The sequence below is a fragment of the Chionomys nivalis genome, chromosome 13 (assembly GCF_950005125.1).
Source record: "Chionomys nivalis chromosome 13, mChiNiv1.1, whole genome shotgun sequence".
Classification (NCBI taxonomy): domain Eukaryota; kingdom Metazoa; phylum Chordata; class Mammalia; order Rodentia; family Cricetidae; genus Chionomys; species Chionomys nivalis.
Window position 1 is genome coordinate 37400354 of NC_080098.1, and position 144179 is coordinate 37544532.

A 144179-nucleotide genomic window follows, 5' to 3' on the forward strand; every position below is an offset into this window, starting at 1 on the left:
ATAAGTTTTTTAATTAATAACTAAGACAACTCCAAAGGAAAAGAGAAAATTGTCACAGTATTTGGAAGTCCATGGCGAAAGAAAAGAGAATGCCAATGCTTGTGAGGAAATGTCAAAATTTAACACCTGGAAAAAGCATTGTCCTCTAAGCCTGAGGTCCAGCTGCCTCTAAGAAAGCATCCCTTTTGTGCAGGGAGTCTCCGAGCCCTTCTCCCGTTTACTCCAGTAGAAGGGCAGGGGCTACTCAGAAAGGACTTGACAAGTAGCCAGACGGTCATTTGACTACAAGGAGAGGGAGAAGAAAAGGCCAAAGGAGGTGAGAACCACAATAGAAGGGAGAGAGAAAACGTGCAAGGGGGAGAGAGGCAACCAGGTAATGGAAGCAGCGGGCTGCTTAGCTTTAGCAGGAGGCGATGGATGGGATTCTAACAAAATGCTTCTCTTTCCAGTGTGAACCATCAAGTGCCCAAGAACAAGGCAAATATGCTCACCTGGGGCAGTTGTTTTTATTCAAGAACAGAACATAACTCACACCAGTCAATTACCAAATTGATACTGCAGCTGTTGCAGATACCACTTTATACTCCCAAAACTACACGGGCTGTATGAGAGGCTACAAAGCAAGAGTACTGTGCTGCAGGTTGACCCACTCTGCTTTCCAAAGGGCTCCATCAGTAAGGGCTTGGTTGTATTCACAAACTTTCTTTCTTTGTGTCATCGGCAAGTCGAGGCCCAAGAAATGTGGCAGAGACTCAACCTAAGCCACCCCCAGAATGTATGGACCTGGGGCATTGACTTCTTGAATCACTTCCAGACTACTTACACACAAGCAGGTCAGGTTATGCATACTTGACACCTACGGGGTAAAATGAACACCCATCTTAAGTACAGAAAGGGAAAAGGAGAGGCTTCGGTTGACTCCTTCCTTGTTCCTACGTGAACAGATGGCCATGCTGTAAGCACTCCTGAGCCATCACTTCCAAACTTCTGGAGCAGCCCCATGTTCCAGGAATCAGTGGAAACACTTGGGAAATTCTTCAGGCCTACTTTCTATCCAAGTCATTGGCATGACCTCAGAAGGATAGAAGCAGGATCTGCAATGCTATAGTCTTGAGACCACCCTGTTATGAATCTGAGTCTTGGCCTCCCTTGTGAACAGAAAGGCAGCCATGCAACAAGCTGAGAAAAGGTTGACATCATGGTGGAAGTTATTCTTTGACAATTGCATACAGGTTCTTAATACATTCTGGTAATTTCATCCTTCCTCCCGTTCCCATGAACCTCTTCTGCCTAAACGTCCAGCTCCTACCTTTATTCTTTGCTGCCATTGGTATTCTGTGACTCACTTGTTTAATTAGACTTTCTCGCATAGGCGCAGATGTTGTGTTATTTGCTGGAGCAGGGGCAGCTTACCAGCGGCTACACCAACTACGAAAATGATGACTCCATCGCCAACAAACATTAGTTGTCAAAAGTTCCTCTGGGTGAGGCGGGGCCTCATGAACCCCTCCCCATCCATTATATGATGTTGGCAGGCAGGCCACCTTGCAAATGTATTGTTCAAGTAACCACAGCTGCTGTGTGTTCCTCAGGAGAATGGCAATGTCATGTCTAGAAGACGGAGTTTCACAGCTCTCTCCCCATCCTGAGTCTGTTGACTCTGACATCTTTCTGCATCCTCTTTGGAAGGGTTCCCTGTTCCCTGAGGTTTGAAGGGGATATCCCACTCAGGACTGAGCAGGCAACAAGTCGCTAATCCTCTGCATTTGGAGCAGTTATTCTTACAGGGATTTAAAGGCCAGAAGAGTGCTCCTCAGGAAAGCTGATTTGTCTGAAGTCAGTAAGAATTTGGAAATGGAACTCTAGTCCTTAATGAGATAATGTACTTCTTCTCCCCAGAAAGACTTACAGGACTTCCACCATGCAGCACTGCTAAGCCTCTTGTTTTCTTAGTGTTAGCTCAAAGAAGTGTAAAATAAAGGGAAACGTCTATCTCCTTTTCTTTTGGATACCAGCCAAATGCAAAGCAAGCTTTCCCTGACTTGCAGGGCTTTCTCACTCTTTCTCTGAAGTCCCCTTCCCTTCCACCATGCAGCTGCTTCCGACATCCTCTGCTGAACTTGTAGCTTTCTTGGACTCTAACAAGGAAGGTATTACTTTCTCTCTTCCTCTCACCCATCTCCCTCCTCCCACCAGCTGCAGATATTTACACAGTATGCCTACCCTGATGTTTTTCTTTCAAACTCCAATAAAAATTTTCCTTGAGCTTCATTCTGAGTCTGTCTTTAAATCTTTTATTAAGGAGACTAAGAACCCCAAAGGGAGATCAGGTTTCTCCAGTAGTATTATGAGCTCTGCTTTAACCATTGCCCACAAACAGAAGTGTCTCTGAGAAAGACCGAGAGGAGCTCTAATCTGTGGGTATAAACACAAATATTTATAAGGCAAGTTGACATCATGCCCACTTAGCAAAATAATAGCATAAGGTTCCCCTAGGAACTATGGCTTCCCTAGCAAAGGACTTTGACTAGGTTTATAGTATCAGACCTGGATTTGTTCCTATGGAGAGGGCCTCAAGTTCAATCAGAAAGCATTTGGTTACATCTCTCATGGTCATGCCACGAACGAGCATATCTTGCCAGGCAGGTTGTTACTGTGACTTGTAGGATCCACACCGAGATAATGCAAATGGTAGCTTTTCCCTACCAGCAGTCAACGTAGCATCCTGTGGTTCTTTCTTTAAAAGCTACCAGCAGGAAGCTTCTAGCTCAATTCATATTTGATTTCTCTATGGATTACAAACTAAATTATGTTGTATCTTTAATGATAAAGTCTCAGTATCTAGTTTTGGTGGGCAACCAATAGTAGTGGTGAAAGCCTATATTGCTTTGAGTACTCCTATAGCCTCCTTGACTAACAACTCATAGGGAGGTCATTGCCAGCTGGATTTATGTTTAGCAACCTGTGACTTTTGGGACCAGTGTTATCTACCTATTCAGGATACATTTGCTTAAACTTTTTGAAGAAATATTTACAAATGAGTTTATCTTACAAACTATTGGGTTCCTATTTGACTTTTTAAAATACTTTTTAAACTTTGATTAACTCTGCTCACTTCTTTAACCCACCCCTATCTCTACTAAGATCTTTCCACTCCCAGTATTCCACCCCATTAAAATTACTTTTTCTCAAGAAGAATAACATCACTGAGGAAAGTAACAACTGGCGTTTCTCACCTGCCCATTCTTCTGCTGTCCCTGAACTTAACACTTCGCAAAGTTTACCTCATTTAATCACAGCAAGACATACGTGAGGTACCACGTGATCCCTCCTCACCAGAGACAAAACTTACAGAAAGAAAAATTTGCAAAAAGTTATCCATTAATTACATGCAAACCTCCAAGCTGTATAAATAAAGCCTGAACAGGGTCCAACAAAACATATGTGAAGTTGAACCAAGCATTTCACCACTCTCTGAGCTTCTGAGCCATTACTGTCTGTTCTCCCCTGCGTTCGGAACTCTCTGTTTGCAAAGCAGATGCAGACTGACCTGAATTCCTGGGGTCTAAACCCTTCGCAGGTGGGGATATGCTTTAGAGTGCGCAGGAAACACTTGTGTAAAACCCTGATGTGAAATCTAAATAGAAGAAGCAGACAAGAACAGCCTGGACTGAAATGGAAGCAAATAAGGGGAGTCCCTGAGAACTAGTTCTGAGGGCTACTAGACCGTCCTGTTGAAACGTTATGCTAACTTTAAGAATGGAGGCATGTAACTAATTCCAGGTGAGCACATCCAAGGTAATCCATTAAGAGTCAAATGGGTTCAGAAAACTTGGAAACAAATATTTATTAGCTGAGAAGAGTCCTTGGTGAGAGTTGTTCTGATGATGGCTAAGTTTCTCAGTGAGATACCATGAGTGTAAAACTGTAATTGAAGCATTCCTCATTCCACCAAGCTGTTGTGTCTAACAGCTACCAAATAGGTGTTTGCAAATTACTAAGCAATGTCAGATTCGTCAGTAGGATGCTAGTCCTGGCGTCCTCTTGCCTGTAGAGGTTAGTGGTTTGCAGCCATACTCTCAGCACGTTCCTTAGCAACTCAAGCATAGCCATGAGCCCTTGTAATAGCCACGTTAGAGAGTAACAGGAGTTCTAATATGTAGGACTCTTCCTACCAATGGCTGATTCTCTAGAAGTAAAAATGACTGAGGAAAATCTAAATACACCTAGAGAGAGGTACTTTGACGAAGTAAATGCTGTATTCTGCTTTTGTTAAAGCAATCTGTGACTGTTGATTGATGTCAAAGACCCTGAGGATCCCCACAGGGGACAAGAGCATGGATGAGGCCGGGCGGTGGTGGCGCACGCCTTTAATCCCAGCACTTGGGAGGCAGAGGCAGGTGGATCTCTGTGAGTTCGAGACCAGCCTGGTCTACAAGAGCTAATTCCAGGACAGGCTCCAAAACCACAGAGAAACCCTGTCTCGAAAAACAAAACAAAACAAAACAAAAAAAGCATGGATGACTCTCAAATTATAAACAGAGATGTCAAGACATTTAATGTTTGGGTGATATAATTTTATAATGCTATGGTGGACAAGCTGGCATGGGAATTAAGAAGACATGATCACTTTTCAATTTTAGTTTTTCTCTTTTAGAATGTATAAGTTTTTTGCCAACTTCTCTAAGAAGTTTCCTTGTTAAATGGAAACAATCAATAAATTAATCGAGTGCTTTGATGAGGGAATATCTGTGAAATGACTACACAGAAGGTGATTAGTAGTTGTTCAGTTAAAAGCGGTTGCTTTCTGTGAGCTCCAGAATGTTTCATCTCCTTCACATGCACACTTAATGCATCCAGCTAGATAGCACATCTCAGACATCTGGCAAAAGAACTGCATGCATGGAGGCACCAGGATTATGGAAACAGTAATAGAAACAAATGAGGTGACAAATTTGAACTGGGCTTAGGCAAAAATCCTCCTGCAAAGGCTTCCCCTCTTTCCCTCTATTTATTCGGAAATTTTAGGTTGTGTTAAAGTATAACTTGCGGAGATTTTTTTAACAGCTAATGTTTGGTGTATAATCAGCCATTTTATGGCATTTGCAGAATAAATGAATACTTTGTTATTGTTTTAAATGTGTAGTGTATTTTGCTTCCTCATTGCAACTTTCAGCCTGTTCAGCTGTTTTTCAGTTCATCTCTTTCTGATATAGTAAAAAAACTATCACCTTAGGACAAAACCAGAGGAAACCTCCACCAAAGGAAAATAATGTTAGTTTGACATGAATTAGATATACTTCAGTAACTCAACTCTACCTGCCAAGCAAGACAGTAGGAATATGAAACAGAGCATTAACAAAAGTCAAGCTTGCTAGTCAGATGAGATTCAACTACAAGAGAAACAGAGTTTAAAAACAGATCTACTTTGGTATAGAAACAAGTTTTCAGATAATATGCAAATTAACCCTTGCACTATCCGCTCCCACAAAAGGAATGTAGCTTTTTCCCTGTACACAGATTATTACATTTACATTTTTTGGAACACCTCTCAAAGCTATGAAGATAGGGAATAAATAAAGAAGTGGGTAGTGGAGCTTAGGAGATGGCTTACTGGAAGGGGCACCCTCCATGAGAACAAGGATGAGGAACAGAGCTTGCATTCCCAGCATCCCAACTGATGGAGGAGTTACTTTCATTTAATAAAGAAACTGCCTTGGCCCATTTATAGGCCAGCCCTTAGGTGGGTGGAGTAAACAGAGAGAATGCTGGGAGAAAGAAGCCAAGTCAGGAGTCGCCATGATTCTCCCACTCCAGACAGACACAGGTTAAGATCTCCCTGGTAAGCCAGCTCGTGGTGCTACACAGAATATTAAAAATGGGTTAATCTAGATATGAGAGCTAGCCAGTAAGAGGCTGGAGCTAATGGGCCAAGCAGTGTTCAAAAGAATACAGTTTCCGTGTAATTATTTGGGGGCATAAGCTAGCCATGTGGGCGGCCGGGTGCCGGGGACGCAGCCCCACCGCTCATATTACAACACCCAACAAACTCCCACAAACATGCTGACAAGCATGCACATGTGCATTGCACACTTATATAGATGTACATGCAGAAAAAAGAAAAAGAAAGAGCACAGATAAACAGTCCTACAAAGTGAAAGGCCTTTTGTAATCACATGTGTGTGCTGAGGGGCTACATAGGGGAGCTCTTAACCAGGAGCAAAGGCAGGATTTGGATATTACAGGCAACTTCCAAACTCAGTCTGTGCTTAGTCCCCCTGTACAGGACATTAGAAGCTACAGTGTGGTAGGCTCCTGGTGACATGCAGAGTCTGATTCTGTGCTTTTCAGGCAGAGCCCTGGAGTTTGCATTTCTAACCAGCCTCTGCTGGTGATTCCTAGACCACACTGAGAAGCTAGGGTGGAACTTGCTCTCCTGGATTATACTTGCTATTGAAGCTTCTTCTAGAATTTTCCCCTCAAACCTCCAAATAGCAATAAAATCTTCTGTAATGATAAGACAGCCTGGTGTTAGTAAATAACCCGCAGTGGTGCTAACATTGAGGCAACAATCACTTTCAATTTATTCTTTCATACCTACACATTTATGCCCCTCAAATGTAGGAAGAAATTTGAACTCCTGAATTAAATTTTTTCTTATCCTAATTTTTATAGTTTGTAAACCTGTATTATATTTATATTCTAATTCAAAATTCAGCACAGTTTAGATTTTTATCAAAATATAGGTAACAATACAATTCAAAATTCATTTTTCTTTCCTTATATTTTTTTCTAGATATCTTCTTTAAAAAAATAGAAAATTTACTCAGCCCTATAGCTTTGCCCTTCCGATTTCTAAATTTAGATTCCAGTTTTAGAAGAATTTGCATACTCTTGAATAAATGCCACTGAAAGGAGAAAGTAGTTTAGAAAGACTACTTATATGCAGATCCCTCCTAAAGTGCCCCGTGAATAGCTTTTATTAAGCAAGATTAAAATTGCTCATTATCCCAAAATAACTCATGTGCATGTGATGTTATAAGGAAAAAAAAGCATACTCCATAATCAGTTTGACATTTTTGGAATTTCGAAAGGTAATTAGGCTCTCCTTGGGAAAAAAAAGTCACTATTGTGAACATTTCCAGTGGAGCATAGCTCTTCTTTCCATAGACCTTTCCCTTCTACTGGTTCGTCTCTGGAATGACTGGGGCTGGTGAATGATCTACTCGAGGAAGCGAAACCTTTAAAGGATTGAGTTACGATGAAAGAAGAAAGGTTGAGGATGGGCGCTTAGGGGATTTCTGCAGAGGTCCTTCACCGCATCACTCAATCCCTTGCAGAAAGGAAGTTGGGGGATTTTCAAAGCACCTTTCCCAGCCTAGCCTGATGTGCTGTGTATAAGTGCAGGTCTTTCCCGCCATGCACTGCTGAGATAGGATCTGATCTGTAACTACAGTGTGTGTTCAGAAAAGCTACATGGGTTATTGAGTTTCAGTTCTTTACTGTTTAACAGGAGGGGTAACTGAGGGGACCACAGGTCCTAGCACACCCTTGAGGGTCTCTGGAGAAGCTCTCAGATACATTTCAAGCTAATAGTAATGAAAAATCTAATGTGGTTATTATTAACAAGATTCCTGAAGCACGATTAGTATTAAATCTTTCAGAGAGATACTATTAACACTTGTAGTAAGAAAGAATTAGCTACCCCATCCCGTGTCTACTGTGTGACACATCGTGAGTGATCAATAGGCAGCTTGCATGACTGACTTTCAGCCAGTATAGAAAGCTTGTGAGAGGAGTGTGCACCTGGCTAGAAGGTTGGAATTAGTCAAAAGGTCGTAAGGATGGAATTCTACATGGTAGAATTTTGCCAGGGAACAGTCAAAAAAATCCTTAGGTTTTCCCAGTGCACAGCAAGTAGGAAGTCTTTAGCTGGAGAAAGCATGTGCTCCTAGCCTGAGTCAAATCTACATAGGAACCTCAGTTTAGGAAACAGAACCCTTGGTTCTACTCTGTGCCTACTCGAGAAGAGTCATGAGCTGCCTGGACTTGCCTTGAAGAACCAGTTGGGGAAGTCTAAATGAAAACCCAAGTTCTTTGAATCTTAATCTGTGATCTTCGCTATTTATACATATCATAATATTAATTTTATTATCTTTAAATATTAAAAAAAATCACACTTTAAAAATATGGTAAGCAAACTTTCCCCCAGTCTTGTGGGTAGGGGGTCTCTAATGCTCATGAATTTGACAGACTGTCACAATCTATCAGCGATCTGGCAGGTGGAAAACGCACGGCACCACTAACATGCGCTAATGGAGCATGTTCTTGACAAGACCTGCCTTCAGGGAAACCATTACACCAAAGGGTAAATCACTAGAGCCAAAGTGACCTGGGGAAAAAAAATTCTCCACCCTGTTCACTCTGGGCTTCTGGTCCCAACTAAGGGGGGGAAAAGACTTGTGAAGTTTGCAGCGAGGACTGAAGCATGATCAAAGCCCATGGAACACTTACTCGCAGCCATGCGTTACTGATTACTAAAGACGATTGAGTACAGTTCCTTCGGCCAGTAAATTTTGTGCATGTTATAAACTGAGGAAAGAAATAGAAGAAACATGTTTTTAAACAACAGCGATTTACATCTGAAAGGCCAGAGAAAATTTTAGAATCAGGGTTAGAAGATGTCAAGGACATAGTAAAGATCCAATAAGGAATTTTAAAATTAAAAATCTAACTAATAGGTTACAGTGTCTAATGACGCAGACAGCATGTAAGAATTGAGGGATAGTGTAAACAAAGAGATAAAAACTCTGAGACACAATTAAAAAGAAACACTAGAGACCCATAAAAGTATAGCAGAAATGACTGCTATGATTTTCACTGGACATATTATTAGACTGAGTATGGCAGAGAAAAGAATCTCTGAGATTAAAAATACGACAATAGAAACTTCCAAAATTGAATAGGAAAGAGAAAAAAATGTCTGACAAGATGAGAAATTATTCTGAAACAGCAATGATGAATGCTTTGATGAGCTCATTAGGAAACTACACATGGCTGAATAAAACTTCCCTCAGACTATGGATTTGTCAATAAAACAGAGATCCAAACAGAAAAACAAAAGAAAGACTTGGGGAAATGGAACAGAATACTGGAGAACTGTGGGGTAGGCTGAGCATGGCACATGCACCTGTAATCCCAACAGCTGGGAATTAGAAGCTGAAGGATGCAAGGTCCCCTGCATGTCTTGGCTGCAGAGGAAGTTCAAGCACAGCCTGAACTACATGTGGTCCTGTCTCAAAGCAAAATAAAAAGCAGAGCTATGGGACAACTATAAAAGAGACCTATCATGGTGTGAATGGACATGCCACAAGGAGAAGAGTAAGAGAAAGCAATAGTGTTATAAAAGGTTTATTCAAAAAAAAATGAATGAGGATTTCCCCCCAGCTTTATGTTGATACTAAATCACAGGCTCAAGATGCTCAAAGATATGAAAAAAAAAAGATCCTGCATGTAGGCATGTCTTTCTGAAACTAAACAAAAGCAAAGGAAAGCGACTTACAATAAGCTCCATGGGGTGAGGGGCAGAAATCTTATCTACGGACAAAGGTAAGAATTGATCTTCTTTTTCCTCAGAAGCCAGGCACATAAGAGGAAAGTAACCAGAAGGACTGAGTGATGGGACACAAATAACAAAATAAAATAAAATAAAATAAAACAGCCTGGGTGTCCATGTCCTGGGAAACTTCCCTGCTAAAGAAAAAGAGAAACTGGTCTCTGCAAATTAAAAAGATGTGATTCTGCCTCTAGGTAAGCCTTACAAAACAGTAGTAAAAGGAATCAAAAAGGGAGAAAGGGAGAAAGGTCTGAAACTTTGATCTACATAAAGAAGAAAAGTATATCTCTGGTTAAATAAGTAACATCAAAACAAATAACCTTGTCAATTATCAATTGACCATATGTACAGCTTATTAAACACAGAGATATGTTAGAGATAGTATATGTTAACACATATAGTTAATATGTAATAATATAGTTATTATCTACTATAGTAACATATTGTGAATATTTAACATAGAGATAGTGGTAAGTTTTGTCTGGGAAGATCTCTCTCTCTCTCCCTCTCTTTCTCTACACACACACACACACACGAGTCCACATGTGTGCCATATGTAGATACTATATACATATAGATGCACACACTGTATATATGCACATATCATAATATATGTATATATTCATTCATATATATATCCACATATAAATGAATATCTACTTAGCAAATCAACAAGAACTGAGGAAAAAAATGGAAGAAGTGGCCATAATGAGGTTATAATACATGAAACTCTTATACGAAGTTAATTGGCTTCTGGTATATTTGCAATTAGCAAGTTTAAAAGAATTTTACCATTTTATTACCACCCCCCAAAACAAATTCCTAGGTATAGAGCTAATAATAGAGGTAGCAGATCTATATGAAAAAAATACACAAGTCTGATGAAATTTCAAATAAACAAATAATTGTTCAATGCACATTGATAGGTATAATCAGTGTTGCCAAGATGAAAATTCTTCACAAATTCAGGCTTAAATTTAATACAGTTGTAATAAAAGCTTTTCTGCCTACTTTGTGAACACCAAAAAACCGACTCTAAAGTGTATACAAAGAACTAAGAGAGCTAACCCAGCAATGGAGATGATGTCAGAAGACTGGTGTCCCTGTGCTGCTAAGTCAACTGTAAACTAAACACAATTGGCACTGTCTGAGACAAGAAGAGTTTCAGTTGGGAAATGGCCTAGACCAAGCTGGTCTGTGGCCATGTCTGTGGGGAACTGATTTGACTGCTATTTAACATAGAAGATCAACCCATTGAGTGGCTCTCTTCCTGGTTTTGAGCCTGCATGGAGTACTAAGGAAGGAGGCATTATGGATGCTTTCATTTCTCTCTGCTCTTAACAGTGGATGTGACTATGTGGCCAAAGTTCCACCTTGACTTTCCTAAAATGATCTGTGATCTGCAATTTTAAGTGAAATTATCCTTTCCTTCCCCAAAGTTTTTTCAGGTCATGGTATTTTATCACAGCAACAGAAATGAGGCTTCAATACTCAGGGATGTAGAAACAGACAGTGAGTTTGGGGTTAAGAGTACATGGATTAATGGGACAGAATAAGAGTCCAGAAATATATTCATAAATAAATATTCAGCCAAATTTTGACCAAGTATTAATTGAACACAGCTCTCTTTCTAAATAAGGTGTTAGAATAACTGGACATCTATTCATAAAAATTAATCTACCCAAAGGCCTTTGCCACTCGAAGAAATTAGTATTGATCATAGACTGAAATATAAACTGTAAAACACATTTCTAGGTGATTAGACAGAAAACGTCTAGAAGATTCTGCCTTACATTTACTTTATAGATTGGCCATGAAGGCACAGTTCACTAGAGAAACTGTTTATGGGCTTGTCTTCATACACATTACAACTTTCTATTCTGCAAAGCATATTGCTCAGGGGCTGGAGATCAGATTATGGTGGCACATACCTGGAATCCTGGAGTTGACAGGTTGAAGCACGGGGATTGAGGGTTTGAAGTCAGCTTGTACTACATAACAAGACTGTGTTCTCACACAAGTGTGTGTGTGTGTGTGTGTGTGTGTGTGTGTGTGTAGGGAGAAAAAGACCAAGAGACAGAGACACACAGACAGAATGAAAGGAAGAAGTGCAGACTCAGAAAAACACATGCAAGAAACACATCAGATAAGGGACTGTTGTCTAAAACATACACAGAAATCTCTAAATAAGCAATAACAGTGCACAACCCGATTAAGATAGGTAAAAGATATTTGTAGACATTTCTTCAAGGAAGATTATATATTGCAAATAAACATGTAAAATGATGCTCAACATATTATGTTATGAAATAACTGTATTAAAACAATTAGATTGCCCTAAATACCTTCCTGGTGACTAGTTTAAAGTGGCAAACACAAATGCTGGCAAAGAGATGGAGCTACAGAAACGCGTTCATCACTTGTGGGAATGTGAAATGGTACAGCAACTTTGGGAGTCATTTTGGCAGTTCTTCCAAAATGAAACTACTCTTACCATATGATCCAGCAGTCACACTCTGGTATCTATCCAAATGACTTGAAAACTTATGTTCACACAAAAACCTGCTCACAAATGTATACAGCAGTTTTATCCATGATTTCCAAAGCTTAGAAGCAGTAAGTCTGTCCTTCATTAGGTGACTAGATTTAAAAAAAAGTACACTCAGATAAGATATTATTCAATACTAAAAATAAATGAGCTATGAAGCCATAAACAAAGACAGGAGAAACTTAGGTGCATACTGCTAAGCGCAAGAGGGAACTCTGAGAATGTGGCTCTGTGATCCTAGCTCTATGATGTCCTGTGAAGAGCAACACCACAGAAAGCACAAGGATCACTGTTGCTCAAGGTTTAGTGGAGAGGTTCTTTGAAACTAGGTAAAAATGCCCATCTCTCTTGGATAAGGATTTTTCTTTCCCCACATCTTCACCAACTTGCATTTTTTTTGACTAAGAATTGTGTGTGCGTGTGCAATTTGCATTTTTTATTATGAAATTCTGAGATCTGTTTGTTAGGTTATCAACTGGCGGTTTTGTTTATTTCAGTCATATATACCTACATATATATATGATACACACACTATATATATATATATGGTGTTAAAAAAGGTATTAATGTCAGCACAGCATAAAATTCTATTTTATGCTCAAATATGCTGTAAACCTAAAACTTCTCTTTAAAATAGAAATGTGTTTTTAAAATACTGTGATTATTTCAGGATCTCTGTCCTTAAGCAAATTAAGTAGGGAGAATGGCTGAGATAGAAAGAATACATATCACTGATTCTGAGTCTCCACTGGTATAAAGATTTGTTGACAAAACCTATCCCAAATATGACAATAAATTTGAATCTCCTCCCCTCTCTGTGTTAAGGGGTGAGAAAACATTGTCCTCTAAATTTGAAGACATACTAATGCTATCCATTTAAGCAGAAATTGTGTTTAATGATTTGGGATATTGTGCCATCAACTTTGTGAAGATGAAATGATACTAACTTTATGAAACACTTTTCTTTTTATAATTACATTTAAAATAACCTATTAAAGTAGTTGGTTTCTATGGGTTTCCCCTCATATATCCTTTAGAAAACATGAGATTGCCTCTATCAATCTGCCTCCTGTCAGGAGATAGAACTCTGATGGAGGTGTAAAAGGAGAGCCCCCTTAGCAAGCTAGCTGTAGGTATTTACAGAGATGTTGACAACACCTTGGGGAAGATATGGAGTGGGAAAAATGCCCTGAGGGTGACTACCGAGCTAGCAGTGGCTGTTGGAACTGGAAAAGACACATTTTGCAGAAGGCTAACTGGAGTGGCTACAGTCCCCAGGAGGAGGACATGGCTCTCTTTCTACCACCTGTAGGGTGTGTGCTCTAAGAATCAATATGCTAACTTCGCAATCTGCCAATGACCTTTTATCGATAAACCCAAGCATAAAGCAGGGGCAAAGAGCAGCAGCTGGATCTTCAACAAGGTGAAGCAGGTTAAGCCGGAAGAGAAAAGCACACGACATTAAGAGATTCAATTCATTTGTTTAAACTCTTTTGCCACTCACCTTTATGGAATTATTAGGGGAGTTGTGGGTCATTTGTTACCTCACAGGACCTTGGTAACACAACTCAGCAAATAAATGTCAGACTTACCTTTTGATTTTTATTCATTAATATCTACAGAGGAGAGATAATAATCAGTTGCAGCAAGTTTTTCCTTAGGCTCCAAACTAGATAAAAATTTCTATCACAGGGCTTATAAGGGATATAAAATTATTTTTCAATTGTTTTTATTGCCCTATACATTTTTCTCTTCTCCCCTAAGCTCCCAATTAACTCAGAGAATTTTGTCTTTTCCTCTTTCCTATGTAGATTCATGTATGTCTTTGTTGGGGTTCTCTTTGTTTTCTAAGGTTCTCTGGGGTTGTGAATTGTAGACAGGCTTTTCTTTGCTTTATGTCTAAAAGCCACGTATGAGTGAGTACATATTATATTTGCCTTCCTGGGTCTGGGTTACCTCACTCAATATAATTTTTCTAGGTCCATCCGTTTGCCTGTAAATTTCATGATGTCATTATATTTTACTGCTGAGTAGTACTTCATTGAATAAATGTACCACATTTTTTTTAATCCATTCTTCATTTTCAGAGCATCTAGGTTGCTTTCAGGTTCTGGCTATTATAAACAATGTTGCTATGAACATAGCTGAGCACATGACCTTGTGGTATGGTTGAGTATCCTTTGAGGACTTACCCAAAAGTGGTATTACTGGATCTTGAGGAAGGTTGTTTCCTAATTTTCTGAGAAATCGCCACACTGACATCCAAAGGAACTGTACATGCTTGCATTCCCATCAGCAATGCAGGAGTGTTCCTTTTACCCAGCAGTCTCTCCAGCATAAGTTGTCATCAGTGGTTTTGATCTTGGCCATTCTTAAAGGTGTAAGATGGAATCTCATATTTGTTTTGATTCTCATTTCTCTGATGGCTAAGGATGTTGAACATTTCCTTAAGTGTCTTTAAGTCATTTGAGAATTGTCTGTTGAGAGTTCTCTGTTTAGGTCTGTACTCTATTGTTTTCTATTGAATTATTTGTTTTTTGATGTCCAGCTTCTTGGGGTCTTTGCATATTTTGGAGATCAATCCAATGTGCGGTTGGTGAAGATCTTTTCCCATTAATGTAAGTCTCAGGCTAACCTACCAGAAAAACGCTAGTCTCGTCTGAGTAAATAAAATGCCCAGGTTCTCTGAATCAAGTACAGTGAAGCACAATACTCCTTTGGACATTAAAGAGATCCAAAGGCTCCACTGGGCTCTAATTTTAATATAAAAGTCAATATTTTCTCTAAATGAAGAAACATAGATAGTTGAAACACAGAGTGTTTGTGCATTGAAAAGATTTTTCAGCTACCTGGACCGAGCAAAATTCATGGCTAACAATGGAATGACTTCTATTGGATGTCACTATGATAAGATGACTATCCCACCTCCCATACTCTCTGTTAATTACCCAAATTCAGAGCTGTGATGGGAAAGACAGAGAGGCCACACTTAAATTATATTATGGTTGGTTCCTATCACTTGTGGAAGAGGGGCTTGAAATGCAAATCAAATTTCTTTGCAGAACACATTTTTGGAATAACTCAGTTTGTGGTCCAAGATTCTTACCTGCTATACTCATTTAAATGGATCAAGAAATGGAGGAGTTAAGTGATTTTCCCCTATTAGAAGAAGTTAACTTTGCCATGTGTCTCTCATGAAAAGAATGCTGTCAGGTGATTTTTATGAGCTGCACTGTGAGATGCGAGGGGACAACACCCTAAATAGAGCCGCTTGGCCAGTGCTAGGTTAGGAATGGAAATTAGAGCTATAGGACAGGAGAAGCTGCTGTGCTATGGTTGACTGTCTTTATTTCTCAAAGATGCTATAACAGATAGCACAAATTTTATCAGCTTAAAATGACTCTGACTTACTGCCTCATAATTCCAGACGTTAGATGTCCCAAACTGTCTTCAAATGATGGTCAAGATGGCTCCAGCTTTCCAGAAGTTCCAAGTCACAGTCTGCACCGTTGCTTTTATGGAAGCTAGAGCTATTTTGCAGTACTTCATCTGTAGCTACTTCCAAGTCTGCAATATAGCGTCTTCAAGTTTTTCCCTACTGAGATCACCACTCTGACTTCTCTTTTCCTCTGACATAGACCCTCATGATTACTGCTTTACCTACACAATCCCAGATAATATTCCTATTTCCAAAACTTTGACTTGCTCACATCTGCCTTATCCATTTGCTATGCAAGGTCACAGCCTTAGATTCTATGGATAACAACAGGGTTATCTCTCTGGAACCATCTATCAATTTATCTGGCTCTCTACCGTAGGGAGAGATGTATAGACCTAGGTATATACCTCAGATTAATTAGTGCATTCTCTAAGAACATTGTTTTTAACCTTATGATGTTATGTGGAATGGATTAAAAAAACTGTGAAGTTTTATTCCTGCTTAACATGGCAGTTTGCCAGGAGACCTTAAGTTAGAGTCTCTGGGAATCATGACAAATCAATTGTCAAAACATGAGTGAGGGTCAAGACAAAGGCCTGTCTAGTTTCTGAAGTATAGAAATTCCACTGGACCTAAAACACATAAAGGACTCTTTTTTTTCTCTGTTCCTCAGAGACTGGGGACTTGTGTCTTCACGATATAAATCTCAGACTAGTTCAGTGGTAAAGTGTTTACCTAGAGTGTGCAAAACCCTGGCTTGAAGCCCCAGAATGCAAAAGAGGAAAGAAGAATGGGAGGGAGGGAGGGAGGGAGGGAGGGAGGGAGGGAGGGAGGGAGGGAGGGAGGGAGAGAGGGGGGGAATGTGGAAAGACAAAAAAAGAAAATCAAGAATTTGGGACTCTATTCCTATTCTTGGATTTAAAAACCTTAATCAGCTGTACCAAAGAAAATGATGGAAAGAAGAAAATTTCTAGTAATGAATAAGCACTGGAATACAAGTATATAAAAAGCACTATATGATGAAGTAGGAATGATCTCAAGACAACCTGAAGGAAGAGGGTGAAAGTAGGGTAGGAGAAAGTGTATGAAGTCAATCAACAAACAGGTCCATTGAGTTTTTCCGAGAAAGGCTTGGAAATCATCCATGTATACCTAATCACATATACGTGTGTGCGTACATGTACAAACAAGTGCACACATATACATGAGATTACTGTGTTTTACAGTTGTAGGGTATAGCAAGACTGCAACCTGAAGAGCAATGTGGCAGGCTCAATCTCCAGACAGGAGCTCAAATTATAGTCTGGTGTCACATCTCATCTTCCTTGAGACCTTATGGCTAACAGTTAGCACTGTTAGCAGTGTAGTAGATAGGTGTGCATATATATGAGGCTCATCTATTTCATCGAAGACAGTCTTCTGAAAGCCAGCATTGGACCATGTTGATTAGATCTACCAAAAACTTCCCCATCAATGCCTGGATTAGTGTTGCATGGAAAAAGTAAGTATTATTGCATGCCAAAGTGAACCCTAAAACAAACCATCATACAGTAGCTGGTGATTTTGCTAAGGAAAACTCCAGTGAAGACTTCTGGGGTAGGATGGGAATGGAACCCAGGACATTGTGCTTTCTAGGAAAGTTCTACACTCATGAGTTGCAACAACAGCCTTTTTTTCTTACACTCCACTTTTGAGAAAATGCCTTACTAAGTTACCCAGCTTGGCTTGGAACTCATTCTGTAGTGCAGTTAGTTCTTGACCTCCTGAGTAGCTGGGACTATAGGACCATGACACCAAACCCACTGTCATAAATATTTAAACTAATATAGCAAAGGTTATAATTAAACTAGTGGACATTGTATGTGGGAGACACATTTCAGAACTCACTGCTAGAGGAAATATCCTAACAGAGTTTTGAGAAAACATGAGTCTACAGGCAATTGGGTTTATGGCAAGACCTGCTTTGGAAAATTATGAGTTGGGTTTTAGAAAAAAACTGAATTGAGCCAACAGCAGGAGACCAGCTTCAGCCAAGTAAATACAGAGCGAGGAAGGGACAAGAGATTCCAAGTTTGGAATCCTCCAACTGGAGAAATTGGCTAAAGTTGTAAGAAATCAAGAGAGGAAAGCTTGGAGAGTCTCCCAATTGATGGGGAGGGTCATGTCACACAGTCAAAACACACATTTCAGAGTGCAAGGATAGATGAGCAGTATCCAGTTTCTCCGGGGTGCCTTGCACCAAATTGATTCTGTATTTTCCATACATGCTTTTTGATGAAACATCCAAGGACATCCATACTCACATTGATACAACCTATACTGACATATCTGCATAATTCCTGTTTGATTTCAAATACAAATTTACCAATGTGCATTTACTTGACTTTATAAAAATAATAAGACTGGGCCAGAAAAACTTGAGTTCTTAGGTCTGTAAAATTGAAAATAGATACAAGGCAAACAAATCTACAAGGTGAAATTTCATGCATAAAGTTCTGAAAACAGCTACTTACATCTATGCCAACACTGAAGTTCCTTATCCCAAGCACAGGTTTCCTTTCTCTGTACCATGTCACTTTCAGGGCACAGCACATACTACCTATTGTAGAAGCAATGTCAGCACATTGCAGTATCATTCAGAAAATTAGATGCTAATATTCTCAAGAATCTCATTCAACAGGAAATACTTTCTTCTTCTTTTTTTTTAAGTAACAGTTGATCTGATGTACTGTAATTAGCTAATGGGTCTGAACCTGTAATTCCCCTGTCAGGCCCTCAGGCTAAACTGTTTGTGTTTTCAAGTCTTGTCAAACAGAACTTGTTCTGCAGGAATTCTGTGCTTTAGGAAACAACTGAGTTTTCATTTTTGTGTAGAGAAAGTAGGATAATGTCCTCTGTCATTAACCCAAAAGTAGACTGTAGCTGCCAGGTAAGACTTCTGTGCACTGGAGAGAAACACTTGAACATTAGGTTAAGGCAAAAGTGAAGGACTTTTGACTTTATTCCTTGGGAAATATCATCTCAAGATATCTGAATAAGGCAGCTGTTTGAAATTAATATAGTTTTGTTTTGGTTTTGTTGTTGTTTGTTTGTTTTAGTAGCTCAAGACATCAAATTTGAAAGGGAAGTTTATTAGTCAGAAAAATATTCAGCACTAACAGGATAGAAGATGGATAGATAAATGGATGGATGGACGGACGGATGGACGGACGGACAGACAGACTGATGGACAGACAGACAGAATAATGGACTGATGGACAGACAGACATATGAATGGACAGACAAATGGACAAATGAACAGATGGATGGATGGACAGATAGATGCATGGATGGCCAGAAAAATGCACAGGCAAGTAGGTGAGGAGGGATATATTAGAATTCATTGTGTGTTTACAAAAATTGTGACAGGTCACTTGCAAGCAGGAAACTGTGTTCTTCCATTAGTATTAAAAATAATTTATTTTGATATAGGGGATGAAATTTCTGGCCTGGGTAGTGAACTAACATTCCAAGCTACCCTAAGCGTAATGGAGCTAATCCAATTGGCCCAGAAAATCACCTGGAAAATAAGACCATCCCTGGAAGGCAGGGCCACTCCTAGGAAGGCAGGCTCACTTTTAACCACACTGAAAAGGTAGGTGGAATAATTATCCCTTTAATGAGATAGCATACTTTTCACAGTTCCCAGCCTCCACCCACAGTCTCCATGAGCCACCACATTTAACTGGGCCTGTCTACTTTTCTGAGACCCTATTTGCTTTTATTTGTTTCTTTCTGATGCTGGCCAGAATCTGAATACTTTTACTCATACTTTGGACTTTCTTATTCTTTTTCCAAACCTCCTGTCCCCATTATGTGACTACTTGCCTGCTGTGTAACTGACCTGCATGCCAGCCTCACTTAAATGGAGTGCTCCCTACTTTCCCTCCATTCACCTCCTCTGGGCAGGTGATAAGATGTGCAGCTTGCCTGCATTAGGGTTTTTTTCTCCTTCTTAAACTTTAAAAGAATTGTTTTCTTTGAATAATCTTTGGCTTTGCTGCCTTTTAAAAATGTTTCCTGCATTTTATTTCTTTGGGTGGCAGAGGGAACAAACAGGGTAGCAGTATGGAAACCCAATAATCTCAGAATCAGCAGGCCCATGAGTGTAGCACTGGATGCAGTGCTCAGTCCAAAGCTGAAAGTCTGAGACCTTGTAGACATGAGTCCTGCTGTCCAAGGGTGAGAGCAATAGCATGTCAGATCCAGGAAAAGTGGAAGTTACCTTTCTTTGCTTATTTTCCGCCTTTTTGGATACCTGCCAAATGCACAGTGCTTACCCACAGATCTCCACCATCCAATCTACAAACTTTCTCATAATTAAGGCTTTATTATGCTCAGGGTACTACTTAATATAGTCAAATTGCATCTGATCTTTGTTCTGCTAGGGACTTCATTGATGGTAAGACTCATTACTAAAGCCAAAGTCAATATAGTTTCTTCCACAACCTGTTCCTTTACCTACTCCCACAATAATAACGAAGTCCCACAAATATCACTAGATCCATCTACTTCCCAACTTTGACCATTTCATTCTGCTAATAGCCCAGAGTCATCTCTTCTTGTGATGGAAAATGACCTAGGTCAATGGGACCTTGTGCTGATGACATTAAACTTTACTCCATTCCTATGTTTCCTAAGATAGTGGAACTAGTTATGAAATTCTCTCATCTTCTTGTTATCAAAAATATCCTCACCTTTTATGTTCTTTGAACCCTTAAGAGATGACCATCCCTGCATTAGTCTAAGGACACTTCCCACCCTTCCTCTGACTTCTTCTTATCCTTGATTCTTTGAAACATCTAGCCATCTTCATTTTAATTTTATTTTAAATAAACTCTTCATTGAATAAAATTTTTCCTACAGAACCTGGAAGAAAATAAAATCATCCTTTCTGCTGCATTTTGTCTTTCAGAGTAGCTGGATGTATGCATGGGTCTGTCCCCAGAGTCTTGTAAACGTGAATGTTTTCATTGCTAATGTTTTCCTTTCATGGACACTTATGGATTCATGTATTAAAGACTAGGTCCCTACCTACTACCAAATTTTGGGGAGGCAATGGAAATTTTAGTAAGCAAAGCTGATCTGAAAGAATTGTGTCATTGTGGGCGTGTCCTTCGGCTGCATCTTCCTGCAGTTTTCTGCCTGCTTCCTGACTGGGGTGGTGTAAGCTGTTTTGACTCAATATTTCCTCCATGTCTGCACTCCTTTAAAATCATGAACTGAAATAAATATTTTTTTCACGTAAATGGTAGTGTGTCATATCAATGAGACAATTAATTAATACAGAAGTTTCAGAGAATGAGGTCATTGCTATGAGTCTGTGACCACATTTCTTACACATTTGGTATTAGTATAAGAGAGAAACAAAGTAGAATTTGAGTATTCAGATTTGAGACCTGTTAAAGTTTTGAGCTTAGCTTAATGGGTGATTTTAGTGGATTAAGAATAGAATGTTGATTTTCAAAACAATAACAAAATTCTGCTTATAAAATTAAATTAAAAACAAGGGCTCTGTTGGAAACTGGAGTAGGGGACAATTGTGATCTTGTAAGAAGATGATGAATTAATTCATCTGGCAGAGGATATGAAGCAGTGAGGGCCAAACTGAAGATGCAGTAGAGACCCAAGGAAATTAGAGCTACCAGGAATATACTTGTCTTCTTAGAAAGGCTTAAAAACCAGCAGATCCAGCACAAGAAAGAGGCCATGGGAACCACAAAAGGCAAAGTCAAAGACAACCCAAGCTCTTTGGAGCTCAGATCTTACCAGATGTTCCATTTGGAGCTGTATTAAGTGCTTGTTCTGTGGGTTTTGGTCATTCTCACAGATAGATTAAATGCATTTGGCATTCTGAAATGGCGTAAGTCTTTGGAAGGCAGAGGCTCGGTGTTAGAGCTCAAATATATAATGTCCCTCCCCTCAAGATTATTATACTATAGCCTATATCTTCAGTTGGTGAAAGCTTTAGAAAATGGGGCCTATATAGAGGAAATGGATAATTGTAGACATGTTTGGGAGTCTTTATCATGTTTTTCTGTTTCCCTGGTGCTGTGATATGAACTACTAGACTCCCCAGCAGAATAGACTGAAACCTTGAGCCAAAATACATCTTTTTCCTCTTTTGTGTTTATGCTAGGTATTTTGTCACAGAATGAGAAAAGCTAGCCCAACATCCTACACAGAAGCATGTATTTAACACACAGAAACATGAATGGTTATTCTGCTTCACTATGGGATTGATGTAGCCCAGGTTATCAGCTCCCAAAGACTCCTAAATTTGTCCTTATAAGATTATTGCAAGAGGCAAATGTATCTAGACTCTAGCAACAGGGGCTACTCAAGTAAGATAATATAATCCTCATTGAACTATGAGAATACAGATTTAAATAAGAGGTACAGGGATGATCTGCTTAATATTTTTAAGAGTAGACTCTCTGAGGTTGAACATTTTAGGGAGGTGGATATTTGGAACCAAATAATCTATTATTTCAAGAACGAGAAAGTATATCTAATATTCCCATTTGAACATTTTAGGGAGGTGGATATTTGGAACCAAATAATCTATTATTTCAAGAATGAGAATGTATATCTAATATTCCCATATAGTAATTATCAAGTCATTCAAGACTGGGTTGTGCTGATCATCTCTAAGATGTCTTATCTATCCTTGGTGTCTTTCCATCTTCTCACCTCTCAGGGAATGAATTCCTCAAATGAATGAAATAAAACACTTTATACCAATTCTTCCATTCTAATTGGCTTTGTGCCAAGTGATATAATTTACTTCTTTGACCATTACTGAAAATTTTCTTTCAAAAAGACTGGATGTAAATAAGAAAAATAATCACTGAGTTATCAACAAGTATGGTTATTGTTTTATACAAGTTACCTCTTTCCTGTGGTTTGAGTATTTGGGGTGGGGGTAGGGGTAAACTGAATATGTAGAAGCAAAATTCCTAAAATAAGGGTATTTGAAGATGGGGCATTTGGGAGGTAATAAAGCTATAAGGATGGAGCCCTCATGAATGAAATAGCTTTCTTATGAAAGAGACCCCAGAGTAAACTCTTACTACTTCTACCATGTGTGAACTCAATTGAAAGGATATGATTTATGAACCAGGAAGTGAGCATTCATCAGACATTACAGATGAATTGTCCAAACTCCAGAACTATAATAAATATTCATTGTTTATATGTTACATGATATATGGCATATTTGTAACAGTCAAAACAGACCAAGACATCTTTCCATGGGACCAGTCTTGCCAAACTTGTTCTGGTTACGCTAATATGTAAAGGTTTCTTTTTTGTTTGCCTTTTCCCCCTTTCTGTGATCCCATCCTGCTTCAAGCTACTTTCACTCCGCTTGGGGTTACTTCACTGTTGTCCTAGGAGAGGCAGTAATTCCTCCTCAAGCCTATATGTCCAACTTTCTATACAGTGTTCAATGTAACAGTTTAAATATAAGTCACTAAAACACATCAATGTCACTCTGCATTGAAAGTAAAATCCCAAGGGTTCCCTAAGATTGAACCCATTTTCTACTGTGGACTTTGATGCTTGTAGGTGCTGTACCTGGAAACTCCTTTTTCATGTAGTTACCCATAGTTGGCCCCCTTTCAAGTTTGACATCTGAGAAGTGTGTCTCCTCCTTCAAGAATTCTTCTGTGGCTACTCTAGCAAGAATAGCTCCATTTGAGCCATCCAGTACCTACTTTCTTTATTTTCAAATGCTCATCGCTATCCGACATCTTCATTGTTTTGTTTTCTTTTGATACCCACATGTATCTTAGCTCCCTGATCAATTTTAACTATATCTGCCAAGTAGGAGCATCTTTGGTTCACAGTAGGAAACTGAGTGATAGCTACTCTGATTAAAGTTGTACATGGATTATTAACCACCACCATCTTTGCAGGAACCCCACAAGTTAAGTATCCCACTCATCCATGTTGGAGAAAAGCTGTATTTTGTCATGTCAAAGATGCAGTGAAGGATGGGATGGAGCTTAGAGGACAGGCGATCTGGCTCCAGTAATGGGCTGATAACTTGTTACACTGATTCTTATCACACGTAGCACAATACCTTAAATGACAAAGAGTAGTAAATGCATTCAAGTTCAACTAATGCACCCCCCCCCAAAATCTTACAATGAGGTGATGGGAGCATGTGTCTACCCAAACAATTGAACTTGACTAGGCAATTCCAATGATTTACCAATCCTCTTTCTCTCCGAAATCTAAACAGCTTCATTTGATAGTCTTTTTAGGAAATGCCCCAATTTCAGAAAAGTAAAGTGTGATAAAGAAAGAACATATATGTCCGTTAGAATCAAGTATTATGTAAAATTATATTATTATAACAGTTTGAGGTTTTGTTTTATTACAGAAGGGGTAGCATGTGGATTTACATCTTTATTTGGAGTATAACACTCTCCATCTTATTTGACAAGCTAAGGAACAAGATACAATTAATTTCTTCAATGTCTTTGTCCTGATTTCTGGAGAATGATTAACTGAGCCCCCTTCTTTTGCCTATCTTCCCAATACTTTATCTCTTCCAGTAGCTAGTCTTAAGAGCCATCTTTTTTCTCAATCTTCGTAATCACATACATTCTCTATAAACAATGTTATAATTTCAAGGACTGAAGTAAAGCAATACAAAGATGAAAACTGGAAATATTTCCAAAGGTAGAAGGATCCTCAGAAGATACAAGAGTCCCAAAATACAACCCAGTTAAAATCAATACTCATCATCCAGTTAAAGATAAAAGATACAATTTAAAATCTATCTCACAGAAAAATCATCTTGGATTTTATGCTTATAACCCATTAATGCTAACATTTATATGTTAGGGCATGTATTTCAGGACTTTCTACTCAATACAATTAACAAAAGATAAATTGAGTTTAGTTTATTTTCTCTGGCCACTGTAAAGCACAAGATTAATAGTGTAAGTCCATCTTTGGAGCTACATAAATCCAGCAGGCTCAGATTCCAAGAACCTGTCTACAGGCCACAGTTGAAAAGCTCACATTGTTACTTGAAATCCCATTCCCAAAGCTGCCTTTCTTATCTTCTTGCCTGGTTATAATTGTTTGCAGTGCTATTGACTCTTCTAGAACAGTCTCCAGTCCTCCCACTAGACTATAGTAAGTGACAAAATTTAAATTCATTTAAATTATTTTCCATAACAGATTTCCTGATCATCCCTCCCAATAATTTCTTGTGGGCCCATAAATTTACGTTGGCACAGGGTGCCACTAGCAGGCTTTCTTCTTTAATTTACAGAGACAGAGCTGGAGGTGGAAGGGATAGTGTATTTCAACATCCAAATTGAGAGTAAAATTTTAATAATTCTGTGATCAACAGTTCCTTGCCCCTTAACTCTTCTGGGATTATTAGGATTCACTTGCTTGGTATGTTTTTCTTCAACAAGTCAGTCAGTCATATCTAGAAAGATAAACACATTTGCATAGATGGGATTATGAAGCGAGTGTGTGTGTGGGTTCAGAGTTTTACGCAAGCTTTTCATTGTCTAAAGCAGACTGTCTAACAAAACACACACACGATATAACAGTATACCATGTCTAAAGTGAGTGACACAGATCCTTAAACAAAACAAAACCGATCAGAATTATCAACAGCCCTAAGCAGGAGACACTGATGTGAACATAAGAGAAGCCATTGTAAAGAATCCAGGTTAGTTTTCAGAGGAGGAAGAAAAGGTAGTACTTGGCAAAGTTATGATGCCAAAAATTACAAACCTACCACAAAACAAGTCATAAAATGAAGACAATTAATATATCTAAGAGCTTATACGAGAAAATTCCTCTATGCTGAAACAACCAGGTCTCCCAAGAAAACACAACTGGAAATATTTTCTAGTAATGGTGTTGAGGTTAACTTTAGATCAAGGAAAATGTATAATAACATTGCCAAAGTCTTGAGTTTAATGGGCCTAATAGGACATGAGTCGAGGACTCTGTTGACCAGAGTGCTAAGATTAAAGGTCTGTGCCACTACTCAGCCAGTGAGTGCTTTATAAGATAAGAGAGGTGGAGTAGGGGAGAATAAAGAGAAGGAGAAGTGAGAAAGGAAGAAAAGGCAAAAACAGAGAAAGAGGGAGAGAATCTTGACGAGGTCAGGATGGTTTCTTCAATTTGGCAGAACACAAGGACTTTTTTTCCATGTGCCACAGATAGAAAGAATCAAAGATTTCTGTCCCAAAAGGCATACAATGTTTTCTGTTTTGAGGGTGACTTATAATTTATAATAATTGATTAAATTCTTCCCTTAGGTCAGTGGAAGAAGTTAATGTCAGGTTTCAACTTATTTTGGGAATTCCTACCCTCCACTAAACTCCTTTGAGTCAAAAAGGAAATGACACATTAACAGGAGAACGTCTTCTTGTAAATCCCTTTCAGAATAGGCTTTCTTTTCAAAGGGCTAATTACTCACTCACAACTAAACATGGGGACCATTAAATATTTCAAAATAGATTTAATCAAAATATTTTGCATTGTCCTGCAATCATCTTTTAAGAGAAATGCTCGTGGAAATGACTTGTTCTAGACTTTTCTGATTACAAGAGGAGGACTCACTAAAATTGCCTCTGAAGATGTTTGTCGTCAGGCCCTAGTTTACAAGGACTTAAGATGTTAATAGCACTCTCCATGTGGTACCCAGGCTCATGAAAGCAAAGCATGTAGAGTTTATGGGGGGAAGGAATGACACAGGACAGGGGTCAGATGTTTTGAGGACTGAGTTATCTTCTTCCCCTTTCAGTACCAACAATCAGCTGTACCAGGGATTGGTTTTCTGTCAACTCCATTATTAAGTTTCTCCTACAATATCTCCTTATTTCTTAATTCTGACTTTTTTTTCCTATTTAGTCATCTATTAGTTAAGGAACTTATCTATGAAAAATGAGTATTTTTTAAAAGAAAGATATCATTAGAAAACCACTATAGAGTTGAACACATACTCTATACACCAAAAACATGCATGCACTTCGGTGCACAGACACACATATACACATCATCTAGCAAAATCTCTAGTGTATTATATGATCAGAGATGAGTCTTTATACTGGTGATTTTCTTACACAATGCACATAGTTGTCTCATAAAATTCTGATGAGAATAAATGAACAATTAGATGCATGCGTTTAGAATCTTAACAATACTATAAATACAAAACTAAAATTCTTAAGGACTCTCCTCAAAGGGAACCAAAACAGTACAAGCACTAACTTCAGAATCACTACACAATGATATACAGAAAGGACAGTCAAGCTGCGGCTTGCCAAAGCTTCCTTTTTCTGTTCTTTGATACACTCGCTAGATTAAGAAAGCCTCAGCTGGAGCCCCAACCCTCAGGATGAGCCGTGCCACTGCCCCCCTTTGCAATAAACAGATCCCCACTGGCCAAGAAGGCTTGTCCTGTGATACTGCCAACTTGAGAATGCCAAAGTTTTGAACCCTATGGTCAGTTGTCTTCCCAATTAATCAGTACGCTATTTTAGACCTAGGTGATTATCCCAAATACACTTACAGTTATACAGTTCATGCACAGTAATGGAGAAAAGGGGCGATTTCTGACCTCTCGGAGGAAGGTTAGATATGAGGAAATGTTCACAGTGCCTACAAAGAATAAAACAGTTGGCAATCTCTCTGAGAAGAAGGTTGGGGTCCTAGGAAAGGGAGACAGGCTGTATGAGAATGCTGGATGCAGAGAACACTGTGAAGCTTGGCATTGGTTGAAGGTATCTTTACATACAGGAAGAGCTGAAATCACAGAACTGGAACCGTATAAAGACAAATACATCAGCCTTATTTTGTCAACAGCAAATCATAAATTTCTCACAGACATCAGTTTTGGGGTGTTTAATTCAAATTTACCGTGTTACAATAAACTGCTTTCTGGAATAATGTCCTAGAGCTAGCCTAAGCACTTTGATTTTTCTAACTGAAACCACACACCTGCCATCAAAATAGCTACCTTACCCAGTTTGCTTTTCTCTTGATGGAGAAGGTTTTAATAAGTAGAATGTATTATTTAATCTGAGAAACTTAAGTACTGGGAGAAAAAGGAGTCAGAAGGGATCAGATTTCAATCTCCATCCTTCTGGTTCTGAGTAATTTTATTAATAACAAAAATGAAAGTCCAAAATAAAGTCACCAAAGGAACAGAGGCCTGGATACCACTTTGCCTCTACCTGAGGCTGTTGGTCATAGGGAGGGAAAATCCTTGTTCTGAACACAGATTCTGGAACCGGCCATGATGCTACTCTTCCTGAGTCTAGCTTGCCCTGAGAAAGCAATTGTGAAAAGGGACACAGACAGCTGTCAAAACGGGGCCTAGGCCTCATGGGCTGTGCTGTGCTGAGCTCCTGGAACACGAACTCCTAAACTCTCATCCCTACAAGAGCCATTGTGGCCTGGAGAAAGTGAATAATTCCATGGCCTGTCTACAACAGCACTAGATTGTTCATTTATGAATGCATTTCACTGGCAATGGCTGTAACAAGGAGCAGCAGAACCTTAAGTGGGAGAGCCCCTCACCTTCCCTGAAAAGGGCAGCACTGTCAGATACCGAACACTGTGTTTAAGCAGAAAGAACTTGAATGTTTCCATTCTAGTTAAAGGCATAATCATGCCTACTCTAGTCAACAGGGGAGATGATACTCACGACATTAAATGAGACAACTGAGGCATTAGGTAGTAAATAAACAATGATGTGCACTATGTGTTCATCTCATTGTGTCTCTGGAGTCCTGGGAATTGAAAAAGATAAACTGACTAGAAAGAAAAACAAACAGAGTTGGTGATGATGCTAACAGAGCTGATTGAACAGACTGTTGGGAAAGTCAGAAGTGCAATTCAAGGTTTGCAGACAGTGCCTCAAAGCACACTTGTACAGCACACTGAAATTATTTATCAGATGATGTAGTTGTGCCAAGCTGCCAACTTTACATACTTACATATAAGGCTAGAAATTTCCCAGGAATCACATCCTACTCTGAGATCTTGAATTTGAGTTTGACTGCACAATGGTGAGCCCATGGAAGACCCCATGATGCTTCTTTAGCTCAGCCTCTCACTTAACAATTACAAAATGCCTAGAGACAGACAGTAGCTGTCACTATTGCCCTCACTTTCGTAACTTCCCTTCTCCCCAGAGACTTGCTACTTCAATGCTCCCTGCCTAGGAACCACACGATATTTCAAATGTGTGTTCTGAAGTATTCTGCCATAACCAAGATGGAATCCCAAACTCCTCGTTTAAAAATTCTTATCAGAATTCAGGTACTTGTGTTTCTGCCTTTCGGTTTTAGAGACTATTCTATAATAAACTAGGCAAGAAGCAGTTATTCTTTTCTTTCACTTAACCCAACACATTTTGGGAACTAAGAGTTCATAATGATATATTGCTTTGGGTATATAAAGTTCTAGCACAATGTAAAGAAACTACATTTTGTTAAATAGGCTTTTCTTTACCAATAGGAAATTATTACTGATTGAAGAATATGAGAGTGGGCAAAGAAAATGGCTCCAATACTGTCACGTATGCACACTCCCTCAAATGACATGCCTGCAATCTAGATTCCCTCTTCAAAACGTACCATTAATTTCTGAGGTAATTCTGTTACATATTGTTTTTTATTTCTGTTACATTTAAAGTTTCTGTACTTATTCCAGATTTTTCCAGTGCAAAAGAGTCAGAGATCAATAATTCTTGATTGCTCATATTTCATCAACTTGATGATTGCGGGAACGTGAAAAAAAAGTGTGTAGTCCGACATGCTCCACTGGCCCACACTCAGTGATTTGCTTTATGCTTATGTGGTGATGGATAAAAAATTTCACTGACATAGCACAAATAATTTCCATAATTACACACCTGTGATACTTAAAATAAAAATGCGGTCAATGTGGTATTGATGTAGAAATAAATATATCTCTGGATATCATCAGTGCACTTCCTAAACTTCATAGTTATGATGCTGCAGTCCTTAAATTGTCTATTACTTTATGACTACCTCCATGTACCTTTTTTGTGATACAAACACATTTGATTTCCAATGCAGTTGACTTGTAAGTTGGGATGGGTCCTGGCTTACACTCTAGATTTTCTGCATAACTCTTTAAAAAATGATGCTGGAAGTTAGTGTTCCCCAGTAGACACAAATTTTATCAGAATAACTTACTTTATTTTTAAAAAGTGTGATATAACTTCTCTCGGATTTCAAACTTAACAGAAAAAATTGTCTTCCATAGATCTCCGCAACTTTGTGCCATCTTCTCTATAACTCAGGGACCTTAAAAATTTACGTGAAGTTCAAAGTTTCTTTAAAATACTTCAGTAATTATATCCCCAGTTTATTATATTAAAAACATTTTCATTAAGGTACAGTCAGATCTATTTCCATAATTAATACTGCCACCTTTATCCTCTGTTTCCCCCTTCATATTTTAATCCTTGTGCAAATTTGTTTCATTGGGGTCATATTTCAAGAAACAATAGCCTATGAAAATTGTTATACATGTTGGACATTATAATTTCTCCACTCCATCCCCAAACTTTACCCGTGATTAGTATTTGTTTAACTATGTCATGTTTCATAAGAATTTAATTTATCAATAGTAAATGGGTTTTTTCCTTTTATCCTATCAGGATTTTAACAAATGTGGACACCATCAAGTAATTTGTGTCTCATGTATCTTCATTCTATGAAAACAGTGGCAAATGAGCCATTTGTTTCCATGGTTTGTTGATTATTGGAGAGGCAAGCATTTAGTTTCTTGAAAGCAGGAAATTCCTATTGGTTGAATTTTACTTTTATGGCTATTGATATGGACCAATGCACTATTGAAAATTCATGTGCGAATGAACAAAAAAGTGTTCATATGAGAGACATCGAATAAAAATATATGAAATCTTAATTTTTAGAAAGTAATTAGAAAAAGAAGAAATCCAATGAAAGTCATTGGGGGTAGAAGGTATGAGAGCGTTCAAGAACAAAACATTCATAACCTGTGACTTGTTTAAGTTTTATTTCTTATGCTATGATAAAATATTCTGATAAGAGTACCATAAGGGAGAAATGGTTTATTTGGCTTACAATTCTAGGTTATAGTCCATCATTGCCATGAAGTCAAGGCAGCAGGATCTCAAATCATCTAGTCATATTCAGAGTCAAAAGTAGAGGGGGAATGAATGCAGGAATGTTTGTGCTTAGCTTGCTTTTGCCACTTGTGGGCAATTCAGTATTTTAACATAGGGAACCATATACTGCCATTAGGTCTTCCCCCTTTAGTTAACAAAATCAAGAGAATTTCCCATGGATATACCCACAAATCAAGACGATCTAGACAATTCCTTGTTGAAACTTTCTTCCCAGGCAATTTTGATTGTGTCAAATTGATAATAAAATCTAACTGTCACATGATTCCTTTGACTTTGTTATTTTTTTTAATTGAGCTCTATATTTTTCTCTGCTCCCCTCCCTGCCTCTCCCCTCCCCCTTTCAAGCCTTCCCACAAGGTCCCCATGCTCCCAGTAACTCAGGTGATCTTGGTTTTAAATATAGCACTTGAATGTCTTACGTCAAAAAGGAAGAAAGTCCTGTCTGTTAAACAGCTATGGGCCCTTAGTGCATGATTATTGCATGTTACATTTAAGATGGTGCTGTTGGAGAGGAAACAGCTAGAGTATAACTCTTCTTTAAAAGAAAACAGAAAGGGATTCCAGCAGTAAAGAATTATGAAGTCTATAAGTCATTGCATTGCATGCAACGAATGCATTTTCATCCTGTGATGGAAGCATTGCTGATAAAAACAGAGAAAATCAGTTTGTTTTCTATGTTCTGTGGTTGGGATAAGGAATCATGGTTGAGAAAGATGATCTGAATTGCTGAGCATTTTTCAAGCTTTCCAAACTCAAAATGTGTAAACAGAAAAATGAAAAGTTTAAGATCGTTGCTTTGTTCCACTAAATATTAAATGGCAAGCTGGGCTGTTTTTTGTGCCTCTAAAGAAATTAAAATCAATTAAAAACATATTAGATTTTCAGCCTTCTTGCTTTTTTATTTAATTAACTCATTATATTGGTATTGGTTTCAATTATATTTAAAGGAATTGTTATGGTGTTTCAGAGAAGCCCAGATGAGAATACTCTGGAAGAGAATATTCTTTCATCTCCAAATGAAGAGGTAGACTCTCAAGAATCTTGGAGAAAAGTTGAAAGGGTAGACATCTATTTTTAAGTCCCTCATGTTAAAAGACAAGACATTTTATATTTAACAGCTTTTCTTTTAAACTGAAGCCATAGTCCATCTCCCCAGAAAGAAAAAAATGTAATCTTGATTTTTTTCTTTGAAGGTTCTTTCATTTTGCCAGACTTTAGAATACCTGATAAAATTTAGCTCTCTTGGACTGACAAACTAGAGTATCTATCCATTCCTCCCAAATCCCTCAAGGAGCAGCAGAGATGCTTTTAGGAAACTCTTGCCTTTTCTTTATTGAGCTCTCACCCCCCTTTGGAAGGAACTACAGAAACCAGGAACAGACTTCAGAAGTACAGATTGCCACTGTGGCTCACCTCAGACATGTTCATATTCTTTAATTTGCTTAAAAACTTAAAATGACTATGAAATATTAAAAAGTACTTAATCCTCTTGGACATAATGAGGCCTCAAAATTATTTCCTTTTTGTCTCAAGCCAAATTGTGAACTGGTGGGATTGGCACCACATACTCTCCCATTAGCTACCTTCCACAGCCTGTTGCTAAAAAGTAGGAAATTTGTGCAACCATGAAAGGCCTCCTGGGTGGTCTTACCCTTCACTGGTAAGGCAGGTAGATGTATTTCGTTTAGAGTAGCACCCATCATAAGGCACATAGAAAGTGACTCTAAAGCTAACTACAATATCCCTTTCCCAAAAGAAAATAGGATGAACTCATAATGTAGTCCCACAAACACACACATATGTATACAGACTTGGAATTCTTAGCAAAATAAGCAACCCAATTACACTGAGTTGGACAGTCAGCAAGTCAGTGATTTTGTGGTTTGACCCTCATGTGGTACATCAATCACAGCAAATTTCTTTCTTTCTCCATTCCAAGAAAACCACCACTTCCCACACAACATGTCATTACCATCACAATAGGATCTGCTCAATAATAGAGCTTGGATTGGATCCTTAACTTTAAAACCCCATTTGAAATCATAGCTTCCTTCCTGTTGCAACTTAGCTTTGAAACAGACTTCCACTGATCTTGGCAAATTGTTGCCTTTTTTTTCCTTTGTGTTTTGATTCTATTACCTTTCAAGCCAGTTTGGATTTTCTGTTTCCCCACAAGAAGTCAGATGTTTCTAACGTGCACCATAATTTTTCTATTTTATACTTGCTTGAGAACTGCACATGATCAAGCCCTCCAAAATCCCAGTAAAGATGTGGAGAGATAATCTCAGGCCCCATACCACACTGAAGAGCTATTGACAGTGGATTGCTGCTGGACAAAGAAGAATAATGATTTAATTTAGGGTGTGGCCACTGCTATATTTCCCATGACCCAGTGGGTCACCCCACACCCATGTACCTTTGGGCAGTACTAACTGGAAAAAGTAAAGATTTAAAAAAAAATAGTGGTTTATCAGAGTGGAATAATAAGATAGATAAGATGAAGTTGGGTAAGCCATCCTGGGGAGCCTATAGAGGAAGTTGGAAGGGGGAAATGAGAGGTGTATATGATCATATATAATTTATATATATATATTATTGTATGAAATTCTCAAAAATAATGAAAAATATAAAAAGCAAGAAAAATGAAAATAAAGTATACACGGGTTCATGGCATGGGAACTCAAGTGCTTTATATAAAGGAACATAATTTCTACTAAACCAACTTGATGACAGTTAAGTAAACACCAAACCATCAATAATGATTTGGAATAATATTTACTAGCAAATACATTTCAATCTTAGAAATGAATAAATTTCAGTGTTAGAAATGAACTAAATATTTTATGCTTAATTTGGCTCTTTAACCATCTAATTTGAAATCTGTAGTCAAGGGAACCTGGATGTCACGGTAATGTTCTCACTGTTCTCAAATGTCTCAAGGGTTCTATCATCTACATTAGCAAGCTTCCTAATGTCGTTTGGCAGATAGGCAGGCAGCAGATACAACTGGTCCAATTACACAGAGAGGAATTTCATGACCGTGGCATCGCACTTCCTGTCAGGGTGCCAGTAGCTAAAAATATTTTCTTTAACATTTTTTCACTTTGTTTTTTTCCCAGAATTTCATCAATTAGAAATGTAGTCTGTTAAAAAGCAAAGCTGTTGTTCAAGCTTTCTTTCCTTAGAGTAAGGTCTTAGAAATTCAGACATCTTAGATAATCTTGTTTAATCATCCCCTTTCTTGGGATGAAATTAGATAATAACATCACTAGTATAAATTCAACTTTGCATCACTGCTTCTCTTCAACTAGAACATTGCTTTTATTTTTCCATTAAGTTTTCCATAGTATTTCTTTCTGTGTGAAAACCAAATACCAAGCTGGATATTAAATTGGAACATGAGCAGTCAGACTGATACTTTCTCGTTTATTAAATCCTTTCTTCTTGACGCTGTACTACGGCGTCTTTAGGGCCGAACTTCGGTCTCTGAGGAAGAAGGAGGCCTTGTACACAGTAATGTCAGGTAAACCCTTAGTCAGGGTGATTTGAGGAAGGCAGCCTCGAGACCTGGGACAGGAAGTGGCCTTTTAGTAGTACTGGCTTCTGAAAGGGCCTACACTGTTTTTATTAGGAAAGAATTATACTAGGATAAAAGGAGTTTGCATTTTCTTTTTCTTTTCCTCATCCTTGCCTTTCCATGGCCCTTTTGCTTCTAGGAAATGGACTTCAGTATTTTGGTTGCGTAGACTGCTTGTTTTTTTTTTTGTTTTTTTTTGTTTTTTTTTTTTTTACTTATTTATTTATTTTTATTCTTTTTTAATTAAAATTTCCACCTGCTCCCCATTTCCCATTTCCCTCCCCTCCTCCCAAATATTGCCCTCCCCCCACTTCCCTCCCCCTATCCCCACTCCTCTTCTCCTCCCCCCACTCCATTCCCCCTCCCTCTCGTTACTGAAGAGCAGTCCAAATTCCCTGCCCTGCGGGAAGACCAAGGTCCTTCTATCTACGTCCAGAAAGGTGAGCGTCCAAACAGGCTAAGCTCCCACAAAGCCAGTTCATGTATTAGGATCGAAACCTAGTGCCATTGTCCTTGGCTTCTCATCAATCTTCATTGACCGCCATGCTCAGAGAGTCCGGAATCAACCCATGCTTATTCAGTCCCAGACCAGCTGGCCTTGGTGGGCTCCCAATAAATCAGTTCCACTGTCACAGTGGGTGGGTGCATCCCTCGTGGTCCTGATTTTTTGCTCATGTTCTCCCTCCTTCTGCTCCTCATTTGGACCTTAAGAGCTCAGACCGTTGCTCCAAATTGAGACTCTGTCTCTACCTCGATCCATCGCCAGATGAAGGTTCTAAGGTGATATGCAAGATATTCATCAGTATAGGATAGGGTCATTTCAGGTTCCCTCTCCTTAGTTGCCCAAGGTACCAGCTGGGGACATATTCCTGGACACCTGCGAACTCCTCAAGAGTCAAGTCTCTTGCCAACCCTAAGATGGCTCCCTTAGATAGGATATATACTTCGCTGCTCCCGTATCCATCCTTCCTATGTCCCAACCATCCCAATCCTCCGAGCTCCTCCAATCCTCCCATTCTCATATTTCTCATCCCATTTCCCCTTTGCCCCATGCCACCTCACCCGCAAGTTCCCAGTTTTTGCCCTGGAATCTTGTCTACTTCCCCCTCTCCATGCGGATGACTATATGATTTTCTTTGGGTTCACTTTCTTATTTAGCTTCTATAGGATCACACATTATATGCTTAATGTCTTTTATTTTATGGCTAGAAACCGATTATGAGTGAGTACATCCCATGTTCCTCTTTTTGAGTCTGGGATACCTCACTCAGGATAGTGTTTTCTATTTCCATCCATTTGCACGCAAAATTCGAGAAGTCATTGTTTTTTACTGCTGAGTAGTACTCTAATATGTATATATTCCACACTTTCTTCATCCATTCCTCCATTGAAGGGCATCTAGGTTGTTTCCAGGTTTTGGCTATTACAAACAATGCTGCTATGAACATAGTTGAACAGATACTTTTGTCATTTGATGTGGCATCTCTTGGGTATATTCCCAATAGTGGTATTACTGGATCTTGGGGTAGGTTGATCCCAAATTTCCTGAGAAATCGCCACACTGATTTCCAAAGTGGTTGCACAAGTTTGCATTCCCACCAGCAATGAATGAGTGTGCCTCTTTCTCCACAACCTCTCCAGCAAAGGCTATCATTGGTGTTCTTGATTTTAGCCATTCTGACAGGTGTAAGATGGTATCTCAAAGTTGTTTTAATTTGCATTTCCCTTATTGCTAAGGAGGTTGAGCATGACCTTAGGTGTCTTTTGGCCATTTGAATTTCTTCTGTTGAGAATTCTCTGTTCAGATCAGTGCCCCATTTTTTTATTGGGTTCATTAGCATTTTAAAGTTTAGTTTCTTGAGTTCTTTATATATTTTGGTGATCAGACCTTTGTCTGTTGCAGGGTTGGTGAAGATCTTCTCCCAGTCAGTGGGTTGCCTTTTTGTCTTAGTGACAGTGTCCTTTGCTTTACAGAAGCTACTCAGTTTCAGGAGGTCCCATTTATTCAATGTTGCCCTTAATGTCTGTGCTGCTGGGGATAAACGTAGGAAGTGATCTCCTGTACCCATATGTTGTAGAGTACTTCCAACTTTTTCTTCTATCAGGTTCAGTGTGTTCAGACTAATATTGAGGTCTTTAATCCATTTGGACTTGAGTTTTGTGCATGGTGATAGATATGGATCTATTTTCATTCTTCTACACGTTGACAACCAGTTCTGCCAGCACCATTTGTTGAAGATGCTCTCTTTTTTCCATTGAATACTTTTAGCTCCTTTATCAAAAATTAGGTGTTCATAAGTTTGTGGGTTAAAATCAGGGTCTTCTTGTTTTTAATTGAAGAAGTAGATATTTTGGTAACACATCTGGAGATCAACCCAGCATCGCCACTGAAAAGAAAATCCTTCAGAAAACACATCTTACATGTGAAATAACTGACTTTGAAATACTATCTTCCTTGGTAGAGTAAATGTTCTTGCACCTGGCTTATTTCCACATTTGGTATGTATGTATTTTAGCAAGGGTTTGTGAATGCGAGCATTTCTGATAAACTTTTACCGTGCGTCTTCTCTTCCTGCCTTTTGTTTCCTCCAACTTGCTGGCTGACCTAGGCTGCTTTTGTGACACCTGCTCCCATCTGCCCCAAGCTGTACACTTTCAAATGCAGGTCTAAATTACTTTCAACATACTTCTGCTACTCATTCTGTTAAGTGCCCCAACCAAATATAAGTTCCTATTGGCCTAAAAATAGATCTCTTGCCATCTGGAGTCCCAAATTTTGCATTTTCTCTTTCACCTCGAAGCAACTCTGCCAGTCATAAGAGAACTTCACCTGATATAATTGTGTCTGCTTCCAACTGCTCCTGAACACATTCTGGAGCTTTTGCTCTGCGTGAATGATTCTCCCTTGTTATCACCAGGTTTCCTGAAGGGATCAGATGGTTCATTCATTTTGACATTTTCAAATCATCAGAAACAATTAACAAATCCCAGACTTGAATCATTGCCTTAGTCTTTGTGTTTGATGAAATGTTATGTCCTGCACATAATATTTAGGTTACACTTGTTCTCAGAATTCTCACTGCTGAAACACTCATGATTTTTGCAATTCTTAAGAACTGAAGCATTGATAGTGGCCAGTTTTTTTAAAGGTTTATTTTATCAAAATTGATAAATGTTAAAACACACACATATTAATTTAAGTTTTCTTGTCTCTTTGAATGGATAATGTTAAAACAAGCTCATAAAGAATAAGGAGATTTCAGTCTGGTGCTCCAATGTGGGTCTCTGTCTCCTTTCATCACCTGATGAAGGTTAATATTCAAGAGGATGCTTATATGTTTTTCTTTGGGTTCACCTTCTTATTTAGCTTCTCTAGGATCACGAATTATAGGCTCAATGTCCTTTATTTATGGCTAGAAACCAAATATGAGTGAGTACATCCCATGTTCCTCTTTTTGGGTCTGGCTTACCTCACTCAGGATAGTATTTTCTATTTCTGTCCATTTGTATGCAAAATTCAAGAAGTCATTGTTTTTTACTGCTGAGTAGTACTCTAATATGTATATATTCCATACTTTCTTCATCCATTCTTCTCAAAGTCCAAATCAGGAGCAGAAGGAGAGAGAGCACGAGCAAGGAACTCAGGTCCGCGAGGGGTGCAACCACAGACTGAGACAATGGGGATGTTCTATCAGAAACTCATCAAGGCCAGCTGGCCCAGGTCTGAAAAAGCATGGGATAAAACCGGACTCGCTGAACATAGCGGACAATGAGGACTGCTGAGAACTCAAGAACAATGGCACTGGGTTTTGATCCTACTGCACGTACTGGCTTTGTGGGAGCCTAGGCAGTTTGGATGCTCACCTTACTAGACCTGGATGGAGGTGGGTGGTCCTTGGACTTCCCACAGGGCAGGGAACCCTGATTGCTCTTTGGAGGCGGTGGCGGGGAAGAGGCAGAAATCTTTAAGAAATAAATTAATCAGACCTTTGTCTTTTGCAGGGTTGGTGAAGATCTTCTCCCAGTCAGTGGGTTGCCTTTTTGTCTTAGTGACAGTGTCCTTTGCTTTACAGAAGCTACTCAGTTTCAGGAGGTCCCATTTATTCAACGTTGTCCTTAATGTCTGTGCTGCTGGGGATAAACATAGGAAGTGATCTCCTGTACCCACATGTTGTAGAGTACTTCCCACTTTTTCTTCTATCAGGTTCAGTGTGTTCAGACTGATATTGAGGTCTTTAATCCATTTGGACTTGAGTTTTGTGCATGGCGATAGATATGGATCTATTTTCATTCTTCTACACATTGACTACCAGTTCTGCCAGCACCATTTGTTGAAGATGCTCTCTTTTTTCCATTGAATACTTTTAGCTCCTTTATCAAAAATCAGGTGTTCATATGTTTGTGGGTTAAAATCAGGGTCTTCTACTCGGTTCCATTGATCGACTTCTCTGCCTGGACCTAGATAGAAGTGGGAGGACCTTGGTCTTCCCGCAGGGCAGGGAATTTGGACTGCTCTTCAGTATCGAGAGGGAGGGGGAATGGAGTGTGGGGAGGAGAAGAGGAGTGGGGATAGGGAAAGGGGAGTGGGGGGAGGGGGCGATATTTGGGAGGAGGGGGAGGGAAATGGGAAACGGGGACAGGTGGAAATTTTAATTTAAAAATAATAAATAAAAAAGAAATTAATTAATTAATTAATTAAAAACAAAACAAAACAAAGACTAAGCCCCCCCCAAAACACAACAACAACAAAAAGAATAAGGAGGAAGAAGGACAATATTGCCAACTTTCACAAAAGTTTCCCCAAATTTGTGGATAACAAAACATAAGAAAAGTTGTTTTGTTGTGAACTTTTCAAGCACAGATACGTTTGGTCCCACTGGGGAGCCCTCGGTGCCATAGGATGCTTCCCTACAACTTTCAGGTTGTTCTCAGGTTTTTTTCCTGCATCACCCCATCCTTGCTCATAACACTTTCCTTATAAATCTAACCCTGTCTCCTAACTCCATTATTTCTGACATGGACAACTCATAGATCCCTCTTCCCAACTCTTCTAAATACCTGAAAATTTGCAAAGTCTTTGGCCCTTGTTTTTGGATACAAATTTGAGTATCTCCTGATAGAGTCTGAGTCCCCTTCCCTTGCACCCACCCTTATCCCGAGATGTACCCACCTCTGTGCTACTAATTCTATGAATGACCAGACATGTAGGCAAACTACCAACAGCAAAGCAAAAACTGCTGCTTCATTTCATTTCACAAACCAAGAAGCAGTGCCGACTCTAGCCTTGATAGTTCTTCCACCTACTGTTTTGATGACTGGGCAACCTCCATTCCAATGGCATCAACTTGAAAATAAAAATCTAATTCTTTGTTTTACCCCACTCACTCTAAAACAACCCAAAACTCCTGTGCATGGATGTCAATCATGTTGTTAAATTTTATTTTACTGCTAGGGATTAATTCAGGTTCTCAAACGTGCCCAGAGACACATTCCCAGCTTTTGGAGATAAGCGCTCAGATATTTTTTTCTCAGAAAATATTAAATCTCTTCTACATTCTTTGATTAAAGGCAAATAATCATCAGATTCATATATCAGGATTATATCTTTGATGATTTATAGGCCACATTGTTCAAAGTTTAGTCATACATTTTGGAGAAATGTTAATTAAAAAGTTTATTGCTAAATAATTCTGTAGCCTACTTTTACATTTTATTTCTACTTGTCATCCAAACTAAGACCTTGGGAAATGGTAATATTGCAAAACATAATTTGTATGGAAAAACATTCTTAATTTTTATCTTCTGCAAAGGCAACCATATCAACATTAATTTTAATCTTATATCTATATAAAAACAATGCTACAAACAAAATATTTTACTATGGTTTGACTAATGTAATTACCACAATAAGTCTTTCATAGACAATTCTTCCACATTTAAATATAGTAAACTTAATTTAAGGTGAAAAGGCAGGTGTGCTATTAACAGAGGTTTCATTTACTGCGTTTAATCAATGCCTTCAGAAAGCCTCTGAGATGTGCGTGAAGGCAACACTGTTATCAGCTCTGAGCATATTATAGACTTAGAGAACTCCATGTCTGCTGCTGAGTGCAGAACATGAGTCAACGTAAGATGAGGAAGGGTATCATTCTTTAATAAGTTAATAGATGAGACATGCAACTCAAATATATACAACTAAAGAAAGACCTTCATAGGAAGAACCATGAAAGGCACCACCCATGGTAGATCCTGGAGTTGATGGCTCTCTGCAGGACACTGAATGAAGGGGTTGTTATTGGCATGTTTTCATAGCAGACACTAAGGTGACTCAAAGAAACAAGGATGGAAATGGAGAGAAAAGAGTGATACTGTGTCAATCAACAGAAATAATTACTTTTGAACAGAATAAGGGCAAGACCACCTACAGAAAGCAAAGACCTAATTGGAGGAAGAAGGAGAAATAGACGCTATGCAGAAGGCACTGTGAAATCACTGCTTCAAGAATGAGGAAAGGCGGTGTTCACCGACTACTACAGATGAGAAGGATAGCGTGAGCTGGCTGCTCTCACCGTGGAAAACCGCTGCCAGTGTGGAGACAACATGGAAGCTATAACTCTAGGTGGAAATCTTGATTTCTCAGGGAATTTATGGTCTGCACCTATGTAATAGATAGGAGAATAGATGGAGCTAGATTATAGCTAGGACTAGCTGAGTGCAAGGTCATGCCTATGGCACACATTTTAGGGAGGTTCTTCTCTTCAGGACCCTGTGGGTGACTGGGAACAATGAAAATAACTATACAATCAATCACAGGCAGAGAAAGAGGTTTCAGGTGATGGCCTGTACCCGACCTGCTAGTGGGTTGGTGTTGATTAATGGTAAGGGTTTTTTGAGGTACAAGAACTGTGTTAATCTGTAGACTCTAAACCACTTGGTAGTAATGCCCTTCACTTGAGGTCTGCAGTAACTGAGGAAAAGCGCTAGGAAACCCATCAGAAGAAGACTAGCAAGTGAAGCGGGACTAGGTGTGACTGGGGAAGGGACAACAGAGAGAAACCTAATCAGTGGCATCTCCAAATCAAGAAACAGTTATCTGCTGGGGTGCTGAAGTCAGAGCAGGAAAGGAGATTGGATGTGCACTGTAGAATGCTGGTTCCAAAGGCTATGGAAAGATGGAGTAAGGAAAAGATGCAGGACTGACTGGAAAGGTGATTTTTTTTAATTGATTTTATTGAGCTATACATTTATCTCTTCTCCCCTCCCTTTCTCTCCTCGATCCTTCAACCCTTTCCAATGGTCCCCATGCTCCCAATTTAGTGAGATCTTATCTTTCTCTATTTCCCATGTAGATTAGATCCATGTATGTCTCTCTTAGGGTCCTCATTGTTGTCTAGGTTCTCTGGGATTGTGATTTGTAGGCTGGTTTTCTTTGCTTTATATTTAAAAACCACTTATGGGTGAGTACATGTGATAATTGCCTTTTTGTGACTGGGTTACCTCACTCAATAAATATGAAGTTTTCTAGCTCCATCCGTTTGACTGCAAAGTAAGCCAACAAAAGAAGACAACAAACAGAAATGTGATTTTAATCATGGAGAAGAGTTAGTCATCAGACGTCTATTTGAAAATGTCATGTAACATCCGTTCTTTGAAAGTTTTTCTCTTTGGAAACACAATCCTCAACTGACAGGTATTTTCTCTTCAATGAATTGCGTGGTGGATGGGGTCCACTGTCTCTGGAGCAGTAGCTTTTGTTTTTCCCTCACAGGTTGTTTTCAAAGTATTCTCTAGGTATTGACAACAATGTGTACAGGTGCGGATAGATTCCCTTGTATTTCTATCTTGACTTTTCTGAAAATTTTATCTTTCGTTACCCTGGAAATCAAATAGTAGCCATCTTGCATTTACGTATCAATTGCTCATCTCGTCTGTTCAGGAGAATGATCAAAAAATATTTTGAAACCTTATAATTCCCTCCTCAATGATAATTAATAGCCTCCATGGGGTTACTGTGAACCTCTTCTGGCTTCACAGTAATCTGTAAAGTTTTGCTATATAGTTCTCTAGTTCTCTCTCAAACTGTGTGTAATCTGGTTAACTTACAGTTGCAATGTTTCATTTAATAAGCATTTAATTTTAAAATATCTTCTTCTTCAATTCCTAGAGCCTGCCTCTTCCTTCCTTGCTCAATTTTAAATGCAAACTTTCAATTAACTACAGTCATCATGATAATTTTGAACATTTATTTCATTATATACTTTAATTTGTAATCTTAGCTGATATATAGTCACCATTTTATATTTTCATGTAATAATTCAAAAGATGTGGTGAATTTAAACTCAGGCTTTGTTGTTTTTTTTTTTTCTGATCTTAGTCAGTGTTTTGTGTAACCATATGTCTAAATTGTGGATGCCTCCTCCAGGTATGAATTGTGTTTGCTTCTTTAGGATGTAGACAAAAATCATCATCAATGAACAGTTTTATCCCCCTTGAAAAGATTCTGTTCCATGGGAATTGTTCTGTGTTCTTTCCTTCCATGAGGTCAACAGAAGTCTTTGTCTTAGAAGCGCATCTCCAATAAAGGAGTGTAATTTAAGCAAAATCTTGTCCTCCCTTGTTGCTTTTTGCTCAGTGTTCTCCATTCACAGTTTTCTGTCTGACTTCAACCTTGATATTTCGTCCATTTGTGTTTCATTATACCCTTTAAATGTTGAATACAGGGCATTATATAGAATACTTAGAGGTGGAGTTCAGAGGTTCCTGAGTGTGCATCACCTTTGAATGCTAGACTCCTCACTGCTTATTCCTTCAAGAATCATCATAACAACATGACCACTACCCCATTTGGAAGCACACTAGGAAAGAAAATGAAGAAAGCAAGAGATTTCCTTGTTTATATACCATAATATTAAAAGGTTTAACATTCATGGTATTTTCCCTTACATATACTTTGATTGTGTGTGTGTGTGTGTGTGTGTGTGTGTGTGTGTGTGTGTGTGTTGGAGGGTGAGGATAGCGGATCAGGATGAAGAATAATTCTTTAAAATATTTTTATATAATTTTGTTAATATTATGTTTTAACCTAGATATGATATAGTATAGTATGACCCAGGTAAAACTATATAATCCCACCCCATATATTCAGGATCTATATTTAAAGAACTTACCAAATCTAGATCAAAATTCTTGGAAAAATAAAACACCACTTTTATTCAACCATTGGTCCCTAAGCAATATTTCTCAATAAGCATTTAAAATTATTATGACATCTATTTGAGCGTGCATGTGTAGGTCAGAGGACAATTTGTGAATACTGATATTTTTGAACTCATGTCATCTGGCCTTGCAACAAGAAGCTTTACCTCTTGAGCTATCTCGCTGCCCACAGCAAACTTTTATACAGCACCATACCTCTTGTAGGTAACTTAGAGATAAGTAAACTATACAGGAAGATGTGTATAGGATATATCAAATACTATACTATTTTACACAAAAAATTTGAGAGTAGGTTTTGGTCTATGTGGTGGAACCAGCCAAAAAAAAAATATCAAAAGATGAAAAGATCTCCCATGATCATAAATTGGCAGAATAGTATGAAAATTCCCTTTCTACCAAAAACAATTTACAGTTCAATGCAATCTCCATCAAAATTCCAATGCAATTATGCACAAAGGTTGTTTTAAATCATAATTTTTATATGAAAATGCAAAAGGCACAGAATAGCTCAAACAATTCTGAGAAACAACAAAACTTCCGCAAGTATTACCATCTCGGATTTCAATTTAACAGAGCGTTAGTAATAAAAACATGATGCTATTGTAAAAATAATCTGTGTATTGCTACATGACTATGGCTTACTGGCTAAAGTTCTGGGATCTGTCTCTGGTGGGGCTACATGGTTTCTCACTAATTCTGCCTTCTCCCAGCATTCAGTTTAGTTCCCCCCCCCCTCGTGCCTACCTAAGTTCTGCCCTATTAACAGGCCAAGGCAGTTTTCTTTATTCACCAATGTTATTCACAGCATGCAGAGGGGAATCCCACATCAGGATTCTGTCTGTCTTGGCCTTAAAGAGGTTTTGATATTACAACCATTGTGACTTCACATGGGCAGCTACTTTACTGTTTTCTAACAGCAATCATATCCTCACAGACACAATCCACTTCCATTGCTTACACTCTTTCTACCCCATCTTCTGTAATGATCCCTGAGTTTGGGAAGGGGGTATGATATAGATGTAGCATCTCAGGCTGGACATTCAACAGACTCTTATCTTCAACACCCTATCTATTTTAAGGTCTTTATGTTCATCACTATTACAAATATAAACTTCTCCGATGATAGTTGAGAAAAGTGCTGATCCATGGGTATAAGGATAAGTCATCATAAGTCAGTTTAATACTACCTAATTAGTAATGTATGAATAATATGCTTTTCCCCTAAGGTCTATGACCTGTCCAACTACAGATTCTGGGCCCCAGTAATGGTGCCAGGTATGGTTTTCACCTTGTAGAAAGAAACAAATTAAATCAGAAAGTCAATGGTTATCCCAATGACGTTTCTGACACATTATAGGGGGCATATTCTACCAGAACAGTCATTATTTTAGCTCACAGGACTAGCAACTTGGTAAGACTGAGTTTAATTAATTTTCTTCTTTGTAGCATGCATAACATCTTCTAGCACCATGGAATCCATCCAATATGAATGAAACTTTTAGTTATTGATCAATGTCTTCAACAGTGTCTTATCATCTGTGGTAGTTCTCTATGAGCTTATGGGGCTCAAAGAGAACTACATTATTAGGAATTACAGCTTCATTGGAGGAGATATGGCCTTGTTGAGGGTAGTGTGTCACTCTGGGGTTTGGCTTTGAGACCTCATATGCTCAAGCTCTACCCAGTGTGGACACAGACTCCTGTTGTCTGCAGAACAAGATGGAGAACTTTCAGCTCCTGCTCCAGCGCCATGTCCACCTGTACTCCGTCATGTCCAACCGTGATGAGAATGCACTAAACCTCTGAAACTGGAAGTCTCCTCAATTAATTTTTTTCCTGTATAAGAGCTGTTGTTATGGTGTCTCTTCATAGCAATAGAAACCCTAACTAGAACACTGTCAAATTCTGGAGGAAAACCATTAGAACTGGTAATATCCTAACAAGTGTACAGGTTCACGAACCTCACTGGTCAACAACTCTAAAGATGTAACCCAATTTTGGTACTGTTTTATTGTTGTTGGCCTTGGTTTGTGTTTTTTTACCTCTGTTTGGTTTTCTGGCTTGTGATATCTGGTAGGAACACTGTTGCCTCTTAATAAGCTAACTTATTTTTACTATTATTTTACATGTGCATGTGTGTATGTGTGTGTGTTGTATGCATGTGTCTGTAATATTTTATAGTAATAAGTTCCATTTAACTCTTTGAAAAAGGTTTTTAGTGTTATGTATCCATTCCTGTATTTCCTCCTTTACTCTGAACTCCCATTCCTTGTCCCAAATTAACCCGTTTTGTATTATTATTCCCCTTTAACCTTTTACACACTGCTTTATAGCTCCCCTCCCATGTAAGAACTCCTTATGGTCACTTATGAATTTTCTGACCTTCATGAGTATTGCAGATGAGACACACATATCTGAAGATTCAAAGCTAACACCGATAAATGAGAAAACAGATATGATGTTTGTCTTTCTAGGTCTTGATTACCTCATGCAGGGTTATTGTTTCCAGCTCAATCAATGTACCTTGGAATTGCATTGTTTCATTTTCTTTAACAGCTTAGTAATATTTCATTATAATAATATACCACATTTTCATCATCTGTTCATCAGATGATGGGAATGTATGCTATTTCAATTACCTGATTCTTATGAATAGAGCTACAGTAGACATTGATGAGGAGACATTTAGTATGTAGAGTCCTTTCAGCATGTGCCCAGTGATCTCACAACTCATTGGAAGGTTTGTATAAAGAATATAAAAGAGAACTCAAAAAAGTTTATACCAATAATACAAACAATCCAGTTAAAAATGGGGCATGAAGCTGAAGAGAGAGTTCTCAAAAGAAAAAATACAGAAAGCTGAGAAACATTGAAAAAAATTTAAAAGTTCAAGATTCTTAACCATCAGGGAAATGCAAATGAAAACTACTTTGTGGTTTTATCTTACCCCAGTTAGAATGGCTAATATAAAACAAAGTCCACAAATGCTGACAAATGTTGGTGTGGATGTAGAGAAAGGGAACACTTATTCATTGCTGGTGGGGGCACCAACTGGTACAGCCTCTATGGAACTCGGTGTGGATGTAGAGAAAGGGGAACACTTATTCATTGCTGGTGAGAGCACAAACTGGTACAGCCTATATGGAACTCAGTGTGGATGTAGAGAAAGGGGAACATTTATTCATTGCTGGTCGGAGCACCAACTGGTACAGCCTCTATGGAAATTGGTGTGGAGGTTCTTCAAAAATCTGGGGAAAAAAATCTACCACATGAAAACTCATGTTTTCTAAAACAAACACAAGATTTTTTTAAAAAATCACTTTTTCTATTTTGCAGTTCCCCTGATTCTGGAGGACAGTGGCTTTCTAGGTCTGATTCTGGATTAAGCTGTCAAATTTTAGCATGCCATAAAGAAGACTCTACCATATCCACATATGCAGCAGAATAATCGAGGAACATAATAATTGTAATGAACATGAATTTGACTTTTGAGAGTGTCTGGAAGCCCAGGGAACTTTGAGAACACGTTTGAGCACCTTTGATCTAGGGAACACTGAGATTTCCCTTTGATTATACCTTTTAGTCAAATTTACAACTTCTTCATGTGCTCTTGAAAAAAAATCCTGTTTTTAAGAAATTATACCCATAACAGAGTTAATAAGCTGCAACAGGTAGTTTTAAAATAGATATAGAATATGCAAATATTTTCATATATTATAAATATAAATCAAGTAGGGAAGTTTTTGACGGCTGATATCCAGCCTATGTTCATATGACCCTTGGTATAATCATGCTTTTTAATGCAATTGAGCGTTTAATAAACGCTCCTTTACGTACATTCACATATACAAACATATACCCAGACCTCAAAGGTTCAAACTACAAACCAAATCAGTCATGTTTGGGATAGTCAAAATCTTTTTCCTCTTAGCATGTTTGTTGAAAAAAATTCCTGGTGTGAATGAGTTTTCTAACATTGTCAGAAGCTAGGAATTTCATGGTTTGAAAAGTAGGTTTTTTATTGTGATTTATTATTTGAAAGACTCTTATTTTAATACTATCATTTGATACTACTAATTGCTTTTAATCTCATAAAATATGTATTATTAGATTATGTGTTTCAATATAACCTGAAAAACTTTTGAGTGTATTAATTTTGCATATTAAAGTTACATTTGCTTTCTAAATTAACAATTTTAGACTATCTGCTTCTTAATCTTCTACTCTGTCTTTCTACATGTGTGTGTGTGTATGTGTGTGTGTGTGTGTGCGTGCGCGTGTGTGTGTGTTGTATCCATGCCAATATACAGGGACATTTGTGCATATTCATGTTGAGGCCAGAGATTGATGACAAGTATCTTCCTCAGTCACTCTCTACCTTATACTTTTGTTTTGTTTTGTTTTTTGAGACAGGCTTTCTCTGTGTAATTGTCCTAGCTGTCCCAGAGCTCACTTTGTAGACCAGGCTGACCTTGAACTGACTCACAGAGATCCACCTGCCTCTGCCTCCTGAGTGCTGGGATTAAAGGTGTTTGCCACCACTGCCCAGCTCCACTTTGTGCTTCAGAGATATAGTCTGTCACTATTTATTAATCTAGATTGGTTTTCTAAGGGGTCCAGGGAGTCAGCTCTCTCTACCTTCTCAGTGATGGGATTATAGGCACATATTATACAGAACTTCTAGATTTCACTTTGAGCCTGGGATCTGAACTCAGAACTTCAAACTGTGCCTCAAACTACATTACCAAGGAACCCATCTCTCCAGCCCTTATTATTTTAATTTATAAAGTACATTGCCCAATGTAATACAGTTGGGTTTACTTACCCATGCACCTACCTAAAGCAACAATGAGTAAATCTACCTCTTCAAGTTTCTGATGTAAATGGAAAATGGAAATGGAGTAGCTCCTATTCACTGGAGCTATGCCTGTGCAACACATTCATAAAAACAGTTCATTTGCTCTTCACAATGGTTATAAAGTTATTTTCATGGATGAGAGTTCTCTACAAATAAGAGTGAGACGTGGAAGTCAGACTTCCCTTGGCCTAACAAGAAGATCATGGTTATCATCTTCACTATACCTCAGACTCTCAGCTGACTGAGTCTGTTCAAGAGACCCTATGGCACAAGTTCTTTGATTGTGCCCATGTTTTCTCTAAAATACTCATTGCAAGAAGAGCCATAGTGCAGTGTGATTGCAAGATATAACACTCCACGAGAGCCCTTCGGTCTTGAACAAACTAACAAAAATTCTAAGAAAAATGAATGGAAGTCAGAAGATTAGAAAGAATATTATTTTCTGATTTCTACTCACATTTCCTTCAAATTCAAGCTATACGCCTGTCTGACTCAAATACCATATTGACCCCTTTTCCCTCTTGGGCATTAAGATTGGTATCAATCTAAGTCCAGGGCCTCAATTTCTTTTTATAAGCAAGACCTTGCTGTTTTCCTCCTAGAATATAACTGTCTTTGTGTCTACATTAGCATCACAAAGGAAGTCTATATCCCTGCTGGCTAGCTTTCATAGTGCTGGAAGGTGCTATGAAAGGTGCCAGGGGAGAAGAGATCGGTAATCAGTGCTGAACTCCTTGTCTATAGTACCAACCCTTCAGGAAAAATATGTCTGTGGTCAGTAGTGGCAGTAATATTCATGGGAATAACCAACCTTTCTTTGGATTGGATTTGAGGTCTCCTCCACAGGAAGAATTCCTGAATGATGCTGTAAATATGATTAAACACAACACTAAGGAAATCATAGACCCCCAAAGATTATTACTTGTTCGTGTTTTGCTAAATGGTCAGGTGGTCAAACTGTTCTCTAAGATATTTGTATTTATACTGATAGATTTTTGCTGTCTCAACTTTACCCAGAGATTGCCTTATTGCTCTTGGTAGTGGATATTGCAGAGACTCATAACTGTTGAAGGCCTAAGAACATGTGATATTGATTGCTCAGCCATAAAAGGGACATCTATGTTAATTCCCACCTTGCTGGTTACCCAGCGGCAGCAGAAAGAGCACAAGAGCTGGAGAATGAGAAGCAAGGCTATGAAAAGACGGCCTCTGTACATGCCATGGCTGCTACACACAAACACACAGCAGCTGTGGGTGCTGCAAACACCTGAACAACATCAAGCCAGTTAAAATTTCCAAGGTGGTTGGGGCAGAGGCTATAGAAACCCCACGCACAACTGAGGAGCTATGGACAATTGGGTGCTACAGTAAGGAGAGTCACTTCTTTGGTGGTGGTGGCTAGTGGCAGATTGTCTGTGCCTCAGTGACAACCCCACACCCATGTGAAAATGAGTACTAACGAGGATATGAAGTTGGGAGGGAGATGTGTTGGGAGGATCAGTTAGAAACTAGAGTGAGGGATGGGGGCGTAGACTTGATCAAAGTACATTTTCTACCTGTACGAAATTTCCAAAGAGTCAATTTCAAAAAGAAGCACACAGAATTCTAGACTCATACGAGGCCAAATGTTCCCGTTGCACTACATTTTTATACTTGTTTAAATTTTAAGCAATAAGTCTTGCTAAAACACAGTTTGTATTTTGTCATGAATCCAACCTGAAAGCCAAGAGGACAAATTATGTCACTTATGTTCTTTGTCATTTGCTTGAATCACACTTAACTTTTCTGACAGCCTACACTCTGCATCGATCCGTGCAGATCCCTTAGTGGGATGGAAGAGATAGCACCTGAGCACTTGTGACTCACATTCTTGCTCACAGCAGTAGGCTGGTGTGTCTCAGCAGGGGTGGGAACGGAAGATCTTGGTCACCACCCAGAAGGATCAGCTAGCTAGCTGGGTTCCTGAGTGTACTCAGCCAAAAGTCTGCCCCTTGCCACATTCTAGACAGCTCATCCCTTATACAAGGAGGTTGGCTGCTAGTCTTTAAGGTTCTGTCTCTTTTTGTCCTTGTTAAAAGGAAGAAAATTTCAGACTTGCATCCACAAGAATATAAAGTTTTAGAGCATATAATGGCTGCAAACCACACTTATTCCAAAGACTATTGCAAAGGCTGATTTACTAAGTATGGGATGACAGCTCCCGTTGTCTTGAAGGCCTGTTCTGCGACATACTAGCTCTGTAACTTCTCTGTACTTCTCTTTCTCCATCTACAAAATGGGATAATGGAAACAGATCCTTCAGAAGGTTGCTGTAAAGACAGAAGACATTGATCTATTAAGTATTTCGTGCCTCCAAAGTAACAAATATTTTGTACACTTAGCTTCACCATCTCTTTACTCTTGCTGTTGTTTTAATGTTTCTGGTCTCCTTTGTCTCCCAATCCCTGGCCCAATTTTCTCATTTACTCTCTGTAGGTCAGTTTTCTGTCAACTTCATATAAACTATCATCATTTTGAAAAGATAGCCTCAATTGAAAAAAATGACCTCATCAGACTGGCTTGCAGCTAAGCTGATATTCCTTTTTTTTTTTTTTTTTTTTTTTTTTTTTTTTTTTTTATTGATGTTTGATGTGGGAGGATCCAGTTCTGTGTAAAGAGTGCTACCTCTGGGCTGCTGGTTCTGGGTACTATATTAAAAAATAAAATCAAATTTAAAAAGCTGGTCAAGGAAGTCATGGGGAGATAAGCAAAAGGTGATCCTCTATGGCCTATTAATCAGGTTCCTGCCTGAAGTTCCTGCTCTGGCTTTTCTCCCTGTAACACTATGGTGTGAAACTAGGTGAAACTGAGTGAAATTAACTCTTTTCTCTCCAAGTTGCTTTTGGTTATCATGTTTAATCACGCCAATAGAACCTAACTATGACAGAAATTGGTACCAGTAGTAAGGTATTTCTGTGACAGACCTGATCGTGTGTTTAGAGGAGGATTGCAGAAGGACTTTGACACTTTACGTTGGATACACCATTGAGAGTTTAGAGCTCAAAGAGCTATTATAGGAACTTAGAACATAGTGCTAAGAGCCTTGCAGACAGTGTAAGTTGGCTTGGGAAGTTTCAGAGATATGCTTTGAAAGTCCATTGATGACTGTGTTGGGGCTGTCCAATATTTTGAATTAGGAACTCCTGAAGAAAAATATTTGCTCTGCTTGGACAATACATGCTGGTAAACTAAAGCTGAGGAATTAGTGATGATTAACAAGAATCCAGCATTATCGAGGAGATATTTTCTGAGAATTGTTTCTTCAGGGTTATCACTTAGAAGCTATAGTCTAGAGAGTGACAAAGCTGTGTCTATTGTTGATGGTTGAGTGTAAAGGGGATATTACCCGGGTGATACTTGTCTTGAAGACATAATGTAGTCATGGAGAGAGGTTGAGGCTTGGCAGCATGTTCAGGGATGGAGTTCCTGAAGAAAGCCCAAGAGATGCTTATTGCTTAGGGTGCAGCCCAGTTGTAATGGATATTGGAGCATTTTAGGAATCCCAGTGGAATGGGATGGCTACCAAGGAGAACGGCAAGTGTGGCACTGAGTGATTCTGAGCCTCTGAGACAATCTGCATGTGCTGTGGATGTCAGAGTTGGAGACATGGAGTAGGACAGGCCCTTTGGAAACCAGAAGATCTCAGGTTCCAGAAAGTCTGACACTGAACTTCACACTACAGAATCTGGGGTTTGCTTTTCTTTGACTTTGATTGTACCCTGGTTATTCCCTTTCAGGATAAGAAAGTAACTTATTTTGATTTTACAGGAGCCCATAGTTGAGAGACTTTGAACTTTTAAAGAGACTTTGGAGTTTTAGAAAAACTATGGGTATTTTAGAGAAACTTTGAACTTTAAAAGAGACCTTGGATGTTTTAAAGAGAGTGAACTTTTCAAGTGTTGAAAATTTTAAAGACTGGTTTAAAAGTTGGACTGTTTTATATTATCTTATTAGTATTACCATGACATCTTGGGTACAACAAGAAAGGAAATATTGTGACTTAAGGGTGAAGTGTATGTCACGTTGACAAGGGGTCAATTATGTTGCCTAGTCAACGTGATACAGTCTAACGTCATCTGGAGAGAAGGAAACTCAATCGAGAAAATGCTTCCATAGGATTGGCTTGTAGGCAAGTCTGCAGGGTGTTTTCTTGACTAATGTTTGGTAAGTAGCACTCGTTTACAACTTCTACCTCAGTTTCTGCCCTGTGCTCCTACTTTGTTCCCCTCAGTGGTGGACATGAAAGATAAGGTCAAAGGTGCTTTTCCCAAATTGATTTCAGTCACAGCGCTTGATCACAGGAGTAGAACACCTTATCAAGACAACTTCTTATGTGATTTTTATAAGTTGTCTCACATCCTGTGGAGAAAAATACAGTCATGTAGACACAGTCTCTTGATGAGTTAGAAGAATGAGGAAGAAGGAAATGGTGACTATCATGCATAACATTGTTCAGGGCAAAATAGTCATGATTTCTTCACCCAAGGAAGGCTGCCTACATTCTATTCCAGTCTCTGATCCATTGTACATTTCTGAGAGTATTTATTTAGTAGGGTCCTTCTCACAGAGCTTTCTCAGGAAATTTCCCCTGTTTCTGGCTAGAATGTCAACTTTGCCTACCTTTTTAGAGACTACACTGGGTGATATGTAGTCACACCCCCACATAATTCACTTCTTCTCTCAACACTGTACCAGTAAATTAGCACCCATGAGGGCTGGCTGATGAGCAGAGCAATGGCGCTCCCATCCAGGGGCTCTCCATTTGGTCCATGTATCTTTGCCTCAGGATTCCTCCCCCTCTTATGGACTTCCTTGGTGGCTTAACATAGTGAACATTTTGAGAAAGTGGCTCGTGGTTCTCCTCTGCAGTTCTGATTGAATCAGACTGTGCATGCAGTTGAAGGGAAATATGAACTTCACGTTGATATAGTTCCTCAAATATGGTTATTAGTAAAGCTTAATTAAATTTTACAAAAAATGTATGTATTTATTCTTTACTTCCCTCAAAGATTCAAGGACTATATTAACAAAGCTCTGGGAATTAGCTCATGCCTCTCTATTGGATATGAATATAACAACCTCTGCTTTAAAATTCAGTGTCAAAAAGGAATAAAATGCACTAATAAAGATAATATGATTGACAACTCTGATATACATTAGATGAAACCTTTAGTATGACTTTGCAGCCAGGGATACTGAAAGCTCTGGAAAAGGTGGACTAGATGTCAGGAATATGCCAATTACAGTGAGAACTGTCACTAGCAATGTACTTGACATAGGTGGTGTGTATGGGGCAATTAATGCTGTAGGAGTAAACTGGAACACTGAGGGATTGCCTCTCAAGCTACTGTTTCTACGGTTGTGTGCCTTTTAGTAATTTATTAATCATTATACTTCACTATCTTTCCATCTGTAAGAAGAGGAAGACATAAAAAGACACTGCTAACGAACTTTCCTGTCTAATTTGACCCTTATAACTCAGTATCATAATTTAGTCATCTAGCTGTTAAACTGATTGACACTCTATAAAGAGATACTTTTTTTCTGAGAACCTCTTCCCTCGTTCTCTTAATTTCCAACTTGGTAACAGATTTAACTCTAAGAATAGAACACGGCACAGAAATGAGCTATGTATTTCTACATTCATACAGAGAGAGATTGCTGTGTGACTTTATTTTCCTGCATGGTTAGATACTTAACTAGCCCTTTAATTCCAACATAGCAATTCATCTTTTCTAACTGTCTATGAGAAGTGAAGCATGCATCTGGCTTTTTAATTAGTCAAAATGCACAGCATCACAACTGAGCCCTGTTTTTCTCTTCTGTGGAACCATGTTCATTTTCCTTGCAAGGTATGCATGAGCAATGATTATTGAGATAAGTGATAATCACAGAGCTCCTAAAAACAGGTACAGGTATGTTTCTTTCTACATGTGTTCAATCCACACAGCAGCCATTCTTCTTCTAGGTATAGACTCAGGGTTGTATCCGATCCTTAGAAGAAGTTCTTGATTCATGATTTTCTGTTCAAGTCATTTTCAGGAAAAAATTCAGGGGTACCTGAGGGCTGCAGAGCGTCTCAAAGCGTAGCATCTCCTTTTCCTGCTGTGACTGCCATTTGCTCACTTCCCAATTAATTCTCGGCACCCACCCTCCTCCCACCTACGCACTCCTGCATACGATCTGTCTTAGTCACTTGTCACTATCTACTAGAAGCTGCATAGTAGCACCTTGATTGGTGTTTGGCGATTAGTTCACAGATCCTGAGTGAGATGCACTTCTTTCTTCCCACAAATTGTTAGGTTGCTTAAGGTCAAGATCACATCTCTCCAAGAGGAGGTGTGTAATAAAATCTTATCCTAAGAAATTACCTTTTGCTTTACTTTGTTAAGATTTGATTGAAGACCTCAAAAAAGTGGAATTACACAGTGCAGAAAAGGGGGCTGTTTTAAGGGTACAGGAAGGGTGGGTGAAGAGCCTGTAGCCTGTGAAAGAGCTAAAATCTCCGGCAGCAAAATTCTGACAGAATGAAGTATCATCCTCAAGAAATTCTTATTATCTCTTATTATCTAGAGAAAAACTTCCAATCCCCCGTCTGTCTCAGTATGTGAATATAGAGAACTAGTGTTACTGATCAAATAATCATGATAACTAGTTTTAAAAAATCATTATTTTACTGTGTATTGTACTCAGTAAAATATTTAAGATATACCCCTAATATCTTCACATATACAGAGAATCTGAATTTAAAATTTGCTTGTCTATGATATGTCTAGACATTTATCTAGAGCTCACAATTATGATAACCAAGAATATATTGTATACTATATTCATGAAAGAAATGAACATCAACGTTTTGTACAGGTTTTCCACAAGATATTTCTTAAACATGTTATGTGAACTGATAAAATTTCTGATTTTATTTAAAATGTTTGGTAGCAGAAGTAAAGTAATAAGTCAATTCCATACTTAATGATAAAACATCAGGTTGAGAAGAATGTAATTTCATATTTCTGCTTCAAGGCTTGTTCCTGAAGAAATCTGTATAATTCCTTCAGAGACTTTAAGTTATGTCTACCTACAATACCTGATAAAATACCAATATTACATAAAAGAAGGTATGATGCTGAATTGTTCAGTAAATAATTATAAGAAAGGAGGCTATAAATATTCAGGATAGTTGTGTCTTTCCACATAATTTTTATCTTTAGTTGGAAGAGTCCAAAAAAAGCAAACACTGTAGGTCAAGGTAGTTCTTGTGACAGATGTAACTCAGATGGAGCCCTGGTTACTGTGACAACTGTAGCTTAGATGAGGGACTGGTCATGGTGACAACTATGGCTCAGATAAGAACCTGGTCACTATGACAAACGTGGTTCAGATGGGGCACTGTCACTGTGACAACTGTGGCTCAGATGAGTACTTGATCATGGTGACAACCGTGGCTTAGATGAGAATACGGTCATGATGACAACTGTGTCTCAGATGGGGCACTGTCACTGTGACAACCATGACTCAGATGGTGACCTGGTCACTGTGACAACTGTAGCTTAGGTGAGGCACTGGTCACGGTGACAACCATGGCTCAGGTGGGGACCTGGTCACTGAGATAACTGTGGCTCAGATGAGGATGTGGTCACAGTGATAACCACGGTTCAGATAGGGTTCTGCTTACTGTAACAACTGATGGAGGAGTTACTTTCATTTAATAAAGAAACTGCCTTGGCCCATTTATAGGCCAGCCCTTAGGTGGGTGGAGTAAACAGACAGAATGCTGGGAGAAAGAAGCCGAGTCTGGAGTCGCCATGATTCTCCCACTCCAGACAGATGCGCGTTAAGATCTTCCCTGGTAAGCCAACTCGTTGTGCTACACAGAATATTAGAAATGGGTTAGATCAATATGTAAGAGCTAGCCAATAAGAGGCCGGAACTAATGGGCCAGGCAGTGTTTAAAAGAATACAGTTTCTGTGTAATTATTTCAGGGCATAAGCTAGCCATGTGGGAGGCTGGGTGCCGGGGACGCAGCCCCGCCGCTCCTATTACAACAAACAACTACGGTTTAGATGGAACACTGGTCTCTGTGACAACCCTAGCTTAGGGGACAGTAGTCACTGTGACAACCATGGCTGAGATGGAACTTTGGCCTTTAGATGATTTAGGATTGCATCTCAACTTCAGTCTCCCTCAGTCCCAAACTGGTTGTCTGTTTTATGATGAAGATGTCCATTTTTGCCTTATAAGTTTACCAAATCAGCACTAGGTACATACTTTTTTAGTGAGGGTCCTAGAGTCTTCTCAGCCTCTTTTATTTGTCATTTGTATTTTCTGTGTTAAAAATAAAACCCAAGAGAAACCGTCATTACAATTTCCCTGAATAATCCAATCTAACCCCGCCCAAAAATGGGTGAAAAATTGTAGTGTATTAGATATCTGATTTAATAACATATTGTATATAGAAAATGAACCAAATATACCTTATATATCATTTACTGTTTTAACAAAAGTAAAAGGTTATCTGAAATACCCTCCTTCTAAGTATGTGTAAATCAAAAATGATACTGTTCCCATTTGCGAAGAAAGGGGTGTATCAATTTAATAACTATTTATCTTTATGGTCACACATTTATCTGTGGGAAGGAAATACCAATTAATCTTTGTATTATTACTTTTCATTGCTGTGACCATAGAAACTTATAGAAGGGAGGGTTTCCTTGGGCTTAGAGTCCAGAGGAAGAGTCTATAATGAAGGGAGAGACGTGACTTTGGGGGAATCAGAGTAGGAGGTTGAGAAAACACATTTTTAAATATCTGAAGGCAGATAAAAAACTGTAAATGGGGAAAAGCTACAAACACTTCAAGTCTACCCCTAATGACATATTTCTTCCAGTAAATCTGTACCTCTAAGGCTCCACAGCTTCCCAGGCAGCACCAACAACTGGGAACTAAGTGCTAAAGGGGATACTCTCATTATACCAACACCTTTAAAGTTTTCTTGGTGAGTAGTCTTGCATTTTAAGTGATTGCACACTTGGACTAATAAGATGGCTCAGTAAATAAAGGAGCTTGTCACCAAGCCAGTCAGCTTGAACTAGATCACTGAGATACACATGATAGAATCAGAGAGCTGAGTTATGGGAGAAAAATCACCCTCTGATGTCCACACATGAGTACCAAGCACATATACATGTACTTATATACACACAAATGTACACTTGCATACGCATACAGATACATACCACACACGTACATTCATATACTCATACATATATACACATAAATGGATGTTATAAAATGAAATTATTAATTATTATGTTCTTATTTTTAAAAGCTTGTCAAGTGCAAAAAAAAGAACAATTAAGGCTATATGAACACAAACAGATTAACTTTTAAATATTTGTTATCTAAAATTAAACCTCAGATTGTTTCAGTAGAAATGAAAGAATTTAGAGACTAAAGAGAGAAGATAAGGACTTTTTTGTGGGGGTGCATGGAGAATGCAAATAAGAAATGGACTTGAAACAAATGCACATTTCTCACCGAAGTCAAGGATTAAGGATGTGACAGATGTAGGATATCAGTTCATAAAATATTGTTCATCTCAATTTTGTAGATTATAGGTCTCTTCTTTCAGCAGTAGCCTTTGTAGTGGACAGATAGGTCAGAACTAATGAATTAATAGGGAATGTCTACGTTGATATTTAGAAACCCCCAGAACTAGTGAATTAATTGGGAATGTCTACGTTGTATTTAGAAACCCCCAAACTTATAGATTTTATTTCATCCTCATGGCAATAATGTGAAATGAGATTCAGCTCTTTCTTTAATGTTAGAGAAGTTAGAAAGCCGTATCTTTTCAACTCAGAGCTGGAGATACTCTGGCTGCTACTTCGTGATGATGATAGAGCTATAATGACGTTAACCTGGTTGTCGTTTTAGACAGGACACCATTCCAGGAACATTAATTTGTTCATAAAAGCAATGTCATAATCCCCAGTAACTTCACTGAGTTTACAAATATGCAGCTCTCTTTGACACGGAATGATTATCACCTTCATAGCTCTGGAATCCAGAGAATTTACACTAGTTTCTGTGAAAGGCTCGACAGAAGCATGAAGAAGCAGATGGCCACCCTCAGGCCTAGAAAGGAGAAAATGGGTTCTGACTTAGGAGAAAAATAACTATTATTTCATGTAATAAAAAGGCGAATATAGTTTCCCTGACTCAAAATCGTTCCAAACTAAGTAAACCTAGAATTTCTTTCATCTTTTCCTAGTTGGTGCTAATGGAAAGTACGTGTGTCTCTTAGCTTTGATCTATCAGATGTTCTTGTCATACTGTGTCGCCTTAAAGCATTGGGTTCAAGTGATCATGGACTAAACCTTTAAAAAACACTGCGAGGCAAACGAACAACAAAGAATTCTTATTATAAACTGATTCTGAGAATTTAGGGATTTGTTACAGTATTGGGGAAATGACTAAAACAGTGGCTATCAGAATGGAATTCTGGGCTGAGATCTTTTCATTTATTATACTAAAAACCTTGAAAACAAATATCAAAAATGATCGAAGGTAGTCAATAATCAGTCCAAAATACGCCATAGAAGCAGAAAACCTCCATAATGGCATTTCAAGACATATTTTCCATAAAGCAGACTCCTCTGAAAGTCAGATTGAAGTCTTAATTCCAAGAGTAACAGCAGAAAGGGCATAGAGCATACTGCCTCTGTGTTTCACGTAAACTCAACAAAGCTTCAGAAAGAAAAGGGGACTTATAAGATCTAGCATGAAGAGAGATGGTTGGGGGCGCTGGGAAGGTTGAAATAAATTTTTCTGGACCCACCCAGCTAAGCCCTCTTCTTCCTGCCAGAGAAGAACTTTTGTTCTACCAAGAACTCAGGGAAGCCTATTATTCTCACAGCCATCACCTTTTGGGCATCACAGGTGGTAGCAAAGCTCTATCTTGCACATATACCTAAATAACTTTAAAATCCAGCCATGCTCAGCAGCTGGGTGACCTGTTGTAATGTTCCTCTTTCTGAAGTAACCAATTTTATTCTTCAGTCTTTCTGTTCATCTTCATTTCTGTGGCATAAAGTAGTAGATTCTTTTTTTTTCTTTCTTTTCTTTTCTTTTTTTTTTTATTTTTTAAGACAAGGTTCCTCTGTAGCTTTGGTGCCTGTCCTGAAACTAGCTCTTGTAGACCAGGCTGGTCTCGAACTCAGAGAGATCCGCATGCCTCTGCCTCCGAATGCTGTGATTAAAGGCATGCGCCACCACCTCCTGGCGTAGTAGATTCTTACTATAAACAATGAGTTCTGTTTCTTTGTTTTTAAGATCGTAGCTCTTTAGGCAACTTAGTAAGAATATAGCTGTAGTGGACTGCCGGCAAGCCTGTTTTTCATCCTGCCCGGCTCCTGCATGGTTAGCTTTACGCCCAAAATAACAACACACAAGCTGTATTCATATAAACACTGCCTGGCCCATTATATCTAGCCTCTTGTTGGCTAACTCTTGTATCTTGCTTAACCCATTTCTAATAATCTGTGTAGCACCACAAGGTGGTGTCTTACGGGAAAGATTCAGCATGTCTGACCTGGCAGCTGGCTCCATCGCATCTGCCCTGGAGAGGAGAGGCATGGCATCTGACCTCACTTCCCTTCTTCCCAGCATTCTGTTCTGTCTACTCCACCTACCTAATTTTCTGACCCATCAGGCCAAGCTGTTTTCTTTATTAATTAACCAATGAAACACCAGATTGATAGCAGTCCCACCTACATCATACAGCCATGCTGGAGAGAAAATTATTCATGTTGAATTTAAACCTAATTTTAACCCTAAAAAATCAACAGGAACCATAATCAGACAACTGGTTAAAAGAGTTCTGAATATTACAAATCATCATTGAATGTACTGAAAATGAGAAATAGCAGCATGTTAAATTTTATAATAAGAGGTCTCAAAATACATTTATATGAGTATGTGTATTTATAATATATGATATACATTCCTTATTCATTCTGTCTTTGTTAGGGTTCTTATTGATGTGATAAAACACTGTGACCCAAAGCAACTTTGGGACAAAAGATTTGTTTCAGCATTTAGATAGACATCATAGCTCATTACTGAGGGATGTCAGAGTGAGCCTTCAAATGGGGCAGGAACCTGGAGGCAAAACCTTATATAGAGGAAGTAGAGGGAAGCTGCTTACTGGTTTGCTCCACATGACTTACTCAACTTGCTTTCTTATGTGCCCCAGGACCACCTACAAAGGCCTAGTCCTTCCTACATCAATCACTAACCTCCATAGATTTTCTCACAAGCCAATCAGGTAAGGCATTTTCTCAATAGGTAGACTAGAGTCATTTGGGAAGAGGGGGTTCCTATTGAGAAAATGCCTTACCTGGTGGTAGCGTTTTCTAGATTGATGTTCTTTCCTTCCAAATTACTCTAGTCTGCATCATGAGGGTGGCATAATACTAAGTAGCACACACACATGTCTATGGACTCGAGGGTATAGATTCTCTGACATCATTCAAATACAGCCAAAGCACATTATCTGCTGTATCAGTGTTGGCAGAATTTCTCTGCTTGCTTCTTGCAGTGTAGGTCTCTTCAGAAGGGCCCTAGAGCCAATAGGCTTAGACCAACAGTGTTATAGGTTGTATTTTTGTCAAGAACTATGTATTGAAGATGATTGACACTATTGAAGTGCACTAGAAACAGTAAATTTGAAGCATTCTGAGACATTGTCATATGCTCTCTAAGAGTTATTTTATTCATATCTGCCTGGGATAAGGGATAAAGAGGGCCATTAAATCATTATTTCTGAGTTTGTCTGAAGACATTTCTGAAGGAGGCACACAGTTATATTAGCAGACAGATTAAGGAAGTTGGGCATTACCAGTGTGGCTGGACAACACAGTGCCATTAAGGGCAAATGAGTCCATATTCTCCTCTGGACTCTGGAGCTGTGACATCCACTCGTTTTTCCTGCCCTGTGACATAAGAACTCTAGATTCTTGGGCCTTCCTGCACCTGAGTAGAACTCAGGTTCTCAGTAGTTAAGCCTCACACCAGGAGGTTCACAATCCGCTTCCATGGTGCTCAGTCTTGTGAACCACTCACGACTCTCCTGGCAGTTGGTTTTCAGACATCATATGATGTAGGGACATAGCCCCACCCATTGGGGGCGTGTTCGCCTCGGGCTAATGTTTACGGATAAATCTGCCGGGCGTGAGCCCAGCAGGCCCTTTTCTTTTGCTCCGCTTTTCCGGTACACCGCGGGAACCTTTGGTCCTGTAAGTTTATTTCCTTATTAAAGCTGTATATATCTATATAATCTGTCTAGAGCACTGCCTGTTCTTCCAAAGGTCCTGAGTTCAATTCCCAGCAACCACGTGATGGCTCACAACCATCTGTAATGGGGTCTGGTGCCCTCTTCTGGCCTTCGGGCATACACACAGACAGAATATTGTATACACAATAAATAAATAAATATTTAAAAAAAAAAAAAGAAGAAGAGGAAAAGAAGGGGGTAACTGGTTTTTTGGGATGATTGGTATTTGTGAATTACTGTTTATAGAAAATTGTACTGGTACTGTTTCTTGTATACTGATATGTTGAATATTGAATGTGAGTGTTCCTACCTCTATTTTTGTATGAGTATGCTTATAATTTTGTCTATATTGTATTGATACATCTACCATATTACATTGTACATTTCTACCTCTGATACTATGACATTGTTTACAGTTGAAGATCATTGTCTTCATATATTGCACAGTTGTTTATTCTTTTAGTCTTCAAAGTTAGATAGGTATTGAGAATTATATGTTTGTCATATTTATTTTTAAGTTTATCAGGTCTTTTAGTTACATAGAGATTATATTTAGTATAGATAGTATGATCTTCAGCCTCTTCGAAGAGCTGTAGAAAATGGCCTTTAATCTAACCTAAAATTTCTATACCAAAGAGACACAATTACTCCTGGCAACACCACTCTACTCCCGAGAGAACGTTGAGCACCAAAGACACTCCACTGGGAGCTTGTCTTCTTGGCAGAACTGGCCTTTGGGTTAAGAAAAGCCCATACCTCAACTTCTGACAAAGATACAGAATATCCCTAAGTGGATGAAACAGGATTGTCTTATCTTGCCAAGACAGGGTAGGATAGTCCTAAGAAAGTTCCTTGCCTTTAATAATGGTATGCCAGTTATGTTAGGCCTTAGCCAAAGTTGGTTGACTCAACATTGCAAACGAGACTTTGGGTGATTGCCCAGGTAGTCAGTTGTCTCTGTCAATTGTTGCACATTTTTGGATATCTCTCGATTGTTAAGTAATATTTATTCCCTTCTCAGATCTTTGACGGAGTTGAAGATTATATAATTGTAGTTACTCTCTATGTTATTTAGACTCCTTGAGATAGAATGTTTAGCAAAAGTTTTGTTCTCAATATTGTTTGTTATATTTATTATTTGTTATTATTGTATATAGTTGTATTTGGTTTGGTTTTATCTTATTTAGACAAAAGGGGGAGATGTAGGGACATAGCCCCACCCATTGGGGGCGTGTTCGCCTCGGGCTAATGTTTACGGATAAATCTGCCGGGCGTGAGCCCAGCAGGCCCTTTTCTTTTGCTCCGCTTTTCCGGTACACCGCGGGAACCTTTGGTCCTGTAAGTTTATTTCCTTATTAAAGCTGTATATATCTATATAATCTGTCTACATTCATTTGCGCCACCACAATATCCTGAGACTTGTCAGTGTCCATTGTTACATCAGCCAATGCCCACAATAAATCCTTTCATCATATATCTCTAAACATTCTAGACAGTTATTTTCTCCAAAGAACTTTAAGACATTTTCTCTAATTCAATTTATTAAGAAATCAGTGTGAAAAGCATGGGTACACATCCCAGTTTGCCCAGTACAACCCCAAATCCTGGAGTAATTCTCAAGAGCTCAGTACTGTATTTTTGCAAAGGTTCTCGTCCAATCAATTATTGATTACTCAATTGAGGACAATTTGAAGTTAGACTGCTGAAGGTTTATTTCTTCAGCACATTAAACAGTTCAATCAAATTCTAAGTCTCAGATTTTTTTCCCTTTTGTAAAACAGAAGCAATCAGGAAAATAAATTCTTTGTCAGAGGGTGGTAAAAAAAACTCCATGTATTGATTAATAGACTATTGAAACTAGTGCTTCGGAAGAAAATAAAATATAAACTGTTATTCCAGTCACTTTTGGATGCTTTCCAGATCTAAAACAGCCTAAGAGCCTATCTTCCCTCCCCAATTGGAATGCCTCTTCTCCCCCCACGTAGCAGGTGCCCCTGCCGTCCTCACCACTCCTCCCTCATAGCTGAGCCTTTCCCTTCTGTCAGAGGTGCAAGTCCGTGTCCTCTCTTCCAGATCTAGCTTTAAACATGCCGCTTTGAAAAGGAACGCCATCATTGCTCACTAATTTAAAACTGAATTTTGAAAATAGCTTATGGTTAGAATTCACAGGAAGTCACATCCGTCACTCTGGGATTGCCAAGAAGAAGAGGGCTGGAACTTTTCCTAATCGGTCTTCTGTTCCTCTGTGAGTGGGTGTTCACACTCACAGAGCCTGCATCTTGGCCAGGAAGGTGTACCTCTGGAAGGGAGGTTAGATGGGAGAGCAGGGAAACTGGAGCTGGGAGCAGATGCCGGCTTGGAGGTGGCTTGATAGTCCTGCAAGTATCCGAGGTCCCACTGAGAGGGAGATGGCAGCAGAGAAATGCTTTAATTGTCTCCAACACTGCAGTGCTCGTGGAGAACAGAAAACTATTATTTAAACAGATGGCAAGCCTGTCCATCCATAACCAGGCATTTAATGAGATAAAGCAGAGCAGGCAGGGTTGTAGGTGTGTGAGTCCGGACCATTTTGGAAGACATCAACTTAATTGCATTTCTATTTTTGTTAAGTCTGTTCCCAGATGCCCACCTTGCCCTCTATTCTACCCTCCTTCCTTCTTTACCTTTTTTTTTTTTTTTGTCTCCCGCCTTTCTGGTTTGGGGTCCTGATCAGATGGACATTTCCTTCAAGGCTCCTAGTACCATTTTCTCAATTGGAAATGGAACTGGGAAAGCTCTGGGAAGCTGAAGCCTGAGGGCCCAGCTCTTGGTGCACAGTTCCTCTTCCATAAAATTGAAATTGTAAATGCTCTTTCATAGCACTTTTAAAAAGTTTGAGAAACGTTGTGTGTAAAAAGGGAAGTGCAGATACAGAGCTTAACCCTTAGTAAGTGTTTCTTATGCCTTGGATGAAAAATGTTCTCCAAGGGCTTCTCCAAGCACTTGTTCCCCTGATGTTGGTCTTATCTGGGGAGGTTGTGCAGCCTTTAACAGGTGGAACCTAGGCAAAGTTCACCTCTATGGTTGGACATCTGACTGTTATTGCATGGCTCTAGGCCTGCTGCTATTTTCTATTTCCTGACCCATACGACATGAATAATTCGCTCTCCAGTCCCTTTCTGCCTGACTGAGCTGCTCCACAATGCTTTGTCTACCATCATGGACTGAAATTCTAAAGTCATGAACCATGCCTCCCTTAAGATTTTCTTCCAACTGTTTTGACCATACATCAGGAAAGTCTTTAATACAGTCCTCAATAATTATCCAGGCTAGCCTGAACTCATTCTATAGGTCCAAGAAGGCTGTGTAATTCTGGCCTTCTTGCCACAGCCTCTTAAATAACTGGAATTAGAGACCCATGCCACCACACCTAGCCCAGTTATTCTTAAATGTCAAATTTAGGGTCCCCTGTGTCATTCCTCTCAATTTGTTGCAGGCATTTGGTACATTGAATATTTGAGGACATTATGTGAGATAAGTGTAGAACATCTTTGCTATTTTTTCATTGGTCATGGAGCTTTATCACGGTGATGAAAACCCTAAGAAACCTCCTGAGTGCTGGGATCCCAAGAGCCTGCCACTCTGCATGACTATTTTATTAAGAGCTTACAAACGCAAGGACCTACAGCTTTTAACCTTCAAATTGTTTGTTTGTTTGTTTTGAAAGGAAAAATTGTATGTGTACGTTCTCCAAACCAGAATATGTGTAGAGATTCAGAATGATGATATTTCAGTTATATGGACAATGACAGTTTCAGTCACGAAGTGTGGTAATGCTGCTTCATTCATGTGGAACAGTGTGGCTATTTCAATTATATGGAATGGGAGAGCTACTTCGCTTATGTGGAATAGTCAGCTTTTCAGTTACATAATTTGTTATTAGATTTATGATATGCATATTTTAAAATGTCTTCTCTTCCCCATCCTTTCCTGTGTTTTCCCTCCATCCTTTCTAAACTCCTTTTCTGTCTTCCTCTCTCCCGCCCTAATTTCCTTTCTTTACTTTCTTTATTTGAGGAGATTTTATTTCCTACCTATCTAAACGGGAGCCATGCACACATACGCATGTTCTCTACCATTTAGCTATATCATCAGCCCACTTTATTTCAAGAGAACTCATTTGATCATCATTACTGAACTTGTAGTTGTCAGTCACGGGTACGCGGTGACAATGAACCATTTGCAGCTTAACATATGTAATTGTGGATGCTGGGCTTTCAAGAGTTATTTCCCCTTTAAAGTAGCCTGCTTTTATTAATCTGTAGGCATCCTTGCTAATTATCTTTAGGGTATAGATATGACCCAGAGACCACAGGTCAAAAGACTCACTGTGATGCCATTAAGACTGAGACCTTTGAGAGGTTAAGCCTAGTGACTGAATATGGGGTACACTGTCTCCTAAGAAACTAGTTGGTTCCACTGTTACCTTGGTTAGCTTCTGACAAACAGAAGAGATCAAGACTGGTTCATGGTTTCTCTTAGACTTCTTGTTTTATCATGTGATCTATCTGTCTTACATGTGTTCTTGCCTTTGTTCTAGAACTTGTCATAAGATCCTCTCCAGAACTTAGAAAATATTAATATCACTGAATTCAACCTCTGAAGTTCTAATTAAACCTCTTTTCCTTTTAAAGTGCCGAGACTCAATTATTTTATTATAGCAAGTGAATCAGGTGGCTACTATTACAGGCAAGTTAAAGATAAATTAAACAATGAGAAAAGAAAATAACTTACCACAAATCTTCAGCAATAATAGATTTTAGTAGATTTTGCAATTGGTTTGTTTGTGCTGTTGTTTGTATTATTGAAATTATGATGGCTAGACTTCACTGAGATGGAGTTTATCACATACAATTATAATTTTCAGAAGGGTATAATACAAAATAAAATTTAAGATTGGAAAACTAAATGATCACCCAGTCCTCTCCCGGTGTTTACACTCAGGCCTTCTGTTGGTTTTCTGTTGGTTTTCTCCACTCAGAAGACCTTCCTACCTTCACACCTGTTGAGCCTTCTGGCTGGAGGGCTGTTCCCTGAATAATCACAGTCTTCCTGGTGTAATTAAGTCATTTTCTTACTTTACCTTGCTGGCTTGTTTTTTTTTCCCTTCACTGCATCTTCTGTAGTATTTTATATTTACTTTGTGTTTATTTGGTTACTTTTATGCTTCTTACTCAGAAGCATGAGCTACATCTGTTCATGGTATCTTCAGCTGGAGTTGCTTTAACAGAATATTACAGACTGAATTATTTAGATAGCACTTATTTATTGCTATGCTTTGAAGCCTATGACATCCAAGTTCACAAACAACATGGTCGGACTTTCGCTTTTCTCCCTAAATTGTCTTGTGTCATAGAGAAAGCTAACTTGTAAATAAATAATCTCACACTAGCAAAATCAAAGGAAGGGAAGCACACAAATGTGCACGCACACACCACCACCACCACCAATAACAGCAACAAAATAATAAAAATGTAATTGGTTATTGATATATCTAAATGTCAATGGTATCAATTCCCTCAATAAAAGATAGAGTAACAAAATTGATACAAAACATTATTCATTCTTCTGCTTCATCTAAGATGCACACCCCAACATCAGAGATAAATATTATCTCAGGGTAAAGGATTGAAAAAGACATAAAAAGCAAGTTGGCATAGCTGTTTTAGTATCTGACAATTAGAATTTAAATTGAAACTAATCGAAAAAAAGATAGGGAAGGACACTATAAACTCATCAAAGAAAAACCCTCCAAGATAACATTTCAATTCTTAATATCTATACACCAAAGACAAGAGTACCCAAGTTTGTAACAGAAACACTACTAAATCTTAAATCCCATATTGACTCTCCCACAATGATAGTGGGAGTCTTCAATACCTCACTCTCACCAATTGACTGGTCATCCAGACAGAAACTAAACAGAAATACTAAACCTAACAGAAATAACCTAAATGAACCTAACAGATATTCACAGAACATTTCACCTAACACAAAAGGACCTTCTACTCTGCACCTCATGGAACTTTCACCAAAATTGACCAAATGCTTGGTCACAATGCAAGTTTAAACAGATACAGAAAATGAAAATAACTGCCCCCATCTAATCAGTCCACCATAGATTGAAGCTGGATATCAACAACAAAGGAAACAACAGAGAGCTTATGAATTTGTGGAAACTGAACAACTCTCAACTGAATGAAAAATGGGTCATAATAGAAAGAAATTGAAGACTTTTTAGAATTCAATGAAAATGTATGCACAGCATACCCAAACTTATGATACAGATTGAAAGCAATACTAAGAGAAAAGTTCATAGCACAAAGTGCCTACATTTAGAGAGAGAAAGAGATATCTCATGATAGCAACTTAACAGTACACCTAAAAGTTCTTGCACAAAGAGAAGTAATCACACCCAAGAGGAATAGTTGGCAAGAAATAATCTGAAGGCTGTAAACAATAAAATAGAAACAAAGAGAACAATACAAAGAATCAATGAAACAAAGAGTTGGGTCTCTGAGAAAATCAACAAGATAAACAAACCCCTTATCCAAACTAACTAGAAGATGGAGAGAGAATATACAAACCAACAAAATTAAAAAACAAATGGGGGACATAACAACAAACATCCAGAAAATCCAGAGAAACAATAAGACAAATTTTAAAAGTCTATACTCCACAAATTTGGAAAATCTAAAAGAAATGGATAGTTTTCTCAATAGATACCACTTACTAAAGTTAAATTAAGAACATATAAACAATTTAAATGCATCTCTAACCCCTAGTGAAATAGAAACAGTGATTAAAAGTTTCCCAACCAAAGCCGGGCGATGGTGGCGCACGCCTTTAATCCCAGCACTCGGGAGGCAGAGGCAGGCGGATCTCTGTGAGTTCGAGACCAGCCTGGTCTACAAGAGCTAGTTCCAGGACAGGCTCCAAAACCACAGAGAAACCCTGCCTCGAAAAAACCAAAAAAAAAAAAAAAGTTTCCCAACCAAAAAAAAACCTTTTTGTTTTCTGAGTTAAAACTGGGGCCAGAAGGATTTTAAGCACAGAATTCTGCCAGACGTTCAAAGAAGAGTTAACTCTAATACTCCTCAAAATTATCCCACAAAATAGAAATGAAATTAATGTTACCCAATTCATTTTATGAAGCCATAGTGACCCTGATAACCAAACCACATAAAGACTCAACAAAAAAAGAGAATTACAGACCAATTTCCTGATGAATATAGATGCAAAACATACTCAATAAATATTTGCAAACCAAATCCAAGAACACATCAAGTAAAATCATCCACCGTGATCAAATTGGCTTCATCCCAATGATTCTGGGATGATCCAATATATGAAAATCAGTAAATGAAATCTACCATATAAACAAACTGAAGGAAAAAAAAAACAAATTTTCATCTCATTAGATGCATAAAGGCCTTTGACAAAATCCCAAACCACTTTATGATAAGTCTTGCAGAGATTAGGGGTACAAGGGACATATCTAAACATAATAAAGGTAATTCCATTAAAATAAGAAACAAGACAAGGTTGTCCACTTTCTCCATATGTATTCTATATAGTACTTGAAGTTTCAGCTAGAGCAAGAAGACAACTAAAAGAAATCAAGGAGGTACAAATTTGAAAGGAAAAGTCAAAGTATCATTATTTGCATATGATATTATAGTATGCATAAATGACCCTAAAAATTTCACCAGCTCTTACAGCTGATAAACACTTTCGGCAAAGTGGCTGGATATAAAAGAAACTCAAAAAATTCAGTAACCCTCATATATACAAATTACAAATGTACTGAGAAGGAAATTAGGGTAACAGCATCCTTTACAAAAGACATAAATAATATAAAATATCTTGGGGTAACTCTAACCAAGCAAATGAAAGACATGTGTGGTAAAATCTTAAGTCTCTGAAGAAATAAATGGAAGAATATATCAGAAGATGGAAAGATCTCCCATGCTTATGGATCAGTAGGATTAACATAATAAAAATGGCCATTGTACCAAAAGCATTCTACAGATTCGACACAATCCTCACCAAAATTTCAACAATTCTTTACAGACCTTTCAAAGGTTATGTCAAATTCATATGGATATACAAAAACCCAGCATAGATGAAACAATTCTGAACAATAAAAGAACATCAGGAGGTAGCACCATTCCTTACTTCAAGTTTACTACAGAACTATGGTAATAAAAACTACATTGTGTTGGTATAAAAACAGACGTGTTGATCAATGGAATTAAATTAAAGACCCAGATTTAAATTCACACACCCCTGGAACCTGATTTTTGATAAAGAAGCCAGAAATAAACAGTGGAAAAAAGAAAGCATTTTCAACAAATGATGCTGGTCAAAGTGGATGTCTGCATACAGAGTGCAAATAGATCTGTATTCTTGCACAAAACTCAAACTCAAGTGGATCACAGACCTCAACATAAAACCAGACACACTGAACATGATAGAAAAGAAAGTAGGAAATAGCCTTGAATGTATTGGCACAGGAGGAAACTTTCTGAACAGAACACTGATAACTCAGGCACTAAGATCAACAACTATCAATAAATGGGACCTCATGAAATGTTAATGCTTCTGGAAGGCAAAGGGCACCATCAATAGTACAAAACAGCAGCCAACATATGGGAAAAGATTTTTCCAACTCCACATCTGATAGAGGACTAATATCAATATATATAAAGAACTCAGTAAACTACTTACAAAAAAAACACCAAATAATCTAGTTCAAAATGGATTACAGATTTAAACAGAATTTTCAATAGAGAAATTTAAAATGGCTGAGAAAAACAAAAAGAAACACTCAGTGTCATAAAGAAGTAATCACAATTGAAATGCAAATCTATATTGCTGTAGGATCTCATTTTACATATGTCAGAATGACTAAGGTTAATAACACAAGTGTCAGCTCATGCTGGTGAGGAAGGGGAGCAAGGGAGACACTATTTGGTCTTGTCCTATAAGGGCATCCTGCTATAGAAACCCATATTTGTTATCTCGCTTAAATCTGATCACTTCCCAGAGGCCCTTTTCCAAATTCATCATTGGGGGGAAGACTTTAGACTAGAAATTTTTGAGGGAACTATGGGGATTAAGAAAGGATAGGACAGTGAGTTCTTGGTTATGTTTGCTGCCTTTTTTCAGGATGAACAGAAAGTGCAGCCCCCTAGAACCATCAGCACTACTCAGTCCTACAGCCAGCACACTTAACTTTGTCCCAAGTATGAGTCTAGCCAAACTGCCACATCATGGATCCATTAGAGTTTGACATTTAAGAGTCTTCCGAATGTTACAACATGCAGGCAATAAGAAATTCCTCTACCTTCTCCATTGTCCCCATCATGGGTACTTAAAAACCAGAACACCAGACTTGATGAAAATCTAAAGGCAGGACAACCAGTCTTCTCTATTCTAATCTGATAGACTACCCAACTCCAACTGGCCAGACTTGAGCAAATATATAATAACACTAAAGGTACCCAATAAGTCGTATTTATAAATTTATTTATAACTATGTAACAATAATAATTAAAAAATAAGAATCTCTGAATTTGAGAGGAAGGAGGCACAAAGGAGTAATTGGAAGGAGAGGGTGCAGACATAAAACAAATATAATACTCATATGTAAAATTCTCCAAAATAATAAAAAACAAAAATAAATCAAGCATATAAAATATACATACACACGCATGCACTCACCCTCACATACACACACACAAAACATATAAAACACACAAAAACCTGAGGACCAAATGCAAGACTGGCTGCTAAGAGAAGACCAGAGGACACATGGTGAAGTGGTGTAGTGGTATAAATAGGTATGGTCCCCATAGACTCATGTGTTTGAATGTTTGGCCCACAACGTGTGACACTATTAGGACATGTGGCTTTGTTGGAGGAAGTGTGTCAGTATTTGAGGTCTCATATATGTTCGTGCTATGCCCAGTTTACACTGTCTCCTTCTACTGCTTACGAATCAAGATATAGAACTCTGTCTGCCTTCTCCAGCACCATGTCGGCCTAAATACTGCCATGTCCTGCCATGATAATAGTGGACTAAACGTCTGAAACTGTAAGCCAGCCACAATTAAGTGTTTTCCTTTATAAGAGTTTCCATGGTCATGGTGTCTCTTCACAGCAATAGAAACCCAAACTAAGACAAGTGGGCAGGGAAGGCCCCAGATTAAACCCTTTTCTAAATGCTCCATGCCAATACACATTGCTAACAAGCAGCCTCATTGGTTGCAGGAGCTGTTGCTTTTGTCTCAACGTTCTAGCTAAAGCCATGACACAATTGTGATCATGGTGGAAGAGGCTGGTCCCTGAACAAAATGACTGCCTCCTGTGTCTCATGTACAAAACTGCTGCCTTTGGAGTCCCCCATTTTCACCCAGTGTTTAAATTGGTGTTTTCAAATGTCACATGAATTAAGGCCTCAAATGAGATGTTGGGTTAACAAACATCAAAAAAATTTATGTGAACAATAACAACAGTTCACATAATTATTGCTCCTAAATAGAGAAATATAGTAAGTTGAAGATACGCGATTTTAAGAATTTCTTGTACTGTAAATAATAATCATTGATAAGTGTTTCTCATCATGAGCTGAAACATGTTTCACATGTATAAACATTGACAATCACTCCAGTTGCACAAATGTTACATAAGCAGAAATAGCATCATTATTTAAACATTATACAAAGAAGACAGTTCAAAAAATCATATTTTACTATACTTTACATCCCATAAAAATGTAAGGTAGCATGTGCATGCTTGTTAAAGATTCTTATAATAAGAAAGGCTGGGAAAAGTGGAGTCATATCTTATCAAAACAATCTAAGAAATCTTAAGAATGCTGCTTTTCTAGTAATACATAAATATACAAGAACATGAGCAAGAATCCAAGTAAAGACACAGTTCTTATTCATAGGATTGACAGTTTTATTATTACACCAGCCTGAAATAACATATAATGGTGTGTGAGTGTGCATTGAAGTTTCTAAAAGCAGCTTTTAAGATAGGCTTAATGTGAGAAGGGTTCAACTTGCTTCTTTGAGTTCTGGAGGATGGGGTCTCCTGGGGACAAAGGGGAAAAGGGGAGATAAACTTTAATGCAATCACTGTTCTTGTTATAATTTGTTTATTTATTTATTCAACAGTATTTACTGTAAAGTCACCCTACACCAAGCTCTGTGGACACACTGGGAGACCTTAATAAATACTCTGCTGATTATAGCAAGAAGCAATACTAGCAGAGACATGTTGAGAAGCAAGAGATATTTTTCAGCATTTATGAGGAACCTAAAAAGACGGACACCAGTAACTCTTCTAGGAAGAGGAGCATCAAAACTAATAGCCCAGGGATTAAATAGAATAAGATCAAGAAAGGGAATCAGTGAACGTTGAAACTGAGGGGATGCTGGCTTCCTCAACACTTAATAACCAGACAGGAAAACTCCATGCATGTGATTCTGAGAGGACTGGATCAGATCCATTAATAAAGACTTTGAGATCCTTGCTGAGTATGACATTATAAAGGTGAGTTTGAACTTGTGTTCAAATGTGGATGATTCATGTTGCATCATATGGGTAAGTCAGCTGGCCATACTTAATGAAGAGCACTAAGAATGCTGCTATACCCAATGAGCTCCAGACAAGGACAGTACCGTGGCCTTCTCCGGATTGCGTTTTCAGTCTCCTTGCTGGTTAAGCAGCTGAGAACAAAGAAATCTTACAGGTGTCGCACAGATGTGCGTTTCTTGACGGTACACATAAAGCAGGTAACCTCAAACAAATCTGAAACTTTCGCTTCTGTAGTGCTTGGGCTCAAACCCAAAGTCTTGTACATATACGATACTCTGTCTTTCTATGAGCTACATTCCCAACTGCATAAAACCCCTCTTATGGGGTTTTGACCCAGGTGTCAATCCTTCACTATCACAAAGATACATTTCAAGCAAAGGGAATAGCACACGTTAAGGTTCAGAGGCTCAGAAGAGTCAACACCCGCAAGAGACAGGAAATACCTAAGGACGTCAGGTCTAAGCCTAGGGCTATGCTAGTGTAAAGTGAGCCTTTATACTATCGGGTAAACCAACAGACCTTCAGTGCATCGGGACTTGTAAGTGCTGCAAGTGTAAGTCCACTTAAATATGGTTGGTTTACAGTCAGATTTTCATTGTCAAAAAAAATATGCATGCGCCGGGCGGTGGTGGCGCACACCTTTAATCCCAGCACTCGGGAGGCAGAGGCAGGCGGATCTCCCTGAGTTCGAGACCATTCTGGTCTACAAGGGCTAGTTCCAGGACAGGCTCCAAAACCACAGAGAAACTCTGTCTTGAAAAACCAAAAAAAAAAAAAAAAAAATACGCATGCTGCCGAGTGGGGGAAGACTGTAGTGAGAATAAATGTGGCAGGATATTTTACTAATGGGCCTGGACGATGATGAAGATGAGGATAATGTGTGTGTGTGTGTGTGTGTATGTGTGTGTGTGTGTGTGTGTGTGTGTAGTGGGCATTTATGGGAAAATATGTGGGGCACAGTTTCTAATGTTTTCTATCAAGAATTCTAGATGAATTACTATAAAGTCACAAAGAAATAGAGTTAATATATGTAGGAATATTTCAGTCACCACAATTCAATGTGTTCACCCATTTCTGAGCTAGAAGTAAATATTCATCATAATTTGAACAAGGAAAATAAAAATAATTACCTGGAAGAATATACTGAAAGATTGGTCTTGGCAAGAAGAGGTCTTGACCCTGACTGTAGTTGTTCTATCATTCTCCCAAATCCTCCTCACTATATTCTCCTTTCACTGAGCTCCAGGCATATGTCACACTGAAACATGGCCTGAGAGGAAAGAGACGGTTGCTCTCATCCCCACTGTAGAGGGAGTGCGCTTGCACCAGTAAGAGCTGTGGTACATTTGCACAATGGAGTACTACACAGCAGAAAAAAATAACGACATATTGAATTTTGCAGGAAAATGGATGGAGCTAGAAAACATTATTTTGAGGGAAGTAACCCAGAGACAGAAAGACAATTATCACATGTATTCACTCATAGGTGGTTTTTAAACATAAAGCAAAAAAAGCCAGCTCACAAACCACAATCCCAGAGAACTTAGACAACAATGCGGACACTAAGAGAGACTTACATAGATCTAATCTACATGGGAAACAGAAAAAGACAAGATCTCCTGAGTAAATTGGGAGCATGGGGACCTTGCGGGAGCGTTGAAAGGGGTAGGGGAGAGGCAGGGAGAGGAGCAGAGAAAAATGTAGAGCTCAATAAAAATCAATTTAAAAAAGATGTTCATCTAGATCGAAAAATCAAAGATCATGCACAAGTCGGGTGGCTTGTTTTACTAATACTCTTTATTTACACCCTCAATCCTTGTGCTCCAAAAGGGGAAATTTTGTGAATATACATCATTATCTAAAAGTATTTTTTTCAAATCTATTAGCACGACCCTTTGTCAAAGTACACAGTTGCTAACATCAGCAAATATATAGCCTCTTGGGATGCTAAATTCTACATAAAATTTACCTCTCATCCTACATCAGTCCTACAGATCCAGTGCTACATTTGCTAAATGAGGCAGCAGAACCAACGCTAAGCAGACCATAAAATGCACTTGGACCTTGATTTTGGTCCCTTTCTTTCCCAGCTAATTGACTTCTCCATACGGTTTCAAAATTAGTCATTTGAGATAAGTAGATGTGTGCAATGATTTTGATTGTGTCTTAATTTTTTCTTCAATTCTGATTAGCTGGGCTAGGTACAGAGCCATAATTACATTACCACAGAATGAGAGAGAGAGAGAGAGAGAGAGAGAGAGAGAGAGAGAGAGAGAGAGAGAACAGAATATCAAAAGTTCAAAGCCAACCTAAGCTACATAAGACCTTATCTCAAAATCTTAAAATAAAAAAAAATACTTGGAGTTCCTTTTTATTTCTGAGCTACAGTTACTGGCCTGGATAAACCCTGGATTTTTCATATATCTCATACAGAAATTTTAGGACTAGCTCTTAAAGATCCATTATAGTCAAGCATACCTTTGCATTCAGTTAACAAACAGGAGGAGGGAATGTGGGACTCATTCATCTTGGCTCAATATTAAGTCCTTGACTTACTGGATTGACTTTTTCAGACTCAAGATTTGGGAAGTGCGGCTGCTTAGGCAGAGTGTCCTTGCAATAACTTGTACCATGCAAAAGAGTAAGATGGTATTTAGTGGACATACAGCTCTAGGAGATACATAGGTTGTCACACTTTCCCTTTACAGGGATGTTTGTGTCACTAAAAGATGATTGAAAGTGCCAGACATTTGTTCTTTTGGTTTATATTACTTAGCGTCATGGTTTGACTCATAGGGAGTAGCACTATTAGTAGGTGTGGCTTTGTTAGAATAGGCATGGTATTGTCTGAAGTCTCAGAAGCTCAAGCCAGGCCTTGTGTCTCATAGTTTCTTCCTATTGCCTATAACAGATACAGAACTGTCAGCTACCTTTCCAGTCATGTTTGTTTGTATGCCACCATGCTTACTACCACGATGATAATAAACTCAATCTCTGAACTGTAAAACAGTCCCAATTAAAAATTTTCTTCTATAAGAGTTTCCATGGTAATGTTGCCTCTCCATAGCAATACAAACTCTATGACAGAAGTCAGTACCAGGGACTGAGGTATTGCTGTGATAGGCTCGACCATGTTTTTGTGTGGAGGACTATGGACTTTGTGACTTTGGGTTGGGAAAGCAGTGGAATGCTTGAAGAATTGCTTAATGGGTTATCCTAGTAGGAGCACGGAAAACAGTGGTGCTGAGAGTTATTTGAACTTTGGATGCCTGGTTCAAGAAGCTTCAGAGGAAAAGAATATCAGTATGTGACCTAGAGACATTTGCAAGACATTTTGGTATAGAATGTGACAGCTGTTTGACCATGTACAAAATGTCTGCTAGAGGAAAAGTGAAGAGAAGAGTGTTAGATTAATAGTGTTTGCAGAGGAAATTTCAAAGCAGTTCAGTATTGACTATGTTTTGTGATTATTAAGGTTCACATTTATAAAGATTTATAGTGAAAAGGAACAAGCTGAGCAGAGAAAAACAGAAAATGTACAGTTCAAGAAGAAAAGAGACACCAGGAAATGGAATTGAGCTTAATCCTGTGTTCAAGAAGATAACCAATATATAGAAAAGACTTATGCTAAATGAAATAAAGGGAGTTGTAACCTTAGGGCAAGACTCCACCTAGTTAAACTTCCAACTTGTGAAAAGAAATTTAAAAAAATTAGGACCAAGTTTGATGATACATGCATTCCTTTAATCCCAGCACTCAGGAGGTAGAGGCAAGCAGGTCTCAAAGTTTGAGGGCAGCCAAGTCTTACAGATCAAGTTCAAGGAAAGCCAAGCTTAGGCTGTGAAGGAAATCATCAAAAAAGAAAAACTGATAAACAGATAATTGAATGAAGGGGGCCAAGTTCCAGCTCCAGTAAGCATCAGAACTTAGCAGCTTTGGCTGAATGGTTCTGACTTTAGAATCAAGGACAGAAAAAAAAAGTATATGGAATCACCCTCAGAGACTAAAGAAAGCCACTAATGCTAGACACATGTCAAAGGTGTCCCTGAATGAGGATTAGAGAAGCCAGTTTGTAAAACCGCAAAGATGAGCCCTGGATTGCCTTGGAGACCCCGCATATTGGACATGCCAGAGCCATGGGATACCTGCTAAGGAAAGCTGCTAATGGGGCATGGAACCAGCCCAAGAAAAAGGAGTGTGTTGTAGTCAACAAAAATGAAAGGAGTTGGAGAGCTGAAGCGCATTTTGACAATATACATGGAGATGAAGAGTTCTCCCAGATGACTTTCAGTTTGTTTTGGTTCAGTATTTCCTCACTATGTTCCCTTTACTCCCCTTTGAACAACAATGTATATTCTGTGACATTGTATGTTGGAAGTATATGATTGATCTGGGAGTCCCCTCTGTATGCTGTGATTACCACTAATGAATAAAAAACCTGCCTTGGTCTGTTGATAGGGCAGAACTTAGGTAGGTGGGGAGGACTGGACTGAATGCTCGGAGAAAGAAGGGAGACACCATGGATCCCTCCCACCCAGAAGTAGATGTGCTGAAACTTTGCTGGTAGGCCATGACCTCGTGATGTTATATAGATTAATAGAAATGGCTTAAATTACGATGTAAGAATTAGGCAATAAGAAGCTAGAGCTAATAGGCCAAGCAGTGTTTTACTTAATACAGTTTCTGTGTGGTTATTTCAGTTCTGGGTGGTCAGGACGAACAAGCCTCCTCCTCCAACAAATGATCTATCTTTTCATTTTAATTTTACAAGGATGATTGAAGTTAAGAGATTGAATAAGTCTCAGAAGAGACTTTGAACTTTGGACTTTTAAACAATGCAGATGCTGCTGTTGATTAGGGATAATTTTACAGCTGGACTAAATGCACTTTGCATTATGATAATGACTACAAGACTATAGGGTCCAGGGAGAGGAATGTAAAGACGTTGAAGCAGTCTCAGTATGAGTACACACTGATGTTTTCACAATGATAACGGCACCTAAGTATTTCTCTGAATATGTCCCACCACATGATGGAGAAATGGATCAGTGATTAAAAGCACTTGCAGCTCTTTTGGAGGATTAGAATTCAATTCCCAGCATCCACCTTGAGCATCTCTCATCCTCTTGTAATTCTAGCTCCAGGGAGTCCTTATAGCCTGTTCTGGCTTCTATGGGTGCATGATATGTGACATTAATGTGTATAAGTGCGTATACACAAGCTCCAGGGAGTCCTTATAGCCTGTTCTGGCTTCTATGGATGCATGATATGTGACATTAATGTGTATAAGTGCGTATACACACACACACACACACACACACACACACAAAATTAATTTAAAAAGCTGTCCTCCCCACTAAGAGACATGTGGCTATCTTTAGTGAATACATATTATCACTCATTATGTTTCCAAAGATACCTTGTCTTATATTTATTTTTTTCATTGTTTTGTAAAAATGTATCTTTCTATTTTAGTTTTCCATTGAAATACAATAAAGCCAAATGTTTGTCTTGGAGCACTTGCTTGTGGTCACATAGGAGACATGCATGGCTCTGTAACAGCCTCTTGACAGAGGTCTTTGTTGACTTTCATACAGGAATGATAATTCTGGTGGATGGAGAATTATAGGTTCAGAAGATTTCCTTTTTATGGAAAATCCGGCTGGAATCCTTCTCTCCAATATCATCTAATATTATTGGAATGTTTGATGCTGACCCAATCTTTTCCTCTTTTGCTCCATAACTCCATTGTTTTCCTCATGGGAGACTTACATATAATACAAATTTCTGTCATAGACATGTTTTTCTTCTTGTTACATCCTCCTATCTTTTATCTTTATACCATCATAATTTTCTCATACTTTTTCTACGAGTAATGGAAAATTTTGAGATTGGATTTTTGTGTCACTAATTTGTTTTCCTGCAACAAGATACTCTTCTTTACTTCTTCTATTACATTTTACTTTGATGTCTTTTAATCTAATGGTAATCTTTTGATATTTAATGGGGGTAGTAAAGTTAAAATAAGTAAAAACACTTTGACATATTTTAGAATCATTTTCTAGGTGGATTTAAATTTACTCTGAATATCTCATTAGTGGTAATGTGTGGTGCTCATACATGGTTTCAAACAGCAACACTTCTACCTATGAAGTTCACTTACCCTCAGCAGGCTACTCAAGTTTGCTTAGTTTTGTTATTTAAGATGAATTGTTCCACAATCTGGCCCTCCCTGTACATACACGCTATGTTTGTTACAAATAAACTTAGGGCCCCATTCACTTTTGACATGTTTTCTTTTTCTGTATTCTTGCCTGTTTCCATTTGTCGTTAAGTACTGAGTGAACCACATTCAGATGGACTCTGCCATCACAGGTTTATTCTGAGAAAATCACATTGAATAGAAAACGTGGGTGATACCAATGTGATTTTCTTACTCAGTGCCCTATGTAGCAAATGAAAGACAAAATTGATGTGCCCCCAAATTTCAGCGAGATGAGGTGGCAATCAATAATTTATACTATTTCCTTCACAGATCTCCCTCCAACTATCATCAGCCACACTTAAATAGAGTTCACATGATCAACATCCTTGTTTAGTAGACTATCATCCAGACAGAGGGCAAGGAGGTAGAAGGGTCTGGTCCACAATTCCATGTATGGCCTTTGTGAAGTGAGGCACTCCCCTTTCCTGACTGTCCATTCCACCTTCTCCTCTCTCTCTATCCTAAAGTGCTTTTTGTCTTCTGTCTTTGAAAAGTTTCACATGGGATCTTTCTCTTTACGTAGAAAAAAAATCAGTGTGGCTAATTTTCATCTAGGTTAGAATTTATCTGGGCACAGCACTGGTGAACAATTTACAAATATAGATTTCATTAATACCAGGCCCCTTTCTGGTATGTGTGTAAGTGTGTGTTGTGTGTGTGTGCACACCTGTGTTTGTGTGTGTCCCTAATCTGACTTTATTCTTGCTTTTTTCTATGTTTTTTATAATTTAAATGGAGATATTCAAAACACATTATACGTGTGATTTTAATTATTATATTAATTCTTAAATCTATGTTTGTAGCGATATTTCATTTATATTTTAATAAATAAAGCTTGCCTGAAGATCAGAGGGTAAAACAGCCACCCTAGTCAGCCTTACAGACTAGGCAGTAGTGACACACATCTTTAATCCCAGTAGCCACACTAGTTTGCCCCAGAAACTGGGCAACAGTGGTACACACCTTTAATCCTAGCTCTAGAGAGGAATATAAAACTGGAGGAGACAGTTCTCAGTCTCTTTCTGAGGATTCCTGAAGGCAGGATGGCCATTTCAGACTGAGGTAGAGGTAAGAGTCAGTGGCAGGCTGTTTTGCTTTTCTGACCCTCAGGTTGAACCACAATGTTTGTCTCAGGGCTTTTATTAATCATGTTACAAATGGCATCCAAACATTTATCAAGAATTTCTACATAAGGCCTGAGAAAGCTTTAAGAAAAGTATTCTAGAGAGACAAGAATCAAGCACAGCCTCTTGGTAACCATCTTACTCAGGTAGGCTTTGTTTGCTTCAGGCAAGGAAAGGCACAGCTCCTTTAAGAGAGGCTTCCTGACTCAGCATTAGTAGCAAAAACCACATGGTGGCTCTTTTAAGAGGCTCTGGACCAAACCCTTAAACAGTGTTTATGTGCAACAGGAACCAGGCATCTTGGTGGTGGCATGGACTTAGAAACTCCACCGAGTTGTGGCAATAAACATGACTCCTGTCAGTACCTCCAACATGAGCTAGACTCTCAAAGCTAAGGAATGGAAGGAGTCAGTTGCCAAAGCTTCAGCTTTAATTCTAACCATATCTCTTAAGACATTAAAGACTCATGTGGTCTGAGAAAGATAGATTTAATTCCAGTAACCACAATGACATGCACCTTTAATCCCAGTACCATAGTAGTTGCCATAGAAATCAGGTGGTGCATCCCTTTAATCATGGTGGTGCACGCTTTAATCCCAGCCCTAGAGAGGAATATAAAACCAGAGGAGACAGCACACAGTCTCATTCTGTGATTCCTGGAGGCAGAATCGCTATTTCAGACCGAAGTTGAGGTAAGAGCTAGTAGCTGGCTGTTTTTCTTTTTGGATCTTCAGGTTGAACCCCAATTTCTGAGTCTGAGTTTTTATTAATTATTCTTCAAAGAACACCCATTAAAAAATAGAGTAGTCAGGTATGGTAGCACATACTTTTAATCCCAGCACTTGGGAGGCAGAGGCACGTGGATCCATGTGAGTTCAATAACAGCTTGGTCTACAGAGTAAGTTACAGGACAGCCAAAGATACACATAGGAACTCTATCTCAATAAACCAAAAATTAAAAATAAAAATAAAAGAAATAGAGTAAAAAAAGCATATAAAGATGGAAAAATACACAGAGAGTCTGAATATTGTATGTTTTGTGTTATCTTTGATATGTTTGTTTGCTGAAGAAGGAACAACAGCTGATAAAAGATGTTAGAATATAAATGCAGCTGGATTGATCCAATTTATGTATTTTGAAAATACTTTGACCTAAAAATTTAAGTCAAAAGATATGTTACTTTGGAGAAGAGGATTTGCTTTCGTTTACACAGGAAATGAGAGGCTGTAGATTCATTCTTGGTTAAGAAAAATAAGATATGATCGAGGAAGACCCCCTGAAAAATCTCTAATGTGAACAGATGATCCAGATGATTCAACATTTCAGAGAATCTCTGTTGCAGTTTCTTCTGAGTTCTGCATCCAGAACAAGTTCAAGGCTGCTGGTTGAGATAATCCAGCCTCACAGAATACTCCAATCAGGACTTAACCATAATCTTAAATTTTCTTTGGGTCCCCATAAGATTACTATAACCACCAATCGGCAGAAAATATCCTAGAAAACTATGCCCACATTTCCAAAAAAAATGGATTATTAGTATTTGTCTTTATTTATTGTCTTGGTTACAAGTTGTTGTGGATAATGGTCAGGAAGAAAAGATAACCTAAAAAGATTAGATTCAGGATCTTGTTTTGAAAAGAACAAAAGAGGAAATGCTGTAAGACACTGTGAAGATTTGTCACTCATTGTCACTTATATTGGTTTAATAAAATTCTGATTGGCCAGTAGTCAGGTAGAAAGTATAGGCAAGACAACCAGACTTGGAGAATTCTGGGAAGAAAAAAGGCAGAGATTCAGTCACCAGCCAGATGCAGAGGAAGCAAGATGGGAATGACTCACTGAGAACGGGTACCAAGCCATGTGACTTAACAGAGAAAAATTATGGGTTAATTTAACTTATAACAACCTGAGATGATAGGCCAAACAGTTTATAACTAATATGGGCCTCTGTGTATTTCTTTGGGACTGAACTACTGCGGGACCAGGCAGGACAGAAAGTTCCATCTATATATGTTTCTGTATTAGTCTTAATATTCAAATATCATTATCTTTACACATGAATATTTTATTCCTTGATTCTTAAGAAAAAAGAGGAATGCAAATATAAAAGAAAGAAAAGGTAGAGAAGAGAGGGGCTGTCAAGTACCCAGAACAAAAGGCTATGGAAACACCAAAATGGCAAATTTGTATTGGCCAGCTTTTCTAAGTCATTATAGTTTGATAAAAGCAGTTAAACCACACCTGCATCATTAAACATTCTAGTGGAAAAGTTACAGTAAAAATAAATATATATGGCTTATGGGATTTCACTAATATAAACTCTTCAATCTATCCCATTCACCTGCCAAATTCACAACAAATGAAGCCAACCTATAATTTTGAACAGTCTTATGTTAAATTCGTTGTGGAAAATACCAAAACAGCTTTCAGGTTTTGTATGCTGCCACATGTCAACTTATCAAAGTACCGTGGGACTCAGAAAGTTCAGGTTTCTGATATCATCTTTTGGATTACAGAACTGCGTTTGAAAACAAATGCAGTGATTCTAAACACTCTTATTCAGTTTTAAGTGGCCGGTTGGCAAAAGAGCCTTTGGAAGACAGATTGGAGTCCTGTAGCAGTTCACTGTGCTGGCCAGACTCAAGTGCTGCTTTTGCTCTATCTCCAGCTGTCCTCTCTTCACACATGGCTACCTGGCCTGGCCTCCAGAGCCCAGTTTGCATTCTTAGTCATCTGGTCCACCCTCTATTCATGTGTCTTTTCAAGAACTCCCATTTTAAACAGGCAGAACAAAGTAAATCCACTTTAAATCTATTTGCCAGCAAACAGTACCAACTACTAAAAAGTTAAGTTCCAAATAATTTACAGAATTATGTATTCTTATGATGTACCATTAAAATGTGTATGAGAAAACATTTTATGACATGCAAATATTTTTACAAGGTATGCAAGTAAATCTTACCTAGGGAAACATACGGTTGTTCTGTATTAACAAGGGATTGTTTCCAGGGTCACCAGGTCTCTAAATAAGATGGTATACATGTTCACATATAATCTACATCCTCCCATGGGCTTTAGATCATCTCTGGATTACTTATGATTCCTAGCAAAATTAAATGGTATTCAAGTAGCAGCCATAACTTTTCACTGAGGCAATAATGACAAGAAAAGACTGTGAATTATGAGTACAGTGCAATTTTGAAAGTATTTTCAATTCATGGTTCATTGAACTCACAAATTCAGAACCCGTATAATAATGTGTCAATTGAGTGAAAGCAAATATGATTTCAAAGAATGAGAATGACTGAAAAAGCTCAGTGGGTAAAGGTGCTTATCTTCAAGTCTAATGACCTGAACCCACGCAATGGAAGGCGATAACAACTCCTAAATGTTGTTATTTGACCTCCTCATGACCTCCTTGTGTACACGGACACAGGCATACCCAGGATATCTCTCTCCCTCCCCCCCCCCTCATTCACTCACTCTCTCTCTCACACACACACATACATATTTCTCAAAAGAAAAAAAGAGAAAAATGTGCAAAGACGACATCATTTCCTCCAAGACAGTGACATAAAGACAACACTCAAGTATCCCCAAATTCCCACAAACAATAATTTTGAGGCAGCATTTTTATTTCTTACAACTCAGAAATTCCAAGTTTTCAATAACCTGACACATTGGGAGGACTACATCACCTTATCAAATTATGACAGAGTCTGATTTCAACTAAAATAAAGTATATATGAAGGACCTAATACTGGAGTGCCTCCCTGAGGGGTAAGAGTGGCTTCCATTTGCATTTCTTTTCACAATGTTCTTATTTACAGACTATTTCATTGTTCATTGATTTGTGTGATAATTTTATATTAGGAAAAAATGCTTATGAAAGAGGAGAAACAAACAAACAAAAATTACTGTGTTTCTAATATCTGAAGAAGTCAGAACACTCCAAATGCCATGGAGACAGGACACAGAGAAATCTTCAAAAATGGAAGGTTTTTTCAGTCGGAAATTCAAAATATACTTTACACCCATCATCCACAGATGAAGGTAAATCATTTCCCCGAAATAATTATAAAATCAATACAATTATGCATTTTTCTACCCCTCATTTTCTCTTGATGCATCTGAGGTTAGGACTGGGAAAGAAGACACTAATTTTAAAGGATGGGCTTGGAAGTTCAAAGCAGAAGACCTCATGTAACTCTAGCAAAATCTGAAAGCAGTTTGCAGGTTCTCCATCCAGCTGAGAATCATTCCTGCTAATCTCTCAGTTTTCTCTTCCCTTACAGGAGAGGCCAAACCACCACTTTGGCCTTATCAACCTCCGCAGATGCTGCTCACTGTCTCTTCCTGCCAGTTTTGGCTCGGCATGGTGTCTCCTGGGCCCACTGACTGTCGGTTGCCATAACAACTTATGGCAAAAGAGGGAAGCCTGGCGAAGCAGTGGTTGGACCAGGTGGAGAGGAGGAGGTAGAACAGATAGCTGAGACACACAGAGCCCTGAGAAGGTTGGTGTGGAGGCAGGTAACCGCAAGAAAGGTGGAGGAAGCTGGAGTCTGTGGTGCAGATGAAGTGAAAGAGGAAAGAAGAAGAAGGAGGAGAAATATGAAAGGAGAATGGAAAAAGTTAGAAAAACATTACAGAGAAGCATAAGGAAAATGGAAAACAAAGAGATAGTCAAGCAGCAGAAAAAAATGTCAACCTCAGAAACTATGAACACAGTAAATTTATCTATCTCCTGGCCCATTTCTACTTGCACTGGGGCCAGTTTAAGATTAAATTAAAATAAAATGAGCTATCAGGGTACATTGATTTGCCAGACTTGGTTACTATAGTCTACTGGGTCAGGCCTTATTTAAATTAGTGAACTATGCTTAAAAATATCTAATTTGCCTTCTTCCCTGAATTGTTATAATGACTTCAATGAGTTGTTGAATATTCAAAAGCTTGGAAAGCGTTAAGGCAGTCTACAAATGTTGCAGCTCTTATCGTCCCGATTTCATCATTATCGACGTTAACATATTTCTCTTCCACACTCCCAGGCTCCTTTGCACTATCTTTGGAATATCATTTTCTTTATTTTTTTTTCATTAATTATACTTGGACTCATTTGTCTTACTTGTAGGGGTAATGAGATTTACTCCTCAAGTCTATAGCTAAAGGCTAGATTCTTTAGTTGGCCATAGTTATTGTCACTATGAATGAAACACAATTTAAATCCAATCAGTACAAATATTCTGATCTATATTCAATAAACAATCTCTTTATGTTGCAAGTCTTTGATTGGTTTCTTGTTCTCTGGGATAAGCATGAAGAAGGTGTGTGTGTGTGTGTGTGTGTGTGTGTGTGAAGTATATATGAAATTACAGTGTTTTAGCTGAGAGTAAATTTGGTATTAACTGTACAGTACTCTATTTCCTTTTATCTATTTTTTTTTTTTTTTTTTTTTTTTTTTTGGACACAGGGTTTCATTATGTAGTTAGGCCAGAGTAACCTTTACTTCTTAGCTGCCTAAGAACTGGGAGTCTAGGAGGTTGCTACTACACCCTATACAAGTATGTTGTTCAAAGTTGTCTTGCAATCTGTTATCTTATGAGCTTGTGTAAATGTAGATTCTGATTTTTAAAGTCTAGGGAACGTCCAGTCTCTCCAGGTCTTCCAGCATTGTCAAAAGGATGCTAGGATTTAGGTCCTTGAGCAACTGAGATTTGTCACAAGGCTCTCCAAAACTTTTGAGGCACAAAACACTTTCTATAAAGTTTGGTAAGACACCTAAAAGCATAGGTAAACCACGTGAAGTGCTGGGTATCTGGAGAGAGCTCTAGCTGTTCTCCAACAGGCCGCAGGAGTTTTAAAAATCTTTTTCTAAACCTTCCATGGAAAATCTTAAAGTCTTCAGAACACATGAAATGCACAAACTAATCCAAACACTTCTTATACTCCTAAAAATACTGAGACTTTGAAGAGTTTAGAGAACAACAAGCGTAGTTGTAATGTTCCATATCCATTCACATATGCCGAAACATATATAGTTACCGCATTCACTTAAGACAGTTGATTGCATCAGTGCCTATGAGCAGCGGAACGCTGAGATGATGCCAATCAGAAGAATAAGTCCAAAGGAATCTCCCTCTCGTTTCCCTCTCACTCATTCATGTTGGAGGTAAACTGAGAGAAAATTACTTTGCTTTCCAAATCAAATATTTACTGCAGATGCCTCAGAGCTAAATAGGATGTCAGTCATTACAGTTTGGGAGCTATCATAGGTCAGTCATGAAAACCACAAGTGTCTGATTTTAGAACTGTAAAACAACACACTCACACACACACACCAAAAAACAAAAACAAAACAAGCAAACAGCAACAACAACAACAAAACCCTTGTACAATAGTGGTAAAAAGCAAGTAAAACAAGTGGAGCAAATACAAACAAGCCAGAGGGAGTAAAGAATTGTTTAAGAAAACCTGAAAACTTCAAGGTGATGCAGGATCTATGCAGAGTACAGAGTAAAGCACAGGTTCTAGGGGTCTGAGACAACGTCAACGTCCTGCTATAGTACTTTAAAAAGCCTACAAATAATTACCTTAAAGTGCGTACTATTCATTGATTGATTGATTGATTCATGTGTATGTATGTGTGCACACGTGCATGTGCCTTCACGTGACATAGCACATGAGTGAAGGTCAGAGGACGCTTGCGAGAGTTAGTTCTCTCCTTTCCCCATCTTCGTCCCAGGACCTGACCCAGGTTGTCAGGTTGTCAGGCATGGTGCTTTCTTGCTGGCAAAACTTTAATATTAAATAAATGACAGCTATATATTAAAAAAACCCTTTTTTATACCCTTAAGAGATACATAGAACAGACAGCCTACAAGGTACCGTTAAGTGAGCTCTTAAGCCTCCAACTGAAGAATTCTTGTGAGCTTCCAATTTCAAAATTAAACTAAATCTAGGATAATAACTCCTACCACTCCGAGTCTTTTGACTGGCACTGGAATAAAAAGAGTGATGACTAGAGTTGCGGAGGGCAGAAGAACAACGGACCTCTGTTCCTCCAAGAGGCTTTCCAAGTGAAAGCAGACACAGAGTAGCAAATCTGAAACAAAAACAATAGCTGATAAGGAACTAACAGATAAAATAATTACATTTATTTTCGGTAAGGACAGTGGACAGTAAGAAATTCCAACACATTTTAGGCTTGTTCATCTTCTTACGGTTTTCCGTTTTATGTAAATGATTTTTATTAAAATATACTTTCCTTTCTTGCTGCTTTATTCGTATCTGTTCAAACTTCCTCTCTGCAAAACCAAGTTTGCCAAATTTTGAAAATTATATATTGTTTTTTCCTTACTAATGGTTAACTTACTTTTAAAATATCCTTAGATACCTAAATTCTGTTTAAATATATCTTTATCCCTTCAAAAATAAACTGCATGAGCTTGAGAATTCTCTACATATACAAAATTAGAGATTTTACAAGCAATTATTAATACACCAACCCTTAAGATTTTTTTCTGGTACATTTTGAAATTTTATGTCCAGAATATTATCACTTTTAAAGCATTTTAAGCTTACTCTGGAAGAACAAACTAAATCTTCTCTATTGATTTAAACTTCTTTCTATTTTAAAAGCATTATTTTTGGGGACTGGAGAGAAACATCAGCAGGTAAGAGTGCTTACTGCTCTTCCAGAAGATTCCCAGCACCCACGTAAGGGTTGAGGACCCACAATCACAAATACCCACAGCGCCAAGCCCATTTCTTGCCCCCCTCACACACATGGTCTAAAAAAATTGAATATTTATTCTTTGACTAGTTTTAAATACTTGCTAATATATCCTGCCTTCATTTTACAACACAATCCAATCCCAACTTGTTTTAATTATTCATCACACTTTTAAAAATTACACATAGCCAGGGGTTGGGCTGATGGCTCAGGGGTTGGGTTAGATGACTTGCTGAGCATTCATGAAGACTGGACTTGGGATCCTAGCATCAATGTAATAACATGGTGTCTCAGAGATGACTGTACCTCCAGCTCTGAGGTATCAGACACCAGCTCCTAGCCCCTTCACATGCTAACACTTGCACCCGTTACTCATCCAGGCACACACATAAGTAAATAAAACCTTTTAAAACCACATGTAATTTTCATTTGATTTGTACTTCAGTCAACAGGAACACTTTTCAAATATTAATTAAATTCTTTTGTTGATAAGAGGAATGATAGTGGAAACATTTAGAGTCCTTCTATTTCCATTGCTCTGCCTCCTTCTCTCAAATAGGAGTGAAGCTTGTCTAGCACACATATGAGCTTCATTATATTTCTCTCAAACATCTCGTTCTAATTTCTCTTCTGTATTTCTCCAATTGTAGAAATCTTGATTTAAGTTGAGCTTTTATCAGTTGTAAACAAATTTTCCTGCCATTTCGATGCTTCAGTGGTTTTAGGACATGATTTTCATCTTCATTGTGTTCTTGTACAAGTGGTTTTGCTTGAGTTTTAGGTCCTGTTCTGTCCATCAAGGAAATATTAGCCTCATTGTGTTTTCATAGTGACTTTTCCTACATTTGCTGTTTTATCTCTTTGCATCTTTGACTTCTTAGATTTGCCATTCATTAACAACCTCTATTCTGTTTTTAATTTGCTATAGTTTCACTCGTGGATGGCAACGTGCTGATTCAGTAGTGAAGTTCACTCAGAGAATGTACAAGATTAACTGTGCCCACTGACCCTGCAATAAAGATTCCTGCTATAATTATTACAGCTTTGTTCTCCAATATCAGAGGTAACAAGCATGACATCAATGATAGCCCTCTCCTGGGAATGGGCATTTCCCTCACATCATGGACGATAGCACTGTCGTTTCTTAGAGATGTCAGCTGGATGCATCAACTTCTCTATGGTTCTCCTTTGCCTCCATCACTATGGGAAAGTCCCTGAATCCTGTGAAGGGTTTCTGTTAATCTCTTTCACCAAGGTAAACTTTTCTAGTACTTCTGTTTATTTGTGGACTGACCAACTCTGGCTCTCTTAGACACAGTTAATTGTCTAATAAAAGAACTTAACACAAATAAGTCATCCTCCTTTAACATTTTGCAGTCTGTTTTCTTTTAGTGTATATATATATATATATACACTATATATATATAAACGACAGAAAGACAAATGAGGGAGTTACATTATGAGCAAATATTTTTATACTGAATATTTTGCTTCTGTTGTTCTTTTTCTTTTGGTACACTTCTGGAAGCATAATAATGAAATAAAATTGTTTTACTTAAAGTTTCTACATTTCTGAAATGAATGGGGATCTAGAACTCTCTAGACCACAACTTCTTGAACTGTGATGTCATATAACTGAATGTAAGGGTCACAAAAAAATAGTGACATGAGTAAAAAGATGTCTGAATGCAAAACTACTATAAAATAGTTCATCATAATATAGGTTGATTCTTAGGTGTTTCTGGAAATGATCACCTGTGTTGTATCACATGACTTCACTGAAGCTTTCGTTTTACAACATGCACAACTTTCAAAAGCACATGCCATATGCCACTCAATGCCAGCAGATGCCTGATGAAGTACATCAGTTCATACCTCATAACAGTTTCTTATTAACTGCAGAGTTCATACCGTGGATACATTTTACTGCTTCTCTTAGTAAGTTCTGTCTGCATTCATACAGTAGATATCATATGCTGTGCGGCTTGCAAGAAACAGGAATTTACTTCTGAACAATTCTGGATATTGGAATGTCCATGGTGAGAGTACCACCAGATTTAGTAAAGGCCTCTGGTGCACAGAAGCCTGTCTGATAAGCATGTTCACCTTGAGAACAGCGAGAGAGCTCTCATCAGTCTCATTAACAAAGCCATTAGGTTTCTACCTTTTAATTTTGAACAGATGTAAATATTCATGGCATAATATAGCACTTTAACCCATACTTTATCCGGTTGTAAGCTTTTGATTTGCTATGAAATCAAGATGAAGCTTATAAATCAATATGTGAATCATACACGTGCAATTTGAGGATATTTTGTTGTTTTTAGCAATTCTTTTAGATTTTTATATTTTGTTTTGTTACCATGGGTTTGTCTAATGCAAACATGAAGCACATTCTCAAATGTGTTGAGACGTTGATACTAAGTGTATACAGACGGCATTGCACTCACATTCTGAGTGAAAGCGTTATCTCTACAACTCTACTAGTAATTTAGTTCAAATTTCTCGTGTTTCCACACATCTTAAAGTAGATGAATGAGCAATGGAAACAGAGCTTCTCTTATTCTTCAAAGACTGTACCCTTTTTGAAAACACCTACGTCCTTTAGTTACCCTTGATTTTAGCTGTATTTGCTCAGGCTTTTTGTTCATATTAATGATATGAAAAAAAATTCTAAATTTTTTTCCAGGTCATATTTATAATTCTACTTTGTTTAATAAACTCTTCTTTCAAAATAAATGGAAAATTTCTCGTAACCTCTGATTGATTTGTTAATTATTATCCTGAGGCCAAGCTGTTGTACCCTTGTTAGCATCACCAACAAGAGTCCACAAAACAGGATCAAGGTACTGCTTCAGAGAGATGTGACAGACTTTGTTGACTCCCCATGGGAGGCTTTACCTTCTCTGACAAGTGGATAGGGTGGGGTGGGGGGAAGGTAGAAGAGTTGGAAAAGGGGAGACTGGGATTAGTATGTAAGATAAAAAAATGTCTATATGTATATGGACAATTTGTATATATATGTATATATGTATGTATAGAATATCCAAAGCAAATTTACCTGAAGATTTTAAATATATGTATAAAAATTAAAATGAAGAAAGCATCTCATGAGGATTGGGGACTTTTGCCTATAATCCCAGCACTCAGGAAGCTGAGGCAAGATGACTGTCATGAGCTTGTTTTGAGCCAACATCTAAAATCATAGTTAAATGGTAACAATGTTGTTTGTCCTTGTCTCTTACTGTCTGTAGGAGTTCCCTGCAGGAATTTGCCAAATGCTACCATTTTTTTGACAGAATTATTACAGCTTTACGTTCTAATTACTACCCTTACTTAAACTAGGATGATAAATAATTGCTGAATTATAAAGCCATTAACCCAAGAGATTGAAGACTACACACAAAACTCCAACATTTTATCATTTCTTGTGATCGCTGGATCTAAAAGAGGATTTGCCCCTTTCTGCATCTTGTGAAACAGGGTTAGAAAAGCCAGATTTGGACTTCTGAGAAAATGCAGCTGCTACATTACTTTTTTTTTTATTTTTCAGAAAATAAGGAAGGTTGCAAATTTGTGTTCTGACAGCTCATTCAATGAATCCCCAGGGAAGGAGGTAAGTGGGGAATGGGGGTATGTGAGAAATCTAAACGTCAAAGGAAAATAATCGGACCATATCTCTATGTAATAAATAAGTGGCCCTACTTTGCATGCCAATCCTGACAGCTATTATTAGATGCTCTGGGTTAATTAGACAAAAACATATTTGGCTAATTTCCCTTCAAATTCACCATCAATGTCAACACATTTGGAGAATCCTAAAAGGCTGGGAATTTACAAGTCATAAACATTTAACAAAATAGCTAAGCTTCTTAAAATACTTTCTCCATCTGTGTTAAACCACAGAAAATCGAAACAGAACAGCATTATATCCCTCAGCCTACATGAGTTGTTATTAACGATAGCAAATCTCTCTGGACTGAGTGCCTTATGTGTGGGGGGAGAAAACATCACAGCATATACACAAGCATATACAGATTTCATACCAGATTGGCTATGAAAATAGCCCAGGGCCACTAGAGAGCAAGCAGGTAATAGCTCACAGGTAAGCAGTGACAATTTTTCACTGGGTCAGTGTGTGTGTGTGTGTGTGTGTGTGTGTGTGTGTGTGTAAGAGAGAGAGTATAAGACTATGTGTATGTGCATGTGAAGCATGAATCTAATTAGTCTTCATCATTAAAAACCTGGAGCCAGATAATAGGGGATGAAAGCTGTATGATCAGAGAAGAGCAGCAACCAGAAACTTCTTACCTCTACTAAATCTCAGATCAAATAGGGACTCCTGTCTCTATGAATCCTCAGATAATAGGGGAGGGGATCCTGTCTTTACAAATCATCAAACTGAACGGGGGTGGGTATCAAATCCCCAGACTGAATGAGCCCAAGATCCTGTCTCTACCCTCCTTATACTCCTGGCTCCATCTCCCTAATGCTGGCATTAAAGGCATGTGCGTCCCAAGTACTGGAATCAAAGGCACGAGATCCCAAGTGCTGGGATCAATTGTTTGACCCACCACCACTGGGCTGTTTCTCTTTTAGACTAGTTGAATCTCAGGTAACCAGGGGTGACCTTGAACTCCTGATCTTCCTGCTTTCTCCTTCCAAGCGCTAGGATTAAAGATATGTGCTACCATTGCCTGACTTCCATGTTTAACTAGTCGATAGCTCTGCCCTCTGATCTCCAAGCCAGCTTTATTTGTCAGAACACAAACAAAATATCATACAATGTTTACCTCTTTCTGCCTAAAACTCTCATAAAAAGATAGCTTGGGGTTGGTAATACAAATTAGGATAGAAGGTGAATTAGGTACAACCCTTTGGACTCATCAAGATAGGATAGATAATGGAGTATTTCCTCTGAATTTGTCAAATGCAAATGGACTGGACATTGTTAATATAATTCGTGACTATATACATTGTATATAGTTACTGTACTTATTGTATATAGTTTTTCTATGTTAGTTATAACCCTCTCTTTTTATTTAAACAAAAAGGGAGAAATGTTGTATGATATTTTGTTTTTATTCTGACAAATAAAACTTTCTTGGAGATCAGAAGGCAAAACTAGCCACTAGTTAAACATAGAGCTCAGACAGTGAAGGTACATTCCTTTAATTCCAGCACTTGGGAGGAAGAAGCAGGGAGATCAGGAGTTCAAGGCCACCCTGGGCTACAGGAGATTGAATCAGTCTAATAGAGAAGCAGAGCCAGGCAGTGGTGACTCATACCTTTGATCCCAGCACTTGGGATCTCATGCCTTTGATTCCAGTACATGCCTTTAATGCTGGCACTAGTGTGGTGGAGCCAGGAATATAAAGATGGGGGAGACAGGATTTTGGGACCATTCAGTCTAAGGATTTGTAGAGACAGGATTTCCCCCATTTGGTCTGAAGATTTGTAGACGTAATAAGTCTCTGGTGGCTGTTGATCTACTTCTCTGATCTTTCAGCTTTCACCTCCTAAGATCTGACTCTGGGTTTTTATTTAATAAAACTAGTTGGATCATGCATCATGCATGTATACTTTGTGATTGTTTGTCTTCCAAATCTTCATCTTGAGAATCACATATCTGATGTGGGATTCCCTCTGTATGCTGTGAATACCATTGGTTAATAAAGAAACTGTCTTGGGCCTGTGCAGGGAATAAAGGTAGGTAGGGAAAACTAAACCGAGTGCTGGGAGAAAGGAAGCAGAGGAGGAGAAGCCATATAGCCCCACTGGAGACAGATGCCAGAACTTTACCCACTTTAACCACTTTAACGACTGCCACATGGTGATACACAGATACTAGAGAAGGGTTAAATTAATATTAAAGAGTTAGCCACTAAGAAGCTAAAGTTAATGGACCAAGCAGTGATTTAATTAATAAAGTTTCTATGTGGTTATTTCAGGTCTGAGCTGACGGGCAGTTGGAAAACAAACTAGTGGCCTCGCTTCAACACATATCAGTAAGATTTTTATATAGTACGGTTTTTCCAATTTCTCTCAATCCTTCTAGACTGAAGTTAGACTTTGTAATATGTCTTCTTTGTATTCACTAGCTCTTTTCGTAGTTGGAGACTTTGCCTGTGCCTGAAACACTCCTGTGTTAACTACCCATTTTTCATGCTTAATTTCTGGTCACTTCTTAGACAGTACTGTCTTAAGGAAATTCTCTGTTGCTAAGCTTTCATAGAAGTTAGTCTCCATCACAGCACTAAATTTTGTTTATATTACATTTTAGAGAATTTCTGAGATATAGTAAATGTACATACATGTAGATACTATACTATGTGCTTATATATGAGAATATATACTCTCTCATATACATATGCATATTTCTTTTCTTGTGGTAAAGGCACTGAGCATGAGATATATGCTCTTAATGAATTTTAAGTCTTTCACTCAAAGCCTATGCCCAGTTAACTAAAATCATCAATCTATTTTCTTTACCAGAGCTCACTATCATGACTCCTGGTATAGAACAGACACTTATTCAATACATGGAGACAGACTCATTTAATCTTAGCACTTGAGATGTAGAGGGGAACATATTTCTGTGACTTCAAGGCCAGATTGTTCTGCATGGTAAGTTTGAGGTTTACAAAATGATACACTGTCAAAGAAAAAATTTAATTATCCAGTAAAGATCTATTCACTGCATCAATCTATAAGAAACAAATGGAAAATAAAAGGAATTAATAGGTAACTCTGTAACAATTTTCATCTAAACCAGCGTAAATTCTCATGTCAGTTTCTGTGAAACCACGCCAGAGAGATTTTTCTATGTAAAAATCTAACAGCTTATTATTATAATTTCTGGGAATTTTCTTTCATTTTAATCATGATTTTAAAGCCAGAAAAGCAAAAATGGCCAATGCATATATAAACAGTCACTATTAAAAGGGAAGACAAATAATCACTAGGTTTTCATCTAGCACTGGGACCACGTGAAATTTCACATATCCATATTAGTGTGTCAATTAGTGGTGCCATTGTTCAAGTCTTGTTTAGGCAACTATGTTGTTGAGATTTCATGGGTGTGGTTTCCATGATGTATCTTGGAAGACACAGGTAGTTAACTTAGAGAGGGAGAATTGGTCTTCCTCGGGTAGGAGCATTCAAATTGTTACTCAATAGCAAGTGGCTTTCTGTAAGGTATGTATACATGTAAACAAAGCTATATTTATTTAAAGAATAAGGGACCATGAATTTGGGAGTGGGGAAGAGCATGAGAGCTGTTGGAGGGAAGACATGGAGGGAAGAAGTGATGTAGCTGTCTTAATCTAAAATTTAAAAAATATTTAAAGAAGGAGCATTTGGTGGCTAGAAGAGTTGTGGTATCAGGTATTAGAGAACTGAAACTTTTTTTTAAACTTTCTATTGGAATAAGCATCTTATTTTACAGTTCAGAAGGCATCACACACCATTGCTTGTATTAAGTCTCTCCAGGCATTTCACTACCTGCTTCCAGGAACCTTAGCTTCCTAATCCTTATTTAGAGGTCATTTCAGGGTAGTAACTAACCACTAACCACCTTCCAGGCAACAATGTAGTACACTTTTTTTCAATACCAGATGCTAACTCCTTTTTTTCTGTGCTCCAACTTTTAGTTCCTGACATCAAATTTCTCAAGGAATATGCTTAATTATGATAAAATTTGTATCTATAAATGTATTTTTGTTGTTCCACTTTAAACCATCACCCACACAGTAAAGAACATCCTTCACCCTACAGGACTTGAAACTACAAAACTTCCCATTCCCCTACTGTACCCAAAAGGACCCCAAAAGAATAAGTCTGAGCTTTGGTCCACAGAGCTGTTTTGTAAACATTGATGATCTTATAGTATCTCACATTTAACATCTATTATTTCTTTTTGATTCCTCACCAGTTATTGTCTTCCACATCTCACCACTTCCTTCTCATATCATTTCTGTGCCTGAATCACCATCTTCTTTTCTGCCCTTTCTGTCATCATGAGTGAGTGACACATGACAGTGGGTACGCTGACTCATCACTACTCATCTATTCCACTTATTAGACCCTCAGTTCCAACAACTATTAGCCTCCTAAGGGTACAGTCATATCCTGGATCTTCAACCAACACCTCCTCAATCCCCCTGGGTCTCTTTCCTGGCATTTCCAACAACTGTAAACCACCCGCTGTGGGTGCTGGAAATCAAATCTCGGCCCTGTAGGAGCTTCGAAAGCTCAACTGCCTATCATAGATCATCTAATCAACGTTCTCTCTTTCCTGAACTATAATTTTGCTTTTAGTAAGCTTCCTATATACTCATTTTCTTTGTATTTTTCATTCTATTGGTAATTTAAAAAAATAACAATTGTATTTATTCGTGAGTATTATAAAATGTTTCCACCTCTGTGTGTTGTGGAATAATAAAATATGATAAGTGAAAACATCCACCTTGTTAACTATTTGTCAAGTCTTTGTGATGAGAATGTCTAAAATACACTTTTTTAGTACATGTACCGGTAACTAACTACAGTTGTCTTGCTATGTGAAAGAACACCAGTACTTACTCTCCCAAGTAACTTTAACTTTTATTAGGTAACATCAGAGAGACATACACCATTTGATGTCCATGGTACATGAAAAGACTGAAATCATCAATGTAGCTAGAAGAATGGCAGTTTTTCTTAGTTTTCTTGTGACCCCTGTCAGGAATTTCATCTGCTGGATCTGGTTAATGACTTCATTGATGTAGTAGACTAAGAAAGACCTTGTTTTTTCCAACAAAGTCTTGCAATGCCTCCCAAAGAATACATCTCGATATCAGCCTAAGGTGTTCACTCCTAGTGTAGCTCCAAAGCCAAGTTCCAGAGAAAATAAGAATTTCTTCTTCTAATTTTAACATTTTGAATCATCTTTGTCATTAAGAACTCAAAGTAACAACATTTTGAGCCCGAAAGTATCACAGTTGTTTCATGAGATAATTCTTTTTAACATCTTATCTATGCAAATTTCTCCAGGAAATATTTCTTACTACTCAAGCAAATAGCAACCACATATACAAACTGAAGATACATTAACTCTTAAATAAATACATTAGCATCCCATGACTTGTCTGGAAAATTTTCAAAATAACTACCATGAATCCCAAAAGAACCACAGAGAAACATGTTTTATACTGTGGCTAGATAGTAATATGGCATTGCTCTCTTTCTGGGAAAGTCTCTGTCTCTCTCACATGCACAAGTACGTACACATACTAACATTCACACACACACAAACACACACACACCATGTTTCACGCTGATCTTTAACTGTCTATTTGATATTTTTGTTTCACTGGATATTAGCCATTGAGTAATTGCTCTCTCAAGTGTTAGTTTTCCCATCCTGGGGGCAGAAGTAATTCATGAATAAACACAGATTTGTTTAGTTTCTGGTTATAGCAATTATAAATTTTTATATGTAAGGCGGGGCTTCAACTATAAGTTTTAATAAGTACTCTAGGTAGTTTTAACCTACTGTACAAAAAAAAGGCTTGTTTGGATATTTTATGTATTTATCCGTGGGCCTAAGTGTATGGATTGACACCATGTCCAGTGCCTGAAGAGGTTATGAAAAGCCATCAGATCCCCTGGATTGGAGTTGCAGGTAGCTGTGAGCAGTCATCAGAGATTAAGAAATATAAGCAGATAGGACACAAAGACAACAGGAACAAAAATAGAGTCACACAGAAGGAATAACTTCTAAGGCTTTATGGCCTACAGTTTTGACTATAATTCACAAAAATTATTTTATAAAGTTATTGCACACATTTAATGCATTCTGATCAAATCCACCTCCTTGTCCTTATCCTCCAATTCTTCCATATTCCTATAAACATATTTGCTTCCAACTTTCTGTGTTCTTTTGAAAAAAATTACCTGTTTTTATTGGTTATTTGAGACTTCTGTAAAAATATATTTTTATAATAGTTATCTATAATAAACTCCTCCTTGAGTCACTTCCACTTCCTTAACCAACCAATGTTATGGGCTTTTTTTTTTTTAAAAAAAAATTAACCCTTATAAATGAACTTGTGTTGCCCAAATAATACTGGATTGTTGTCTTCTGGTGGAGAGTACTCAACATCTCTCTCTCTCTCTCTCTCTCTCTCTCTCTCTCTCTCTCTCTCTCATCTATCTATATCTATCTTTTAATCCACTTCTTGTTGCCTGTATCTACAAGGGTGTAGGCCCACCTACCAGAGCATGGGACTATATGAGCCTCTCTCCAACAATTGCTGTGATCTGGGTTGGCTTGATCTAGTTTAGGTTTTGCTTAAGTAGTCACATCCAATGAGAGATCATAGATGCAAAAGAGACTGCCACGTCTGGCAAATACTGTCTTACTAGAGTCTATTCCCTCTGGCTCTTACAGTCTTTTGGTCCCATTTTATGAGATTATCCCTAAGATTTGAAATGATGTGGTGTGATAAATAGCTGTTCCTTTAAATTCTGAATACTTCACAGTCTCTTAAATCTCTGAAAGTTGAGCATTCATGGGATTCTGCTTTAATATAAAAAGAGTTAACTGCATTTCCCAACTTTCATCATCTCTGATGAGAATTGGGAAAAGCAGTTAATCTAAGAGTTTAAAATAAGAACTCAGAGGATGTTTATTACTATTTCCATTTAGTAGAATAAATATATACATTAAATATCAACTAAAAATAGAACAAGTGTGGAGAGCTCAGGTAGAAACATGCTCTCTATGCAAGCATGAGGACCCAAGTTGAATCCTCAGAACCCACATATGGTGACACACAGGCATACATCTTGGGCTCACTAACCATCTACTCTAGGCTACTTAGAAAGGCCAAGGAGACATCCTTTCTCAAACACACACACACACACACACACACACACACACACACTGTAGACACACCTGAGGAATGAAGCCTGAAATTGTCTTCTAGTCTTTACACACAGGTGGAGAGGTGACGCCCATGCATGTGTATCTGCATAGATACATACACACACATATACATACACACATATACCTACACACAGACACATATGTACACATAACACACACCTACACACATACATATGTACACAAAACACACATACACACACATACACATGCACACATATACACTCACAGATACACTCACACAATCATACACATTCATACACACACATATACATATGCACACATACACATACAAACACAAACATACACAAACACACAAATTAACATCTACACAACACTCACAAAATTGGAAAAAAAATGAAAATAATGAGCATCTTTTTTCTGGCTGATAGTATTCTTCCTTCGGGAGTGTTAATCTGTGGTGTACTGATGGGGTACTTAGAATGCTATCCAGGATAGATAGAATGCTAACCTATGTCAGACTGTCATAGGGAGTTCACCAAACTTTCAGATTCTTAAAAATCCCTCTAATACAGTGGTTCTCAACCTGTGGGTCATAACCCCTTGGGTAAACCCCTGTCTCCAAAAATATTGATGTTCCAATTCATCACAGTAGCAAAAAAAATACAGTTAGGAACTAGCAATGAAAATAATTTTATAGTTGGGGGCCATCACAACCTGAGGACCTGTGTTGAAGGGTCACAGCATTAGGAAGCCTGGGAGCCAATGCTCTAAGGAAATCAAATAGATGCTGTCAGTCATTGGCTCTCTTCATCACCACATCCTCGGGTGGCTCCAGTGTCCACACAAGTCCCTTGCAGCAACATAACAGCCTCAGGGCACTAATCAGAATCATTGAAAGGACTTCTATGTACCACTTAAGTTCATCTCTGAGTTTAATAAAAACCTGATGAGGGTAGAAAAGAGTAAATGCAGCTGCTGTTTTAGGAAACTCTTCTGCGAAATGGTTTTTAATAGGGAATTCGGAGGAAAAGACTGAGTGGCTGGCTATCTTCAGTTTTCAGTAAGACAGAGCTCTGAAAGGCTCCCCTTGATTTGAATTTCCTTTTCCCTTTAAAGAAAGGCCCACCCCTGGTTCTATATTATACTATTATAGAATATGATGTGCATATCTATAGCCTTTTTAAATCTTCATAACTTCATGATCTAGGTTCATTTTTGACAGTTTTCATTCCATTCCATTTTTTAAACAGTGAAACATCTGCCATGTTTACTGCAATTTTGTGCCCAGCTATTAATGATCCAAACTAGTAGTTCTGCAAAGCAAGTGCACTGATGAGAGAGTATTGGCTTGTGGAAAATTTTCACATTTATATGAACTTAGAATTACCAGATTTCCCCCTCAATGGCTGCATGGCTTGCATACATAGCTACCATCAAATGAGGCCATCCCTCTCCTCTAACACCTGCTAGTGATCCAACATCCCTCTGATATGAATCATGTATTGTAGGCTTTTAATGTGTATACTTCTCATTCTTTTAATTTTCTCAATCACTTTGTCTGCATTATGTTACTAATTCCAAGTTTCAAAAACTGTACTTCCAATGTATCATTTCTATTTGCTTGGTTTGTGATAATTTTATTAGAAATTATGAAGGCTGTCAGTTACACACCTTTATCTCCTTATTTTGTGTGCATTTAGATGCCTTTATTTGTTTTAAAAAAAATCTACAAAAACATTTATCTGTATTCTCCAGGACTGTGAGCCAGCTTTTAATTTCTCTATCAAAATACATGAGATCAACAACTAACAAGAAGATTTATTTTGACTCAGTTTCCAAGGCTATATAGTCCATGATGTTTGACTGTATGGTTTTTAGGTCTATAGAGATTAGTGGGAAACCAATTTGTTTACCTTTCCATGAGGAGGAAGCAAAAGGTGGAGAAAGGGAGGGACCGAGGCCTAATATTCCTTCACTCTGTGCCTTTCATGAGAGGACTTCCTCACATCAGGCCCCTACCTATTTTAAAGATCTTTTAGCATTGCCAAAGGCTGGTGACCAATTATTTGATATAGAGTCTTCTGAGGGACCCTTATTCTTAAAACCCAACGAGCAAGCTCATTGGTTTGCCTACAACTACAATTTAAAGCATTTAATATCCCTGTCCTTTTAAATCTTTCAAGAGCAGCCAAGCTTGCTTACTCTGTAATATAACAAGATTATGACTTGTTTCATGCATGTTTCCAAAGGCACCCAATAAGAAATCTGTCTCATTTCTACTGAATTATATGCTATCTACTTTACAAGTCTTTACTTGCGCACAGATATATTTTATTGAGTTGGGCCTTCCTGTGTCAACCTCACACTGTATATGAAACATGGCTTTAGTTTTCATTCTCTGATAAAGCAAAGAACTTGTATTTATTTCCCAGTTTCAGAATTGATTTAGCTAGCTGTGATTCTATGGGTAGCCATGTTATTTTACAGAACTTGTTATCATTAAAAGAACCTAAAAGAGCATTTTCAGACAAATTTCTGTGGATTCAGGAGGCAAGTAGTATTAACTCCTGCCCCTAGTGCACATATCACTCTCCATTTGTATATTCCTCTGTTGTTTGATTATTTCCACAGATCATATGGTGTGTTGTTGACAAGAGGAAGCCATAGAGTAGATACAGGATAGTCTTCCTTGGCTGACCACTTTGGACTTCCCAATGACTTCTTTGTCACTTTGAGTCATTCTGCTTGGCAAATGATTGCATCATCTGTGAATAATCTAAGCTTACAACACTCTTTCTGATTTTCTCCTGATTTCCTTTTTTTCATCTTGTGGTACTGTTTGGGATATTTTGAATGAGCATGATGGTACTAGGCATCTGTCTGCAATCTACAATTATAAAGAGATTCAGCCAGAACCTCAGATTAAGCTAACTTCTTAATCCAAAGGATTAGTAGAATAATTTATTGATTTGATGATTTCTTACAGTTTTTCAATTTTATTATAAGTATACATTGGGTTTTACCAAGCTTTTCCATAAATTTTTAAGATAATCACTTATTTTATACTGAATCAGTGTCAAAGGTGACACGGAACTGTTTTCTCATGATCAACTCTATTTATCCCACTACAGAGATAATGATTTATTACAGCATAATATTAGATTTAAGAAACTCAGATTTACTTAATAATTGGCAATAATTTTAATGATGAAATACTGTTTACTAATATTAATCTTATTGCTGGTATCAAAGTTATAAAAGGTATATGAAATAAGTTAGAGAAATTTTCATATTTATGGTATTTTCTTTATTTCATTTATTTATTTATTTATTTTACATCCCAACCACAGTTTCTTCACCCTCCTCTTTTCCAATTCCCTCTCCCGACCTCCCCTCTCTTGATGTCCCATCCACTCCTCCTCTCTTTCTATTCGGAAAGAGGCAGTCTCCCATGGGTAGCAAGAAAGCATAGTATATCAAATTGCTGTAAGACTAAGCACCTCCTCTTGTATTAAAGCTGGTCAAGGTATGAGGAACAGGTTTCCAAGAGCCAGGCAATGCATTACGGACAGTCCCTGCTCCAATTATTAGGATCCCCACAAGTATCCAAGCTACTCAACTATCACATATATGTAGGGGGCCTAGGTCAGCTCTTTGTAGGCTCCCTGGTTATTGGTTCAGACTCCGTGAGTTCCTATTAGCAATGTTAGTTTTTTCTATGGCTTTTCTTGTGGTGTGCTAACCCGTCTGGCTCCTAACCCTTCCTCTATCTCTCTTCAGCAGATTTACCTGAGCTCAGCCAAATGTTTGGTTGTGGGTCTCTGCATCTGTTTCCATCAGTTACTAGTTGATGGCTTTCTGATGACAATTGGGGTAATCACCAGTCTGGTCACACAGGAGATGCTAGTTCAGGCTAAGTACCCACTATATTGCTAGGATTCTTAGCTAAGATCATTCTTGTAGATTTGTTTGCTATTTTTAATCAACTTTTATGATACAAAAATTATTCTATCCTTGAAATTGCAAAAGAAAACATATTAAATACTACTTGTTTTTCTTGGAAACAAAAGATTAAATTTTTCTTTATTTAATGGGATTTCTGTTTTAGTGTGTCATTTAAACAATTTATGGGAGAAAAATTTAAAAAATTAAAAATATTTTGATATAGTTATATATTCTCATATTTAAATTGTGGGGTAGTTTTCAATATTTTTTTGTTTACCAGTATTTACCTTTTGTCTTATTAGTTTATATTTTTAAATGTGTTTTGCTTGCATGTATACACAAGTGCATATGTGTGTGATAGTGATACACGCATGGCATCATAGGACAACTTTACAGAGTTAGTGCTACCTTTCCACCCTTCACACTCAGATTACCAGGCCTACACAACAAACACTTGTTCACTGAGTCATTTCTGTGGGATCTTTCTACTTTTTAATACATCAGTGCCATTTCTCTTTTAATTTATTTCTTTCATAGAAATGTCGCTTAATTAATTTCTTTTATTTTCATTGTCATTATTTTTTTTATTATCTTTTGCAAAATGGTTTCCTCAAATCTGGAATTACATGGAACACTGAAACCTTTTTTTCTTTTCTTTTCTTTTTTTCAGTTGAGTTGAAACACTTATTTGCTTTCTACTTCTGTATCCTTTAATAAATGCATTTAGTGTTTTCCAATTTACATGCCTCGTTCGCTATTTTTCAGACATTCTGGTATGGTTTACCATTTAGTACGAGGAATTCTGTTATTTTCTAGAGTTTCATCAACACAAATGTTACTTGCAAACTGTTTTGTTTTCATTCTACTGTTGCGTGTAGATTTCTCCATTTCAGGTAAGAAAACAGTCTGCACATGGGGATCTTTTTGTAATTTGGTTAGTATGTATATTGGGATGACAATGGGAGCCCTATTTTCAAACACAATGTGAACCTCTATTTGTTGATATAAATTTGTCTATGTGTCACTTAAATATATTTCATCATTTATCCTCAACATATAACACTGCTTGCCAACAGCTCGCTCAGTGAGACGGTAGGAGGATAATTTCAAATGCACACACACATGCATACTACCGAGACGTCTCATTTACTCTTGGACCCTGAAGATTTGCTCCCTAGGCTGCTATCTTATATTTTCTTTGACCTCACCTTCTCTTTTACAGAGTTCTCCCAACATGTAATGTTTTAATGGCATACACACACAGAGCACCTCTAGCTAGGTAAAAACGGAAGTGAAGAATTACATTAGCTCACTACCTTATATACACTATACTATCCCTAAGTATATCAGATGCAATTTTTCTTCATATTGAAAGTCTGCAATATTTCTCGACTACAGATAATTTTGACTATTTGTTTATTAAAAATAATGTCTCTTTACAAAAACAAAAACTCTCCTAATCATTCCTACAAACCAATGTGGGTGAGAACACTTACGAACATTTCAAGCCATATGTGGTAAGTTTGTGAGGCAATATATAATAGGGTGTATTTATTTATATATCTATTTGGATTTTTATTATGTGTGTGCATGTATACATATGTGTGGCCAGCATATGTGTGTGCAGGATGTGTACAATGTGTGTGCAGTCTGTGTGTGTGTCAGTGGGTGTGTGTCACATATAGTATGCATGTACATATGTGTGTGTACATGCAGTATGCATGTACATAGGTGCATTGACCTGGGAGGATCTATGGAAAGGCCAGAGACTAATTTCTATGTACTCTTTTTCACTTCACCACTTTATCATTTGAGACAGTGCCTCTCAACCTAAAACATTGTTTAGGCAAGAAAGATTGACCATCAACCTCTATACTGTAATTACAAGCACACGCTGCCATTCCTGGCTGTTATATGGATATTACCAATCCAAACTGAGGTTCTCATGCTTACACAGTTAGACCCTCTAAACTATACTTAAATATTTTTGCTAATAATTATATTTTACTAAGCTATGAGGAATAGGTCTTTTACTTTTTAACCTCATTTATGTTTCTTTAAATTCTAATAAAAGCTGCATACGTACATTGTATAAATGTTTTAATAGATACAACCAGAGTGAACTTACTTTTGTAGTGACACCGATAGCATATCCATTCTTTGACACAGTGAGGCTTTTGTCTCTGCTCTGTTTGTGTGTGTATTACATATGTACAGCAATACTTAACACTTACATTTACAGCTTTCTACATGTGTTTATACATATGAAATAGTACTAGAAATTTGTCACGTTTTCTTTTAAGAACAAAAGGAAGAGTTGGCTGTCTATTAGAAAGCCCTAATAACATTTAAATGATATAAGGGACCAATAATGAATCTATCTGTACACTTAAACAATATGTTTTCAATATGTAAATAATTTTGACCTTCAAAAACAAAAAATTCATATAATTTTGTCCCTATGAAGCTTAGAGTGAACAGTCCTTTACTTTTGATATAATCAACATTTTACTTGTTGGGAGTGATTATTAATATATTATTTATGGTTTTAATTAAACAGGAAGGAATAGTCCATTTATCTCATAAATTTAGAATATACATTTGGAATGACATGTAAGTGTGGACTCAAGAAACAATTCCTAAAAAAGATTTAAAAGATAAAGATTTTCATTCTTTCCTAATTTGCAAGTTACAAACAATAAAGAAAAATGTATTTCAACTCTTTTATTTCTCATAGTCATTTGCCTTTTCCTTGGGGTCAAGTACATGGGAAAAGCAAAACAAAATGAAACACTCAACCAAGAAAGCATGGGAAAGATCATTTTCTGGGTGAATGCTTCCCTGCTTGACTACCGGAACAGTAGAGCTTCTATGAGGTCAGAAAATTAAAAGTAAGAAAAAACAATGAGTCACAACATCACACACCCTCTTGTAAGGACAGACATTTGATCAAGGATTCAGAAAATCACTGCAACACATGTGTATGTATACAGTCATCTTGCAGTTTTATAGTTCTTAAATTAAGCATGCATTGTATTTATTTGTGTGAGATTATAATATCATTTTTAATGCCACATAAGGCTTTTTGTCTTATTTTTAAAAACTATGTGATAGATTGAGATTTGGGACTGTAAAGCTGACTGAGTTAGAGGTGTTCTGTTTTGGCAGCATCAAGAACTAAAGTTGAATCTTCAAATCTACACCATAACTGTGCACAATGGCCTGTGTCTATAACCCCAGCTCTGAAGGGGTAACGGCATAAGGATTGTTGAAGCCCATCAATCAGCCATCCTATGTAGATAGAAGTTTCTGTCCCACTAGCAACTCCAAAATAGACACATTGGTGCTTACATTAATTACAAATACACAGCCAATAACTCAGGCTTATTACTAACTACCTCTTACATTTTAAGTTAAATGGTGTTCTTTATTTCCACTCAGCTACATGGCAGTACCTTTATTAGCATGGCACATTCATCTCGTTTCTTCTGTGTCTGATTGGCAGACTTTACCCTTCTTCCTCCCAGCATTCTCCAAGTCTGGCTCTGCTTCCTAATCTTATTCTGTTCAGCTACTGTTTTTTTTTTTTATTAAACCAATCACAGCGATGTTGTAATAAGAGCAGCGGGGATTGCGTCCCCGGCACCCAGCCGCCCACATGGCTAGCTTATGAACCAAAATAATTACACAGAAACTGTATTCTTTTAATCACTGCCTGGCCCATTAGTTCCAGCCTCTTATTGGCTAGCTCTTACATATTGATCTAACCCATTTCTAATATTTTGTGTAGTACCACGAGCTGGCTTACCAGGAAAGATCTTAACCTGCGTCTGTCTGGAGTGGGAGAATCATGGCGACTCCTGACTCGGCTTCTTTCTCCCAGCATTCTGTCTGTTTACTCCACCCACCTAAGGGCTGGCCTATAAATGGGCCAAGGCAGTTTCTTTATTAAATGAAAGTAACTCCTCCATCACAGCGACATATATTCACACTGTGTAAAGGAATATTCCACAACAAGCCTAACTGAATCAATGAGAACCAGGTTAAATGAGAGACTACAACTAAAAAATATGGTCAAGAACAGTAGAGAAATACACTCAGTGTTGACCTTTCGCCTCCACATGCACCTGCATATATTGTGTACACCCACACAAAAATGCACAGACACTCCACACAAGCACATATCCATGCACACACACAGATGAAACTTGTAGATTTCTAACAATGAAATTTCCTCGCATAAAATTTTACGGGCCTTATGGAGAACACATAATTTCTTATAAAGGACTTTGCACTATTTTTCATTTAGATTTGTATTTGTACATTTCATATATTTAAGGTGATTGTATTCATCAGTAGCACTGTTTTGCTGTTCTTTTTGTACCTTCTCTCATTTTTATTCTTCTTGACATATTTGTACTTACCTATTGGGTAGAGAATAATCACTCAAAAGTAAGAGTAATTAGCATGTCCAGCACAAATAGTCCCAGGTCTATGCATTGAGAACCTGCATTGCTTTTCCTCCAGTTGCATTTTGGAGTGTATTTTAAAGTATTATGCCACAGTTACCTTACTTTGCAACAGAACATTAAAATTAATTTCTACATCTAAATTGTATTCTAAAACAAGCTATCTGACTGCTATGTACATTCTTAGGACAGCCTTCCATGTCCCAATACCATAATTCTTTTGACTTCCACAATACCAGCTGATTCATTTTTTACAAATCAGAACATGTAACATTTGTCTTTCTGTGCCTGGCTTAACATGATGCCTTCCAATTTAATTCATTTTCCAGTAGATGACAAAAATTTTATCCTTTTCTTATGACTCAATAGTATTATAGTAAAATTTTAAGAATTAAAAGTACAGAAGCCATAACTGTTCAGGTCAATTTTTTTTAAAAAAAAATTACATTTGTGTTAACATCACATATGGCATATAGTAGACAGTTTTGAAAGGCAAAATATTATAAAGAACCTTAGAGAGGTAAAGCCAGTTCAGGCACCCTCACTACTATTGCTAGGAATCTTAGATGAGGTCATCCTTGTGCATTTTTTGACAATTTCCGTGGCAACAGGTTTCACCCTAAGACCATAATGGCTCTCTCTATCAAGGAATCTCTTTCATTGCTCTCCCTCTCTGTCCACCCTCAACTCAACCATCCCATTACCTCATGTTCTCATCTTGCTTCCCCTCCCCTGTCATGGTCCCCACCCCCAGTTTAGCCAGGAGATCTCATTCCCTATGATAGGATGCCACGTTCAGCCTTTAATGCAGAGGGAGGGCCTTGGTTCTATCCCAATTTAATGTGCCAGAATTTATTGACTCACCATCAGGGATCTCTTAGTCCTTGGGAGGAGTGACAGGAGGTGGATTGAGGTGGGAGGGATAACTGTGGTTGGAATGTAAAATGAAATAAAACTTAATTAATTAATTAATTAAAATAAGAACTGCAAACACCCAAATTTCCTTATAAAATACTCCATAGATATTATGTTTGAACAGTTAGGACCCAGGGAGTGATTCTCTTTATGGAAGTGATGAAGCTGTAGAAAGTGGGCCTCGCTGGAAGGAGTGGGTAACTGAATATTGTCTTTGAGGTTTTGATTAATAGCCTAATTCTCAAACCTGTCTACCTCAACTTCCTTTCCCTTAAAGACATGAGACCATAAAGAGTTTCAGCTGCAGACTCCCAACACCATGGAATCACCTGCCAGCGTGCTTCCCTGCCATGATGGACAGTACCCCTTCAAACTGTGATCCAATAAATATACTTATTCCTTTAAGGTACTCCTGTGAACTATTTGTTTATAGAAATGTGAAAAATAATATTACTTGTTTTTTTGTTATTTTTATTTTTTCAACATGGTTTCTTTGTGTAGCTTTGGCTATCAAAACTAGTCAGAACTAGAGCAGGCCTTGAAGTCACAGAGATTCACCTGTCTCTGCCTTTCCACTTAGCAAAAGCTTTTAAAAATATAAATATTTATAATTAGTGTATATTAGTTCCTCAGTAATTTAGAACCATACCATTTTAAACTATATTCCCATGGGAATAAATTCTGAGCAGAGGACTAGTAACCCAGACCAGAGAGAGAGAGAGACAGAGAGAGAGAGAGAGAGAGGACAAAAAAGAAGAGGAGGAGGAGGAGGAGGAAGAGGAGGAGGAGGAAGAAAAAGGAGGAGGAGGAGGAGAAAGAGGAGGAGAAAGAGGAGGAAGGAGAAGGAGAAAGAGAAGAAGGAGAAGGAGAAGAGGAGGAGGAGGAGGAGGAGGAAGAGGAGGAGGAGGAGGAGGAGGAGGAGGAGAAGAAGAAGAAGAAGAAGAAGAAGAAGAAGAAGAAGAAGAAGAAGAAGAAGAAGAAGAAGAAGAAGAAGAAGAAGAAGAAGAAGAAGAAGAAAGAAGAAGAGGAAGAGGAAGAGGAAGAGGAAGAGGAAGAGGAAGAAGAAGAAGGAAAGAGGGACGTAAAGTGAGCTTGAAGCTAGCTTATCATTTTTTCTCTATATCTCCATAGTTAGGATGTAACTATATGCTGATTTAGTATGGACTTTGTAGCTCTATCATTTGCAGCATTCCTGGCTTTGGTAAAATAGTTCATGTTTTATACCTCAGTCTAATCATTTGCAGAATGAAGAGGTACAAATTAAATTGAGTAGCACGCCTAAACTATTAGAACAACTTACAGCCAGCACTACCTTCTGTTTGCCTTTTTGCAGTCGATATCCTTAGCTCTAAGAACTGTAGTTCTGATTATATAAATGACTCACAGCCAAAATATTCATCTTCCTGTTTCCATGTTTATCCTAACAATCACATATTCATCTGTGAGTGGGGTACCTATTGCTTAGTGAACCACACAGTTCAGACATGTGTTTCCTAAGGCTAAAGGTCACAGCACAAGACAATGAGAAACTTAAGAACAAAGACTACATCCATTGTCTCTATATCCACAGTGATTTACATAGCATCTGAGAATTGTACTCTTGTGAAATAATAGATGAGCTGAAAATATATTATCAATTGTGATCATAAGAGTAAAAGTTGGTGTTTAAATTGATATCTTAGATTTATAATGCTGTCTCCCTCTGACAAAATAAAACATCCTATTAAACTCTGCCAACAACATATTGTATGTGTTTCATATAGTTTTAATTGGAAAATTATTTCCACTTAGGACACAAAAGATATTTATTAAATACTACTATGAGCTAGGCAGAATGCCCAGTGTTGTGGTAATTATATAAAGGAAAGACCCAGTTATAATTTTCTATCCCCATCTCCTCTCTCAAGTGCATCTGGGGCTCCTCAAGTAAAGAATTCTTGCCTCTTTCGTCTATAGCATCACTCTTTATTCTTCATGCTATTTTCATGCTTACTGAGGACAATTCAGAAATCACATATTCAACCATCTTAGTGTTCCCTCTTTCTTTCCTCTGGAAAGCAACAGCCTCTCAATAATTATACAACCTTCTCTAATAATAGGACTTTGAGTACACCACCTACTTTCTTATTCCAAACAAATGTGCAATTTTTAAGTATTTACTTATTTATTTAGTTGGGCCTAGTTGTATAAATACAATTTTATACTGAGATTTTGCTGGCATCTTCCTTAGAACTTCATGACAGTCTTTAACTTTCTTTTTTGGTTGACTGAAATGTCTCTCTCTGTCTCTGCCTTTTTCTCTGTGTGTCTCTCTTTGTGTTTGTGGTGTGTGTGTGTGCATGTGTGTGTGCATGTGTGTGTGTGTTTGTGTGTATGTGTGTATGTGATGTTTGTGTGTGTTATGAGAAAATTTTCTTCCCAGAAACTTCATGCTGTCAACAGTCTTCCTGTGTTCTTCTCAGTGGAATTGCATGAGTTTGGATTTATGAGGACATTTTCTTTTTCTCCTTCCTGGTCACTGAAAGACTGCATAAGATCCAGCAGAGCAAAGATTCTGACATCAGTTTCCACCAATTCTCCATGGGCTAATACTATAGCCTATAAGACAGTTACTATTCTTTCAGAATCTTTGTATTTGTCATCTGAAAAAAAAAGGTTTAAAAATACTCAATGAGAAGATGGTTATAGACTGCCTGAGGAAGTCTGACAAATGTTAGCTCTTCATCCCAATTTATTGGCTAGAGTTGAGGCCAAAGTAGGTCATTGCCCTTTGGATTCCTGTTCTTTTGAATAATAAGGAATCTTTGTAGGTAAATGAAGAGAATATCAAGTACTCATAACTTAAAGGACATTACTGAGCACAGACTAACCCCAATAGAAAAGGCATTATTCTCGAATTGGAGGGGAGTCTGTGTGAAACTGGTGAGGTTTTGAGCACTGAAGCGTGAGTAGCAGAGTTATGTCTACAGTTGTAAATTATCAGTTCTGTCTTTTTCCCTTCCCCCAAGCAGTTTCTAGTGTCTCACTGCAACATTATCTTTCTCTCCTGTTTGTCAGTATTTTTTCTTATATAGTTTATCAATATACTTTCACTGTGCAATCCTGTTTGCATACGATACTATTTCTTTTAAAATATATTGTCTATTTTTCCCATTTTATCATAAATTCAAGTCATCCTACTAAGTCTTAGTAATATCCATAATATGAATTTTACTTGTATAATATAGAATATATTAATGAAGTGCTGGATATTCCTTTGTAAGCTCAAAATGAGCATTTACCTTATGGGGAGTTAAAGTTATACAGAGTTATATGGCATTATGACAAATGAGGCAAAAGTACATTTAAGGAGCATGCAATCAATATTAAAGGTCAAGACACTAAAATGACTGGATCTACGTTTGAATGTATACACAAGTCCATGTTATAAACAAGTTCCCAGTGCAATACTGTTGGTAGATGGAACATATGATATTGACTAGGTCACAAAAGTCCTGCCCTTGCCAATGGATGAATGTCATTACTGTGGGAATGGGGTTGATATAACTAGCGTTTATTGGTCATTTAAAACAAGTTTTAGTTTCTGTTATTTGCTCTCATCCAGGTGTTCTGCTGCCCTTCTGACTACCACCATCAGTGATGCAGTGAAAAGGGCTCTCACCAGATGAATCATATTGCTGGGATTCACAAACTCCAGACAATGAGCCAAAAGGGACAAAAATCTATTATTTGCTATTCCTCCTCTATGGGTCCATTATCAGATAACACTGAGACAAATGGAGAAGTTTAGGTAAAGTAATAAGTGGTACATGTTTAAATCTGAATAGAAGACTAAACAGATAGATTTGCCAGACTAAAAAGAGGAAATGAGGATGAGGGGCTAGTATCCCACAAGCCGGGGACAGAGACTGTGAAATCTGAAGGAACTTAGGAACACAAAAAGCAAAACAAGTCAAGAACAGTGGACATGTGAGATACTTTCTGGGGTAACCACCTAAATATTCCTCTCGGTTTAGTCTATTTTTTTTTTTATGACATAGCCTTGTTCTAGTGTGACTGAAGGGATAGATGGTACGTGGGGCTATTTCTCTCCCTAGCATTTCTGTGGACTGCCTTGCAATAGCCCATTCTACATCCTAGGTTATAATTCACCTTTCTTCACTAATTTCCAATTTACTGCCCACTTGATCAATCTGGGAAAACTCCAGCCACACATAGCTCATTTCTTTCAAGTTGAAGTGAGCTAGGGATGTGGCACAGTTGTTAAGAAAGTGAACGCAATGGCAGTTACTTCTCGTATTTATATCAATTTATTGCCCAGGTAGTAGAACTAGGACCCACAGTTCTTATTCTCATCTAAAGTATTTTGTAATATTTTGAATTTCCTTTATGGAGTCTGTAAGAAAGTGAAAAATAGAGTGGTTAATGGTCTGAAGATTACTTTTCAGCTGAAATCCATTCTGGGCCTTGTTCTCTGATATTTGAGAAGGGAAAGCTAGGAAAATGAATGCCTGTGTTGAGAGAGTTAAGGGACTTATACATTGACCGTACAGGTGTCTACTCTAACCACCACAGTCTAATGACCTGCAAGATTTAGCAAGACTTACCTCACTTCTATCCAGTTTAGGATAACTCCCTGAGACTATGGATGCCCTCAAGACAGACCAGATGTCATTTGATTCCCCGTAACCTGTCATTTGCCATCTTCCCTCTCTGTTTTCTATTATAATCCTTGCATTGTTATTCATATCGGATACAGAGCATTTGTTTTCCTTTCCATGAAGAAAAAAATGAGCATTTTATAAAACACATTATATTATTGCCCTCTTTTTTCCTAATGCTTCTCTGTGCAAAAGTATGAGAGACCAGATCTGGTGAAATGATTCATCCCTGGGCAAGACAGCCTGTTCCTCTCTGCAGTGGTGGAAGAAAATCAAGATCTACTCTTCGCTCTAGTCTAGATATGGGATTAACAGCTGGCTTGCCTTGAGGCATTACACTAACTTCTGTGGCACTACTAAAGTCAAAGTTCTGAGTTACATGTGCATCTCAAAAGTCATAGAAAAAAAACCTGTTAAACGCCAAATGGGTAGAGACAGGCAAGATGCTCAAAGTTGGACAAAGATCTATTTCAGTTTTTCAACTTTTAAGAAGCCTGCATTTTCCTTCCATATTCACTTCCACAAGGGGGATCATTTCCTACCTGTAGGACAAAGGAATGAGCCCAGGTCGTCAAAAATCCCCCAAGGCAGAGGGAACAACCCTTCTCTGAAACCCAGAAACCAGGAACTGGAAGCCTTGGGGAATTTTCAGCCACTCTGGTAGAATACGGAGAGTGAAGAGGTGGGACTGGTGAGCAAAGCTGGCAAGGGATCACAGAGAGCACATGGGCCACCACTGTTTTCTGTCTTGGTACACTGGAGCCAGGAACAGTTGGGGTTCACCCAGACCAAGTCTTCTGCCTTTCAGGAAAAATTTCCCTGGGTTCAGATTTTTTGCTGAGAGTTGTACCATCGAGGCTCCAGATAAATGTTATCATCTGAAGTCTCAGTAGAAAGAGACATCATGGGTCTGAACTGCCTGGGACACATGTCAGTCTTTCTTGGGACTGACTGTGGGAATCGCTGTTGTAGATGCAGAAAGCAAGCAGCTCTGAGCCCTAGAACAGGTGCTAGTCCCCATCCTATTCCTGTTATGGTCCAAGAGGATATGAAAAAAAATGATTCTATCTATTTCTGGTCCCTTCAGGAAGCTCTTCCATAATCCAGGATTTAAATGATGGGCAGATGTACCATGGCAGTCATGGGACAACCTTGACGGAAAGACCACCCAACAGTTGAACTCAGCAGCTGGCAATGCACTGATTTCTGTTTTCCTCTTCAAAAGCCTTTCCAAGGCCCATGAGTATCCGTGGCTGAGGAGAACTCAGTGCTTCTTGGTCAACGCCTGCACAATGAGAGATACTCAAGATTAGTTGTAGACATTCCAGTGACTGAAAGGCTAAATTACACTGCAAGTTGAACATGTCTACGAGGCCAAGATAAACAGCAGAATTAACTCACGAAACAAATTGCTCAGAGAAACGCACCTCTCCCAGTTTCCCTTGAAATTCTTCACTTTTACTCCAAGAGAAACGCAAGTGTCTGAGCAGAATCGCATCCCGACATATTCGCTTTTTTGTATATCTCTTTATAGGTATTTGGCCTCCTGTATGTACTAACAAAAGGAGAGGTCATGTTGTGGGCCTGTCTTACACCCTATTTTCTCTGTCTTCTTTCATTTTGTTTGCTTATGTGTGACCAGGAGAGGCCCAGATGTGTGTGCACACAACTGAATGATTCACCTGTTAAAGATGCTAGAATTACAGCTTTTGAAGGACCAATTATTTGTTGTGGTTAGGACTTGGCTTTAGTCGGGTGTTGAGAAACTAGATAAATATTCCAGCAAAGCCTGTATTTTGAAATTCTGCTCCTGGGATTAGAAAGAAAGCTTTGTTCGCACTGGTGGAAACTTTAAAATGCAGAGGAGCCCATAATGTACCTGCTGCTGCCTGTTGATTCCCTGCCCCTCATTCTTCCTCCGTCAAAGGGCTCAGATGGGTCTTGCCGCTCACTAACTCACTTGACCTTGTCAAACAATATGTGAACACGAAGAAAAACATCACCAGTCTTTGAAAATTCAGGAACTGCTTGCTGATATTCAGTACCTCATGTGGTTCTGTAAAGACAAATTTGAAAACGAATTTCTGATCCTGTCCTGTTTCTTATTTTAAGATTTCCCAGTGTCATCATTGACGTTATTTATACCTCTTAACCCAAATATCTCAGCTGACTTAGAAAATGAATCATAGGTATAGCAAATAGGTATTCTCAGAAAAAAATAAAATAAAACTTGCATTTTTCACAGATGGAAAACTTGACTCTGTTTAGACATCTTTAGTAATTTAAAAAGCACACCCCACTGGTTGAAAAAAAAAATTTAATGACGGCCTCAAGCATGTTCGGACACCATTGGGACATGAAACAAGTTTTAGAATTTCGAAACAGCTCTTAATTTTTTATTTTTGTTTTTAAAAGTTTTTTGTTTTATTAAATGCTCGCTGTCCTATACCCCATCCCACCTCATTTTTAGAATGTTCTCTTGCAGTGACAGCAGTACACTTACATATGGCCAAAGGGCTCCCAAGATATCCCACTGGGGCCTTCGGGAGCTTAATCTGTGGCATAAATCTCCTCTGCTCTCAGATCCCAAAGGCAGTCGAGCCATGCTGGAGAGCAGTGAGACTAGCTGCAAGTTAGCTTTTACAGCACTTCACAAGACTCCAAGACAATTGTTTCCACTGAAATTCAGATGAAGCTGTTAGCTCTTCATGAGACCCCATCTGTGTTTCTATTAATCTTGGTAATAGGCTCAAATCCTTTCACACTCAGAAACTTTGTCTGCATCTGTAACGGGGTGATGGGGGATGGAACAAATTACTAGCTTATTGTTTTCCAGTATCCTCCTTCACATTACAAAATCTTGTGGGACCTTGTGGGTGGGATTTGTAAAAAGGGCAAACTAAGAATTGCTCAAAGAGATTTAAACATCGACATTGAGTTTTCTATTAACGCACGCTTTTCTAGAAATAACAGTGGTATGCTACACACCCGTGTGTGTGTGTCTCTCTCTGTGTGTGCGTGTGTGTGCTATAAAGGATTCTTGAAGTAAATTTATATATAAAAATCATTTTTAAGATTGTTTCATTATATGCATTTTAAAATAGTGTGGAGCTTACAAAAACCAAAATCTATCCTTTTATAGCATAGTGCTAGAGTTTACAAACTCTCACGTAGCCACCCAAAAATCAAGATATAAAGTATTTCTGTCGCTCTTCAGCATTCCTTGCATTCCATGGGCAGAGTCAGTTCTCTCACCCCAGAGACCAGCAACTACAGATCTGATTTCTGCCCCACAGTTTTGTCTTTTCTAAGCCAGAGAAAAGAATAACAGCCTTTTTCGGCCTGCATTCTTTCATTTAACAAGAGATTTTGAGGTTCACCCATGTTGCTGCCTCCTGCCAGTAGTGTGTTCTCTAATTACTTTGGAGTATCATCCTAATACATGTATGTGCTACACGGTTGCTATAGTTTCAGGTTGTTCGTGTTGGAAGCTGTTTTAAGTGTTCATATTCCCGTTTTTTTTCCTGTAAAAAAAATGTTTAGAAATGAAATCTGTGGCTGTGTGCTTATGTTTAACATCAGAGTAAATTGTCCAACTTCTCTAACAGGGCCAAGCCACTGTTGAGTTCCCACCTGCAAGGTCTAAGCAGTGCAATTCCTCTGAAATTTAGAGTCTAAACCTTTATCTCTATTTGCTCAGGTTTTTCTCTTGTGCTTTTCTTTTCCTTTGTTATTCTTTGTAACATCTTAGTAACATTCTTAGTGACATCTCGCTGTGATTTGATTTAGAATTAGTGTAGTGACTCATAAAGCTTTATTTATATATTTGTATGTGTAGTAACCCATTTTATGTATTTTAAGACAAAAGTTACACTGCAAACACTGTCTTATTAAATGGGGAAAAAACAACTACATCTTGAAGGACTGAGATATAATAGGAGAAGTGAGAGCTTTTGAACCAGGCAGATGAAACCTGACTTGCATGGTTTTGGACCTTAACTTATTCGTTATAGTAATAATAGCAACCCCATACAATATCAGAGAAATGCATAAAATACTTAAGGCAGGTACCCAAATTATAAAAGCAGGCTTTCATCCAAGGCATTGCTATTCTTGCAATATATAAATTTTCTATAGAAATATCCATCTCTATGGAGTCTAGTGTCTTCAGTTTCATAAACCAAGAACTCCATGTCTTAACTCCAATTAGGAGAAGAGATCTTGGGAGTCAGGAGGGAGGAAAATGTTATGGTGACAGTTTTCTTTCCCAGGATGGATTATTTGGTTTATGTCTTCACCACTGCACCTCTTTGTAATTACATGGAAAACCTGGAGTTATTCTCAGCAACCGACATGCTTCACAGGCAAGAGGACTGTAGGTTATTTGCTCTGTTATCCTGTGGGTGAGTCCATCGAGGTGTCTCTGTAATGTTGCTCTACGACCTGTGTTTGCACATTTGGTAATGAAGATGTAGTCTCAGAATAGCATTCTTTTCTCTCTTTCTTTTCTTTTCTTTTTTTCTTTCTTTTTTTTTTTTTTTTGGTTCGAGACAAGGTTTCTGTGTGTAGCTTGACAGAGAGCTTCCTGCCTCTGCCTCCAAGTGCTTGGGTTAAAGGTGTGCACCATCACTGTCTGACTAAAATAGCATTTTGTTTTCTTTTCTTTTCTTTTTCATTTGTTTGGCAGATTTATTCTTTTTTAAAATATATTTTGTATTGATTTTATTGAGCTATACATTTTTCTCTGCAGAGAAAAATAAAATAGCATTTCTGTATCTAGTATTGAGGTACTTTTAGCTGGGCGATTCAGTTCAAAAATTCCATTAAGCTCTCGGAGAATACACGTTTCTTTCTCCTTGCTGGAGCTAAGAGTGCACCATTCTGCTGCCTCAACCCAAGAATCCCAAGGATTCCATGAAACCCCGTGGCAGCATGAAGCTAACTCAAATGTCAGCCCTGTGCAAAAGGAGCTTGAACTGTGCTGCTACAGCTTGACTTATGGATTATCACCGACATACCATGTATTCCATGCTAATATTAGCAACCAAGAACCCTTTCAACCTAAGTACATGTTACCTCTGTATTTTCTAAATTTTTCAATGTAATATAAAAAGCTGATTCAAAATTCTAAAGACTATCTCCAATGTACTTCATTTTGTGAGAGCAAGGCTAACATTTTAAATACATTAGAGTTGTTCCCCGTGGGTTCCTCTTATAGACACTTCAAAATCAAAAATCCCAAATCAAATTAATTACTTTTGTTATCTGATCCTCCTACCAGGGTCTTCTGAGGATTAGTTAATAATAGCATTTCAACGAGAAAAGATAAGGCACACTCGAGCATACACATATGAACACACACATTTTAAGAAAGATTTAAATTCAGTGTGTGCTTTCTAATGACCCTGTGATAAATGGTTGTGGGAACTGAAGAGATTTCTAGCATTAGTAATTTCAATTTGAAATGTATATCATTGATTGATTGAAAATGACATGCAATTTGATAACTAATGTGCAATCTAAGTTAAAAGCATCACTTGAGGGGCCTTTTTAAGTTGAAAATAAGATGAGAACTAAGTTTGTTATTCGCTGATTATGGGCAGGCATACTACCAAAAATTTATACCTGGCAAAATGGTGGGCATCTCGATGCCCTCTTCATAAGAGTTTGTTGCTAGCCAAAGGTGGGTGTGAACTTACACGGGGACCAAGAGAAGTTTCTAAGGTAAATGGGTTGAGGTTACTACTACCTCTGTTTAGAACTTCTACACCAGTAGGTATTTTGTAGAAGATTTTGGATAATCAACATCTGATTCAAGGGTAAGAGATAAAAATCAATGCTTTCTGTTTGCCATAGTCTTCTTCAACAGAAAGATAAGCATGCTAGTGCCTCCATCACTCTCTGTGGAAAGTTGCTATGTGTGGAACACATGATTGAAATCCTGAAGCCTCCTGTGACCCAGTGAAGCTAAAATAATAGGTATTTTATGCAGTAGTGGCTTAGCCATATGTATCTTATAAGTATAAATTGATGAGATAAATTAATTATTATGCGCAGAAGTTATAGTCAAAGAGATGGTTGAAAAACTCACTTAGGGCAGGATATTTATCCATGCTTCAATTGAGTACCCCATTACTAGAATTATGTAGTATCTAGGGTTGTTATAAAGATAGGAGAAGTTAACACTTGTGATGATCTTGGAATAATGTCTGGAATGCATAATACTACTGAAGTGCTTGTTAAAGGAAAGAAACTCTTGGGAGGTCACAGGCACAGCAAAGCTGGCCGAGCATATCAGAGAAGTAATTAAACTGTCTCATCTCTGAAAGCCATTAGTTTAAAGGACTAAAGGATCTAAAATTTTTGTTACCTAATTCATAATAATCAGATCAAATATATAGTTTTTATTTTAATTATCTTATTAAGTATGCACAGAATCTTTGAAAATTAGCATTAACTTTGTTTTCTTATCTACAAATCAAGTATCCTCTTCCAATTCAAATAGATTTTCCCAGCAGTGACTTTTGAAACAATTATATTAATATAGGGTTTTTATAAAAGTTATGTAATCTGCATCTATGAGCTTCTATATACAAGCACCCAGATGTACGTCTCTGCAATCTTCTTTACAATCAACACCAATGGAGAAAAGTAGACTATTCTCAGAGTGCAATTCTGTCAGAAACCACGTACCCCACGTACCATCACCATGCCTTCCCTGTGTGTGTGTGGCCTGAAGCTGGACACCATCCCACTATATTAACTTCAGAGATACTATCAGAGATTTTCTCATTCCTTTTCACTAGAACTAAATACTACTTTTTTTTTTTTTTTTACTTTTAAAAAGCTGTAAAGATCCCCCCTGGTAATCGGGAAGAAATAGCAATACATAGAAAATAGACAGCATTACCAAACTCAAGCCCATTACTTCCCTTTCGTTTCTTTGAGTCTCTGAAAGGGCCAGTATACCCCTAGATAGAGCCCCTAGATAGAGTTTGCCTTTGTAAGAAGCCAGTCTGGTTTATGCATTTGGTGATATCTACAGACTGCTGTTGTAAAATGGAAGAGGATACATTTTACACCCGAAACTCAAACAAAATCTGAGCACTTTACCATAATTGCAGGGAAGCCTCTTCCATACATAGCTCACTCACCTGTGGGTCATCTGAGGAACAGCTGTGTCTGCTTTATGACCACAAGTCTGAAATGAATCCAAATGCCGGGCAAAACTGACAGCAATGCCTACGCAATTTTCTTTAGCTCTCCACTGGACACATCTCTATTGCTATTTTAAATGCAATTTCTAAAGTTTGAGAGCCTGATTCTTCATCCCATGTTGTTAGAATCATGCATTCTGGGATTGAGTCAGATACTGTCTGAGTATCACCTGGATGAATCCTCGGGAGAGTCTCTGTAGTTGAGTTCTAAGTAGCAATACACACTTCAATAGCACAAAAGACTGTTTGTATAGGTCATTAAAATAGATGTGATCTATTTAGAACAGTTTTAAAATGCTAAGTTGCTCGGAGAGGCAGCTAAAGAAATCAATCTTAGATGTGATAGTTTTCAACCACTATGGCAAAAATACCCAAGCAAATTAATTTAGAGGGAAGAAAGATGTATTTGGCTCACAGTTCAGAGATTTAGTCTCTGTTCACTTGGCCTGTTGCCTCTTGGCTTGTGGCAGCAACAAGGTGCTTCATGGTGGGATTGTGTAGCCAGAGAACCAGCTCACCCCTCCGCAGTCTCAAAACAAAGAGCGAGAGGAAGGGGCCAAAATCTCAAGATTCCCCTCAATGTATATTTCTCCTCAAAAATCTCCTCCTTCAACTGGGCCCCACTTCCATAATGCTACACAACATCCCAACAGTGCCCCTAGCTGAGAAACAAGACTTTAATCCATAGGGCTCCAGGGGACATTCCAGATCCAAATTGTTCTTTATGGTGTTATTTCTTGTACCTGTAGTTCTCACCTACAGACACCACAAACCATCTTCATCCCAGAATTTCCCAACAGGTCACTCCATTCTAAGAGAGAAAATGGAGTGGTAAAAGATGTATCACATAGAACATTTGGCTTAAATAAATTCCAGTTGAACTACGTGTAGATATTTTTTTTAAAGTCCTTGATAAATTTAGAATTGCATCTATTTTTCAGAGTCCCCAAAGAGATGGTGGAAGGTAGACCTTCCCCTACACTGCCTTCCTTATTTGGCAACTAACATATAGTCATGAAGATTTTGAATTATTCTTTTAAAAGTTTATACTGGCTAGACATTCTAGGTATTTACAAGTGGAAAGAGTTTTCAAGGCATTTGCAACTGATTTGGGGGTGGAGGGTTAAGTTGGATTACAAGAAGTCATACTGAAACTTTTTTCTTTAGGATTCTTATGAGACTTGGACCAGGGATGAAGCTCTCTTGGTAGAGTGCCTATTGAAAAGGTATGGAACCCTCGTGGATCACCAGCATCCGAGAAACTGGTATTCCTGTAATCCTAGTACTGACCAAGGACCAGGCTCTCAAGGTAATGCTCATCTGCACAGGGAGCCAGTGGCAAATCTGGGATACACGACAACTGTCTCAAGAGCAGATGAATGTTTGTGAAATTCACCTTCGATTGTGCTTTTACAACAGTACAAGCTGCCGGCCTGCAAGCTTTCTTTGGATCATGAGGTCAATGATGTAGTTCCATCATCACAAACCTTGAATAAGCTGGCACAGATGATGGACATTTGGTTTAGGAATTTGTAACTTCTTTTCCTGTCTCGAGACTTGGTGCAGCTGACATGCCTTCTGGCCTGGGGGACACCTATGATCGCCATCCCCCTCCCTCACCCTGGCCTATTTATACTTGCAGCCTTAGGAAATGTCTGATTTTAGTTTTCATTTTGGATAAATTTAGGTCTAGCTGTTACTCATATTGTGGAGGCAAAATTGATTGATTGGTCTCCTACTTAAAGTATTTCAGGCATCCCTGAAGGTGGGAGAGGGGGCAGAGGGACTTCCCAGTGACCTAGAGATGAGGCCAGCATGGAAGACAGGAGTGTGTGTGGTCCAAGGTCAGGGAAGAATCTGAACTAAATGATCAAACAGGAGTGAGTTCAGAAGGTTTTACTTTTTACAGGCTATTTGGGCGTCATAACTGGCAGGCTGAATGTCACAGTTTGTATTGATCTCTTAATTTATACAAGGCAAACTGTTTTTCAAATTACTGAGCATTACTGAGATTTCAAAGTCCATTTGCTCACTTCCGGCCTCCCATCCTTGGGCTTTCAAGGAGCGACTTTATACTGTATGTATATAAGCAGGAGAGAAATAAGTGATTAGAGGAAAAGAAACATAAACCACCTCTAGGAACATGTTGATTAAATTCTCTGTGTAATTTCAGTGCAACCAAACAAACTACATAGCTTGTATCTCCAAACATATTCTACAAGAAAATATTGGTTTGCCACGTTAAAGATCAGTGTCTAATACTAATATAATCCTATTAATCCTCTAACTACTGTAGCATTAGTTTGAAAGTTTCCTAAACTAAACTTAGCTGGCTTTTTCTGCCTCATCTCTAGACACCAGGAACGTTCATCCAACTAGATGGAAGCGTTAATCCACAGATTTCAAAGAGAATTTTGATGGCTAATACTTAAGGAGTTAAGCTTGTGGCCTGTCGGAAGGACCCTGTCAGGCTCTAGCCAGTTTCTTGTATTTTTACAACTGCATTGTTCTTCCCTTCCCTTCCCTTCCCTTCCCTTCCCTTCCCTTCCCTTCCCTTCCCTTCCCTTCCCTTCCCTTCCCTTCCCTTCCCTTCCCTTCCCTTCCCTTCCCTTCCCTTCCTTTCGCTTACTTTACCTTACTTTGCCCTCACCTCTCCTCCCTTCCCTCCCCTACTCTTGTCTTCTCTTCTCTTTATAATCTCCTCCCCGACTCCATCTCCTTTCTGTTTCACAGTGTATGAGTGTGTGTATAGACACACAGTGCAGAACAACATGAAGCTGTGCTCCTTTTTAGTGCACAAAAGGAAAAGGAGACAAACCTTACCCTCTCCTGCTTTCACAGATGGAATTCTGTATCCACTTGCACTGATCACTGTCATTTCCATAACTGGGTGCACTAACATTTGATCCTGACACTCCCTTTCTTGGAAATGTAGGTATGCTTTATCTGATTAGTATAACCATTTACCATTAGTTTACCACAGATAAGAGCACCGGGAAACAGATATGCATCCTCATTGACTACCAATTCTCCCAGTAAGACATGCCCAAGATTGGTGCAATTGATGGGAGCCTGCGGGACCAGGTAAAGGTACTTTAAGGTAACGTTCTGAGCTATGAGGGACTTGGTACTCACAACAGCTTAGGAGAATATATTGTGTGTTTGTTATTAACAGACAAGCTAAAGTCAGGGAACTCTTCAATAAAACTAATTAACGCTGTTTTGATTCCACCTACAAATGTCACTGGCATAACATTTGTAGTCATCTTAAGAAAATGTAGTCATTCCAAGCACAGGAAAAGAAAATAAAGTACTTGTGAAATAAATAGCAAGGATTTCAGTTAGGGGTAAGATTCTTGAAAACATTTACTGAAAAAACAATAATGTTGCATAGGTTATCATGACGGCTTTAAACAGTTATGAACCTATTGACTTCAAAGACTATTCTGGGGGCATCTTGCTGAACTCTTCAGCCATAGAACTACTCGAGATGGTTCACTTTCTGTCATTTGCCAAATACATTTGAGACCAGGGATCCTTCAGCTTCCTCCAGTAAAGCAGCATGAGGCAGTGAGTCATGCCTTCATTTTACTGAGTAACAACTGATCTGGAACTGCAGAGGCTGGAACCCGTTACTCCTCCCTGCCCACCACAGAAAATAGCAAGGAGAAGGTGAATGGTCACACGAATGCCGAGAAAAGATGGTTCGACAGCCCAGGGAAAAGGCTGGAGTTGGGCACATTTCCTTCTTGGGCGAGTTCAGAGTGTGCTTGTCATTTATCAGGGAGTAGATCTGATTTAAATATGTGAGCACTGCTGCCCACTGACACTACTACTCGCTGTCCCCAGGGACGTGAACATATTCCAGGCAGCTCATGCCTTGTATGTCTAACTACATAAAAACTACTATTACATGCAAAACTTGAAAAGCTTCCTGCCAGGGAATCTTGTTCTAGTTTGCATGACTGACCTCTGAATGTCTCATGACAGCCCTGGCAGCTTTTATCTTTTGTGGATCATAGATTGCTTGGGAAACTGAGGAGCTCCACGGAAATGTGTACATAATTCATATGTGACTGTGCTGACAGTTACAGGAAGTAAGAAGACCCCTTGATGCCCATCATAGATGACTGAGTCACCTCTTACCACTGACATTACATAAAAGAGCAAATTCTAGCCTGATACGAGGCTTTGGATTTTCTTTTTCTTTAATTCCCCCTGCCCTTCCTTTTAGAAACAGCACTGCCAAGAGCAGGGACTTTCACATATACAGTGAAAAAATGTACAGTATCATCAATGCAAAGTTGGACAGGTGCCAGCCCCCTCCCCCTCCCCACCCTGAAGCATCTTCATTTGAATTTAAAGGGGTGGATGAGTGACAGCAAGGCTCTGTTCTCCTTCTGACAGGGCTTTGGCAGATCATTGGTTGTCATCAAACCTATTCCATATCTTGCTCCCTGCCAGGAATTCCACCTACATGCCTGATGGCAATTAGTCCCTTGTAGGTGCTAATGAATAAAGCGCAGCACGTTGACTTCGCGAGGATGAAAAAGCCCACGATCCAGATCCAGAGAGTCACTCCAAGAATCCCCCCCCCCCCCCCGGCTCCTGTCAATAGAGCTCTCACTCTGTCCAGCCACGAGCTGGAGTCCCCGCCCCCATTTTGTGCACATGGGCAAGGGAGATGGAAAGCTATCAGATGAGGACACAGCTAGGCAGAAATCGAGAGTTGGGTTTTTTGTTTTAATTTTGTAATGTGAAATTGTGTCTGTCTTTTAAATACCCTGTCCAAGTCATAGCTCAAGACAATGCCAGTTTGGGATATTCTGGGTTAGGACATTTGAGCTGAATCTGCAAACTCAAGCGTTCTTTGAAAGAAACCAGTAGAGGCCTCCTTTGGAAGCACTCTGCATCGAGAGGGTGCGGGTCAATTACCAGTGGTTGCTGAGCATCATAAGTCCTGAAAAGTATAAATTCCCTAACCCTGTTTCTAGAGGTTCCTGGGCAGGAGGCCCCAAAACAAGACCTAAATATCAAGATGCTTTTAAAACTCACCCCAGATGAAAAGGCTATACTGATTCTGGTGCTGTTCTCCTGCTTGGCTGAGCTCTGTCCAATTAAAAATCCCCAGGACTATGTGTGAAGTAGAAGGTTCCCGAAGCTTGTGCTCACTATTCATTTTATACCCTGTATTTTAAGATTTATTTTTAAAAAGAAAACCTGAACCTGACCACCCATTAGAGATAAGTAAATGTTTGAAGCTATAGGCACTTTTTTTTATCTTTTTCTTGTACGTAATAAAATGTCAGAATGAAACTCATCATTATATATACAATTGGCATATTTGAATAAAAATGTGAAAAATAACCTATACATGTATTATAGTTCCCAAATTTTACATCTTAACCAAAATGAACATGTAATTTAATAATAAAATACAGCAATTTTTACTTTTCTTGATATTTTTGAATTCCAAGAGAAAAATGTTTTGTCCTAGAGGAAACTATACATCAACCTGCTTGGGGTTCTTTAAGTCCTGTGCATTTTCCTACATTTAATTAAGAACATTTCTTAGAAAGGGGGTTCATGAGCCTCTTCAGATGGTCCCTGTCACAGTACAGAGGGTGAAGGACACGGTGAACCCCCGACTCATAGGATCAGACGATTGCTCGTGCTTTCTCAGACACTCAATCATTACCTGTCTAGCTCTCAAAGCACATTCCCAGACAACTACACCTTGAGGCCTGTGAGCAGCATGGTCTCCTCAGAAGGTAACAACCCAAGGAAAATGGCAAGAAAGAATTTTCTTATAATTTGCAGGACCCCAGAGATGAAGATAATTTGAATACAATGCCTTGAAACGTTCAAACTCCAATTTTATTAGGAAGATATTTAATAATCTGAACTTCCAAGGTTTGCCCTTTTTGAGCCAATACTCAATTGGTTAAAAAAGTGTGGTTCCAAAATATAGCAGTGAACCAAGTGAGGAAGGGGAGTTCCGCTCATGCAGCACGGTAGACATCCTTGCTAAACTACACAAAGCATCGCTGCTACACAGCCAGGGTCGGGGCTTGGCAAGAAAGGCAGCTGAAGGCATGTCTTCCCATTCCAGAGCCAGAGCCCTTGGAGGGAGAACTGTGGTGTGCTGCAGGCACACGGCAAGGGATTCTGTACTGCTGAAACAGGAAGGTTGGTTTGAAGAAACCGTTTAACTCACATTAGGGAGAAAAGGAAAACAGATCATTTTTAATTGGCTGTAGAATTATATTTCAGGACTTAAATTTACATCAGATTTTTAAAGATCTAATCTAGTGAATATTATTTCTACTATATTGGTAAGAAATTAATCCTGGAATGCTATTCCTAATGTTAGACTCTAAAGTATTTGATTTCTTTTTTTAACTGACTTAATCGGACAATAGACACCGTCTGCATTTAAATATGGTCCCATCTGAGCTGGCAAATTAAGAACAGTAAGTAGAATAGGATTGGGAAATTCCTATCACATCCTCTCCTCCCATACCTGTGGCAGATGTAAACTGATGTCTGTGCTGTTTCCTTCCCAGCCCAGAAAGCTGTTGAACATTTCAGGAAATCACACAGATCAACTGGAGCCAGTACAGAGGCAGCACCTGGAGCCCCAGGGAGGCCAGGTGCAGGGAACAGAGTCCGGTTGTGCAAGAGGCAGGCGGGGACTGGCTGAAAGAGATCTCCCTGCTCCCTGATCTCTCGGCTTCCTCCCCAGGCTTGATGGATTGAGGGGAGATTCTGTAGGAACTCCTCGTGGCCTTTCCAAGATCACATGACTATTTGTGAAAATGCTATGCTCTGATAAGATCCCTACAGAATCATTTACAGGTGCCACGTTCAAAAGAATTAGCTTGCTGTAACACAAAGGATTTAAGTCTTGGAGGAAACAGTGACTTATTTCTTGACTAAAGGTTAAAGCATGCTTCTTCCTTATATTTTTTTATTTATTTATTTTTTCCTTTGGCAGAGCATTCCCATATCCCTTTGTGGGTAGCTGCCTCCTCTGCATATGTGTAAACCAGCTGTCCTTTGGAATGACACAGGCCCCCACAATGTCATGGGATGAGACATGTGGGAGTTGGCTGAGAACCTTAAACAGCTACAGGAGGTGAGGCTACTAGCATTGTAGGCCAGGTAGTACCCTGCCCAGGTCCCATGCCAAAAGGCCACGGCCTTTGACCTGGACCATCACGTTTCAGTATTAAAGCCAAGGATTGTGGAGGCCTAATATAGGCAGGGAGTCAATCAGGATAACTTAAGAGGGGGGAAAAAAAAGACTCTGCCTTTGCTCGAGTTCTCCAGATTGGCTCTCCAGATGGCCCTCTCTTCTCTGGTAAATTATGCAACAAGCTGCTTCAGCCGAGTTTTGCAGACCTGGATGATCTTGAACTGATTTCAACAAACAGGCGGACTCACGGGGTTGCAAGGCGTTCTCCTGGTCCTTTCAGTCAAGGGTGAGGACTGTGGAAGGAAAAACCAGGTAGTTCTCGGTGCTGGTCATGGGAAGAGTGCAATAGTCGTACACAAAACAGCCTCGCTTTATGTCTGACTTTATAAGACAAATGGTTTTGAAGAAGCTGGGAGGTCGTCTTATCAGGAAAGGTTAGGAGTGCCTCATCATTCGCCCTCACAGGAGAGTTCTGATTTACATATTCCCACTAACCAAGTGACATTCATTCTCTAGTGGCAGGCTAGGATTCCTAATGCATAGAGTTGCTGCATTTCAGCATAAAGAGACACGAAGGCCCCACTCTCTGCTATTAACATTTCCTGGAGCCAGAATCAATAGTGCATGCAAATGAGTTTCTGATTATTTCTTTGATTTGCAGAATGTCTCCTCCCACTGCACTCTCAGAGATGGGGTGGGATGGATTAGCTCTCTAGGCCTGGAGCTGCTCTTAGTACCGTGGGAATCTGGGTGAGAGTGTAGGACCACCTTGTCCCTCCCCAACTCCAAGAAGGATCAGAGTCCAAAGAGATCCTCTGTCCCTGTAGAAATCAGGCTCTAGGGATCGATTTGCCACCGAAGGAGAAGGGAACAGGAGGCAGAATCAATAGGCCAGGTGGCAGGGGAAGCAGATGGGCCTCAACTGAGCCCAAAGCTACAAAAGGAAGAGTTGAAGGAATGGGGAACAACCCACTAAGAAATGCAATTTGGCAACTAAACATAGAAAAGAAACAAATAGGAGTTTATGGTGGCAAATTCATTTCTTGAGATGTTAAAAGTGTGCAAACGAGCAAATTCAATCATTCATTTAGCTCAAGCCTGCAAAGTACCTTTCAGACCTTGCACGTGTTCTGGAATACAAATGGGAACAGGATGTGCTTCCGGTTCATACTCTAGTACACGGTAAGCCTGTAGAGCGTTGGGCAGGTAGAGTAAGACAAATCTTCTAGTAGAGAAACACTTGGAGAGGGGCCAGTGCGGGAGGACTGATTGGTGAAAGTTAGGGAATGCCCATTAGAAGAGGAGTGGCTTCGACCAGATCAGAAACACATGTCCTGTATCAGCATATGAGTGAAGACAGCTGCATGGACAAGCACATAGATTGGAAAGCCTGACTGCTTGCACGACCATAGTATTTCCAAGTCAACTCAGTGCTGAGAACAGGTTGTGGGGCAGAAACTGCTTGCCCACTTCCAGAATATGAATTTAAAAAAAAAATGCTGTACATGCCATGCTAAAAACTTTGAATTTTCCCTTAGAAAATGGCACGCTGGAAAGAGCTGAGAAGAGGAAGTAAAATGATTAATGGAGGGCAAAGGGAGGTAGGCTGGGAAAGGATCTCTAATTGTGAAAATTCTGGCTCTTTAAGCTAGGTCTTCTCTAGGTTTACGAATTAGTTCACATGCTGAGGCCAGACAGAACCCCAGATGTGAACAGCTGATTTTGCTGTTAGTTATAACTCTGAAAATTGTCATTGTAACCTCACAGATATAACCCCAGATGTGAACAGCTGATTTGGTTGTTAGTTATACCTCTGAAAAATGTCATTGGAACCTAACAGTGTGAGTAATTGTTATGCACTCATTCATTATTTCCAAACTCTCGTATGCAATCCTCTGGGAATATAACCTGTAAGTCAAGTTGGCACTCTAAAGTGATGAGAGACGTTACAGCCTTGTTCTCTGACCTATTGGAGCGCTTGGAGAGAAGGAAAAATAATAACCATGTAAATAAATCATAACCCGAAATTTTATTACATCAAATTAAAAGCTAGAAAGCCAAAATAGAAAATAATAAGGAAAGAGCGAGAGGAATATTTTAATGTGGTATTGAGCAACAGTCTCCAGGATAGGATAAGGTCTGAAGGAGACTGGGCAGGGGCATAGTGAGTGAGAAGATATTAGAGGAACAAAGGCCAAAGTACACGTTGTCTTGGGTCACCCTGATGGATAAATCTGTCTTTTTACATAGACTGAAAGCCATTAAATAGGATGATTTAAGGTTTTCAAAGATGACTCTGACAATTGTGTGATTGAGTAAGAGGAAGGAAAGGTAAGATTGGAAGGACTGGTGGGAAGGCATGGCTCGGGGAAGAAAGAGTGCTGTCCTAGGAGATGATCACAAAGAGGATGAAATCAGAAGAGCATGCATGTTTCTGGGAATCCAGTTTGTTCCAGAGTGGTGAGGAAACAGTCTTCTTCAGCTGGAGGGAAGGAGGGTTGCTCTGTGCAGTTACTGCCAGGGAAAGAGCGAAGAAGCATATGGAAAATGAAATGACCTAGAAGTTAAAACATCCTATTTCTGCCTCCGTTCCCACAGTATCATAGCACTGTCTTCCATGGCTAAAACTACCAGAAAATAGGTAACATTGAACCTGGGACTAGAGCTTTCAGAGAAGATACAAGACGATAACTATATACTAACCTACAAAAAAATACTGTTATAGACAACTGCGTGTTTTTTTTTTTTTTTGGATTTTCGAGACAGGGTTTCTCCGTAGTTTTTGGTTCCTGTCCTGGAACTAGCTCTTGTAGAACAGGCTGGCCTCGAACTCACAGAGATCCACCTGCCTCTGCCTCCCGAGTGCTGGGATTAAAGGTGTGAGCCACCACCGCCCGGCTACAACTGTATTTTAAGATAGCTTTGACATACTATTTGTAAGGTGTGGGATGTGGAGAGTTGGCAGGAAAAGAAATATCAAGAGCTACCTCTAAGTTTCTAATTGGAGAAACTGTTGATAAGTGTCATATACAAAAGAGAGGACACTGAGTTAAAGTAAATTTGGTGAGCAAGAATTCACAGATTGAGTTCAGGAAAAGTTAAGTGTAAGGTCTTGCTTATGTGTGTATCCCGGCAGCTGTTTGGATGTTGGTACTTTATTTGCAGGTCTTCAGTTCAAAAGAAAAATCTTTTGACTTAGGGAGTTTCTAACATCAGTTTTGTTTGCAATCCTGAAGATCAATGAAGTCACCAAAAAGGAGAATTTGGAATAAAGAGAATACTTAAGTCTCATCCCTGTGTTATAATCTGGACCTTCTGGTTTCATTATAGATTTCCTCTAGTTTTGAGCTTTTCATTATATATAGTGAAATAGCATATCTACTACCCCTTTCCTCTGCTATTTCTTCCCACATCCCTTTCTCCAAAATCTGCCTTCTAGCTTCATGAATTTTTGATAACCCACAAAGTGAAGTTAGTGCTACCCATATGTATTTGAGTAAAGGCCTCTCCGCTGGAGCCCTGGAAACCAACCAGTGGGGACACCTCCAATAAAAGGATAACTATTCCTCCCCAGCAACTATCAAGTATTAATAGATCTTCATTAAGTGCTTGGGTCTGGAAAATACCCCCACTCCATTTTCCTTGGTTTTAAATGATTCTCCCCAAATCCCCAAAGACCTAACTATCAGCTTGTGGTGCTACTGGAACATGTTGCGATTTTATAGGAGATGAGGGTTACTGAAGGAAGTTGGGTCACTAGAAAGGCTTCCTTAAAGGAGATCGGTCTTCTCCCTACTCCACTTGCTTCCCAACCACTGTGAAATGAATATATTTTCTCCATCACACATTTCTGAATGATATCCTAGGGTACCACAGGCTCTAAAGCAGCAGGGTCTATCCATCCTGAACTAAGACCTCTGAAAATATGATCCAATGCACTCCCTTCTTTAAAGTATGATTTTTTTAAAGAAATGTCACAGTGGTAAGAAACTGGACATCATAATCTGACCAAGCTCAACACTCAGAAGGCAGACAAAGTAAGAGGAATTGAAACAAAAATGAAGAGACCCATATATCCCAAGCAAATAAATATTCAAAAAACCCTTGACCACTCTTTAATAATAGCAATTTTCTATTCAGTCACAACTTTCCTGAATCTTTGATTGAGGTGTTTGCAGACACTGACACCAATACCTTTAACAATTACCCATACACTACTCTGGATGTTGCCTTCATGCCCTCCACCACAACCATTTGCACAAAAGCAATTAAAAACTTGCGTGTTTCTAATTATAATGGCCAATTTCCATTGAATTGATCTACCAGTAGGTTTGTTACTTCACTCAAGAGAATGAACAAAGGTGCTATTAATAATCATTTAAAGCAATTAGTGACATGGAATGATATCATAAGAAAATGAAGACCTGCAGTCTGTGTCATTACTAGATACAAGTATTAGGTCTTCTCTACTTGACCTTTATGAAGCCATATCTGATTTTGTTCCCTTGGCAATGCAGTTGTTCCTGTATATTCTCTCCATTGACTTAACTGACAGACTTTGGAATATCTAGGGCTCAATGTTCTCTTGTTTTATGAACCCAGATTTTTAATGATCATATCCAGTTGCATGATGTTTGAAATTATCCATACACTTATTAGAAAAATAGATCTCTGTGTTTGTAAGCTCTTCTCAAATTCAAATCTTCAATTATACTATTACACCATCTCTATAATAAAAGGTCTAATCATCTTCCCCAAACAAACATGGTTACAGCTCAGTTAATACATCTTCATCCTCTGTACATTTCAAAATGCCGAGTCAGGGTTTTTTCCTTCCTCGGACCATAAATGTTGTCATCTGCACCTCAAGATAATTTTACAATCTAGATGCTCCTTATCACATTTACAAAACCACCCTGGATCAATGACTGACAACTTAAACTACCTTCTTACTTATATTACTGTAGTTCATGTAATCTCCTCAGTTTTAAACCAATGTGATTCTGTGAGATATGTGAGATTTTTCTCATACATAGACTCTGATGTTTTCATAGATGTCTATTTTTAAGAAACGTAAACTTACACAAAATCCTAGTAACTTCCTAATTTTCTTTCTTATTACTCAGATTACATCCCCTCACCTTGTCTTCCTCTACATTCTTCATCACCTAAGCCTCACTTGCTAGTCCCCAAATAATTCAGGGATGTTCCAAACACTGAACACATGTTTCAGCTGTTTCTTTTACTTCAATTCACCCAAGGGGCCCTCCTTTGACCTTTATCATTCAAATGTCAAGTATGGTCTTCCCGATCTCTCTTCTCAAAAGGGAACCCTTCACACGCCTGCATGGTTTTTATATCGTCCTAACACATATCACCATCTTCTACTCTATACACGTTGTGTGATGTCATCTTCCCTATATTGAACTGCAAGTTACAAGAGGTCAAAATCTTTTGTTAATGCTGTTTTCCGTATATCTCAGGTCTCAAAACTATACCTGACACAGAGTAGATACGGTGTGGATATTTGTTGAATGAATTATTAGTGAGTAGCTCATAAAAAGATAAAGAAAACCATGAGAGAATTTTTCTTTTAAAATCCAATAGAGGAGATTGGGTGATATGGCCATAGACATGCTGAGGTCCATGACACATGTTGATGTTCGAAACCATATGGATGTTTTAGTCCAAGTTGTTGCCAGAAACCATGGGGAAGTTTGTAATCTATGGTGATGTTTTATATGTGTTTTAATAAATAAAGCTTGCCTGAAGATTAGAGTGCAAAACTAGTCACACTAGTCAGCCATACAGGCCAGGCAGTGGTAGCACATACCTTTAATCCCAGCAGCCACATTAGTTAGCTAGAGAGGTCAGGACATGGTGGTGCATGTCTTTAATCCCAGCACTAGAGAGGAATATAAGATGAGAGGAGATAGGAGCTCAGGTCTCAGTCTGCATTCTAAGGTTTGGTAGAGAGCATTGCAGTCTACAGTTGTGTTAAGGAAAGGATCACCCCTTTGTCTGAGCCCTGGTAGAGTAAGCACACCTTAGTAGATTGACTGCTTTGCTTTTCTGATCTTCATCTTGAATCCCAACATCTGTCTCTGTGTTTTTATTATCCATGCTACAATTGTCTGTGCTCCTATTGACTGTAAAGGGCAAGGAAGTTTCTTTTGCAGTGGTAACTATGACTGCAGATTCACAGTTGAGAAAGAGCTATATAAAAAGCTTCTGTGACAACCCCTACTCCTACCCCAATCCCCCCCAAAGTAACAGCCTAGACAGAAAACCATCAAAGGGAACTCATAAAAATTGTGATAAGGATGCTGAAATGTAACTCTCAACAATTGATATCTTCTAGTGTAAGTGTCTGTAGGGAAGGGCTCAGTTTCTTTTTTTTGTTTGTTTGTTTTTGTTTTGTTTTTTTTTTAGGGGTTGATCACTGGGAGTCTGGCCATGCTCCTTTGAGTTTATGGGCAACAAAAATTGGACTATTTTTTTCTTCTTCTTTCTTCTTGGAGGGGAGTTCACAAGGGAGTGGGGAGAACCTGGAATGACTGGAAAGTACATGTGATCAGAGAGGAATGATGTGAAATTTCCAAATAATCAATAAAAATATTATGTTAGAAAAGAAATCCAATAGACATGGTGTTCCCAAAAGGTGAGTTTAAGTAATAGTATTATTACTGCTCAGACACCCTAGGGAATGATTTGGCATTGTGGAAGATGCTATCTCACCATGAGAAATTTGAATTAAATTACAATGAAAGACAAATATTAGCTTCAGAAAAACATGGACTGGACGGAGGGAAAGTTTGATAGGATATGATACAAGAAACATGTTAGTATGCATACCAAGCATCATGCCGGTGACTAGAAGGAAGAGAGCAGGCTGACACAGAGGCCCAGCTGTGCCACTGTCAGCTTACCTAGAGAAACTCCATATTTACTAGATTCTCATGATTCAGTTCACTATTCAGTCATAAAATCTAAACTATTCGGACTCCAAAGACCATCTCACTTCCATTCTTTCTTTCTACTACCAAAGTACTAATAATTGTTATTAACTATCCATACATTAAGCGTTTTCTTATTGTCAGTAATTCAATGACTCTCAAGTTCACCACAAGGGAGCTCAAAATTCCCTCAGGAAAGGAAAATAGGACATGATGACAAGATGACAAGATCACCCAGTATTTAAGGTGTATGAAATTGAAGCCCAACCCTTACCAACACCAGCTATAAGGGCATGGCGTAATAAAGTCAGAACACATAGGGGCAATATTCAGATTTCCAGGTGACAGCTATTCTCAGCATGTGGCAATGATCCCATGAGCTAGGGAAAGGCATTCAAGTAAACACATGGGCCCACTAAATATAGGTTCTATATTTAGACATAGATAAACTGACAAAGACAAAGATGAGCGTTATTGATATTAGCTAAAAGGCTGGAGGCATTTTGCTACGGAAATGAAAAGTAAACACATTATGTATGGGTATTTTATGCTTTCAAAGATTAGAATGTAGAACTGGCACCCATAATTCCCCAACCTTAAAACTTATTTTTTTCTTTCTTCTTTTTACTTTATTATCTATTTATTCTGTGCTTATGTATGCACACATGTGCCTTGGGATGTGTGTGAAAGCCAGAGGATAATTTGCTGGAGTGTGCTCCAGGAATCTGACTCATGTTTTCAGGTTGGTAGCAAGGACTTGCTCAGCCTGAGCCATCTTGATGGCCCAAATGATTTGGTTTGTGATCTGTGGGCAAATAGAACAGTAACGTCAATCACCTTGCCATATTCTTTCTACCAATAATCTGCTTGGACATTCTGTACAAGCCTACCTATTAGTACATGTATGCATCAAGTACCACAGATGAAAAGTAAATCTCTTAATTCTTGAGATGATTGCTCGGTGTTTGGTATATGTGGAAAAGTGTGGAACCTGAAAATGGTTTCAGTGAAACAATAGACTTTACCAACTTCTTCTACTTTGTATGCCATGATGCTCTGGTTCCAATTCTTAAAAATATTTGAAATGTTTTAAAACTGCTACCAGAACTATTGGCTTTTGTATTAGATGTGAAATGAGTGAGTTTGAAATCATAGTTTTCAACTGAAGGAAATCTTCCCATCCAGGGGACATTTGGCATGGCTTGAGATTAAGTCTGATAGTCGCCGCTGGGCAGAGAGAGCTCTTGGTACCTAGCGAACAAAAGCAGAAATGCTGAAACTATTGATACCTGTGATTTCATTTATTTTAAAGAAAGTATCAAGGGGAGTCCTTCGCGAACACTGGTGTGAGAACAGGAATACCGCCTGGTGAGAGGCAGGGATCAAGGTGTACTCAAATGCAGGAGGTCAGCTGACTCGCACAGGCAGTAGCCCCTGAGTATCAGCTCAGCCCAGCACTCCACAGAGCTCATAAGGAGACCCCTTAAAAATGTAATTGAGTCCGTAATCCCAAAACTGTCACATTAGTTTCATCAGTCTTGATAAACTGCTGTTCTCACTTAGCCTTAATTTCTTCCTCTATAAAGAAAGAATGATTGCATACAGATCAAAGTTATTGTGTGGATTACATAGAGTATTTGTCAAACTTAAAAGCCAGCTTCTAGAACACAGATTTAATACTCATTTATTTTCAAATAAATTTACCGTTCTGCCCTATAGAATGTCAGAGCGGTTCAGAAATAGTGACTGAAAGATCATGATTGTTTGAGATTTATTACCAAATACTGACTCCTTGATATTATTAACCAGTATAAAAGAATTTACACGATAATGTTTATTAGAAAAAAAACTATAATAGCAAGTTATTGCAAAATCCACTATTTGTAGGACTAGCCAGTTATTCAAATAATCTATGCAAGTTGTTATATCTGATAACTTGTTGCTACCCAAAATGTAGGCACGTGTCTGACTGCTGTAAGACTGTGCGTTGTGGACACAAGATATAGAAAGGAGGTGCTATCATCTGGACTAGGGTAGGCTGGCATACAAATTTCTGCCGGGAAATGCTTTCTCCACTTTACCCTCAGGATTCATATTCCCTTCACCTGGATCACTGCTCCTTGGGAAAAAGCTTTAATCCATGGAGAGGAGATGTTTATGTCCTTCCCCATAACTGCTTACCCTTGAGTGGAAAAGCTAAGGGTCTTTCTCAAAATTCTACTAATAAGGCCCCTTCTTGGGAGTTTTGAGCTTGGGATCAGAAAGAGAAAAATCAAACCCTTATTGTTTTTCACAATAAATTTTAAGCAACCAAGCCAGCATGCTAGGGATTTGCTAATTGACAGTGCTTAGCGTCAACAAAGCTGTGTGTTTGATTGGCTCTCTACCTAGTTGTTTAATAAGCTACTGTTTGTAGGTGGATTATTTTCCCTGTAGAAATATGTCTCCCCTATAGGTTGAGAAGGGTGCTTTTTCAGTCCTTTACCAGTTGTGTTCTAAGCAAAAAAAAAAAAAAAAAATGGTATTTTCTATGTATACAAATCTGAGATGTTGCATCATTGTATAAACCCCCCCCCCTCCTTAAAGTGGACTATACCAGTGAAACCCTGCTACCTATGTTAGAACACTCAAGAACTACATGGGTGAGCAACACGTTCTGCAAATGAATACTGCATTATTTCTGGAGCAAATTTTCCTCCTAGAAAAGAGAAAAAGAAAATCCATGATGGGTGATAAGGCTCCCCTGATTACTTGCAAAAGCTGACAATGCAGAACTTCCTTTAAGAACATTAAGCACTTAGTGCATATTTACTGTCAAACCAGGATTCATGCCAGATTAGGTAGAATCACTTCCCTGCCTAATCTATCAATAGCATTAGATAGAAAATCAGACTATAAGAAGAGTTTTTCCTCATATTCACACATTTCTCAACAGCCAAATATTTCTTTGTTTTTTTTCACATGTAACTCCAGAGAAAATAAAACTGCATTTATACTGTTATATACAGAAGGCTCTGCAAATTCTATGTGTATATGAATATATATGATACATGATTGTATCCATGTGTTTTATAATGAGAAGTGATAACCACATGTAAAAATATGTTCTGCCTTTGGCAAATATTAGGCTGTGTTGTTTATACTGGTGTATTTGCTTGTTGTTCTTGCTCGAAACGCTTGTTGACTGCAGAGATTTCCTCCTGCTTCTCTCATTTTGCCTTTCTAGGCAAGCAATAAGTAGTGAAAGGAGGAAAGATGGTTTCAAAACATAAAACCTGTTCCTTGTGTAGATAAGGCTTAAAGAATATCCACAGATGGATTTCTCCCACAGGACAGGTCATCACACCATCGGGGGAAAATGAGTTGGCTGCTGAGTTAAGAAGCAATGAAATCATTGCTATGCACATAATTAAAATGTGATATTTCAAGAGGAGTGAATCCAAGCAGAAGAAAAGAAAAATTACAGCTAATACACACTGTGGTTGTGGCTTTGAATTAATGTGTGCCTGGATGCAGAAGAAGCCAAGTAAACAAATACCAGTTACCAAAATGCAGGTAAATGGCAGTATATCTAATTTAAAGACTTTAATCTCAGCCTCTGCTTCAATGGTAATATTATTTATTTATTTTTGATGAGCTCATTTGACATATGCCCTTTATTACTAGGTAGATTTAAGATACGCAGTAGAGCACTGTACACACCACCCCATGCCTAGAAGGAGCCCTGATCAGAGGGTAATGAAACTGTCAGCGCAAAAGCCCTGAGTCTGAATCATACCTTGCCAGTCTTGCCGGGACAGCTTTTGAATCTATAGCTGAGTTACTTAGTGGACCAGTTTAGGAAAGAAGCTGTCCTTGTCATGACTATTATTCAACTTCTTCCAAGGTAGAATTGAGTGTAGATAAAGAGAATGCTATAGAATTTTTGAACAATGGACGCTGTCCCCTTTCTGTCCAGGAAGCTGCCTAGTGAAAAGAAAACAGCAGATGCACAAGCAACTGTCATCTTGGGTAAAAGAGATCCTTTTCTTGGGACCATATCAGTTTCATGTTTACAGTTCCTCTGAGACTATATCTATATGATGACAGGCTTTCTGGTGAAAACTGAGAAATTCAGTTGCAAATGTGAATGCTACAAAATGTGTGGCTATTTGGCAACAGGCAGATCAAACATCTGGATCCTTGACTCAGTTTTTCCATTTTCACCCAATATTTTCATATCGTGAAAAACACCAATTAAAAAAAGAAGCCAATCTGGTGTTTTGGCTTTCCTACTAGCCAATTTTTATCTCAAATGGTTAGCCCAATTGATTGTGCTGCTTTGAATGGCCAAAATGAACAGATCAACATGAAAATAGTTGGTGGGGTGGCTGTTCTGATCTCTTTCAATCAATATGGTGGCATTATAAACTCTAACTCATAAGTACTGTGCAAATGCAAATAATTTCTGATATCTCAGAATTCAGTAAAACATGGAGGAGTAGATGATTTAAATTTTTGTCTTTGCAGATAAAGACAGAGATACCCAAATCCAGGTGATTTGTTTTGGAAATCTCAGCAAGTTGGTGTCCATTTTCTATTGGAATATGGTGTTTCTTTCTTAGTGGTACATGGAAGTAGCCAAATGAAACAAAACTACACATTCATATTTACAGAGACCAGTTAATACAGTTTACTTTTGAGAATCCACACTAACGGAATACTGCAAGACTAAAGGGAGGTAGATTAGATTAAAAACTGAAGAGAAATGCTACCAAAATCTAGCTTCATTGCATATGACAGCAAGTTTAAAACTATTCTAATTCTGGAGAAAAACCACATCTTGGGAGGATATTAACCAATGTTAAGAAATCAACTGCAGTTCATTTTAGAAAATGAAAGGGTATATAAGCCAGAATATGAAATAGTGATATTTTGATACATTGTTTTCCAAAATCTCACTTAAGTAAAAGATGTAGTTTTAAGAGGTAGAAGCCATAGCGAAGAAACAGATTGAATTTTGGAAATATTAAGTGACCTAATACTGGTTTAAATAGAAACACAGCTGTTTATCTGAATAAACCAATTTTATATAAGATTCTTTCTCTTATAGAACACTAAAGTCCACAAATATACCTACAAACAGCACTGGAGACCCACATTGTGGATTCCAAATGATAAAGATGCTACAGTAGCCTTCAGGGATGGTACATTTTTACTCTGGCAATGAGTTTGATGCTATGGAGAGGTTAAAAAAAATACTAAGTCAAAGAATAAAATTGAAATAATATTTAAGGAAAATTATTTTTTCCTTGTATTTTTAAATTTTGCAGCTTTCAAAATAGCCTAGCATACAGTACCCCTCAGACTGACTGACTCATCGCCGTGTCCACACACTTTCTTTAAAAACAGAAAAATCATTTTTGAAAATGATCAAAACATAACATTTTGCTGGAACAGATGCCTTGCCTGTGCTCTGTGCCACATTTTTGTAGTATTTAAAATGAACGTTTCAGTTTTAAACACCGAGTGACTAATCATGGTTGGGAGGAGAGGATGGGCCTGGTGGAGCCAAAGTCGGGCTCCCCCTCTAACACGTGTAGAAGAGCCAGGCAGCTTCGGGCTCGTGAACGCCGCGTACTTTTCCCTGGGCTGTCTTTCCCAAGACTGACTGGAGGTCAAGGGATGATGGGAACTTTTAATATCTGATACTGATGAATCCTAAGGATTCATTTTATTTTTGTACCTCTTACGGTATCCAAAGCTTCCTTTTAAATGTCCTCAAAATATCTTTGTAAGTTACATTCTAAGTCACAACGTACATATAGTGTCTTTCTTTATACATCCTTTCAGCATGAAGCATTAACGGCACCATCTCTTAAAGCTAGACTTGTTTGGAAGGTAAGGCATTTAGTAACTCAAAGCATACAAATTCTCAGTCTAAAAGTACTAGGTATCGTTCTTCTTGTTGTTATGTTTTCCATATACTTTGACCTAATGATGGATGGGATGGTTTACTGATACCTTTGGGAGACCAAAGTATCTCCCTACTCAAACCAGGAACAAACATCAGGGGCTTTGCTCTCTAGCAATCTGTTGATTGCGTGCTGAAGGTAGCTGAGCTGACAAGAACAGTGGCTGTCTTCTGCCTGCCTCTATCTATAGGTTTCTGAATACTGAATGAAGACTGGAAGAACACTGGGTAAATTATTTTCAATGGAAAAGAGTTTTATAGGTCATGAAAACTTACTAGGGTATTGTAGACTTTCTCCTAATTTACAATGGCAATCAGTATTATTAATCAGTGTCAAGCTGTATGTAGCATGAGAAAAATTCTGGTTTTATTAAAAAGAAAACATTTGTTTAATCTATTCTTAACATGCATGCCGACTTTTTACAAGCTCTAAATACTTGAATTTCTTTTGAGTCAGTGAAGTCTGCACATTCTTCGTCTTCCCAGCCTCAATGGAAAATGTGGGACGCATGAAGAGCTGTTGTTAGACAAATATATTCCTGCTTTGAAATGCTTGCTTTGTGTAAGGCCGTTAGACAGAATCTATGATTTGCCATTATAATGACACGTCAGTTACCCAAAGTTTTGTAATAGTTATTCAAACTAATTAACTATGTAATTAACAGTGTTAATGTAGACAAAAGTGAGGCCAGGACTGACATTTCATGATCCACAGTGTTTTACTTTATGGTGAAATCCAGCTGTTTCACCTCCCTCTCTGAAGGGTAGGTCTAACATCAGTGTTTAGCAAAGGCTCAATCACATATCATGTAATGGTTATTTTTTGTCTAGAAAGGAGTCATGGTTCACACCTTCAGAAAAGGATAGGGAATGTATAGAAGGTTCTAGCAGGTGTGGAAACTCAACAAGCTCAGGATATGCATTCCTGTATCGTTAGATCATCTCATTTATCATTATTCTGGAAAGTACCATTTAGTGGAATTCTACATTACCTAAGCCATTCTTTGTCCCTTCCTATTGGATGACACTACCAGTGGAGGCAGAGTTTTATTTCATGATGGAGCATAGGAACAAAAAACAGACAAAACAGTCTAGACAAGAAGAAATTGGTTAATTCTATTGTTCCCACAGTCATTCTAAAATGTAAGACATCTAATACATTATTAGAAACAAGTTGCAATTTTGTTCTTATTCGTTTTCATCATAGAAAAGATATGAGACTTGCTTGTGTTCTGTGCATGAGGAAGTCAGAAGAAGCAAAACTGCCTATCTCTGCTGGGATCTGCTCTTTCTCAGTGTTATTAAGAGTCATCAGTACAAAGCAATTGCCTTATCAAAGTGAGGAGGGGGGACATTGTTAAACTGGGCCATGTGAAATCATATGCAGGAATATTTTAAATAGTTCAGGATATTTTGTGAAATAATGATGTGGCTGGAAATCCTTATAGTATTTTCTTCTAATTGACTATGCACATATACCCTAATTTCTATAAGAGGAATTAAATATTTGGGGTCTTGAGAAATTATGGATTAGCATCAGGGAGAAAGTTAAATACTTTAAACAGTTGCTATGGGACAAGAAGGGCCTAAAATCTTGTGCATAGGTAAAATCAAAATAGAAAATTTTTATCCTGGAATTTTCTAGTAATGTGAAATGCAGTACAGAAAAGGTAGAGTTGGGGGTGCAGCCCAGAGTTTGCTATAACAATGTACTTAGAAAGTGAAAAAGAAATCTTTAAAATGAAAATTTTTTAATACACAGATATTTTGCTATTGACTAAATAATGACTTTACATAATTCACTTTCCTCTTTCAACAGACATAGATTTTAGTGACAGCAGTTCCTCAAATCACACCCCCCACCACCTCGAAAGTAGAGTTTTAGAATCATTTAGGATGCTATAAGGAGCACCACCAAGTATCTTAATGCATCTCATAAATAACAACAAAGCATTTAGGCATTGGTATACCTCAAAGTGCCCCTTACGATAGAGCACATCAGCTATGACCCATGGAGATTTAACTTGGGGACATCTATAAGTGTTGAGGAGGACAGAAGCAGGTCGTGTTTGCATTTGAACTACTGATACCAATAACGTAGAAAATGCTCTCATTGTAGCATTTCTTAGAGTCTTTAATACTCCAGCATCCTTGTGAACAGCCACGGTGAAACTCTAGAAGAGGATATTTCTAGCAGGATTTGACCATGGCCTTCTGCATTCAGGTAGCATCTCTTGGAAAGGATTATATATGCAAATTGCAATGTGATCCAGATCTGGATAAAATATACTATGAAGGTGTATGTATATATCATTTCCTTCCAATGAAATGGATTTCATAACTGTTAAGGATTCACGCTATTCCTTCCCTAACTGTCTTTGGCTTTAAAGCTTGTCAGAATTCTGCTCGTTAAATCCATCAGCTCTTCTTCTGAGGGAGTGCTGAGGACAGCTTCACTGGAGTGGCTCACCCACACACAGCCCCCAAATCAGGCTGTTCATCATCTGAGTGTTTTTCTTCCAGCGCACAAAGAAGCTATTTTCTCCTGGGTAGGGGCTTCCCCTGACCTCCCACCCACCTCTGTTAGGCAGAAAGTCATCCCCAAAGAAATGTGTCATTCTTGGAACAGAACATCCCTTAGTGAAGACTCACTGAATAATCATTCAGCAAGAAGTATAAATCTACCCCGAGGGTCGGAAAAACCCACAGTTAAAGAGCATAGTGGGTAAAGTCTTGCATTCCAGGATATTAAAATAGACACAGGCACAGAAGAGGATGTGCTGCAGTGAAAGAGAGGGAATTCTCCAAAACTCAAGCAGGAAACTGGTCCATAAACTCGCAGCTGGGTCATGATTAACTCTTTAGTCACTCAAAGCCTTCATCATTCCCTTTTACTTAGGACAGTCTAGTGGCTGATCTGCTCTGAGCCATTTCCTGTTGGCTTCGTCAAGCTGCTGGTAAACACAAACTCTCTTTTCCTCCTTCCTTCCCCTATCCCCTTCCCTTATGTGGTTGACCCTGCAGAAGACATTAGGCAAAGAACCATGGGAACTCTGAATTCTCTCATGAGTCATAACAGCCTACCTGCAGACACACAGGCCTGGTCCAGGGAGGAGAGCTGGCAGCAGACAAGCTCTATAGGTTGGAACTGAGCAGAGAGCTGTCCTTGCTGCAGAGGCTGGCGGGGAAGATTCTGCTGGGTGGACTAGGCACAGGTCCAACAGTGATCAACATGTTCTCGTCACGATTCAGGCAGCCTCCTGGCACTAGGGGGAATCCAAGCTGGATCCACCCAACAGGTGGGCAGAGAATTGCTCAGAAAATCAGCCTGACTAGGGACT